Consider the following 126,529-nt stretch of genomic DNA (forward strand, 5'->3'; position numbering starts at 1 on the left):
CTAGTTGATTTAATATATTATGAACAACATGACCCCATAACAAAGTAATGGAAAGCTGAGAGAGAGACCTTTTTCTCTGGTAAGCATGAATTCTGGCTACACATACAGTCATTTGCATACTTATATACTAAGTACTATACTAAGATACTTATTCAAAATAAGAAAGATTTTCATACACATTGTTTTAGATCAATCACAAGGTGCATAATTTGAAAAGAAAAAGTCTACATGAATGCAGATGCAGCTACTTTTTTGCTAATTCGCCAACATGCCAGAGATGTTTCAATCTCTATATCACAACACTAATTTCCATTCAGTTGCTTCAGTTTCAGGGTCTTGTTATTGTGTATACTGGCTCACTGTCACACTGGGACTCTTGAATCAAATAGACAAACTGAATTAATGCTATTAGTAACACCTGTGCTTTTTCTTCTATGGTCATGCAGTCAAAATTTCTGCTGTGGCCTTTTGACTGAAGTTCTTCATGTTAGAAAGTGTCTCATTTGCCTTCTCTTTTACTAAGTACTTGTACAATGAATAGTGACATTTTAGTCCAAAAACGCAATGAATGTTGTATGCCTATCGAGCATGATTAAGAAAAGAGTGATGACCAGCTGCTCTTGCTATGTATTAGCTTTTTAAACTCACCATCACATGAACTGAGGCAAAACATTTAAACTTTTTTCTTTTTCTATTCTCAATGAATACTGCTTGAAAGTGGAGGACCACACACAGACCTTCTTCTTTATTCAAACTATATTGTGCTAAATCAAAGTGTACAGAGTACAACTTTGTCAGGGGGCAAACAGGAATAATGGGTTAAAAACTACATTCACATCACACAAGTTGTCCTATAGAATAATTACATAATTCAGGAAACAAGTCATTATCTATGTCAACTGTATTGTTACATGTGTTTGCTTTACACATTGTAGCACCATCTTGTGGTTAAATCAAAACAAGTCAATCCAGCCAAGTGAACAAACAAAAAAAAATAATTTCAGCAGAAATTACAAGAAATTGTATCAAAGCTAAATAAAAACAGTTCATCTTCATTCAGACCATATGGTGACACTGTGTTTTATTTACATATCCAAAATGCTTGAAAAGCAATAGATTCAGAGTGCCACTTATCTGACTGCAATGACCAAATGATACAGCTGTTATGGTCAGCTCCTAGGAAAATCACAACCTGTTTGACATAATTCAGCTGTCTGGACATGAGGGGAAGGAATAGAGACAGGAATGATTTGCTGTTTTGATGTACATGACTGTGTTAAAGAGAAAAGAATATGAATAAATGATGATGATGAATGATATAAAAGCAAATTCTGACTATTCTAAAATTTTAAGGGCAGCATTATTTCTTTCAACCAACACTTACTGGCAAAAATCAGCTTCATTTGGAGATCATAAGATAAGAACACTATCAACCATCTGGCATTCCGCTTTTATAATATTTTTTCTTTTTTTTATAAAAGTGAAAATGAACCACGCCACACTGAACTGACTTTACCGTGACTTCATTGAGTGAACGATACATTTCGCTTGCAGCTTCCTCAGGTTCGTTCAGCAAAATTACAAAGGCACATATAGGTGCGATAAATACATCCAGGTCACCTGAACAACCGTCACGATATGAACATATCACAGAGGACACAACATCAATAATCTCCTACACAAAATACACTCAAAACATTAGGTCAGTACTACACAATTCCAAACATGACATAATTCTATTTTTTATTTGTTCTTTCATTATCCTTTAGATAGTGGCACTCCCATAATGGCTTTTTTTTTTTTTTAAAATGTCTGCATTTCTCATATGCATCTTCATTGAAGACACAACAACATTTTTGGAACATAATGGATCTGACCCATGAAGTCCCTTAGTCCCTAGTTGGTTATTGGGAAAGTGTGGAATTGAATTTTACCCTGTTTTTGCCTGTTCTAGGAAAATATGTCATAATGGGGCTTGTTTTGTAATATTAGAACTATATATATCGCACCACATATGTATACAACATGTGACAACCGACCCCGAAGAGAATGTGACAAGCATCTCCAACTGGGATTTTTTGCTACCAGCAAAGCTAACAGGATATTTACATTTTCACATGAAAAACACAAAACATCCTCTGGTTTACTCCAGAAATGACCATCTGACATCTCACATAAATTCTGAAATTTTCAGTACCAACACTTTTAACAGCGCCCTCTAGGGACCAAGATCTGATAAATGTGACAACCAACCCCATTCTCCCCTATGCTTACTTACTAAGAAGGATTTTGAAATGCATGGGGCTGTAAAGAGGGGTGAATGAGTCTAACCCTATAGAGGTAGCGTCATTTCTCATTGATCTGATGTTGGAGGAGTTCACAGTCCACAAGTACTAACACACACACACCAAGAAGCGCACGGATTGTGGTCTTCTATCTCGTTTTCTGGACCCCCTCGAAAACGAGATGATGCATCTCAAGGGGTTTATCCAAATAAATACATTTCAATATGCAAAGTGTTTAATTATTGGATGCACAAAGAACAATTCTCTCTGTAGCCTTCATGGTAGGACGCAATTGCCATAGCATATATTAACCATAGATAGATAAAATTAACACATCAGATACAGGGTATGATGTGTGCCCCTCTCCACAAGCAAGCACTGAAAAGTGGACCATTTGGTGTAGTAGAAGTAGTAGAAAGAGAAAGTATCCTTTTCTCTTTTTCTGGAATGACAGCAATATGCTTCCATACCTTAAACTAGCAATTGATGTGTACATACACACACACACACACACACACAAACACACACACACATATACATATACAGTAGTCAATATTAAGGACAGAACGAAACAATAAAATAAATCTCTCCAACACAAGCACTGAAAATGACCAGTAATAATAATAATTATAATAGGAAGAAGAAGAAGAATAGCACTTTTCAAGCAAATGAAACCATATACTGTGCATTGCAGCAATGATCCCATACATATAACAGATGGAAGTGCAATTGGCAATTAAAAGAAATAATCACATAAACAAGTGAGATACAAATAATATAATACGTATTTGAATTAATAGTGCACTTGTAATTTACTAGATTTCCACTTTCTTTGTGCTTTTCTGGATGTTATTTTAAAATCTAAATGTCTTCTTTCATCCTGGGGGTCACTGTTATTGTTAGTTTTCACTGGGTTTTGACAGCTGCAACTTTGTCCCGGGTGGATGTCATATGTAAGCTTGACACTGCTAAAGAGGGGGATGAATAATCCTGCTGTACACTCAGTCATAACAAGAAATGCACCTACTTTTTTTCAACAATGTGCCTCCACAGCTTGAACCAAAGTGTCAAACATGATGCATATCTGCATGACAAAAATACACAAAGATATGAACACTGAAAGAGGTTTTGCTTGCTGTAATAATTCCTCCTATTCATACTATCTAATTAAATATCACTTTCTAATCAGCTGTCAGTGTAAGTGATGGGGCCTTGTTTTGTTGAAAAATGTATTCCAAAGTTTATCTAAGGCTAATTTGTTTCAGCAGTCTAAATTTGTCTAATCAAGTCGATATCCTCCATTGTCTCTTTAGTGCAAAAATCCCTCTTTTTGCTACTGTCCCTCCACTGCAGCTCAATTGAGAAATTCAGTCCAGGGAAACACAAAGAGGAATATTGCAGATTGCTGAAGCCTCATATTAGCTCAGGATAAACTTTGAATACAGTTTTGCATAACATTTTAAATGGCTAGTATAAACAGGAGGAATGATTACAACAAGCAAAACGTGTTCATTTGGACACCTGCTTGTTGTTTTAATAAAACTGGGATAATTGAATAAATCTATCCTTTAATTTCTTCCATGGTATTGTATATTATAATAAATAAGGTTTCTGTTTCACTCTTTTCTGCAAAAGTTATTGTTACTTTTTCTCCATCTAAATAGTACTGTTAGCATACAATTTGAAGACATTTATTCATGAATCCACAAGTCCTGAAGTGAATTTATTTCTATGTGTACTGCTGGCATAATAGAAATATGAATGGTGGTTGAATATCTGCTTTGCCTCCAGTTTGTCATGGTTATGAATAAATGCATGCAAGTATAGATGCACAGAATAATAATTATTGGCCTTACTGTTAGGCATTATAGATAATCTGACTCTGGTTAATAGCAAACCATCAACTGGACACAGATATGTGCAATATGTGTATGTATGTAGCTGCATAGCACCCTGCAGTTTGCATGGTTTCACTATTTACAGCTAGCAAGGGCGCGGCTTTATCCCTACTTTATATGCGCGCGACGAGTTCACACAAGTTAAATAAGTACACACACGCGCGGCCTACTTTTCCAAAATCTATCGCTCATATGCAGTGAGAGAGGGGGCGAATCAGAGAAAGAGAGAGAAAGAGAGAGAGAGAGAGAGAGAGACGTTTCTCATTGCGGGCTGCTGCTGTTGCTGTGCCAATGCGCAAACAGTCTACGCCGTGGGATAGGTCTCCCCAAATTGAGGCTGCGCTCGAGACGATCATGCGATTGAATGACGAGCCTGTCATGCTTGTCTTCCTCCTCTTCTTTTCTGTGCGATCAGTGGCTCTGTGTTCCGCAATCCCCTGGGATACCGTACCGCCCTCGATGGCTCTGCTATCGGCGTCTCACTCACACTGAATGGCTGCCTGGAGCAAGGGAAAGCGGGGAGAGAGAGCGCTGCGTCTCCTCCTTTGAACCATCGCTCCAGATCAACTTCCCAAACGAGGGGGGGTGGTGAGTGTCTTCTTGTCTGCCGTTGTGCGAGGCGTCCTGCCGGGGGTCGTCTCAGGATCTACCGGCGGCGGCAGAGGTGAAGGGGGAGGGGTCTGTGCCGATGGATGTGGGTCGAACGATCAGGCACGGGACAATTAAAGTTTGGGGATAAGTAGGGGGTGATCCTAAACTTTCTTCACTTAAGCCTTCTCAAAACAGTAAAGTGTTGCCTGTTATCAGCGCAGAGTGTGGTGTCAGTTACTTAATCTTTACTTTCATGAAGGTCTTGCAAATATGCGAAAATGCGATGGCAGTCAGGTCTTTTTTTTTTTGGCACGTCAGCCCTTGCGAGCGCCGGTTGTAAAGAATTGTGCCTTGTTGTGTGTGCCCCCCCCCGCCCCCCTCGCGAGCCCCGCCCCCCCCGCTCCGTGCCGCACTGGTTCCGTCTGGCTCGCCCTCAGCTGCTGCGTGTCCTGGGATGACCTGTTGATGTCGGTAGAATGGAGAATGGCAGGGGGAGCGATTTCCCCCATCACCAAAAAATTTAAATAAGCAACATTTTGGGCTTGACAACCGGCGTCGCCGCACCGCTACCTCGTCCACACAGGCAGTAAGTGTCACTGTTTATCTTTTGAGTGGGGGGACTATCGCGGAAATGCTTGACATTGTGCAGCTCGGCTGAGTGTGCATGAGGTGGATGGTGCGCCGGGGCGAACCCAAAATATTTAACAGTGCTGTTAGCTTAGCCATTAGCCACCTTTATAGGCCTGCTGCGGATGGGAGAGGAGGGCATCAAACATTTCAGCGTTATCAGCCTCAGGGGACAGGAGGACAAATAACGACAACCCTAATACGCTGAAATAGTTTTAGATAAATGTACTGGTATGTCATTTGATAGCACGTCAACAGTAACACACCGTCGCCCTTGCCGGGGTATCACCGGCGTTTGCTGCCAGCCAGTGTCGCCCCCCTCCCGGCGCCTCCCGGCTCCGATGCCAGCAGACAGAGAAGTCCCGGCTGCTAGACTGGCACACGGCGCGGTCCTATCTATTTTACCCGCCACCTTTTTAAAGGTTTAAATATTTCCGCACAGGTATTTGAACACAGTTTAAGTAATAATGTATGGAGTTAAGAAGTTTTGAGACGTTTAATATCTGTGCTTATTTACCTATCCAGAGTCTTCCCTGTTAAGAATAATCCTGCATGTACTGTCTTGACTTGATAGGAGCAGCCTACCACAGCCATGCAGGCATGGGCACTTGAGAACCAGGAAATGCCTATAGAGGGAAAGCATTGTGTGCCAGCTGCACCAATGACTCTACAGTAATCACCCTCATAGCATTGTAAAAGTCCTTGCTGTATTCAAACTGGATAAACTGGAAAGTTGTCAGACAATCTAAATACTGAAATATGTTGTTGAAGCCCTCTTATCATAACATAATGTAATCCCTTTGAATGTGGGCAAACCATTCTTAAGGCTCACTATGAAAAGTCTAAGGTCTTAACTATGTTGCTTGTTTGACCTACTTTCCTCTTTAGGCTGGTTGGTATGAGATCTACACCACAGGGGTGATTTCGGGTGTATTTCATTCTTTCACAATGGCTGCACTCTATACATTTACTGGAAGAATGACCTGAGATGATCCCTCTCATCTCTGCGAGCCCTACTGCCCCTCCTTGCTGCATAAAGACACACATGCAGACACACACATACTCACACATACACTCACACACACACACACACACACACACACACAAGCACACACAGTCACATTCTCTTTCACTGTCAGGGCAAACTGTGCAAACACACCCTGCTCTCAGCCCAGTGTTTGTGTGTCTTTATGTGCACGCATGTGTGCTTACTGCGGCTCGCCAAACTGTAAACAAGCAGTATTGTCTAATGCCTGTGTGTGAGTCAGTGTGCCTTTTGTGGGTTTGTTTGAGTTTGTGTGTGCGCATCTGTGTTTTAGTATGAGGGAGAGGGAGCTTGAGTGAGACGGAGACAAAGAGAGCATTTCTCTTTACCCTGGAGCTTGGCTAGGTCCCAAATGAAAGGCTTTGGATATGATGGGGCGGCTCTCTCTGGCCCTCATCAGTCAGTCACACCAAAGTTAGTTGTATGCCTCTCACAGGGTGGGCTTCAATCAGTTTGTTCTCAGTGTCAGAGATTGTCTTTGTTTGGTATTGGTAGGTTTCTGTGTATTTGTGTTTGTGTGTGTGTATGTGTATGTGTTTTTGCAGCGTGCATTCATGCAACACTTTAAAGTGGTAAAGCATCCGTGTGAAAAGTAGCTTTATCTAGGCTATGCATGCACACTTTTGCAGTGCAGGACTGTACCCTCAGCTCTCCACTGCTTTACATAGCCAAGTGTTTATCTGTGTGATCTGTTGTATTATGAGGTTAATATAGTTAATAAGTTAATAGATAGATAGAAACTACAATAGTCACCACATGCAACATATACAACAAGACAATATAAACATAAAATCAAAAACAATCATGGGCACAGACAGTACCTCGGGCGTTTACATGCGAGTCCCTTGATTCCTCTTCATGTTACTCTTACATATTCAGAAACATAAAAAAATATATTGGTTAGGATTTCTGCATTGTGTCATCACATATCCTGTCACTGAATAAGAAGTTATCTTAAAGTACGAAGCAGTTTCCTGCACAAAATGTTCATATCCACAGCAGGGCGAACGTTGGTTCACTCTAATTTAATATTGACAGACATAATATAGGAATCTTCAAGAGGGTGCAGGGCAGGGGGGTATGTTTGCCTTTGACTGTTTATAAAAGTTAACGGAAACATACTATGCGCTGTTTGTTTAGGCCACACATTCACACATAGAATAACAGAACATGACCCAGTTATCTGAGGACACTGAATTTTATAGCTTGTAGAGAACAGAAAATAAAAAAAGGCTTTTACTGAGCCTGCTCCTGGCAATAACAACCACTCCAAGGCTGAGGTGACGTATAGGATTAATGCAATGCAGATTATCCATGAATCTTTAAACAAAACTTTGGTTCAAATATCAGCGTTCTGTGAGCCAGACAGAAACTCTCAGTAGGACTGTGTGAAGAAATATTTGTGGCCTATGTCAACTGGATATGCCAAGGGATGTAATTATTATTCAGGACTAGTTTTCTACAGAATAGAGGCATTTCAGGATGGATAATTTGGCCTTGCAGTGATAAAAAAAATAATTTCCATTGGATTTAGTATGTGTTCAGAACAACTGTCAACCGTTTTATTTCATCCACTAAAGGAAGAGTCCGTAATTCTGTAGAAAGATCTTTGATATTTGAACTGAACACACAAAAAAATACCTGTCCCTTCATGCTCCTTCAGAAGCTCCACACCCCCCCCAAATTCATGGACGCATTTTGCCAAGGTAATGACAAAAAGAGAAATATGGCGGATTCACTTCTGTTTCTCTCACACATTATCACAAGCAGGGGTGATGATGTCTCATGTGAACACAGTCCCTCCACACTCTCCATCTCTGTGGCCTTGCCCCTTATCAGTAGACCTGCATTGAGTGTCTCTGTCCACGGAAGCAGCCGTCTGTCAACTGCAGCTCCTGAGGAGCTGAGAGGACGGTGGCTGGATAAACTGCCGTCACCAGGCTGACTGACCGCAGTAATTTACTGAACTAAAATAGTTTGCATGTCAACTCCATGGGAATAAATCAATAGTGTTTATTGATCCATTGATATGGTTAATAAGTTCTACACACTTACAGCGGGATATTTGTGTGATTTAAACAACTATCTGTTCAGATTTTGCTTCACTAGACATGACAGAAACAGACTCGGAGTGCAAATTAATGTGCAGTCTCTCTGTGAGAATATATCAGATTTAATGTGGATTGATTACAGCAATCCACATTAAATCTGAATATGGTTTGATGTAATAAAATGGAAGTGAATCTGTGCTGTGAGACAACACTTACTATATGAATTGGCCACATCTTCTTTTTCTCCACTTTGCCATCCATCCCCCACCATTCAACTGGTGCTGGAGACGGGAGATTGTCATGTCCTCACACAGACAGCTGCTCTCATGACTTCCCCCTGTCCTGTGCATGACCACCATGACCTGTTGCTGATTGGCATGAATAGTGTTGTGTGAGTAACTCCAAGCCACTGTGTTTAAATGCCCATTTACAGAGCCAGGGCTGTGTATGAACGTAAGATTTTTTTTTCACACACGGAAGGGGCAGCAAAGGGACCCTGAGGAGATCATTTGACAAAAAAGTGTACTGTATTAGAATCACTGACTCTACCTTTAATATTAGAGTCTAAGATTCCTCATCTGTTTTGCTTCAGGCGCCTACTTCTTGAGTCGTTTGTCATTTAACATAGACATGCTATATAACACCTCCCCCTCCTCAGATTGCCTACTTGTACCCCCCACACCAAAGAAACATCCCAGGATCAAACAGTTTTTGCCATTCTTCTGAATAGGCCTGGCCAAGTTATTGCACCAGGGATAAAGTACTGTAACCTGTGTCTGAACAGAGTAATGACTTTATACAGTTATTTTATGGAGAATCTCACAAAGTCAGTCCTCATCAAACACAGGCTGAGATCTGGTGGGGTACAAACAGTTCTACCCATGGTTACTGCCCAAGAAAACGAATATCTAGCGCTACAACGAAACAGTTTTCATTTTCTCAATGAATCGATTGGACATTTCAAAAAATACTGTAAAATGTCAATTTCTTTTTCCCAAAGCCTTAGATGCAAACTAAGATGTCTTAGTCTACAATTTAAAGATATTCCGTTTGCAATCCTAGAGGACTGAAGAAACCAGAAAATATTCACATTTGAGAAGTTGGAATCAGATCATTTAGGCATTTTTCTTTAAAATGGGCTTGGATCAATTATTATTTGATCAAAATAGTTGGACATTAATCTTCTGTTGATTGAATTGTTGTGGAAATTGTCTGAAAACACTAAACACGCATGTAAACTAATACACAAAACACTGCTGGGTTGAAGATTAAAAGAATATTATAATACAATACAATACAATACAATAAGGAAACATTAAACACACACACACACACACAGAGGGCCCTATTTTAACGATCTATAGAACATGGCGTGAAGCGTGTGGCGCAAGTGCCTTTGGGGCGTGTCCAAATCCACTTTTGCTATTTTAACGGCGGAAAATGGTCACTGCTCCAGGCGCATGGTCTAAAAGGGTCGGGCTTAAGTCCCCTCATTAATCATACGTGTGTTTTGGGCGTAACACACGGTAAACCAATCATGATGTGTCATCTCCCATTCCCTTTAACATCCAGGAGCGCTGTCACTTTGGTGGATTGCTATTATAACTGTGCATTTACCCAGCAATGCGTTTCAATAATATAACATGAGTTACTTTTGCTGAAAAGAAAGTTGGCTGATGAGCTGCTAACCTCACATTTAATTCATATAAAAGAAGAATATGGAGATATAACCAACCAGTCTGATGAGTGTAGAGGTGTGCAGCAGCCTGGTGTCATCAGCTGATTTAATAAACAGTGAGTGGCTGTGCGTAATGGCACTGCGCTCTGTGCAACATCTCAGAGGCTACAGACTTTCATAGGTTGTTAGGACTGTCCACAGCGGCACTCTCCATTTTTCACAATTAATTAAATCTGATAAATATTATGACTAACTAATATGACATGCATTTTTAATATGTTGATGTACATCATAATACGAATTCACATTGTGGTCCTTTTTATTAGTGATGTTTTGCATGTTTGTGTGTTGCTGCACGTCCGTGTGCGTAACAAGCACAGTGTCTGCGCCTATATACCCCCCTATATAGGATCATATTGGACTCTTAATAATGCGCCCCTTAAATAACAGTAACATATGTGCCAGTGACTTTAGACCTGTTTTTTTTTTGGTCAGTAGCATAATCGCTTTCCTCTGCCTCAAAATAGCAACGTGCCACCAATGCGCCTGACCACACCTCATTTTGAGACCAACACACTCACAGGCGCACAAACTGGTGCAAGTGCATTTGCTATTTAGACAACGTGGGTGCAGGGCGAGAAAATGATAACATCGGGGGAAACTAACAAAGACACATGCGCCATCCGCTGTGCGCCAACCGCAAGATGGGGCCCAAAGACTGACATCAGCTTGTCTCAATGAGCAAAGAGGAAACCTAATCTATTATAGTTTATGAAGGAACAAAGAAATTGTCTTTGACTGGTCATACGTATCAGATTATATGATTATAGCCAATGGCAAATTACTGTGAGACATGCATCTGCATACACATGTATACACGACAGTTATACATCCCCAAGACACAAGGAAGTGTGGGCCTCAAGCCATAAAAGACTCAACATCTTACTATGTTATTCTCATCCCAAAACCAAGATCATCTACCTAATTTGGACCTAAACCAGAATGTGTATGGAGCATTGTGCCTCTAAACAATAACAAAAGAGCATTCCTCTCTAATACACACAGCATCAAGGTAAAGGCAATTATCTTACTTCCGCAATCTCGTATTAAAATGATAAACCAGCCATTTGATCGTTCATTACTTTTACAGAATGTGTAAATCAAATAATTATTGCAGCTCTACAAATATAGACCAAAAACAGAAAAATCTGGTGGTGAAGGTTCAAGTGAAGTTGAACCCATGTTTAATAACCAGTATTCTACAGAGTTTTGTGTGGGATGGGGTGTAACTTTGTCACTTATCCCTTCCTTTCTCACACTCTTTGTTTCTGCCTCTCTTTCTGTCCCAAGACCCTTTGGTGGTGTGCGTAGGCGCACCATGGCCCAGACCCTGCAGATGGCGATCCCAAACTTTGGCAACAATGTTTTAGAGTGTCTGAATGAGCAACGGCTGCAGGGCCTCTACTGTGACGTCTCCGTGGTGGTCAAGGGGCATGCCTTCAAGGTACTGATGAGACAGCAAGTTATTATTGTGTTTTTGCAATGGCTGTTCCACTTTGGCGTTGAAGGTCTAGGTGTCAACGTGGATGTACTGGGAAGAACTTAATACCTAACTCAAAGATGGCAACCCATTAATTCCTATGAAAGTTGCTCAGTAACACATGAAGCCAAAAAAATCAGCCACTGTAAAGAATTTACCTAAATGTTACTCATGCTTCCTGATTTGCACTAGAGACTTCAACTGGCCAAGCGGACTAACTTCCAGTTGGCTCGCTGCTCACTTGAATGGGGATAAAAAAAAATAGTGTGGCTCTTCTAGACTTTGCAGAGGTTATCTGACTGAATGGAGAAAATTCTGATAATAAAACAAATCATTTTGCAGGGGTCTAATTTTTGGCTTCAGGCGTCACTGAGCAACTTTCATAGGAATGAACAGGGTGTACTTTGAGTTCAGTATCCAGTTCTTTTTAATACATCCATGGTGTAAACAGTTATTTTTGTGGCTCTATGGCAGCCATTTTGGAGCATGCAGGATTGCAGGAAAATAAACTTAATAAGAAGTGCTGTTTGGAAAGTATCAACGTGGGGGCAGCTGTTGTAACTTTTCTTATTTTGTAACTTTTTAGCAGTGGTGATCTATGCATCATCCAACCACGAATGTTGATACACTTTCACAGTGTGCAGATTTTCATTCCAGTACTTACCAACAACACTGAGACAACTCCAAATCAGTACTTTATAATACATCTATACAGACGAGTGACAAATTAAATGAAAAATTTGGTACAGGTTTGAATGCTTTGACCCTTACAGTGAGGGGATCTGGTGGCTCTGTTATGCTGCGGGGGGCATTTTGCTGGCATAGTTTGGGTCCACTTGCCCCCTTAGAGGGAAAGGTCACTGCAAATCAATACAGAGATGTTCTGAGTGATCACCACAACCCCAATTCAACACCTATGGGAGATTTTGGACAGATGTGTTTGACAGAGCTCTCCAACATCATCATCAAAATACCAAATAAGGAAGTTATCTTCTGGAAGAATGGTATTCATCTCTTCAGTTGAGTTTAGAGACTGTAGAATCAATGCCAAGATGCAATGAAGCTGTTTAGTCAGCATGTGGTGGCCCAACACCAATCTAATACACTGTATGTTGATTTTTCCTCTAATTTGTCACCTGTCTGTGTATAATATTCAAGAGTTATTAAATAACTACAGAAAAAATATAGCTAGGCATTAAAACTCAATATTTAACTACTAACTAAATTGAATTTTCCAACAGTTCATGGTTTCATGTTTGTCTTCTTTACTTAATTGAATGTATACTCTGTCAGTGTTAAACTGTATTTTATATTTGCACAGTTCTTGTACAGCTGTTTATACATAAAGACAAAATGTAACACTGATTTATTTGAAAGGCTTGGCTTACTGTGTTATCATATACTTTTTGGGTTTGTTTTGTAGAGTAAATTCTTGCACTAAGCAAAACAAGGTATTAGAAATAGTCTAGTTTTAGTTCTGTTACTGTAAATACATTGGTACATTAGTTTATTATGATCTTCCCTGTCTTCATATCAAGGAAGCCTGCATGGGTATCATTCACCACAAATACCTTGGTTGAAGTACTGACTTAAGCTGTGTCAGGTTTGACCCCAGCAGCAGCCAATCCCTGTGTTTCAGGGATTGTGAATTTAGAAATTCAGTTTCAGTTTAAATCATTAAATGAGACAAGAGAGAAAATGCCCCTAAGTCTAAGATCCTACATCTAAAATAATTCTACTCTAAAAATCTTCTAATAGGACGCCTTCCTTCTCTTCTTGTGTTTTAGGCACATCGAGCTGTGCTGGCTGCTAGCAGTTCATATTTTCGGGACCTTTTCAGTAGCAGCAATAGTGGAGGTGCTAGCAGCAATGAAACGAGCCCAACAGTAGTTGAGCTCCCGCCGGCAGTGCAGCCCCAGAGCTTCCAGCAGATTCTATCCTTCTGCTATACAGGCCGGCTCAGCATGACAGTGGGAGACCAGTTTCTCCTCATGTATACTGCCGGCTTCCTACAGATTCAGCAGATCATGGAAAAAGGCACCGAATTCTTCCTGAAGGTAAATAGTTTTCAGTAAAAACTTGTCAAAGCAAGTAAAGTAACAGACTAACAGGGACATATTATCCGAAAAAGAGAAAAGAGGCTTTTGAGTTTTTCACGTTCAAGTTTCCTGTGGTTTGAGTATACCGAATACCATTTATATCAATTAGAGTTAAAAATGAAAAACAAGTCAAACTAAACCGAAACTCTATTACAAAAGTATGGGATTTGTTTTTTGATATTTGGGTGAATTCACCATTTAAAGTCAAGTTCCTATTTTAGTTTAAACAGTTCTGAAATATATACTGCGTTCACAGTTTAACTAAAGTGGGAAGGGGTCAATTGTGAGGGGGGAGGTATGCATCGAGTAAATTTAATAGCAATATACCAATTACACCAGTTGCTGACATACCTTGTCATCAGTCAAATAACTGGAATTTACAAAGTGTTAAAAGTACTCATGAACTAACCCAAGGATGAATGCTTACTTATCTGTTGGTACACCATTGTGTTCATACATGCTGACAAAACATTGATGTTTACATTCATTTTTAGGTCTCCTCCCCCAGTTGCGACTCCCAGGGTCTTCACGCAGAGGAGGCCCCACCTTCTGAGCCCCAGAGCCCTGTAACGCAGACCAATAACAATGCAGCCCGGCCCACCTCCTGCTTGACGCCGCTCCCCTTGGTATCACGAGTTAAGACAGAGCAGCCAGCTAGCCAACCAGAAGCAGCCGCTCCGTATTCGGTGGTCTGCACTCCTGTAGCCAAGCGGCTGTGGGAGGGCGGCAGCAGCCGAGACGGAGGTGGAGCAGGCTCAGGGGGAGGAGGGGGGGCCAGGAAGGCGGCCCGTTATTCCCAAGAGGCGGTGCGGGGCAGTGCCATCCAGAGCCCTGGAGCCCTTGGACTTGCCATGGGTATGGGGGCCACAGCTACCAGTCTGGCAGGCATGGTGGCTAGTGGCGGACTCAGTGGCAACGCTGGCACCAATGGGAGCTCTGCAGCAGGTCTTGGCACATCAGAGGGTGCCAGCCCCGGCACCTTGAGCACCTATGCCAGTGACTCACCCATCAGCTACCATGATGATGAAGAAGAGGAAGAGGGGACCGATGAATGTGCAGAAGAGCAATACAGGCAAATTTGCAACATGTATACCATGTACAGCATGCTCAACATGGGAGCTGCAGGTAATCACATCAGTAACACATCAAGACATATTGTCGTCTTTTTTATCCTCTCTACTGATGTTAAAGCAAATATTTGATATATTTCTGGTTTGAGCTGGCATTGCTCTCTACACTCATGAGGACTGTGTGGAAGAGTGATATGGTTTTATTCTAATTTTACAGTATTGTCTCCCCAGCAGCTGGCGAGCGGGTAGAGGCTCTACCAGACCACACAGAGACACGGGGTCGGATGCGAGGCCGAGACCTAACGTGTCTTCCCGCAGAACTCATCGCTCAGATAGGCAACCGCTGTCACCCCAAACTGTATGAGGAAGGAGACCCTGCTGAGAAACTAGAGTTAGTCTCAGGTATGTGTGAAAGACAGTGTTTGTGCTCTCAAAGAAACCTGTCCTAAAAAAAACAGACATCTGTGTAAGAGGGGATTTTAAAATGTAAACAACTGTCTTTCAATATTTTTCTAGGACTGTAGACATTTGGAGTGCACAAGTATAATGATACAAAAGTACAAATAAATAATAAAATAATCAGACATGCGCAATATACCAATATACAGGAAATCTAAACAGGACAAGGCCGACAGCAGTGATATGTATACAGTACACATATTTAGAAGAGGCTGTCCTCAAATGACCGGACTTGGCATTGGCATGCGGATTATGCGGCAACACTGCACATGTGACTCAGTGTTTATGTCAAGGACATCCTGTGACAGTGTCTGTGTTACCTTACAAGCATTGTTACATACTTTGCAATATATTGTGTGCCTTTGTGTGGGTGACTGAAAGAATGTGATTAAAAGTGGAAGAACAGGAGGGAATTAACATAAGCCAGCTGGCAAGTATTTTAGAGTAGTTTAATAATAAATCAGAAAGGTCAAAAATGTAAGAAAAGATATGTATTGTGTGTTACATAATATGAAAATGAATACAATTTTCTTATCTGTGATACAGACTCAAAACTATGATGATTTTTTTTAAAAAGCAGAACAAAAGACTTAAATAGTCTCCTCATTTTCTGTCTATGTCCCCAATATTTAACATACAGTATACTCCAAACCAGTAAAGTTGTATAAACAGTAGGACCCACAAAACCTGAATTCAAACCAGTCAAAAATATCATAAATAGAGTCAGTAAATGAATGATCAGTGATACGTACCAATGATGCTCATTTATTTATGGATTGTTGATATTCTTTGCATGTGCATCAACCAGGTACTTCTGTGTATATATCACGAGCCCAGCTAATGAACTGTCACGTGAGCGCAGGGACCAGACACAAGGTGCTGCTGAGGAGGCTGCTGGCCGCCTTCTTTGACAGGTTTGTTCCTTCTGTCTGCGATTCTAAATCTATTTCTGCAAGTGTTTGACTTCTTATGTAAAGTGAGTTTTAATATAGAAATTAAAGTATTGTTTTATCTGCTGGCGTACTGTAGGAAGAAAATAACTATTTTTGTTTTCATCTGTTCTATGAAACTCATTCTTTATTTGATGTATCAGGAATACTCTGGCCAACAGCTGTGGAACAGGCATCCGCTCTTCCACCAATGACCCGAGCCGCAAGCCCCTGGACAACAGAGTACTGCATGCAGTCAAATGTGAGTATTTGTAAAGCACATCTTGGCTAAATTTAATAATTGGTTTTTAATTGGTCTTAGTTCATTCAACTATGAAACATGAATGTGCAAATTGAGTATAACTTTCTACCTTCTTCTCCTTTTATGATTAGGATTACGTAATGACTCACAGTGGCCACTAGATAGCAACATTCACCCCTAAACTGAATGTCAACTGCAAAATTAGGTGATATTCAGTATAGTAAGGTCTATATGTGTTCAGATGTTAATGAAAAAAGAGTTTTAATCAGAAATCACATGTAACTCGTGGCCCAACACATCTGTCGCAGCACGGCCACACACTGTGCTTGGTGTATTTCGGCTGTTCAGATAACTCCGTGAATCAACCTTACAGAGAGACCTTACAAGACAGATTCCCTTACAGGACAATAGGGCATATTTTAAGTCTCTAAATTGTTCAATTTACGAGTATAAGTATTATTCAGTGTCTCTATTCTTTATTTTTTTTAAGTCCTCTTAATTTAACTGTATGGAGATAGTTATAAAGTATATCACTGTAAGTGTAAGAATGCAGGAAATTTTGGGGAACACCAATCTGGGGAGGATTTTTTAAGTGACAGCTTATTCAGAATTGTACATGCACAGTAAAAGCTTTGGGTGTAATCCTATATGTGGGTAAAATCTGCATCTGTCTAACCTTGTAAACAGGAAGTATTGAAGCCCCAGCAAAACTCAAGTATCAATACTGCAAATGTTGTGGTGTGAGAAGAAGGAGCTTTGATAGTCTCTCATCTCTGCAACTTGCAAGTAGATGAAGTGAACAACATTTTAAAACCACACCAATGCCACACATTGGTCATTAAGTAATGTATCCCATTAAAATCACACCATTTCCCTCGAAGAACACAAAACATCAAAGAATCACTGATTTGTCAGGGTCAAGGCACATAGGTTTGAAACATAAAACAGATTAAATGTAGTAGAATTTCAATCAGGCTAATATGCAATACAAACTGAGAGAGAAATTTTAATTATTAACTTAATAGAAGATAATGACCCAGTATGTAGTTGTAGATCAAACAATTGTCGAAAGTCATTTCCTATATACAAAATATAGATCAACTTACTGTAAAGCATCTACTGTATGATGGAGGCTGTTTAGGGTTTGTTTTGTGAGGATATATCAATAAATCTCATGGAAATTACAGAAGTAGGTAGTAATGTCCCTTTGGTTTTTCATTCTGGCAGATCTGCTTTAGCTATTGTCTTTTCCCTTCCTCCTATCAGTTTATTGCCAGAACTTTGCCACCAGCTTCAAAGAGAGTGAGATGAACGCCATTGCGGCTGACATGTGCACCAACGCTCGCCGCGTGGTCCGTAAGAGCTGGATCCCCAAGCTGAAGCTGCTGATGGCCGACAGCGACGCCTACACCGCTTTCCTTCCAGACGGCGTAAAGGCGGAGGACGACACCTTGGGGGGCGATCCGGCATTTGACCCTACCACTCTGGAGGCTGCTGGCGGTGCCGGCATGGAGTCAGGTGGCTCTTCAGGTGAATCACTACCAGGTGTGGGAGGGGATGGAGGACCATTATTTTGAACACTGTGTCCGGAGGAAAGTTGAAATTTGGTGACACACATACAAGTATTCCCCAGTTCTGCTTGCCTCCTCACTCTTTGGCCCACGCTGATTTCTTACATCTGACTGTCTATACTACACTGCAAGGGTCGACAGCTGTTGACCTGATGTAACCAGGACGTGAAAATTAAAATTTTTTGCTTCATGACTGTACAATGGAGTTAGTAGAGAAAAGGGAGAGAGTAAGAGGGTGTTTAGTTTTCTCCTAACTGCCCTCTGCCTCCCCTTGTCTTTTTAAGGTGTGTAAGTGCATCTACTGTTGCATATTAAATACATTCCCTGATGTGCGGGTGGTGGGGGGAGCTGATAGTGCAGCCTGAGGATGGATGGACAGGCAGAGAGGAGAGGTGGCGAGTATATTGAATGTAAGTGTCAGTGGCATTTTTCTCTATGCAAGCCTGACAACTTGTGTTCCAGCCTCGGGAAAAAAAAAACAAAAACAAAAAAACTACCAGTAAATTTAAAACAGTTACATTATTAAAATGAATTAACACTACCTGTTCTTCCTCCCCTTGCATATTCCACTCATCGCCCTGCAAGTATTCTTCCATCCCACCTCACCCTTCTTAAGACCAGAGAAAATCTCTCTCCACCTGAGTGTTTCACTCTGCGGTGTCTTATATAAATATATCTCATCTTTCTCTGGTTTCTATATTTTTAGCATGTTTAAACGGAAAAAGTGATTCAGAATGAAAAGGGGAAGCTTTTTATTGAGATGATTGTAAAGAAATTTTAAGGACAACAGGTAATCAAAAGATGGTCATATTTTTAGAAGACAAACTATATTTATACAAGTGCCCACGCCTTGAATGGTGTGAGCAGAGAGAGTGGTAGGGATTGTTTTAAAAATTCTTCATGTTTTATTGAAAGAGGTCTTGACAAATAAGGAAAAGTGCTATTTTTGCAGAAAAAAGGAGTATAATAAAGCAGTCTTGTCATAGGACCCACAGTCATTTATTTTTATCTTTATTTTACAGTGCAGAGTGATGGAATGAGCAGTTGAACTGCTAAATTTGAAGCATTTCATCTTCTGTTCACTAGCTTAGAAGGAATAATAAGACTGATTCAGCTGGCTTGACTGTTGTCTATAATAACCATTTCTTGTAAGGTTGTGAACGTTTGCCTCCTATGATAAAACATTTGCCCACAATTCTGACAATTACTAGTAGAAATGTAAAAGTTCTCTTGGTCTGGACACTCGCTAGTTTCTTCTTTGTACTGAAATTATTAAAATACAAAAAAGCCTGCTGGCATTTTGTGGAATCACAGAAGCCACAGGAAATATTTAGGGAATATTGGAACGTGCCTTTTAAATGAAATTAATAAACTCAACCTTGGTGGGTACAGTGATGTCAAGGAGGCAATATTGCTTTTATTAAGCAAACAGGTTTCATGGTATTATCCATGTGTGTGTAAAGAAGGAGAGTCTGTATTGCACGGCTGTATGTTTTGGTATGTGGTTTATTCATGTATCTAATGTATTTCCATGTTGTAGAAAAGCCTCTTTAATATGGAAATTCAAAATGCCTGATGACAGTTTTATTTTGGAGTTTATTTTGGTTTGCACCTTCCATAAGAGGTAGAGTGGAGGTTTTAGCACCTTAATGAGAAGAACCAGTGGTTCATGCACCTTTTTGAGAAATGTTGTGTAGCAATTGAACCTTTAGGTGGAATTTGTCTTTTTTTTTTCTCCATGTCTGCCTGTGTTTCTTGTTTAGAAGTGGCACAAACTCCTACTGTAAATAATCAAGAAGACTGTTGAGTTAAAACCCAAGTGTTCTTCCTTTCTGTTGCTGGATGAGTTTGGTCATGATGAAATGTCAACAACTGACCTTTTTATGTGCAAGTTTGTGTTTGCTAGAAACCTTTTTGAAAGCATGTTGACCTGCCTGCAGATCAGAGGTCAGCACAGGGGATTTATTATTCCTGATGCAGGTGGATAAAAGTGAAAATGGTTTGACGGAGGAATGTGTTCTAATACTGTTTGTAGGAAAACCTAAAATGCTCTCGCAGACAACTGACTGCTTTCTCTAATTGGAAAAAGCATTCTTAAATGTCAGTCAAATTAATCTCATAGAGAAAATAACCAGATCATGTTGGATATAGCTCTCTCTATTTCCATCTGTATTTAAATGTACTAGGGCAACTTTACTTAAAGGGCTATTGTGTAGGATTTATTGACATCTAGTGGTGAGGTTGCAGATGGCAAACAACTGAATACACCCCCCCTCCTTTCAAGCCAGTAGGAGAATCTACGGCCGCTGCAAAAATCATGAAAAATGCAAAAGGTCCTCTCTAGAGTCAGTTTGGTTTGTTCATTCTGGGCTACTGTAGAAACATTATGGTGCAACATGGCAGGCTCTATGGAAGAGGACCCACTCCCTATGTAGATATAAAGGGCTCATTGGTAATGGTAATGAAAACAATGATTCTTATTTTCAGGTGATTATACCCTGATTAAAAGATACTTTGTAATGTTATACTCCGTTTCTACCAAGTCTGTTATGCTAGATGCCATTAAATTCTACACACTGCACCTTTAAACGGTTTAACCAGGAGATAAGAAGACAGAGTAAAAATGCAGTACCTTGTGTAAAATGACAACAAAACCTCAGTAAGCTTTGTATTTGACTGTAGACGCCACACAAGCACCCCTCCCCCCGTCTTACCTCTTCAGTATCTTTGAAGACTGTTGTGCTTCCTGTCCTCCATGCAGCTGGTGTCATGTTTCACTTCCACAAGTTTATTCATGCATTTCAGAGACAGAGGGAAGCAAAGTTGTGGTTTTACGTTGCTAAATCTGAGTTATAACATGTATGTTTTATTTGCTTAGTGGCTTCAGCTGGTTATTGTATAAGGGCCTGAACTCACAACTCAAATTACGTTTCTTCTTTTAAAAAAAAAAAAAGATGTAGTTAGTCTTTGCCAGGCGTGTTTAAGTTACCATAATCCATACAAAGTTCAGGTTTGAAATGAATCAAACTGACAATGTTTGTAATTTATTTTTCATGAATCCAAAACCTCCAAAACACTTTTCACAACAGAATATATTCAGATTCTTAGAAAATTGCTTTGCGCACAGTGGAAGGACCAAAAGACTAATCACGAGGACTATTTAACTCAATTTAATCAGAGGTCCTTTAGGGGTATCTACTCAAGCAATTAAATGGAAGCAGTTGAAATTAGTTCCATTATTACAGATGTCCCATAAAAAATCTTCTTAAAAAATTAAAATGAAAGTCAACAATGTTTTAAAGCAATTCAGAGCATGAGATAATAAAGCCTGAAATGTGCTGCTAAAAGTAACGATGTTACAGTGAAACACTGAATGACTTACTCTTGAGTCATAGAGCAGAAATATCACCAGTGAATCAGCATTGGTTTTAGTTTGTTTTAACAACAGAGCAGTCCTACTCAGATAAAGTAATGTCCATACTGCACCTTGCCCCAGTCATAATATCCTGCCTTAGAGACATTGTCTTAGGGCCTGTTGTGTTGTCAGTTGACCCAGTGTATAATTTTTTTTTTTTTTCTGGGTGGGGAGGGGTTGATTAAGGTGACACCATGAGTCAGGGGTCTTTATCTGTAATCAGCTTTCAGGGCTAACTCTTCTTTTTAGGAATTGTTAAACATTAAGTTCTCTCATGTCCAAAACGTCCCTCACTCACAATGTACTTGCACATTGCTTCATCAGCAGTAGGTGTGAGTGTGGTTATAGAAAGCTTTCATGATCATCTTCTTCTTTTTTTTTTTTTTTTGGTAGTACATTGTAAGCAAATTTCTGTACTTTTCAGCGTACGTGTTTACACTTCAACAAAACATGTAGACCTACACACTTGAATGGATAAGGTGTGGCACGGCATGGGGAACCTTTTGTCACAAAGCAGTACATATATAAATATGATTATATACATGTACAGATAAATACTGTATATTATATATAGACACACACATAGAGGTCAGATTGTTTGTTGTGCACCCGCAGCATGAGGTATATATTTACCCAGAAACAGCGCTTCTTCACAACCCGTGCAGTAATTGGTCTGCCCATGTCTTTGGCCCTGCTCCTTGCCCTCTGTAACCCTGTAGCGCCAGTTGACCTCCTGTACTGCTCATCCTATTCTTTGTGTTCCAAGTGCCAATAACTTCGTGAAAGCCCTGTAACTGTGACCCAACATTATCAAAGGTAATTGCACATTAACGACTGTAAAATAAATATAAATCATAGAGAAAATGTCCAAATGGATTAAATAATGAATATCTTAATAAAAGATTTGTAACAATTTCTCTCTGGCTTCTTTTTACTGGGGTTTTACTGTGCTGTTCTTTCTTTGCTTGATTGGTGTCTGGTCATTGTTCATACATATCTCAAAGATTGTGGAGTACATAAATGACAGATAAACTGGAATAAAGTACATTTATTTGATTATGAAGGAATATAATAAACATTTTTATTTTTTGACATGCTTCAGTGGGATTAACAATTTTCATAAACCTATAGATAAAATATTTGAATATGCTTGCATGTTCCCTCTGTGTGTGCACCTGGAGGCTGCCATGTGTAACCACTTTTTTCATGCTTCATGATCAAATCATCTCACAGAGTTGGTTCTGCATTCATTTGACTACGGTTTTGCTTTCACACTTGATGTAAAGTGCTTTACATGATTGGAAAAAAGCTGCCCCATGAGGCCAGAATTCACTGACATGTTAAATATCAAATATTTTGCTCAAACACTTGCTTTGACGAAACCCTACTTTGTATAAAGATGGTGAAACAGGGATTTATATTTTGAATTGCCTAAAAAAACAACTTTAAAAAAGAGAGATTTTTACCTTTCCTCAAACTGATGACTTGATATAAAATAATTCATGCATTGGTAACTTTTGTATCCCTTTTAAAAAAGGTTAGCCTGGGTAAGATCAAGACAACTCTGTACCAAGGTTATTATAGTTTTGAAATTTTCTTTAGTTTTTATTTTTATTTAGTTTTTCAGTTTGCTTTTTTATTTCAGTTTAGTTAGTTAGTTCCACAAGTGATTTAGTAGTTTTAGTTTATTTTTTATTTTTTGAGGAATTGACTAGTTTCAGTTTAGTTTTTATTTAGTTTTAGTCTTAGTCTTAGTTTTTCAGGTAGTAAGAGAAAGTCTTGACTTGTAGAAGCTGAAAAGGATGAACGAATGTGTGACACCAAATATGGTTTATCATCAAGTCCTTTTTAATCTCATTCTTTAACCACGGCTGCTGCAGGACAGGAAGTCAGCAAGGGAGAAAACAAAGCTGAATTTATAAGCGATTCAGTTTAGTTTTTGTTACTTTTACATTGTTCATTGTAGTTTTTATTTAGTTTTCTTTTTTTTAATTGTAGTTTTTATTTTAATTTCAGTTAACTAAATTATTTTTTCATTGCTAGTTTTAGTCTTTTAGTCTTAGTTTTCGTTAACTATAATAACCCTGCTCTGTACCCATATTGAATATATCTTTGCAGGCATTGAACTCTGAACTTTTTCTCTGTCTGTTATCTAGTTAATCTTCTGTGTTAGTCCACCACCCAGTGTTACAAGGCTGACACAGCAGCTGAATTCAGGAAATCAGATAGATGAGACTTCACAGATAACCAGATTTTTGTTCAGCATCACCATTGACTTGATCCAGGAGTGGTGATGCTTAAGTTGGTAGTGAATGACAACCACTAAAATTGGACAACAATTGCATTTATTGTGCACAACACACTGCAGTGAAGCATGTTTTTCACATTTAGAGAGGAAGGCAGGAACTTGCAACACACTTCAAATATATATGCTTACAGGTGCACTCACTGTAATGTCTGCTATTTATGCAGATAAATGTTGGTGGAGACCAACACGGAGTAACAAGGGCATTCGTCAGTGGTCATGGTCAAAACATGACTCCAGTGAGATGTAGTGCTCACATACAGTGCTTCTAAAAATATTTACCCCCTTGGATGTTTTCCACTTTTATTGCTTTTACAAATTGAATTGTGATCGATATAGTTTGGATGTCAAAGTGAAAACAGATTTCTACAAAGTAATGTCAATGAATTAAAATGTATAATATAAAATAAGTGATTGCACAGATATTCTGCCCCTTTACGTCAGTATTTAGTAGATGCACCTTTGGCCGCAATCATAGCAGTGAGTCTTTGTGGATAGGTCTCCATCAGGTTTGCACATCTGGATACAGCAATTTTTCTTTATTCTTCTTTGCAAAACTCAAGCTCTGTCAGGTTGCTCGAGGACCAGGGGTAACAGTCTTTTTCAAGTCCAGCCACAATTTCTCTATTAGACTGAAGTCTGGGCTTCGACTCGGCCACTCCAGAACATTCACCTTGTTGTCTTTAAACCATTCCTGTGTAGCTTCCACTCTATGCTTTGTATCTTTGTCTTGCTGGAAAATATATCTTCTCCCAAGTCGTAGTTCTCTTGCAGAATAATTCAGACTGTCCTCCAATATTTCTACATATTTCCCTATATTTTGCTGTAATCATTTTACCCTCTACCTTTACAAGCCTTCCAGGGCCCGTGGCCGTGAAGCACCCCCACAGCATGATTCTGCCATCACCATGCTGTACAGTGGGAATGGAATGTTTGTGGTGATGTGTAGTGTTTGTTGTCTGCCAAATATAGCGTCTAGTCTGATGCCAAAAAGCTCCATTTAGGTCTCATCAGACCAAAGAACTTTCTTCCAGTTGACCTTGGAGTCTCCCACATGCCTTTGGGTGAACTCTAGTCGAGTTTTAATCTTAGTTTTCTTCAACAGTGGCTTTCTCTTTGACACTCTCCCATAAAGCAACAGTTGTATACAGAGTCTCTCCCACCTCAGCTGCTAAAGCTTTTAACTCCTTCAGAGTAGTCAAGGTGTTTGTGAGGACAGCCTGCTCAAGGCAGACTTACACGTGCCATATTCCTTCCATTTCTGAATGATGGATTTAACTGAACTCCACTTAATGTTCAGTGACTTGGAAATATTATTGTATCCATCCCCTCACTTATACTTTTAAATAACCCTTTCTTGGTATTTCTAATAGTGTTCTTTTGTCTTGTCTTGGTGTAATTGTAGCCAGGAATACTGATTGACCAGTGACTGGACTTTTCAGACGCAGGTGTCTTTAGACTACAATCATTTGAGACACATTCACTGCGCTCAGGTGATATCCATTTCCTTATTTGTGAGACTACTAGCACCAATTGGCTGGACCTCTGTTGAACTAGGCCAGTCACTTTAAAGGGGGTGAATATTTATGCAATCACTTATTTCATATTATATATTTTTAATTAATTAACATTACTTTGTAGAAATCTGTTTTCACTTTGACATCAAAACGTTGTTTTATGTAAATTCTTAAAAATAAAATAACATTCTAATTATATTAACCATGATTCCATTTATAAAACCAATAAAAGGGGAAAACATTCAAGGGGGTGAATTATTTTTTATAGGCAGTGTCTGTCAGCTCATTTATGCCCCCTAGAGGAAAAAGAAACATTGATTACAACAGGTTTAAAGCTGTGCCTTAGAAAGCAATTCACTGCAGTCCAATTCTAGATGCGAAGCATATAGGCATCACAGCAATTTGCGAAAATTCAATAAATTAAAGATTTTGCATGAGTTTATGAAAAGAAGCCGTCATTGTTGATGACGTGGGTGTTTTTGCTCTCTTTTTTGTTTTGTTTTGTCTTATGATTAAAGTTGGGTGCCACACTAACAGAAGGACAATGAATTGTCTGACAAATGTGAAATTAAGTCTACTAAGAGTGCAGGTCTTAAGACAAGTGTGTGCCTTGTGAGCACTTTCAACTCTTAATGTCTTAGTGCACGTGTTGTAGTTCTTTCATGGTCTGCAGTATTTACAATCATGGTTCAATTCCACAACATGATCACAAGAGGGCACTCTTCAATCTATTACAGTTTTTTTACTATCACTAAAACCCATTTCTGTAACTATAGTTCTCTTAGTCAAAACTCTACACATGAAAACCAAAAACATATGCACAAAACATCTTACATTTCTTGTAAAAGCAAACATTTCAAAACTATATATACTATTCAAAAAATTTAATTTTTGTCTCTCAGCTTTACACACAAACACCAAATACATAACTCTTTCCACCTACCAACTGCACCATGATGTGCTAAGAACACTATTATTTTGAATCTTTGGCGTTATTTAACCAAATGCAATGGGGAAACAAACATTTGTTTATTCTCAATACTCATATCAGTATCAGACAAAAATACTTTACCTGATAATAACATAAACATAGTTACTATATTTTACTGTAAACAAAATAAAGTATATTGCAATTGCAGTCCATCCATCCTGTCTTCGGTATGTATCTGGTCACAGCACCTAATCAACATCACAAGCAATGTCCCCTATGGCCAAACATCAGGGGAAGTCAGTCCATTGTATGGAGGGAGAGTTCTATGTAGGTGGGGTTGGGGATCCTTCCAAAGCCATTCTGAAAATAAATCCTCAATGGGGTTCAGGAAAGGAGAGTAAGATGGAACAAGGACGACTTTAAATTGTGAGTGATTGTCAAACAAATGATGGACTACAGCAGCCTAGTGGAAACTATCCCTGCACATTTCTCTGATCATTTGGAATGAGGATGCCATGCAGGGTGTCAAGGAATCTGATAATATGAGCTGGGTTATATAACCAAGAGTGACACAGTTGTGAAGGACACATTGTGATGTTCAGGAACATAGACAATGCTGCCCAGGAACATAGACAATGGCATGCTGCCCAATGGTGTCTCTTTACCAGTGTCTGTGCTTGGTACTGTTATCGAAATTATCATTATGTGTCAGAAAATACCATTGAATGGATAGCATCATATTTTAACAACAGACAACACTGTACATGAATGGGAAAAAAAACCTAATCAGTAAACAGAACAATGTTGTAATGCTCTGTTTAGGCCCTCTCTTATATAGTATCTAATGATCTTCCACCCATTTGTTCAAGTTAATATTCATTAGATTGTCCGGTTAGTATGTTTTAGTTTTTGGAGAGTTTCTTTGTATACGTGGAAGCAACTCCCCTCCTCCTGAAATTATTATAAAAATGTCTAGCTTGTTAAATATTCAGGTGTGATTTCTGATAGAAATCTAACCTTCAAAAGCAAATTACAAAAAATTTAAAAATAATAAAACTTAACCTTGTTCATTTAAATTGTATAAAAAATCAAATGAGTGCAGAAGCAGAAAAAAACTGTACATGCAATCAATTATACTGTCACATTTTACACACTGTATTACAATCTGGATTTAGACAAATAGTACATCAGTGCAACCACTTCAAAGTCTATAGAAGCAAGCATTGAAAACCATGGATAAAAAAACCCAACTCTCATCATTGTTGCAAGATCATATGGAATAATGAAATGATAACCTTTGACATGGAAAATGTCCTGTTTGTGAAAAATGTCGGATGTAAGTTGTATGTAGTTAACAAGAGCATCCACTAGAGGGAACTGTTGTGTTAAATTTCAAAACTGCAGCTGGGATGTGGGATTCTTTAACCCTGAGTATTCAGTACCTTCAAACATTTTAAACTTAGTGTGAAAACGTGGTTGAAGGACACTCAAGTCTGTAGTCATTGAGCTAAGAGACACTGTCCAGCAGTGGTACAGAGTGTTTGGTTCTAAATTTATTGTACAGATAAACTGTCTGTTTTTAAGTATTGGGTTTACAGTTAGGGTGCCTACTGAGAATCTGATGTTTTTCAGTTGGTTGTTTTGGGGTAGGTTTTTTTTATTTTTTTTTATTTTTTCTATGGTGTTAATATAACATACATACACACACATATGCTAGTCTGGAGCAGCAGGGGGGAAAGTATGACAGAAAGTATATAGATATCAGCCCCTAGTGTAGTACATGGATAGTTTTCAGTAATGAAATGTATGCTGTTGTTGCAATGACCATGTTTATTATGTGAGGTTCCTTGTTTGTGTGCGAACAGGTGATTTCTTTGTGCCAGTCCAGCTCTATATCCCATTCTCCAGCTGCTTCCTCTACTCCCTGGACCTGCCATTCAGTCCACCAGATGCCCTCAGACTTTCCTGCAGACCCTGCCATCTCTGCATTCACCTTATTCCCCCTGTGCTTCCTCAGACATCTGCACTTCTCTGTTTTTCTGAGTTTAAAAGACTTCTGGTTCAGAAACCTCAGTCCTGTGCTGACAATCATGTTTTCCTTCACATACACAAACTATCAAGAGACTGTTTTGCCTGTCTCACTGGTGTAATAATAAGAGTATGTGTTTACTTAAAACAAATGTTAAAAGAGAGCTTATTCAGGCTATTTCCAGTTGTGCAAAAGAAAATGCTTTTGTGTATGAGAGATTACCTTTTGTTAATGTCACCATTTACGGCAAGGGATCAGATAACTGTCTAATAGTGTTTTCTGGGTCTTTGATTTTCTGTTTGCTGTGTTTCCCTCCTTTGTTCTTCTACTCCTCCGTATCCTGCTTTTCCTTTCCCACCTGCCCTTTATCAGCATTGTTAGCCCTGCCCTGCTCCAAGTCTTTCTGCCAGCCAATCCTTGCTCTGTCATAGTCGCCTTTTCCCCATTCCCTCATTAGTTGAGTTTGTAATTAAGTCTGTTTTTCAGTTGAGTTTTGTTTAATCCTTTGCTCTGTTTTATCTTGTTCAATTCTGCTCTGCCTGCACTTATCTGGATGAAAGGTCTCCTGCTTCTCTTCATGACACTTCTTCCTGTAGGAAGTCTCAGGTCGCCTTCCAATTCTGTGAAACCAGAATGCAAATGTTGAGGGGCCAAGATCTCCTTCTTATGAAATTCTGTCAAATCATACAGAGGGTAAATATTTCTTACCAGTTCTCATTTCAAAATGTCTGGGTGACACCTGCTAGGGTGTGACAGCTCAAATTAGGCTAGACCCCCTGACCGGCCTCCTGTAGATTGTTGATCTGTCCTGATCATTACATGTTTGACCTGAGTAGCCCGGTTCACATCTGTGACAGTTTCTTCTTACTTGCCACTCCTCGTCATCCTCCTCCTCTTGCTCCTCTTACTCATCTTCCTAGTCCTCATCCTCCACTTACTCACACACCTTTTCCGCTAATTCTCTCTCCAAATTTGGCCTCCATTGTTGTGCACACCAAAGAGGAAACCTGATTCATATTCTCAAACTCTGATTTCCAAACGACTAATTGGTTACAGGTATTATGCATTCTGGGTGCAGTTGATTGATCATTAATTGTTGTATTTGAATGGCAATGTTTAGCAAGCAACACACACAGGCTTTTAATTTTGAGTGATGTCTAATGTTGATAACTGAGTGCAGTTATTTGAAAATGTTTTGGAATTTGTCAAACTTAGTGTAAAGCAGACAATGTGCTTATCATTTAGCATACATGGTCAATAGCATACATAGTCCATTACAAAAAACATGTAATGGACTGTGATTAGTTTTCCCTTCACTTCTATTCATAATTTAAAACTGTGCTGAATTTCCAAACATCAGTAGGATGTGGGAATCTTGACCTTTAGGATTTAGGAAGAAGTTAATGTGATTACTTAATACAGCAGGAATGTTATTCAGCTTTCTTTTTCTTCCTTGCACTGAGGCTGAGGCTGATTTTGATTCATTCCTGCAACATATACAAGTAAATTCTTCTTGACGGAAGCTGCACATTTAAAGAATGCAATTGTCAGCCTGTTTTCCTTTGCAAGTAATGCTTTGTTAAACTGCGGCTGCAACGGAGACAATCAACTGCATACCACACATTCCTCTGGAAATCTGAAATCTCCCTCTCATTCTGTCTCTCTCTCTCAACCTAAAATCTGCTGAGAAGAACTGATGCTAGAGAGTAAATATATAGTTTATTTCTGTCATATTTTAGGTATCCAGGTTCTCACAACCAATAAATTATAGAAGTACTACGCAGTTTCTGGTAATTACTGGTTGTCACTGCACAATGTGGAGGAGTGGATTTCATTGCCCAAATATGGGCTCAGGGAAATAGCGAGCCCTGATGCAATGCTTGCTGCTGTTACTTTAAATGGCTTCATGAAAGGGCTCCCACTCACGTCATGGGTTTTCCTCTGGTGCCACAGGAGCAGGATGTGCTTAATATGGTCATCTGTCTGTTAACCTCCACCCCCCTTTTTCTTTTTCCTGTGAGAGGAAGCAACACACTGGGGGATGGGTAAGTCTGGTAGGGAGCTCAGACACTGTTCTCAGCCGGCTTTCTTGGCTGTTTCACATAGCAAGAGCGGTGGAATGGTGTTCATCTCTGGTATGAGACAGACTAAAAATAGACAGAAATCTCTTTCACAGATCAAACAATTTCCTCCTCCAGGTTTTGCTCATGAACAGGCAGGTTTGAGGACACTGTTGACTTATTAAAACGTGCAAATATGAACACAAACTGAAAGTATATTTAAATTAGCACAAAAATGAACGCACCTAGAACTTTGGACAACTTGGCACAGAGTATCTCATTAGTCAGTGTTACAGCAATGGCAATATATGATCCAATGCGTAATATACAATGTGAAAAAGATGCATCACACATGTATTCTCAGTGTCTCTAAATAGTCCAAATATTAGGCCTACAAGTACTGATCAGAAATATATATTTTAGTTATTTGTGAACATGTTGTCAATACCCTCTTGACTCTTGGGGCATTCACTGTCCATGTAGAAGTACATTGTGGTTATTTTATTCTGTGGATTACTTGAAAGCCAGTCCTTGTCTTGCCTGTTATCTTAAACATTGCCATGTTATATATGCAGAAAGAGCTCAAGAGTGTTTAATGATGTTCACTCGATGGTATTCTAACAACATAATAGGCTTCTTTTGCTTTTTGTTAGAAAAGGTAATTACCTGAATGTCCATTGTCTGACCTCCATTACAGAAACACAAATCATTTTTCTAGTAAAAGTGCATGCAGCAGCCTGAACCCCAATGAATTTAGGATTTTTGTTTGATCAGGGATGGGATGCCACTGACACACTGCAAAACTCTCTTTTAAACTGTTGTGAATATGTTTGTCCTGTTAGCCTACACAACTGCCTACAAAAGTCATTTAAACCAAAATATACAACCTCATAATTTGTGTCACATGATTTAGGCTTAATTATATTTGTCCAGTACAAAGATAAGTATGTGCTTGACTTAAAACACTGTAGTGGAGGGGGCTGCAAGTCCCAAGTCCAAACTGCCAAGTTGTCTGCATGTTGTAAAGTGTTTGTATGTTGTGTAGAAAATGATCTCATAACTATAGTTTTAGAGAGGGATTGACAGTTTAAAAAAACAAAATTAGCAGATAAATTAGTATATCAAAATAGATAAAACATTAATTGCCATCATGGGTCTAATGTAAGTTTCCTTCCAAGCAGTCCAGACCTAAAACCATACCATGCTGACAGCTGTGTACAGCACCCAGCAGCTGTTATCAAGACATAAGCTTGTGATACTTGTGTTGTATGATGGTGTAAATAAGATATATCTGGATATGTTAGGATTGTTACTCCATTGTTTACTCCAGCTTCCTGCTTTCATAGTAGATTGTGGTAAACACACTTATTTCCCAACATGTCATTTTGTATGTTGATGGATGTGTGCCTGTGAGTCATTTCTGTCAATTGTGCTCTCTTTATGATTTGAATGTGTATTATTTATATCTTCATGCAGCAGGATGACCGACAAAAATAGCCACAGTTGCCTAACCAGTTGTTACAGGTCTGTTTTTGTAATAGCACACAGGGTATGAGGCCAGTGGGCGGGGCTCTGCCGCGTGACGTTGGACGAGTGACGCCAGCGAGGTTATAAGTAGTTGTCGTTCAGCCGGTCTGTTTTGTGTCTATGCGTGAAGTCAACGGGATAGGTGCATTTTACAAACTACAACCTCTAATCGTTTGTTTTGGCCTAGTTTCAAAAGAAGCTGTGACATGGAGGTCAGCGCGGAGGCCAAGAGGATCATGGTGGTGGCTTTAGGGAAACTGTACAGCTCGCGTACCCAGCGAGGGGGTCTCCGTCTCCACCGGAGCCTCCTGCTGACTCTGGTGATGAAATCCGCCCGGGACATCTACCATGCGGCCCAGGCGACGGTGGATAGTGTTGGCTCGGGATGTGTGCAGCAACACCCCTCTCTCGAGATGACTACAACAACCCCTGTCGGCGACCATGTGGAGCCCCAGGGTCCCGCCTCGCTTGTCGCCGGACAGCCTCGGGCTTCACCCCGGGTCCAGGAGGAGGTCGTGGATTCACCCACAGGACGGCGCACCGGGGTTGGAAACAAGGAGAATGTGTGTCCGACTGGCCCTTCGAGAAAAAGACGGGGCAAAGCAGCCGCCGAACCGGACTTTTTACCTTGCAAGAAAGCCAAACTAGAGCAGGGGAACTGCCACCAACAGCTCACCGTGACCTCCGTTTTGATAGACTATGTGAACTGCGGTAGTGAACTGGGAGCACCCCCGACACCAGTGCCTCTACACAGAGCCATTGCAGCGTGTTGAAGCCCTGCGCAGTTATAAATGTAACGTTATAAACTTTTCGACACGGCCTGGGAGCCTGAAGCGCGCCTGCAGAGGGCCTCTTCCAGGGCCGTCGGATGAACAACCGGACCAGTGTGTCCCAATCCCAAAGCATACATCCTGAACAGGAACAAGCCGGGACATGTCACGGGGATCACGGAAGCAGCCAAGTTATTGCGTAGTGGTGACTTTTGGCCTGATTATGGCCTACAGCCTACCGAATAAGGACTGACTTCAACTGGCCAAAGGCGGAACTAAAGGAATTAGTTCCTCTGGATTTGACCTGCCTTCACGAACTCTCATAGAGAACAAGTTGTTGCTCTATTTAAAAGATGTACCATTCAATGAATGTGTTGAGGCCTGAGATCAATGCTGCCTGAAGTTGTGCATTGTGTTGAATTCAAGTGTAAAACATTCACTGACTACAACTACCTCAGTATTTATTAAATGTTTTCTATATAAAGTGAAGCTGGAGTGATGTCATATTTGCAAGACGGATTGGGTAGAGATGTGTTAGTGGGGGGAGGGGAGGTGTGAAAGTGGTGTGTGTGGGTGACAGGAAACTAGTTTGGGTGTAAAGAAGTTTATTTCCTCCCCCACAAACTCACATCCCCCACACTGATTTGCAGAACAAAAGCGGGGGTAACTCAGGAGATTGTAGGCCGTAGAAGGAAGGAGTGGGGGCTGTAAAGCCATTGACCAGCAATAAATAGAGAACACTGAAGATTCCCATGGCTTTGCAATAAGGTGTTACCATGGCCTAAATGCTGTAATAACAACAGTGTAGTCACGAGGGTTCAAAAGGTCAAGTCAAAAATTCACTTACATGTGAATGGAATTGATGTAATTATAAGTCATTCTCAGCCACTAGTAACAGAAGATGCTTTTTTAACAACAATTTTTTTGAAAATGTAGGTTGGTTTTGTCTGAAGATATGAGAGTGAATGTAGTGAAAGTCAAAAGAAAAACAATGTGTGGAGTTGAAGAAGTCACCAATATGGTAGTTTGGGTGTTATAGAGCTCAGTGACAGATTTAAATGACTCTCTGGGTTGGGGGAAAAAAAGTCGGTGAAGGCAAGATACGGGGCTTCTATTACACAATATCAACAATTATAAACATATTACCCTGCAATATGACTCATAATTACATAACTAATAATTGTTTAAAAATTATTAAAATGAAAGCACAGACGTGATCGAGAAAATTTTAAAAAGATAAGGATCTGCCAGATCATTAGGGATATCCTGTGACTGATGTGGGGAAACTTTCTGTTAGAGCTGCAGTGTATTAAGAGTTCTGTAGCAAAATAGAAATATGCCCAATGATTTATTGCGATGATGAGACACAATAGCATCTTCTAATAGACTGCTAGAGAGCTTTAGACAAACCTAAAGCTCATGATGTACATTTTGATTCATTTTATAAATCTGGTATGTATTGTATTATGGAAGATAATCTGCAATCCAAACATACAGAAGTGGTGTAGAAAATTATAGGTATTGCAGTACAGATTGATCCACAGCAACACCGTAAAGTGTAGATAAATCTCAGCACTTTACATCACCAAATTCTCTATGCACTTTACAGGTGTGTTGCACTTTGCCACTGTTTGGACTTCATGTGTTATATGTAGTTGTTAGTGGTTGTGAAATTCAATAAAGTTCTTTTTAAAAGTCAACAAGGATTCACCGGTGGCTGTGTGTTTGTGTTGGGGGATGGGGGGATGGGGTTAAACCCAGGAAAACAGAGGAATGAATGTTGGGGGAAGTGCCTGTGTGGTGTGAGCCCCATGAGGCCCCAACTGTGCTGCTTATTCTTCCGGCTGAAACCAGAGCACCCTATCTGTGTACACAGGACTGGGAGGAGGGCCGGAACCGTCTGGACATGCCTGTGAAAACACACACACACACACACTCGCCTGTTCACCTTCACATACAGTTAAATATCTATTCCATTCACAAATACTTTCTTGACCCTTTCTATATCCGCTTCTTGCTTCTCCTTTGCACAGACTGTGACTGAACATGCTGACTCATTCATGTCCTCTGCATACCTAAGCATAAAAACACATTTCCTAGTAGTTTTTTCAAAGCTGCTAAAATGCATGGATCATAGCAGCAGAATTGTGATGCGTATTAGCTTAATGTTTGTTAACTTAAAGCTGCACAGATCCATATTTTGATATAAAAAATGGACCAAATGACTGCGTGATGTGAGAGGCGTTGAGGCGTCAACTCACACAGAATAATCACCAGACTCTGCAGCTGTCCTCAGGTCTACAGGGTGTTTCAGTGCTTTTGAGCTCATTGTTTTGCCTCATAAATTGACTGTTGAATTCAGTCACTGCTCACCTCTCTTGTAGCCATGGCATCAAACAGTAGACAGACAGTTGTCCACCAGCCTTTGAATATAGAGGTGAAGCCAAAACACAGTGTATTGGGCTTACACACACATTTATATAGTGATACTATGCCAATGCTGTTTTACGGCTTGTGCTGCTGCTCCAAAGTGATCAAAAAGAGAACAATTAACTTTGTTTTAAAGGGGACATATGATTTTGTGATTTGTCATTTTTATAACTTTTATGATGTCAGATGTGTTAAACATGGTCAAAAGTCTTAAACTTGAGGTGAACATATAACAATGGCTCAAATCTAATTAAAAGTGCGACCACTAACTGGACTTGAGGCTAAATGAACGTTACTTTTTATAGCATTGTTATATCCTGCCTGGGTCTAGTATCCTTCTGATTGTGTATTGTATTGTGCTGTGTGTGTTATCTCTTCTATTTGTATTTTATCTATTTAGTTGCTGTCTCTTCTATTTGTATTTTTTCTATTTATTTATTTATTAGGGACTACGGATGCAAATTAGCAGTTTTGCATGTTTACAGAGATGTTTAAATATCTATGTTCATTAATTGTGCATTGTCCCTATCCAAAAAATAAAGCATTTATTATTTATCATTATTATTATTATTATATACAATGCTTCCTCAAGGTCAAAAGATTGCTCTGAATGCTCCATTTGCTGTCAGATTATTCACTGTACTGTTCTGTGCCCTTTTTCGCTAATGTTGTTCCACGGGTCATTTGCTTTGTCCACTCAAGTATTTCGGATTTTTCTATCTTTGTATTTGAGAAGTTTCCATTTAAAGTAAGGTATGAAAAAAATAAGTGAAATCCACTTTTTGTTTAAGTGGCCTCCAGCTGGGCAGAACAGAGTTGGCTCATCGGGAGGAGGTTCTTCAAGAGGTAGGAGCTAAAACAGCCGGTTCCGGATAGAGAATTAATTGAAGGGCTGCCATAAACTGTCACTGTGTAAACATTTTATCTGTAAGTCATGCAATAATATCCCAGTAGTCACAGAATATAAATACAGACATGGAAGTGTGCATGATACATTCCCTTTAAGGCAAAAATATAAGGCGTACACTTCCACAACACACACATTCTCACAGGTAAAAAAAGACCAAAACAACAATGTGGACAAGAAATGACCTCAAGGCAACCCAGTGTGCATTCTCTCTGGATTTTATTCTTTAGGAAGAGTTCTGTTTGGAATTACAAAATGCACTGGTAGAAATAGCGGTGAGACAGGTTGAGAGTGCGACAGATAGGAGTGTGAGAGAGACATAGTTAGAGAGAGAAAAAAAGAGGGAGTGAGTGAGAGATCAAAGGTTCTACAGCCAGTTTGAATGAGTACATCATCATATTTGGCTAGCTCCTGCAACCCCTGACCCCCACAGAAAATAGAAGGGAGAATACACCATCTTCTGAACTGTACTTTCTTTTCTTTGTATACATATTTTTTCTTTAAAAACAGTTCTTTTTTGTGGTGTCCTAAACATGGTCGTGTTGTGCCTCAACCCCATGTAACAGAAGAAAAAAAAACAATAAAAGAAAACAAAAAAGGAGACTCTGACTCTCACCAAAGTCTCTTGTGTTTTTACTCTTTAGACATTTTTTTTGGGTCATTTTTATTCTTTTTTGTTCTCAAAAATAGAAGGAAAAAAAGGAAACGTCGCCTTTTAAAAACATCTATCTATTTATATATCTTTTTTTAATTCCTCTGAAGTCATTAATCTGCTTTTTCTTTTATGTCCTGAAGATGACTGTTAACCCACGGTGTGGCATGCACATAGCACATGCATTTCTGGAACTAGATATTTTTTCCATTTTTTTGATCTTTTGTACTTAAAAAAAACTTTTTTTTTTCTTTTCTCTTCTCAGTAGCGGCTTTACATTGCTTTTTGAAGACTTTGTGTGGTTAATCAGTGTGTTAGTGGATTTCACTGCAGCATAGACACAAAGATGGAGGGTGAATGCTCAGGGCTTTGCATGTTTCATTCAGGGGGTTACTGACATCACACACACACGCGCGCACATATGCACACACAAACACACACCTACAAAGGTTGTTACGATGATTTGACTGAAACATTTTTAAGATCTCAAAGGATTTCTGGAGACAAAGAATAAAAAGCAAAGCGAGCACAAAACAAAAACACCAAAATTCATTAGAAACACACTCACCCATACACACACACACACACACACACACACACACACACACACACACGCAACAACCCACTTACACACACACACATACATACATACGCACACACACACACACCACAACCAGGAGCTACATACCTAGTGTGCTTTCTGATTTTAAGTGTAGTGAAAAAATACTTGTCTGTGACATTCCACTGAGGTTGGAAAGACACTAATAGGCAGTTTTTTTTCTTTTCTGTTTTTTCGGTGCATTCTCTGGTCAACATGTGATAGGCCTCCAGGTAAAACGTAGGTTTAAAAAAAATCAATAAATACAGAAACTAAAGAATAATAATAACAATGGGGCTGACAGTGGTGTGCGTTAGTGAAAAGTGTTAGTTTGAGGCACACAGAGAAACACACAGAAAAAAAAAATCAAGATATATAAGAGTAGTGTTACACACAGAACATAGATGTTTTCCAGGACCACAATGAGGCCCAGGCATCTTTTCTCCAACCCATTTGAACTGTCGGTTCTGTTGATCCTGTGCAATTCAGCTGCCTGTGTTCACATGTGGTGAACACAGATAGGGTGGTCTACTAGTGAGAGATTGAGCTAAACTGTACTCTTGGTGCACTGATATAACAACTCTGAATTGGAAGTGAAGTAAAGGGAGAGGTACAAAAACCAGAGGGACACTGTAGGTCATACAGCGCCACCTGAAGGTCACAAGTGGTGGTGGAACTCTGTTTAAGTATCTGCAGGAGAGTAAACTCATCTACTGACATGCAGAAACCTGTAGGGCACTGCTGTGTTTGACATGATGTATTTTAAAAAGGGCTCTTGATAAGAGTCGTATGTGTATATATACATATATAGATATATACATATATACACACACACTTTGGGTAATCTCTGATTCAAGTTTGCCCTCCTGCAAACTCATTCTCCCACAATAAAAACTGTGAATAAGAGCTCCACCCCCAGGGTTGGACAAATGATTAACTGAGCTCAAAATTAAACAAACATACAAATACAAGACCAAATATGGAGAATCTGTCTCATTACCACGATCGTTACGATCATCATGAGCTATTGTATCATCTGTTTATCCATTATTATGGTCAGTAACTAAGAAAACAAAGATGAGGAGTTTCTCTCCTTTCTCCACCTCTCTGTTGGTCTCTTTCTCTCCGATTTCTCTGTTTTAACCCCAAACCCTGGAAGACTTTGAAGTGTTACTGATTTGTCAAACGTATTCACCAATATGGACGAAAGCAACGTTCGTCACTGTGTCTTTTATCCGCTTACCCTGCTTTCCAGTATATCATTGTAGGATTATCACCTTTATTACAAAAAGTTACTTTTACAAAAAATAGGTGCATTTCCAGCTGTATCAGTGGCAGGCATTTGGCACAGAACATACAGACAAGCAAGCAAAAAGTAATCATTTTGTTCCTTATAGATATACATAACTATCAAATCTCCCTATAGCCTTCAATCACTTGATTTTAGCGTAAATGAAGGTACAGAGAGAGGAATGTCATACAGAGGAGAGAGAGAGAGAAACAGAAAGGTCATTTTACTAAAAAAAAAGAGAGAAACCCTACAGACCACAACAGAAAAGACCAAGGAAAATTCCCCCCACATACAGTAGATTCTCATTGTTGCTAGTATTATTATTATTTATTTTTTTGTATCATTCATGCAGGATTCCACAGGGTGTTCAACTCCGCAAGTCTAAAAAACGAAGCTGTGTGGGGTGCAACAGAAGATTCAAGCTTCAATGTTTTGAAGAAGTAGAAGAGAAGAGGAGGAAGAAGAAGAAGCAGCTGCAGGAATAGAAGAAGAAATACTGCAGAAAACAGTTATTGGATTTGTTTCTGTTTCTGAAACCATCTCCACATTTTTTTGTTTTTCTTCTCTCATAGGTTGAAGTTGGGAAATAGTTTGTTTCTGGGAGGAGGGTGTTTTCCAGGGATATTCCCAAAACACCCATCCTGTCCTCTAGACTTGTCAACCCATGCACAACACTCCCCAACTCTCCCATCCACTTAGCCTTCTCACCTCATATAGGTGGAAGGCTCATTGTCAGTTTTGTTTTAATTTAAAAACGCAGATGATAAAACTCATCAATATTCAGTAGGTGGCTGGGAGGGTTGGATTCACTTCCTTCTGCAGCTAACTTAACTGAAGTTAGCTTTGAGAAGCAAAAAAAGTGGTCGTTCTCTTGTCTCTGACAGTAAAGTGTCTTTTGTCGAGTCGCAACTCTTGACATCTTGTAAGTGGCTGTAGCTCATTGCCAGAGGCATAATTTAAGACACACAAAGACTAGTGTCCATCACCCCTCCTGCTTGCATCCTGAAAAACTGCAGTGTGAGGTTTGTCTCATTTGGCGTCAAGAGATGAATGCAACAATGATGCAAGCAGAACATGGAGGTGGTTTGTTTGTCATCTCCTCTTACACCGCTTGTTTCTCCGGATCCTGCATCAGCATTCTTGTTCCATCCCTTCATCCTGACACCTATCTCCTCATCTAGCCCACTATCCCTGGGTCATGCCAAGGTGTGGTGAAGAGGAAAAAATTGAACAAACAAGAAAGAAAGAATCATGGTTTCCCTTGGCAGTCAGTGCCCTGGCTCAGAGCTTCCGATCTTCATTTTTCAGTCCATCTATACTGGTTTCTCCTTACACCCTCCCCCATCCCCAGAGGCTAGCACCAGTCGTCGTCCTCCGTCTCGCTGTAGGGTTCATGCAGGCCCTTACGGGGACCCCTAGGATGCCCACCAGGAGGGGGGACCTTGTGAGGCCCAGTATGCGAGGGTCCATGGAGATGTGTGGAAGGTGATGAAGAGCGGTAGCCATTGGGTAGGCGGCGCTGGGCAGCAGGCTGCACTTGGCCTTGCACTGGCCCAGTCAGGGCAGTGGTAGGAGGGGGCGCATGGTGGGCAGTCCTAGGTGAGGTACGACTGGGCTGAGAGTGGGGCGGCGGATGGGGGTGGGGGTTGTTTACAGGGTGTGGCTGAGGAGGAGGGTGGGGGTTGTGTGGCTGTTGTTGAGGGGGAGGTGGCAGTGGGTGGTTGACCAGGGCATGGGGGTGGGGGTTGCCACCTTGCATGGGGCTCTGCTCATAGGCAGGTGGTTCATGGTGGGGCTCGTAGTCCTGGTAGTCCTGGTTGTAGAAGCAGCCATCCCCCTCCAAGGATCCACCTCCTCCACCTGTATCTCCCCAGCGAGGTGGGGGATGATGACCCTGGCGAGGTGTGCCATGGTGAGCCAATGGGAGGCCAGCAGGGGGAGGGCCCTGGCCTTGAGGAGGCTCAGGAGAAAAGCGACGGGGGGCTGGGGCTGGGGGTCGGCCCTGTGGCCCCGCAGGTGGTGTGGGCATGGCCTTGCGGACCACAGGGGAGTAGGTGACATGGGGCCGGGGTGTTGCGGGGGTCTGAGGCAACTGCCGTCGGCCTCGGCGTGGTGTACTGGTCCCCGAGGTTGAGGGAACGGGACTTCCGCTGACCGAACTACTGCCCTACACAAAAAGTGAAATAAAGCAAATAAAAAGAACGAACCACAAATTCAACGACAGAACATATAGAATAAAGTAGAGGATGGGAAAGATAGAGTATGAAACAAATAGAAAGGGAAAGAAAGAAAGAATGCAAGATAGAGAGACACAGAGTTCAGATAGAAAAGCAAGAAAAGACGATAAACCACAGCAACAATAAGAATAAAAGCACCAGTCAAAATGTAAGTGAGTGGAGGAGAGAAAGGCAGAGATGAAAGGCATTCAAAGTAACAGAGCAGAGGATCATGGATAAAAAAGATGAAATTCCAAACAGCACCATACATAGAGAAGCAACATGTCACGCAGAGGAAAGAAAACAAAGGACGACAGGAGAAAAAAAGGGTAAAGAGTTGATTTCTGGAGCAACAAAGGTGGCACAGGGTAAATATGGTGATTAAACATACATAAAACGTGTTTGGGTTTTAAATAGTTGCCAGTAAGTTGTGTTATATTTATGCAACATTTCAAGTTCCAAAAAATATTCAAAAGCACAAAATTTCAAACATGAAAAAAATAAAATTTCCACATTTTCATCACATTCACAATTCATTTTATATTTTAATATAAAATGTAGGGGATATGCTTGGAAAATATATAAAGGAAAGGTAGTGAGGACGTGAGAGAACATTGATAGTCTAAAACATTTAGGCAGGGGAGATAGGGGCAGCAGTCAGGTACTCAAATATACATTTTTATGCATATTTGTTGGGTTGTTGGAACAGTGACTTCATTAACAAACATTACCTTGTCATTACATGTTTGTGTCCAAGTACATACACATCATACAATCATACAACAATATTTCACACCATACTGTGTGAAACAACAGGTTTTGTGTTTTTAAGAACATCAACACATTTTGGCCTCTAGTTTGAGGGCAGCACATAGTATTAAAGAGTATTCCTATAACAACTGTTTTTTATTTCTATTGTGTCCTATCCAGAAGTTCTCCAGATAACAAGGTGGAGAGATCTGTTAGCTAGTTGGCTGTCACAGGTGGTCATGTGTATAAGCTGAACACTATGAGAAGAACCATCACACAAAACTAGATCAGAAAGGGCAAACTAAGGTGTTCTGTTGCTTCCAGAAAAGAGTGCAAGTGCATCATTAGACAATTACACCTGTTTAACCCCATCAAACTAGAGGCCCATGGATTATATTACTCAGCATGACACTGAAAATGTGTTCATATGTATTCATTTTTTCATTAGAAAGCAACATGTTTACCAATCCCAGTACCCAGAAGCCCACCTGTCTGTGTGTCATGCAGTCGCGACCCTCGCTGGGTGAGCGCGACCAACGTCGGTCTCTTTCTCTCTCTCTCTCCCGGTCATGCTCTCTGTCGCGGGAGTGCCTATGTCCATACTCGCCCCCTCGCTCTGCTACATAGCGCTCCTTGTCCACAGAGCCGTGGTGGTGGTGATGATGATGGTGGTGCTTGCGGTCTTTGGACCGGCCACGATCTCTGTCACGATCCTTGTCCTTGGACGTCAGATCACCTGACTGGGTGGTTGTGCTCAGGTCTGTGCCCAGGCCTGATAGTAGAGTTCAGACTTATTATTGAATCACACGTTTAGTAGTACAAAAGTACAAAATGAAGTATAAAAAATGAAGTTAGCTTTTATGTACTGGAGTTCAGTCTTTGTGCTGAATTATCCGTTCATTGTTAAGAGTTTAAGAGATCTACAGTAACAAGTGACCCTTAAAGATGAAGCCTTGAATCCATCAACTTACAAAAGTATCATGATATTTCTTTCTATATGTGTGGATGTTTGTGTCTGTGGCCCTTCCAACCTGTGTCACCCTCTGTGTAGCGACAGAGGGACCTCTCAGAGGCCCGATGACCCCGATCTTTTCGGCGATGTCCATGTCTGGAAGATCGACCCTCCTCAGGTATTACACGATCCATATTGTAGTCATCTGGACCTCCTTTGTCTCTGTGACCACGTCCAGACCGGGTGTGGCCCAGCGATGAGGCAGATCGTTTCATGGGACTGCTGTCATTGATGGTCTGAGAGAGAAAGAAAGAGACCACCCAGAAGGAAGGGAGAGAGAAAGAGAGATGCAGGGAGAGGTGTTTCCTTTGATTGTCGAGTTGGTGTTTTTTGTAGGCTATGAGGTAAGAGACACTGTGTATTTATGTATGTGTGTGCAGGTGTTTGAATGGGGCATTTTTCTTTAACTCTGTGCAAGCTCCCCACCCACCTTTCACCCACATCCCATCCCTGCACATACACATTAGTAATGTTTCAGTCATGCTACTTAAAAAATACAGATGCTGAGAACAGCTTATTGGGCAGGGGTCGGCAAAAAGCAGACAGTGGGCCAAAACACTCTCTCCATCACAATCACTTAACCCTAACAAAAAGGCATCTTTTCTTTTTCATAAATCCATTGTAGATACATGAAACAATATAAATATAAGCCATGTATAAATTGAAGTCAGAATTAGCTTAATTTCCCATCTAATATTCAAAATCATCCATGTAGCATGGGGAAAGTAAACCACTTTTACAGTTTATAATGTGGACAGCTCCTGGTGCTGAAATCAAAACAGAAGCCTAATAAAGCCACTACTTAAATCAAGCTATCTTTTTTAGCTTGAAAACACTTTTTCAAACACATTTCATTTCACAGTATTATTAAACCAAAAACGTCTTTACTAACAGCCGTTTTGATGATGGCCAGGTATTGGCAATCAAGGGTGAGATTACATCTATCGGAACTTTGAATATATATTTTGTTCAGTTCAGAAACACCAGCCAAACAGTGTAATATATATTTTCTGTTTTCCTGATTAATTTAAAAAGTAGTTTTAACGTGTCTCCACTTCACTGTAAAACTGTGTTGGTCCTCCAATAACCAGTGTTAAGAAACACCAGCTCATGGCTGAAACTACAGTAATTGCCGACCCCTGATACAGAGGTATAAAAAATAAAAGGAGATGATGGCAAACGGCCATGCCTTCCATGCTTCTGTCACTTGCTTCGTAAAAGAAAAAAAAGAAGGGATAAAAGGGTCAGTATGACTTGCAACACTTCTCCACCCTCATCACCCATGAACCCCTGAACGTGGCACATTCCAGGCTGCATAAAACTCCTCTATTCCTGCTCCGTTCAGCGTGCTTTCCTCCAGCCATGCAGGCACATAGGGGTTGTCCTGCGTCCTCTACCCACATGAGAGCTTCCTTTGGACAGCAGGGCAGAGCCTATAGTGCCAGAAGTTGCTGACCTGGGCATGTAAACCATATCAGGCTACGTCAGTGCTAAACCAGTTGAGTTGGCCAGTTTCCTTATTGTTTATTAAACAAATTGACTGACAGTTTTGTATTTAAAACACAAGATTATCTGGCCTCATAGAAGTAGCACTGAGAATCCCAATAACGTATCCATTCACGCACACATTTAGCAACGACATTCCTCTTTCTGTCTCTCTTCATTACTCACACACATCCTCACATAAACACACGCCCACTTAAACACATTTCAACACATTTCTTGCATGCAGGTGGGCGGGTGTGAATGGAGACTTGGACACAGAAGGGGAAACAGTAACAACATCATTATAGACAAGTACACAGGCATGGGGACATAGAACAAAAAAGCACTTGCAGCAGCAACTGAGAGAGAAATAGAAATAGAGAGACAGAGAGAGAGAAGAGAAGAGAAGAGAAGAGAGAAAGAAGACAGAGGCCAGAAGACTGGTGAGCCATGGTGAGAGGCAACGTGCAGAATTCAGCACAAATCCAAACCCAGCATGTTAAGTGCATGAGAAAGAGATTGAGAGAGTTTGGAAGCTGGGCTGGCATCAGATTAGGTCATGCCGAAAAAAGGTTAAATGTATGTACTATAAAGAAACCACTGCCCTAAGAAAATATAACAAAGGGCACATCATGAGGACATGACAAATGAGGGAAAAGAAAGTGTGTGTGAGAATGACAGGGTCAGAAAAGAGAGACAGAAAGAGAGAAAGACGATACAGGGAAGACAGGGTACATACACTGAGGTTACTGCCACGTTGCTTCCCTTTCCTCCGCTGCTGTATGAGCACAGAGAAAACACACACACACAGAGCCACAAATACACCAAAGGTGAGGTCACACATGAAACATTCACACAGAACCAGTAAGAGAGGGAGAGGGAAGGGAGAGGGAGAGGGAGAAAAGAAAGGAAGGAAGGGATGGATTGATACACAATGGAGGAGAAAAGGGGGTAAAGAGGTATACAAGTAAAAACCAAAGAGTGTTAGTTGAAGGTTGAACCCAAAAAGAGATGGAGTGTCACAATGGAGAGAGAAAAGAGAGACAGAAAGAGAAGGAGGGACAGAGAAAGAGAGTCTGATTAGACACCAAAGCAGCAGTGAAGGTGGAAGAGAAACACTTACCACAGACACTGGAGGGTGGGTGGCGCCAAAACAGTGTTATATAGACAAGGTCACCGTGAAAATGCTCAATCAATGACACCACGGTCACAACAGCAATGACGACAATCAGCAAAATACACGCACAAATGGATATGCATAATAACACACACACACCTACACACACACACACACACACACACACGCACACACACACAATTACAATCGACTCAAACAACAGACAACAGTGTGACTGCAGCAGTGTGATATTAAGGACACGGAAGACAATGAGAGCACAGAAAAACTGTGCACACACATACACACACTCAAACATGTACACACTTCCGTAACGCGCCATATCATGCTGCTTCCAGTCCTGGTTGACCAAAAAAAAAAAAAAAACAGCCACCAAAAATTCAAACACTTCAACACAGACAAAACCCTTGATAGGAAGGAAGAGAAAAAGTTTAGTACATCCACAACAACGAAAAGAGAAATAAATCAGTGTCTGGACAAAAGAAGAAATAATGTGAGGGAAGTGGCAAAGAAGTGTTTAAAGTATATATATGTGTGTGTGTGTATGTGTGTGTGTGTGTGTGTGTGTGTGTGTGTCTGTGGTGTGTGTACACGCACATTTGTATATGTGCTGTGTGCATTTGACAACCAGAGCACTCACCAATGTATGAAACAATACAAAGATGGATGAGTGTGTTAGATGGAGACAAGACGGTCACGGTAAAAATCGGCATGCAGGTGAAGGAATGAGAGGAAGAAGAAGAAGAAGACAACCGAACAAGAGGAGAAAAGTAACAATAGGTCTGACTTTGCCTTGTTATGGTACTTTTGAATTCAAGTTTGGAAGTTAACATTTCAGCAAAGCATTTCCATGTTTTAGCCAGAAATGTTAAATGTTAATGTTAATGTTCTTATCTAGTTCATCTGCGCTAAAAAATAAGCTCATATCTTTGTTTAATACATTGTCACAGTCCTAAACCAGAGGCACTATGCATTTTTTCCAATTATAGCCCTGATACTATAGAAATCCCTTTACACTCTGTGCCAAACTTTTTCCACCGTGGATTGAAGTACCCACAGCAACAAATCATTACGCAACGAGTCAGACCTGTGTGATCAGTTCCAACAAAAGCAGACGAGGAACAGAGAAAATGGGGGGAAATAGAAAGAGAGTGGAAAGGTGAGAATGCTGCTCACTTGGTTGTCGCCTGGGAGGCGGGGCATGGAAGCGGCCCTGCCGTGGCCTTCCATTGGTGGAAAGTGCTCAGTATCCGAGTAACCATCCTGCCCCATCTCTCTCATCTCTACCGTCTGCAAACAGAGCAGGAGAGCAGGAGATGGTGTGACTGGCTGCCATGAAAACGGATAGGGAGTAGGGGGTACAGGTGGTAAAGTTTGTTATCCAAAGAAAGAAGAGAACCAAGGGTCTCAGAAAAGAAAAAGTAGAGAAGAGAATTTTGTGAGTGTGTGTATAGTGACAGACTGTTTGTTGTTTAGTTTAGAATTGTGTGATTAATGGAGAAATAGTAAATTGAGTGTTTGGGACTTAAGTGGATACAAAGGTGAGTTTAGCAGGAATTAAAAAGTCATCAAATCTTAATCTAGCATGTTGGTTTGGTCATATCTATGTAAATCCTATATTTGGAGTATAATGTCAGCCAGGGGTGGGGTAGAAAAATACCCACCGCCTAGGATCGTAATATTTTGATGAGCCAAGCCAGCAAGTAACACCTCCATAATTCCCTAAGCACTCTTTTAGAAGTGATTTAAGTTTCAATCATTAGCTGAGATACAGTGCCTGCAGTTTTATCTATCAAAGTAAATTTGTGTAATTAAAAAAAGACAGATAAAAGAACATGAAGAATTTCAATAAATATTGAATTATGTAATACTAGAAAAATGCTCACCACTCAAGAGTGAGTCAATGGGCAGCATGTGTTTGCTCTTTGGGTGGTATTTTTATTGTAAATCCATTTGTTGTCTAATATTGCTGGTTGTTGTTTTGTGCTTTATGACTGGATTTGCCTTGTATCTAACTAACTGTAGGTTATCATTCAAACTAGTTTGAATGAAGCCGACAGCCACTCTCTTCTATACAGCTACAGAGTAAACTTCTCCAGACCTCTGCTCATTGATATGGAGAAGTAGCTGTGTTGTAGGGCTGACTGATACAGAGACCTGTCAGACCCTGCAGCAGGTCTACAAGCAGAGAGGTTTAACAGCATGACAACAGAGATGTGGACCACTCTGAACTGAAGACAGGGGGCGAGGTAGACTCTGAATGGAATGTGGAAATGTACAGTGAAGGATAGATTCTGTAAGATATAAAATTGTATGATAACACAGGCTTGAGAGGTGAAATCAAAGAAAGCTTAACGCTGTGTTGATGCTAACTGAAAAATTAGGGAATAGAGATTGCAGGAAAATGAAATGACCTACTGAGTAAAAATTATAAAGGGAACAAGGCAGTAGGGATGGGACGATATGGATTTGAACTTCTCTATTTTGTGCCAAGGTCATAAACACGGAGGACAGAAAGCAATTTTACTCACTTGATTTTCTCTAATGATAATCATGTGAAGGAGGGCTGCCCAGTCCATATGTTTGAGTATGAAAAGCTCTTTAACTGCAGAGAGGCTTCAGATTATACAGTACATGCAGTATTTAGGAAGAATGCTGTTGATTTGTGCATTATATAAAAACATGGCAAGCAAGTCAATACCCTGATCAACAGCAGGTGGCTGAATTTTGTTATAATGAAGCATAACACAAACTCCATGTCTCTACTGGATGGCATGTATGTGTACCTGCATAAAGACCATAGTTTATTTTAATATTATTGTCCTCAATGGCTGTTTGGAAAGAATGGCACGAAAGTAAAAAGAAATGCTGAATGTATCAAGTGTTTGAATACTTAACACAAACTTGGTGTATGATATGGACGTGTTTCATCTGTTTTGTCTATGTGATGGCAGGTGTGTGTAATCCTGCTTGTGTGTTTATGAGCTTTCTACCTGAGAGTTGGTCATGCTTCCCAAGCTATCTTCAACATGTCCCTCAGGGCTCCAGCTGCCGGCCTTCTGGGACATCTCCTGAGCACGAGCTGTCACCCATGATTGACTCGCCGGGACCCCCCCCTCCACCGGCCTATCAGACAGACAGACAGACAGACAGACAGACAGACAAACAGACAGACAGAAAGACAGTCACATCTTCCTTTTCTGGTCTGCCTTCAACAAAGCAACTCCTTTCGAGTGAAACATACAAAGAGGTCCAACTCACAGGCTGTTGACAGTCTCGTTTGTCTCAGGTGGAGGTAGAGCGTTGTTTAGTCCCGGGCCCCCATCCTGGGTGGGGGTAGGTGGCTCCACGCGCTGAAACAGTAATGGCGTTCGATTCTGTGTGAGATATACAACATGGCCGTCGCCAGCTATCAGGCAGACTGACAGGGAAATGCAGGGAAAAAGGGCAGAGCAGGACCAGAGGGGATGCAGAAAGGGGGCAGTCGGCTGAAGCCAGGCGAGGCAAATGAGGGAAGAGGTAAAATAAGAGGAACAGATGGGGGGGAAAGCACTCTTGAGCAAATGATGCCCAGCAGCTAACAGGAGAAAGAGATGGTGGACTCAAGAGTGCATTCTGGGACCAAGCAACTCTGCTGCCTGTGAGGCATCCAGGTCTGGGAAAGACAGTGCTTTACAACTGAGTCTGGAGTTCAAAGTGGGTCAAATGAAATGATCAATGATCATTTCAGGGTTAATCTAATCACCACTTTTCATCTGATGGATTTAAATACTGTAATGTTAATAGAAGATGCTGAAGAAAATTCATTTCCAAATAAATAGAAGGAAGCATAACATGGGTCCATAACAGTGGAAGTAGAATAGCAATCGATAAGAGGGGAGCAATACAAGGGGGGCCTCGTACAAAGGGGGGGGGGGGGGGGGGGTGCAGGACATCATGGCAGATAAACACAGCAACAACCCTGTGGAGGGGAACATACAGCAGGTGAATTGTATGATGGGAAAAGACAAGTAGGAAATGCTACATTCACTGCCTTTTATTTGTTAGTCATCCACTTAAGAAGCTTCAACAGTCCTAACTAATTACCACCAATTAAAAAAATTCAAAGCATATTATCTCCTCTTTCACATTCAAATCATCCACTTTTTGAGTTTTGTGATTTTAAAACAAGTAATTCTTTGTGGTTTTTATTCAAATCCAAAGCATGATAAACCTCTTTTATATGTGTTGAAATCACTGAATACAACTGATCCATCCAAAGCTGTGTGCAAAATATAAAGCACAATGAATCATGTTCAGATTGTTGTGTGCTGGTACTAATGACATTTTTGGATCAAGAAACACTGCAGAGGACTCTCACTTGGTGTATTTGTGACATATGGTAGCAACGTCCTGCTGCCCAAGTAAAACAGGTAGCGGCCTACAGTGTGACAGGTGGAGCAGAAGGAGGAGGTTGTGGAGATAATGTATGAATTGAGGGAGTGAAGGGACAAAGCAAGTGAAAAAAAAATGTGGAGCCCAGTGTGTGACCAGAGGATTGTAGAGAAAGGAGAGGGGAAAAGCAGTCATGAGAATGCAAAAAGAAGGTGAAGGAGGTTTGCTGGCGTTTGAGAGAATTTAACTGGTGCAGTGAAAAATATGACTGGTGTGTGACCTCAGATGCATGCAACTCTCATGCAAATGTTGATGGCTGCATAGACATGTTTATGGACCATTACATTTAATTTATATTAATATATCATATGATTTCCATCACTTGAGATGAAATGCAGTGACAATAGTGTGACAGATGACTGAGAAGTTATCGCTGCTTTGATAATGGACATTGTGCTAAGTGAAGAATAGGGTGCAGTGTATATTTTAATGTAATATTAACAGTGCAAGGTTACAAGCATGGGTGATGGGGGAGAGGAGGTAGAGTATCTTTCCAAGCAGAGCACAGTTGACTCAGAATCAAGCTCAGCAGGAGAAGCCATTATGAAGGTTCTCATGACGGGCTATGACAACACAACCAAACCCGGCAGTCTCTGACATAAAAAAGTATTAATCATGTTGGAATCAAGTTAGTCAGTTAGCATTGGCACTTTAAATGTACTGAAAACTAAAATAAATAGCCATATGAATTATGTTTGCACTTTTTCTGCCATATATTGCTTAAATGACAAGCATGAAGTAACAAGCTTTGCCCAGCAGATGGCAGCACTGTTATTGCTGTTAGATAGGGAGCACTGGGTAGAGATGGCCATTAACATACAAATGTGCTCTATATCATAAAGAAAATATAATGTATACCATATAATAAAATGAAATTCAATACAACAAGACTACTTTATAGTCTAAAAATACTGACAGACTTGAATGCTTCCTTGAAGCCTCAAAAAAAAGAAAAAAAATGAGTATTAGAAGCTTCACAAAGGTAGTATCTGATGGAGAGTTATTGAATTGGATTCCAATAGACTGTTATAAACCTCTGTATACCCTTTTAGGTGACTGCATAAGGACTCATTCACAGGTTATTTGAACCCTTGATCTAGAAGACCAAGGTTGTCACAGCCCACGCTTGTATGAAACGGGTCCACAGCCCTGCAGCCTTGATTTCGGTTCGTCAGTCTGCCTTTAACTCTACAGGCCTGTGCAGGTAGAGCAGCGTGTTTTCTTTCCTAGAGACAGCATTACCTGCTCATCCCGGAGAGCCTGCGATCGTTTGATCTTGCTCTGGCGGTAGTACTCCATGATCATCATGGCAGCGTAGATTTTCCCCACTGTCAGGTCTGTGGCTGCTGAGAGAATGACAAGTTACCCTGCAAGATTAGACCCTTTGGTATGGACCCTGAGCGCAAGGAATGGTAGAAAGGGGTGAGGCATGCACACAAACAATACTTGCACTCTCACACACATCTCACACACTCATGAACATTGAGCAAATAGTCTTTTCACAAACAGATTTTTTTTTTTTTTTTTACAGTATCTTAATTTTGTTTTTGTAACTTTATGTAGCACTAACATTTATCACAGGTAAAATATTGTGATCAAAGCATTCATCATAATGAATGTTTTGATCAATCGTGATTGTAAGAATAAGAATAAGAAGAATTAACCAAATTTTAAGTGACCAAATCATTAAAAAATAAACTAAAATAAATCAAATAAAATCTGTGACATCAAGTTCAGAGTGGCACCGACTTCTTTGGATTTGGTTGCAAATGTGATGCTAAATACATAATCAATTTCTTCACTCTTGGCTATTCGGATAATAAAGCTCATGCATTGCACAAACAAAAGCAGCCACAGTTATGCACCTCATGCTTTGGCACCTGTGCATTTTGTTCTCAGTGTAATTAATACTATGGTGGAAGATATACAATATTTTCTTTCAAGCACAGCCAGCCATCTTGTGTACAGAGCTGACTGCCCCTGGAGTGAAAAGACGTCTATAGAGAGTTGATCTATAGTGAGGCACCCACTGATCTCAGGCACAGAGAGGTGGAGAAGTATTGGAGTGTGGGACTGGTGGTGGTCTATTCTGGTGAGTGTGGTTTAAACAGTAGGGTATTGTGTGTTCATTCTGTGAGTGTTTCTTCATGTTCACTTAGTTATGTCGTTATGGATGTTTGGTAATGTGAGTATGGGTGTGTGTGGGGGTGATGTGCCAGCTGTATCAGAGGGTGCAGCAGCGACAGAGACTGGCTGAAAGAAGCGGTCCTCAGGTGACGTGAAGAGAAAACAACGTTGGAGCACTGGGTGGCACAGGGTGGCCGCATCCATGCCACATTGCTGCGCCTGCACCCACACTCTGTAACTTACACTTATGCGGTGTAACCAGCAAATCCAGAGTCTTCTGGGAAAGATTGGGCCAGATCGCCATCATCTCTTTCCTCAGTTCTGCATCCATCTGGTGCTTGTCAATACCACCTAGACGGGTTCAACAAACACATGCACACATATATAGACAGACAGACACGCATGCCGAAGTACAAGGACACACATACATTTATATATGTATGAGTATGAGCATGCACACAGAGACATTCACTCATACAAAAAGACATGCACATTCATACCCATTAATACGATACGAGAAAAAAGGTATAAGAGACATACAAACAGGAAAACAAAGACAGAAAAAACACATTTTAATTAGTTACTAAGGAAATACTATTATAAAGCATTTAGCTTTGAACATAATTGCATTCAAACTGTACACACATGATACAGTTTTTTTTTTTTTAGATGAAGTGACCGAATTTCGATTCCACATCATGTAAAACTTCAGCCTCATATGCATATTAGCAATACACTACACACAGCCTCTACTGGCATAGAAAGCACACTGTACTTAAGCTACAGAAGGAGAAGCATCAGGAAGGGCCGAAGGTTCCTGGGTTCACAGGACAGAAATAGTGGATAGCGCTGCACTACGGGAGGATACAAAAAAAAGCAGAGAAAAGCATGTGAAAATTGAACCAAAGAAGGTAAGAGGGATTCCAAACCTTCCGCACCCTTGGCGATCTTGATATCCAGCGCTGTGCGGATCAAGGCCATGAGAGTGGAGTTAAAGTGGACTGTGTTATCGTCAGCCACAGGCAGATCCATACGGAGTAGTCTCTGTGGGAGAGCCAATCAGGGTGAGTAGTGAGAAAATCAGGAAGCAAGCGAGGCTGAAATGTACGCTGAACCTCCAGGTGACAAGGGGGAGGGGTAGCAAAGGGAGGGGGATCAGGGTGAAGGGTAGGGTTGGGGGTAAAGGAGCTGTGCATAGCATCTGTAGCAGGCTCTGGCTCTGTCGTTCTCCCTGTAAAAAATGGCTCAGACTCAGCTTGAGTTTCAAATTTAGCACACTTGATTTTTCAGTGCTGCAGTGATATGTAGGCATTCACAGCTTTGAATCTGTTATGTGATATGAGAGAACCTGTGAGTGCCAAAGTAATTAATGCTCACATCAGATTTGTCCCTCAACTCATGAATTCACTGATTTCATAACCATTGTGTTAGGGTTTTATGATTTATGTTGTATTTATGTTTCTTGACATCCAGAAGACCTCACAGGTTGGTTAAACTGGCAATCTTGAGCCTTAAATGAAGGAATAGGAATGCAAGCTAAGCAGCTGCTACCATTATCCAGAGCTCCTCCATGGGGATTGGAGGTTCACAGTAAAAAAAACAACAGAGACCAGATGATAAACCAATAAACCAAAAACTGAGGGACTGCTTGAAGGAAGGGGAATATTTTGGTTTTCATTTATTGGTTTGATCCTTTAAAGGTCTTGTTGGTTTAAAATAAAAACACCAAATCACAGATGACAGAGTGAAGTTTGTGTGTGTTTGGTGACTGAAGACGACAACCCAGACATGCAGCATATCATGCCTCTCCCCACACCCCTTTAATCCATCCATCAAAACTTTTTTTTTTTTTTGAAAACTTTAATTCCCCCAAAACTTTTTCTTGCGCATCCCACCCCCATGCAACATGCAATGCACACGCAATATGCCTCACAGGACAAGCAGCTGCGCAGCCGTACACAGAAAGCATCCTCTGTTGGCAACATTAAAATGAGTTTGTGAATTGTTGTAACGTGACTGTTATTGGAGGGAATAAGAAAAGATAGGGCAAATAGCTCTATCGCTCAAAATCTGATGTCTAATGTGTGAAAAATGGGCACAGACTTAGAGGGTTAATAGGTGAGAGAGAGCAGCATTCTGTGGAGAAAAAAAAGAAAACAACAAAATGGCCACCATGGACATGTTTTTTTTTTGCACAAAGATGTGTAATGACTTAGTCCAGGTGTATGTAGAAAATATGAGGTGAAAGAAATATTTATTCTGCCAGAAAATAGGTATAATAAGAGTTGAAAGGGGAAGCTTAAGGGTAAGCAATGATAGAGAGAAAAAAAATCAATAGGTCAGGAGCTGGTGCATGTAAAAGAAAGAGTGACCAAAAATAGACTAACAAAAAGAAAAAACAATGCAAAGGAAAAAAAAAGAAACATCACCACACTTAGTTGGCTGTGTCTGTGAGAAAGCGGTCCTGCCTGAAGGCTCGACTGTCTCTCTTCAGGACAGAGAAGATCAAATGGTTAAAAGCAGTGGAGCTGGATGGGTCATTGCTCTATGGACTGTTTGAGAGGTCAAAGGTAAGGGTTAGGATTTCTCTCATTGGCAAGGTGCTCAGGGAAACTGGTAGGGGGAGGTAGGTAAGGAATAAATGCAGGGATGGTGGTTTTCTGGAATATCATTCCAGTAATCATTTTTTTAAAGGGTAGATAAAGATGTTATGTAAGCGTTGCCAAAACCATGCATGAAAAGCATGTTAGGTTGTTGAGCAGGGAGATTAAGGTTTTAACTTTTAGTTCAGGGAGGAGGCTTTTAGGAAAAAATGTTTAAGGGTAAAACCAAAATGATGAGGTTAGAAATAGAGCATCTAAAAAACGGATGGTGGAGTTAAAAAAAATAGGACATGATTCATTGAAAATTAGAGCCGGAGGTGCAAAAAACCTGGGGCAAATAGTCAATCTTTATTTTTTACTATCCAAATCAGGTGGGGATCATGAATAGAGATTCCCATACTGGACATTAACTTTAGATGGCAAAAGCAAAGTAGCCTATGAAAATTACTTTGGTATACGTTCCTTGACTGACAATTTCTTTGACACATAAATTGCACTCATATTAAAAACAGTTGCATTACCACAGTAAAACATCAATACTATTTGCCCCAAGTCTTCTGGAGAAGTAGAGGGGAGTTGGATAAAGCAATGGTTAGTGATGGAGTGATCTCCTGTGCCTACAGGCTGTTTGGCCGGCTGCCCCATGAGGCTCACAGTGATCTGCCAATGATGTGCCATGAGATTGTCAATTGATCATAGGAGGTGGTACAGGATCATATGGTAATATGAAGGCAAATTTGTTGTTATCATTCTTAATAAATCTATTCTGATAACAAATTGTGTATCCGTGCTATTGACATGAAAGACAAGAATGGTGGTGGTGATTATCGGCCATGCAGAAGGCAGGTGAAGGAGTGCTTATGTGTGGGGAGGGGAGCATTATGCAGAGATGAAGGGGGGGCTGGAAACAGAATAGAACTGCATTGACGACAGAACCAAAGGACAAAGAGAAGATTGGACTTGCAGATAGAAAAGGCTGCTTGGGGGCTTGGAGCTGGTACATGAAGGGTGACAGATAAAGAACTGCTTCTGTATGGCAACCAAAGGCTCTCTGAGGAAAACACATCACTGACACAAGCCCTTCTGCTCTCTCTACCATGAGAAATAACAGAGACTGTCTATGTGTAGGTTGATATGACCTAATTCTTTGTGTGGGTATGTGTGTGTGTGTGTGTGTGTGTATATATGTGTGCATGTGTTTTTGTATGATTGCCCCATCCACAGGACGGAACGAGTCAGAGGACGTAAGTCTGTCGGACCTTCCAAGCCCTGCTGCACACGCATGCATCTTAGAGTATGTGTGTTGAGGAGCGTCTACATGTATGAAATATTTGTCTTATTCATTAATATTGTTCATGATTTTTTTTGTAACTAGCCATTTAAATCATTTCTTTAATATATAAACATATCTATTTGCAGAATGATATGAAACTATTGATTATAATGTGAATGGCTTTTGCATGTTTATGGAAGTGAGCTTGTGTGTTCATTGTACACGGTGCAAACGAGCTGAGAAGGTCCCTCCATTCGTCCCCTCCTGTGGATACACACCCCCTGTCTAACCCTTCAACCTAATTGTCTTGCTACCTCCACCCACAAATCCCACACCACCACACAACGCCACAACACCGATCAGCCCACCCCCACTTTCAACAATAGGAAAACAGAAAAAGACAACAGAACCAAAGGAACAACAACACTAAAGGGTACACCACGTTGAGCGCTTAAATCCCTGGCCCCTCCCTCCTGGACCCCACCCCCCCACCCCCAAGCCCCAACCAACACCCATAGGAGACTTGGGTGAAGGTGAGATCCTTTCTGACCTTGTAGGCCACCCGTGCTGGACACCTTTTCCCGAGGCCTAGTGGAGGACACATGTGCCTCAGCATGTCATACATTTCCCTGCAACTGATCCTGCCACTGCATCATCAGCCAGTGCCACCACCCCGTTAAACAAAGCACAAAAAAAGGGAGAGATAGAGATATTGAGAAAGATTTAGAGGGAGTGGGAGGGGCGACGGTTGATTAATGTGTAGACTTGAAAAGAAAGAAGTGAATCAGTGTCAGAAAGAGAGTGAAAAGGGGAGAAAGAGGGAAAAAAAGACCAAAACAAAGTAAAAGAACAAAACAACAAAAAAGACAAGGTTATTGGTCTAATTTAGAGAGAGACTTTGACTGTGCGGCTTTTCTATAAGCTACAGTACTCTCAGAGTTTGTCATGTCAAAAAAAAGAAAGGGGGTAAATTATCTCTTTAAGCATCAGAAGACAATTCTGTACAAGCAGGACAAAGGTATATATATATGCTGGAAGTGTGTGTGTGTGTGTGTGTGTGTGTGTGTGTGTGTTTGTGTGTGTGTGCATGTGTGTTTTCCTAGAAGAGCAGGGCAGAGCTTGACAGCAGGCACCAAGCTGCTCCTGCTCAGATGAGGAAGAGGGGAGGAAGAGGAAGGGATGTCAATGCAGTTTCTGTCTTTCCCCCAACCCCCAAAAACCAAGAACAATGCAACACTACAGTGGGCAACCGTAGCTTGCTACATTATAGCAATGGCTCCACAGCAAGCAAAAAGAAAAAAAGAACAAAAAAATAAATAATAATAATAATAATATTCATTGAAAAAACAATGATTTATTTTACAATGTAATATATGTTTTAAAGTGGATTTTTTTTTTTTTCATTTCACTTAGTGCATTTCACATGCTTCTCTGGGTGTCTGCATTGTCCCGCACATTCTCTCAGCATTTCAGAATGCAAGTCGATAATGGTGGAAAAGAAGTTGTAAAATAGAGATGAAAAAGAAAAAAAGAAATAAAGCGGCATTCACTCCATTCCTGGATGCTGTGGCTAGCAAGTGTGGTTGAGAGGTTTTGTTTGAATGGAAGTCAAACCTTGCAGGCCACCCTATGGGGGCATTTCTTGCCTAAGCCGAGAGGCGGGTCGATAACTCGTAATAAACTGTACATGTCCTTATAATGAATGCGCCCGCTGCAAGAAGAATACATGAGGGTTAAGAAACACACACTTACACACAGGAAAAGACACACACACACACACACATCCAGAAAGAGAGAACATTAGGAGGAAGAGCACAAAATCACAAGATTGACAAGTACACAGTATCTGATAATACTTTACAATATGTTTACTGTAAATAACAGACTATTTAGACACATCTGCACCACACTGCATTTATACACACTCTACACCCAAACATGATCTCAAACACGCACGCACTCTCACACACACACACACGCACGCACACACGCACAATTAGTAGACACAACACTTTACTGCATGCAGCACATTGTTAAATGTGGTCCTTAGCACTGCCAATACAGTTTCACAAGTCTTCTTCATTCACTGTTTTTTTTTCCTCTTCATTCAGTCCAACACTCCTTTCCTTCTCTTCTCCAGTTAAACCACTAACTGGATGTGTGCACGATGTAATTAAGGAAATGCTAACTGAGTAGAAAAGCATGGTGGTGGGTAAACAGCTAACTGCTTAATAGCAGCTTGTGGTGTTCAGATCCCCTCCCTTTTAAATATGTGTTCAATGTTAGTCATGTGTCTTTGTTTCCGGTGCAGTGGTGTCCATCTGATAAGTAAGTCAGTAAGGTTGTAGTTTAAAAACAGCATGTTAGTTTTAAACACTTTTCTCTCAATATACACCACATTTATAGTTAAGAGTTAAGAGGTGTGAAGATGTAGATATACATTTTATACATTTCTAAAATGTCTATATAGACTTCCAAGGCATACATACCATAGAACGCTAACTATTTAAAATGTCTTTCAATTTTCCAATGAAGAATTTGTCCCTCAGTTATGTTTCCTGTAAAACTTATCATTGCTTTCCCATTCATTGTCTTTTCTTTTTCCTTTCCCTTTCTTTCCCATTTTCCCCTGTTTAAAAAGTAGTCTAGGTGCAGTCTACAGGACAGCATGAGGCCAACACACGACCACTGGAATACAGATACCATGAAACTTGGCATGTCTACAGTAAACATTTACACTACAGAGTCAGACAGGGGAGGTTTTGCTCAAAGTGTAGACTTTGCCATATTAAGTTTTTGGCGATATGCAGATTCCAGAAGTGGGAGAAGGTTTGAGAAGGGGTGGGAGGATATTTTAGGACACTTTATAGAAAAGGGGAGGGAGCTGAGGAAGAAGGAGGGGTTGTGCGGTGTGAGTGAGATAACCAGATGAGGTTATACTCAGGTCCGTTACAACCCTCTTGCAGCTGTTGCTAGCAAATGATGTTCTAATAACATGTTGACACTTGCAGTTTGTTTACTTTCTGTGTTTTCTACACCATTTAAAATACCTTATGCTGTGGTTTTACACAAATAAAAAACAAACAGTTGTGGCATTGTTGAGAAGTTACTGCTTTCATTGCTTGGGCCTTGCTCTGCGTAAACAAGCATATTAAAACAAGCACAAGAAACATACAATAATTGATGTGTCTGAGTGTGACATCTGAAGTAGTGTCTATGTGATTTTACATGGGCTGCTAAAGCAAACACCATCAAAATATGAGAAGATTAACAATATGAGTAAGTCAAAATTACTACATATATTAATGTATGTGTATGCGTGTGTGTGGCGCACACACTTTACCACTCACCAGGCAGCAGGATCATACTCGGCCCATATCCTGACATACTCATCCAGGTGGTGAGGTCCCAGTATGGAAGAATCTCTAGTCAGGTATTCAAAGTTGTCCATGATGACGGCTACAAACAGGTTCAGCATCTACACATGTATGCACATGAACACACACACACACACACACACACAAGTTGTTTCACATGTTTCCACATGTATGCAACATACAGCCCATATTTTATATGTTTTATACATTTGAATGGTACAGGATCAAGAAATGTGCTCACCAAGAATGAGCAGAAGAAGATGAAGGAGACGAAGTAGAGGTAGGCAAACTGGCTGCCACACTCGGGTTCTGTGTTCCCTGACAGGATGTCGCAATCCTTACCACCCAGACATGATAGCATGATCTCATGCCAGGCTTCTCCTGTTGCACTCCTACAAACACACACAGATAATAGTATGAAGGATTTTTCCAGAATAAAGTTTGCAAAAAACTGTAACAAGTTTGTTTCTGATGGTTATTTGGAAATATCAGTGCAAACAAATGAATATATACTCCATACAGATCTATTCACACACACATCTTCACACATAGGCACCTGAAAAGAAGCATGAGTGCTTGTATGAAGGTCCTGAAGTTGTTGTGCTGGTTGATGGCACTCTCTGTCTCTTCTTCAATAGCAATATTCCCAAACAGCTGTGAACACAATCACAGTGTTATCACAGAAAACTAGACGGTAATTGTTCATCAGTCCCCCTTTTGGTGTTCAGTCTCACTAAAGCAGTGCTGCAGATTTGGAATAGTACTATGACAGCTTTTCCACACACACCCCATAGTCACAACTTTCACGATAATCCTCTACCCCCTACGCACCATTATCACCATCCTCATTCTCCTTCTCTACCTTACCCCTCTGCTCATCATCATTATCCTGTAAAATACATTTAATGTATCCCTGAAGCATTGTAGTAATCTTTAGGTTGAGACTCTCACCCACCTGCATCCCAATGATGGCGTAGATGAAGAACAGCATGGCAATGAGGAGGCAGACATAAGGCAGTGCCTGAGGAAAGACAAATTAATCATCTGGTATTAGGTTTGATACATGTGAACGCAGTGTACATATGTGAGATAGCAACTGGGCATTTGTTATGTGTATATACAGTAAGTCAAAAGTTTGGACTCAACTTCCCATTCACTTTAATGAGAAAGTGTAAATATTGGATGTGTCTGTAATTTATACATGTGAATGTGTATAATATCTGTCTGTGTGTGTATATGTGATATTTTAAATAACTAGGTGGAAACCTTGAAGGACTGAACGAAGGTCCAAAGCAAGATGCGGATGGTTTCTCCCTGCCTCAGCAGCTTGATGAGACGAGCTGCCCTGAACAGCCTCAGGAAACTTAGGTTGATGAAATTATTCTATAGTACCGCCACAACATGACCAGAGAGAGAATAAGAGAAGATTGGAAAAGAAAAGAAACAATGGAGACAGGTGAAAGAGGGAGGATAGAGGGATTTGGGGTTGGAATAAAGGGAGAATAGTTTTAGGGCAAAGTGTGCAAGCAATTTTCCTGACACAACCAAAACATTAAAAAAAATTATAGGAAAAAACAGTCAAACCCAAACTGAAGGAGATTCAAACTTAATACAAATGAAAGAACCAGGAGCCAAACAAGTCAAAGCAAACCAAACTGAAAACAGCAAGGCTCCAACAAGCTTTTCATTAACCAAACAAAACAACACAAGGGGGGGAAGGAAATCATCCAAATCTAACTAGTTTCATCCAAATTGAGTTACGTAGTAGTCATTGTGGTAGGAGTGGTGAGTAGTTAGAGTGCAGGGACGTCAGGACGTTTTCTTGGAAAGACAACCAAATGCACTAATTCTCTCAAGGCAAAACATACAATATTTTAAATGAAGCAAGTCCACAGCATGCAGATGTGCACTAATACAAGACAAAGCAGTACAGAAGATGGCAGCTTATGCACCATCAAATAGGATAAATAGGATTGGCTGCCAAAGTCATGTGACATACTGTTGTGATGTCACAGTCAAATAAGAACAAGAGAATGGTTGAAGGACAACTAAGGTCATTATATCTAAGGGGAGTGTATTATGATTAATTTATTCTCAGCCTTAATATTATGATTACATATGGTATATCAAATGGGGGCGTGAGACATTTGTACATAAATAAATAAAAAAATCTGTAATATAAAACCCTAACCCTTCAACCATTTACCACAGTAAAGAACACAAGATTGCAGTTTGAGACTTTAAGTACTCAAAAGGGAGTGGCAGCAGGCACATGCAGATTCCACCTACAATACAGCATGTATAAAACACTTATGTGTGTGAGTATGTGTGTGTATGCGTTTGTGTGTGTGTGTGTGTGTGTGTGTGTGTGTGTGTGTGTGTGTGTGTGAGAGAGTTGTGAAAATAAGGGTTCCTGCCAAAGACATGCAAGGGGCAGCATGCATCATTTGTTCTCTCTGCCACAGGCAAAGCTTTAGACTCACTCTGTCGCTGTTACTGGAAACACTCCCCCAGTCACTGTCATATGTGTGGGTGTGGATGCGTATGTATATGTCTATGTGTATGCGTGTATGTCTGTGCATTCAATGAATGCTAATCTTAAAGGAGAGATGTAGCAATCTATTCCAGTTTATACAGTCCAATCCTTTACAAACTGAACCCTAGTTCTTAGTAAAGGATATAAAGTATTGGTAGGATTTATGACTGAATAAAATATAGAAAGTGATACAGTGACTGGTAGAGGGGCTAGTAGACTTGGCAACCAATTAAAATGTTGCAAATTTAGAGCTCACTTTAATTAGAGGATTCTGGGTAGTGGGGGTCAAGCAAAACATGCACATTTCAACAACACTGGCTGGGATGCAGTTAAAACAGATGCAGTAAAATAAGATCTCCAAAAAATTACAAACCATCTACATGTGGATGTTGCAGACATATGGTTTATAGCAGCAAATTTTTGGATTTTTGGTTGGTTCGAAGAACAACCAGAGAGTTTGACCAAGCCAGTTGTCATGGGTGGACACAGAGGATTCATAGTGCATTTTGATTGGACGGAATCACAGGAAGTAGTAGGTGTTGGGGGGAGAAGGGGGGCGGGGCGGAGTAGATTACAGTAGATCGTCGTTAAGTTTGTGGACGATTTAAAGAAAGCATGTAAAAAGATAAAAAACAAGAAAAAAATCAATAGTCATTACAGAAACACGTTAATACAGCAGCAGGATTCTGTCTGCAGAGTTTGTACATCCACACAGCAGGAATACCAAGGACCAAGACAATACACATGAATGTATAATGTGTAATATACAGACCAACCAGTCACTGAAAGATTAGTATTAATCTGGCTGGTAAATGTAATGCTTGAGTCATTGGTATCATTTGCTTCCTCAGACAGAACTGTTAGGTTACAGTGCACTGTGAGAAAATACTGCATAAATAGGAAATAGCAAATAGCTCCTGTAAATCTGAGTCTGACATTCTTAGATATACTATTTTGAAATGCTTTGGATTAAAGCTATCCAAGGAGGATGATACTTGATTAAATGTGGTTTGTCTTCCATTCCTACCAGGTCTACCCGTAATCCTGTATATATGTTCAGTACATTAAGGGAACTCTTAAGGTGTGCTCAGACAGGAGGCGATGCAAATGTTCTATTTTTGCAGATAATTTGCTTTTAAACAACCAACACCTTAAGAAGATTGTGTCAAATTGCACCCACTCAAGTCTTCCCATTGACTTGGTATGCAACACCACCACAAACCAATGTTGTGTCTGAAACACCTTAAGAATTAAAGTGACACTGCCCCAAGATATATGCAAACACTCATACAAACATGATATATGCACACAAACATAAAGACTAGTCAACATATTTGCTACCTCGGTCTGGCAAATAAAAACCTTTGTCATTAAGTTTCTCAGTTTGTTTCATTTTGCCCTTTCTAGTGCTTTCTGTTGTTGATGTAAAGCAACCTTGTGCTGCACTATTGGAGGCCTAATTTTGGACTAAAAGAACACCTAAACCAGCTAAGTGGGATTGTAAACTTAAACATAAATTAAACTAAACCCATAATGAATCATTATCAGTCAGGTGTTTTGTTTTTTTTTAGTCCAGTTGCTTTTATTGTTTGTTCAATGGTCAGATGTCTGATGGGCCTTCAAGGAAACACCAGCTGTAGTTACTTACAGATGTCTCAAATTCAAATGCTATTGCCCTCCTGTGCTGCAACCTGATCATTTCATTGGTTATTTGGTTGTTTGGAGAAGCTAGCTCACTACAGAGCACCAACATGATTCCTGCCTTGCTGTCAGTGGCTTACTGCTGGCTAACAGTCTACTGGTCTCTCGTCGTCCCACCATCTGGGGCAATTATATAAGACTTTCAAGAGTCATTCATGCATGACTGAGCAATGCAAGACTTAACAGTGGCCTCTAACTCATGCTCTCCCCTAACTCCTTGTCTTGTCTACTGTATGTTTTTTTTAGATAATGTGACAGATGTGCAAGCCTATGGACACATGCTGAAGCTTAGCTAACAAATATTCATAATGGCTCAACAAACATACACTAAACAAACGCTGCAAATACAATGTCATGTATCGGCAGCTACTGTTTCAAGTCAGTACACACGTATCAGATCCTGCTACTTACCCCAAGCTCAGTGACCAGAATGTCAGTAATGCTGCCCAGAACTGTCACACAGTCAAAAATATTCCAGGCATCTTTGAAATAATTCTGAGAACAGGACAAAGAGGGAGACAAACAAAGAGAAGAAATAGAAGAGAAATAGGGCAAAGGAGGAAAGGAGGAGAAGACACAAGCAGGTGGAAAAAGGAAGAGGGTTACGAGGCAACACGATGAGAGTGAGACAGCAAAATGCAGAAGAACGTAGATGTAGACAGGGAAGTAGACAAAGGAAATAGGAAAAATTAATAAAAGAAAGAATGGGCAAATTTAAGACAGATATAAATGAGCAAAGAAAAATATATAAAGCAAAGATGGACAACATTTGAATAGAAAGTTATGAAAGGAATAAAAGGTAAAGAGTGGGGCGAGGGGTGGGGTTGGGGGGGGGGGGGGGGGGGGGGGTTGGGGTTGGGTTGGCAGAGAGAATGACAGAACAGAAAGAGAACAAGAAAGAGGAATAAAAAAGATATGTCAGTGTTGGACAGGGACAGGAAAGAAATCAGATGAGACCAATGGACCATCAGGGACGGCATTGCTGGATGAATTCCAGCAGACAAGTTGGGGACAAATTGTACTGCATCAGAGGACTACACCAGCCATCAAATGTCACTTACTGTATATCATAACCCAAAACCCCACACAAACTCATACTTTCATAAAAGTTCTCTTATAGCTTTCTTAATCTTTTTACTTCCAAAGAGAAAAAACTATGGGATAGTGAGCACAAATGCTGATGAGGGATGTCTGCTTCTTTTTGCTCTCCCACATATTGCCTGCAGCCAAACTGTGCATTAGACAAGTGGAGGGACAGAGAATGAACAAAGGAGGAGGCTATTAAAATAAACCACCTTGACACACACAGACACCACCCAGTCCCTGTGTTATTTGTGCGTACCATTGTACAAATACAGTGTGTGTGTCAGAGAGCACTGTGTGTTTCTGGAGTGTTTGAGTGCACTCTCGCAGATTCAAGTGCTATAACGCTTAATCTCCACCCTCTCCGTAATCTTAGCTTCTCTTTTTACCGCCTAGCTGTCATTCATTCTCATTCCCCTAATTATTACTGTTCTCCCTCTCTCTCCAAGCATTTATCCCGAAACTATTTCCTCCATCAATTTCCTTCCCCCCTCTCTCACCGCCTACCTCCCATTCCTCTGCAGTTCAGATGACTGCACACTTTACTGCTGACTTCTGGCAGTTTTCTTTTTTTTTTACCTATAATGGTATGTCTCTACTCTCTAGCTTACCATCCCCCCACAGCTTCTTAAAATATGTGAGCAACAATGCAAGACAGACAATGTGTATATATACACATATATAACAAAATAACCACAAAGGTTGGGATGAACCCTATGAAGCTAGGTAGTATTTCATCATCATTTTCAGCTTGCTATTTGTGGTTATCAGGCATGAGTCTGCTTAGTCTTGCTTTAAACACCTTTACAACTTTAAGGATATAATCACCCAACAACTTAACATTGAACAGTTTTACAAGATGGATATCAAGTAGACAGTTCGGTCATACACTGGCAATATATACCCACCACAGAGAACCCCCCCCCCCCCCCCCCCCCCCCACACACACACACACTCACCAGCACTCCAAAGGCGATGATCTTGAGTACACACTCCATGGAGAAGAGGGATGTAAACACTATGTTCAGGTTGGCTAACACAGCTTCATAAGTCTCAGAAGCTCCGTCGTACTATAAACAAACACACCCAGGCAGCGCACACATGCACACATTTGACAGAATGGATTGCCATATACACAAACACGACACAAGAACACAAACACAAACACAAACACACACACAAACACAAACACACACACACAGACCAGCAGGGACAGAAACAAGGGGCGAGTGTAAAGACATGTAAAGAGACAAACAACTCATCCAGCGGAGAGTCAGACATATTCATTAAAATCTGTTCATCACAAGAAATAGCAACATCTGAATCAATCCAACTTAATGAGTTTTTATGTTTTGTAACTGAGAGTGAGACAGCAAGAGATAAAAGTACAACAATAGAGAGATGCTGACTTCAGAAACCAAAGTCAATGGTTTGTTAATGTGTGTTTATGTTTATATGAGCATTACTGTTTCTATGTTTGTAGAATGTAGACTTTTACCTTCATCATCAGTACAACCGTGTTGAGCGCGATCATTGCCATGATAGTGTACTCAAACGGCGGCGACACCACAAACTCCCACATTCTGTATTGAAAGCTCAGCTTGTTCTGGGGCATGTGGCGGGTCAGAGGCCTGGCATTAATGGCAAAGTCTATGCAGGCTCTCTGCAAAAGAAAACAAAAAAAGATGCCATGATCTCCCCTCTTTCATCCATCTATTCCCTTCTTTTCTACCCTTCTTACAGACACACTCCCAATACTCTGAATTTCCAGCCTCCTTCACTCGTTTAATCATTCCTCACCTCATTCTTTTCTAAACTATAATCCTCCATCATCTTGTCTCCCTGCTCTTGGAAGGTGATGATGATGAGAGCTACGAAGATGTTGACGAAGAAGAAGGGGAAGACAACGAAGTACACCACGTAAAAGATGGACATTTCCATCCTGTATCCGGGGCTCGGGCCCTGATTCTCATAAGTCGCATCCACTGAATGTTTCAGCACCCTGAAAAAGAAGATAGGTGGAATAGGGGGGACGTTAAATGTTGTCAGAAAGCATGTATGCTGCATGCGTGTAGGACAGTGTGTATACTCACTGCGGCCACCCCTCTCCGGTAGATACGGTGAAGAGGGTAAGAAGGGCCCAAGCCACATTGTCGTAGTGAAAATCGTACTTCTTCCACTCCCGCTTCTGCGCCTTAACTTCGTTATCACGTTCATAGACTAGGTACTCGCCCCTGAAATACACATACCACATTGTCAACACATGCATAAGGGGGACACTTCGCTACATTTGTGTTTCTTAGTAGATACAGAAGACGCAAAAAAGGCAGAACAAAATTAAACTGTTCTAAAACCATATGAGGCAATTGCTATGCATGAAGGGGCACATCCTAATACTAAGACAGGCCAAAACATTCTCACCAGTCATAGTAAGTTAGCACAAATTGTATGTTCTGACCTGCAATCGCGCTCAAACTCTTTAGATTCATCAGTGCAGTAAAAGAAGCGCCCCTTGAAGAGCTGCACAGCCACCACAGCGAAGATGAACATGAAGAGTAAGTACACAATCAGGATGTTGAGCACATTCTTTAGAGAGTTCACCACACAGTCAAACACGGCCTGAGGATCAAGAGAAGGGTGGCAGAAGGTGAGATGGCAGTTATTATATGAAAGAAGCATGTAGGCTTTAGATTATTTGTGTATGTGCAGATTTGCATTAAAAATAAAGAGACATAAAAATAAATATATCTGGATATCTGGTCAAACATTTTCAACATAAACATACCTTCAGTTTGGGAAGACGCTTTATAGTCTTCAAAGGTCGCAACACTCTCAGTACCCTCAGAGACTTGATGGTGCTGAGGTCTTTTCCCTTACTGCTCCCCCTGTACGTGCACATACGCACACACACACACGCATACATACACACGCACATACATACACACAATTAGGAGAGTCAGCAACTTCACTGGGATATGACAGGCTTAGTCTTCTTGTTTCCAAAATGGCAGTGGGCAGCCATTCCTTAATGGTATTTGTGTCCGAGTTAACTCAAAATGAGTAACTGCGTCTGGGTTAAATACATAGCAACACATGCAGCATTGCTATCATATTACACTTTAGTCTTTTTTTCTGAGTGTGGGGATAGCATCGTAGCACCATGCTAAAGTTAGGTGGTACTTTACAACTACAGTGCATGCTATGGGAACAACTGATATCATTCCTGTCCGAATGCTATCTCGTCGCTACACTATTAAACGTTTAATACACTGCAATGTATTTCAATGCTTTACAAAGACAACTTAAGCCTTGGCTTGCACATGCCCAGCTAATGGTGATACATAATCATGCTGCATTGAAACCTTGCTATCCATGCTGCAATATTTCTTCTGCTAAGCAGCAGTTTGAGTGACGGAGAACTCTATTCTACACAGAGACATTTGCAGAGAGAGTTTAGTCGTGGTGTCAGTGAGACATAAACAACCCCATATGTTCTGTTAGCAGCTGACTAACAGAAGCCTTGTTAGAGTGGTATTGGGTACAGTTAAATGCTCTCCTGTATAACATACATTATATACCATATTGACAGCTTGGAAATGTCCCCCATTAAGATACTTAAAAAGGAAAAAAATAACTCCTTAAGCTTTAAACATATACAGTTACAATTAGGAAGTATCAATATGTGTCAAAAAGTGGTAAAAAACGTGAATGGACAGTCAAACTCTCTCTTTTGATGGCTCGATTACTATAAACTCCAAACTACCACTAGGATAGGCTAGTTTCACAGCATTGTTCAAACAGCATGGAATCTTGTCTTGTAGGCCTTCTGGCAAAGACAAAGATATTTTTGCGAGCATTTCTTGATGAAATGCTGAGCCAAACCTCTTTCTTTTAAACACTTGCATGTCTAAAAAATAACCTAAACCTTTTGTTTCAGTTGCACTGAATGCTTTTCAAAAAGCTAAAACTACAAGTGAGTCGGTTAGTTAACAAACTTAGTTTATATATTTAAACTAAATATATAAAGATAATCTAAAGAATATAGTACTAAACAGATACTAAAAGCTGGCTAGCAGAAAAATAATAAACCTGCTTCTGAAATAACTGGCTAACTTCTCAGCATCTAGAAAAATGACAATGGTTTTAACTACTGAGCCTGATTTTTCTGAATTCCACACATATCCAGTATAAAGGTCAGGGTGAACAGGTTAAAGGCAAAAAGTCATTGATAGTGGTCCTTAGGGGAGAAGGCATCTGTATAACAGCTGCATGTGTCTTACAGCTGTTATAGCAGATGGTAGACTGCTGGTGGTTGTGTGCATGTAGATTTTGTGTGTACATGTGTGCACATGTGTATGGGTGTGTGTTGAAAGATAAACCTAATTGTCATTTCCGTATGGGGACTTTCTGATTTAGGCCTACTTGTGATTCACATGTAATTAATAATAAATAAAACATCAAATGTTTTTTGAGTGAATCAGTTGAAGACTTGATGCAACTTGAGGTTTAGTTGTGTTTCAGTTAGAGCTCTTCCATGGTGAACAATGGAAACAGAGAAGGACAGACAAGTACAGAAGTCAGCAGTGATGAAGGGTGGACGAAAAGGAAACAGATGTGTGACCAGAAGAACAGGCACAGAGAGTGCAGAAGAAGAAAGGAAGAGGTTAAAGAAAGAGAACTTTACCCGCCGCCGCTCCTGATGGTCCAGACGGAGAGATGAGAAAGGAGTGAGAGACAGCAAGACAAAGGGAGGAGAAAGAAACAGAATGGGACACAGAGAAAGAGAGATTTCGGGGAAAACATCCATATGAGAGACAGAGAGAAAAGAAGAACACAAGGCCTGCTTCTTGTTAGATCAACCCTCCCACCCATAGACTACCAGTACCTGATTAAACACACATATGCAAATTAACATGTATACTCATAATTTAGATAAAAAGTGCAACTAAAACACAGCACCAAACAACTGTCTTCACCACTTCAATCAAATTAATATTAATTGCTTAAGTGCATTATAATGTTAATACATTGTATCCAAATCACCACCAAAATCTTCCAAATCTAGTTTAACTTTAAAGTTGGTCCTCAGATTGCTGTGCCCTAACTACATTATGAAATATGTTGAGCCTTTGCCACATTGCACTAAAATCTTCAAATGAGCTGTAATCAATTAGCTGAAACCTTCAGTTATATGTCAGTGCATAAATTACTACTGACTACAATTGGACTCCTAAAAATGCCTTTTTTTCAGTTTGAACTGAAAGACCATTGTGCCCACACATAAACTTATTTAAAAACACCATGTCCATTAGAACAAAGATTACAGTATCTCAAAATGTCAACATATTGCATTAAACTAGCCAAACTCTGTAAGACATCACACAAGTGCCTGTCTGGACATAAAGCTCAGTCCTGCTGCAGAAATGTGCAGTGTGGCACATGCGGTCCAAGACACTAGCAGCCCTCAGACCAGACTAATTAGATTAAAAGAGCGATAAACATCTCCAATGAGACTGCTGAGCCTATCTGGAGTGCCGTTTGATTTCCACCAATTGAATGACGGCCCTATCTGGATGTGTATGAGTCTCCCCTGACTGCTTCGAATCTCCCCATCGGCCATTAGTGTTGTTAACCCCTATCGTAGTATAATCAGACTTTATTGGTTGAACTGGCTAAACTGATGGTTTTGTGAGAGTGTATCATATGTTCATGAGCAGCATGGACCAGACTTGCCTGTCAATATGTTTTTTTTTTAATATTAATGTAAACATGGTATAATTATGTGCTGTGCAATTTTTCTGTAATTACTTGGATTTCACATTGGCCTATTTTTTTTTTAGTCCATTATCTCTACTCCCGCTTTAAACATTGTGTCACTGCATACATCTTTTTCCAGGCCCATAACATTTCCCTTGTACAGACAGAGAGACAAAGAGAGAGAAAACACAGACACGTATACAGTTGACCCACATATACATATATAACACACAGAGGTAAGAGGAGACAGAGTTAAGGACAGAAGCACACAGATATATACACACAAACAGAAACACAGACAGGTTTATGTGTACCACATATACAACTAGATTCAACTGAAGTTAGGGGGAAGAGTGTTAGTGGAAAAAAACCATACAAATAGAAATGATTCAGAGAGAAAGACTGGGGTCAAAGCCAGTTTTGTAGATGAGGCACCACCACTAGAACCCTGGAGCACCTGCCACATGTTTGTTTTCTTCATAAGACAAGCAATTCATCATCTTCAGGCCTGGAATCAGTAACAATGCACTAAAGTTTTAAGGACTGGTAGGTGTTCAAACAGTTGACATCTCTTGTGTCATCTTTGAGGATTAAGTTGTCCTAAGTCACATTCAATTCTCTTCTTGGTTTGTTTAATTTTTTGTTATGGTATGGCAAAATCATGTTGAAAATACCTAAAGTAAATATTCATTTTTTCAGTGTTTCAGAATAAATGAGTTGACATTCTTCATTGATGTCACTGAATCACAGAGAGGAAACCCCCTTTACAGAAGTGGCACCAAATCATCTATTGATACTAGTCTTAATGTACAGTACCATCATGCAATAAAGCCATGGGTCATGAAATTATTAAAAATTAGGGGGTGTGTCTCCAACCAGAAAACAATATATTAGTAGAAGGGTATCCCTTAGTATTCAAGTATCCATCACCTTTCTTCAAGGTAATGATACTGCTGGCTACAAACTACACTGTAGAAGGTGACCATTGTTTTTGACAAAAACAATGGTCATGTGCAAGGTTGGAATGGTTAAAGGGTAGATGTTCTCAACTTCATAAGCTTGTGGGGTCTTTTCTTTTTTTTAATTTATTGTTTGTTTTATTTACACCTTACCCAATTCTGTGGACATGTTTGAGGCCAGAAGGATGAGGAGGAAGAAGTAAGAGAGATGTTGGGTGTTGCTGTGAAGGGATGGACTAAGAACACGGGAGGGAGGGGTGAGATAATTAAAGTAAAGACAGCCCAGTATTTTGCTTTAAATGAACAACTTTAGGTTTACTCCAGTTCAGCTTTCTCAGATTTAAGGTAGTTTGAAAGCTGAGTGTTAAGGATCAAACTCAGAGACCAATGAGAAAACAGTTTAAAGCAACATTGAAGGGACAATGTTAGAAGATACCATGCTGGGAAAGTGCAAGATGGAGGGGTTTTTCCTTTTTCTTTTTTTACACTAGGCAAACTTCCCATTAGCTTATGACTTAAAGTCATCAAGCTGTACCAACTAAATAGTTTATCAAATGCTTCATGCACAGTGCATTCAATTATTTATGTCACTTATCCATTTCCATTTTAATATGCATGGATATGGAGGATATGGAGACCTTGTTTGTATGAATGTAAACTTTCCTCATCAGCTGAGCTTATGAAAGGCTTAGTCTCAGTCTCATTTCAATGACATTCCACCAAAAATATAAATATAAATATATACATATATTTGGCTCAATGGAAATGGTCAAGAGGACTGTTTAAAATCCCAATCTCTGTGGTAATAATTTGTGGTAATCAATAAAAATATAATCCTGGTGACTAAATATCTGTTCAAGCCCAGTATATTATTCAAGGCAACTGTTATTTCTTCATTGCTGCAGCACTGTACACTGGCCTGTATAATCTAATACAATCCAATACAACAGCCCAGCAATAGATTCTCACTTTGCAAAGCTTATAATGTATAATTCTGCTATAATGTTTCATATATTGACAGCCTGTATTAAATGTATTAAATGCAGGGCTGTTATATTGAAATGCATCTGATTGCATAAGTGCAAAGCAGAAAGAGGTCATTTGGAGTATCTTTTTTGTTGTTGTTGTTGTTGTTGTTGGGAAATTGTGATGGAGAGACAAACTCCCCATCTTAGCCCACTAACCTCAGTTGCCCAACACAAGAGAGGGCTTGGTGACATATGATATTGAATGGAGAAGGAGAAAGCACACAGGTGTTAATTTTCTGAGACAGACTGGGCTTATGATCACTGAAGCCAGTTGACTTACTGTTACTGTATTCAGTTCTGCATTACGTAACTGTCACAAAGCAATATAAACAAGATAAACAACAACAAAAATATGTCATATGGCAAATGTCTTGCTTATGTGAATTTTGGGCTAGTATGTAAGATTTTTATTCAGACTTAATGCCAATTAATGTTGACATTTACAGAAAGCTAATGTGTTCATACAATGCAGATTAGCTTTGAGGGAAATTATAAATGTTCACTTACTTGCACAGTGAAAACTTTGTAGGATCAGCATAAAGCTAGCTGAATCTTCTTTTTTTTAATGTAAATTACAACATGCACTGACAAGAGTATATTGCTCTCCTTGTAACAAGTTTGTGAGTCTGCCACATATACTGTCAAAACCCCCATTCTTTCCACCCTCAGGTGTATCCCTCACACAAATCCACAGCCTTACACTTCTGGTGATGACCTGTGTGAGAGTTGGTGTAGGAGGTTACAGCATTACCATTGTAAACATATAGTACAGTGTGTCTTCGAACTACACCAATGTCACATTACATTTAAGATAGACTATAGTCCTGCAGATATTTTTTTTTACTTCATATTCACCCCAACAATGCAAAAGCATGACAATAAATCCCAAAACTCACAATTCATGCTTTGTACCCAGCATAGTACTCATAACCTAAGCCCCAACTTAACCCAGTTATGCAAATTAAACTGTATTTCATCCTCATAGTCATGCAGATTAAGGAGGGTTTAAAGTACCTGCTTTGCCGTGGAGAAGGGTGTGGAGGTTTTTGAGAGCGAGTACAGCATGACCTGGCCTGGCTTTGCATGGGCCTTTAACTCTAGAACGCCCTAGGCACTAAAGGGTTACAGGTGCAAAGGGTGGTCCTCACCTCTCACAGGGGAAAGAAGAGGTGGATAGGAAGGGGAAGCTAGGGAACTATTTTATAACATGTGGGGAATATGGGCCGATGGAGGGGCTTAGAAATGGCAGGACTGTGGGGGGCAAAGCTGAATGAGACAGAAAAGGCAGAGAAACTGGACAACTGTAGAGAATTGGCCATTTTTTAGATACAGGTAGGAAAAGGTTTAATGAAGAGATGAGACAAGAGAATTTTGAAAGAGTGAAAGAGAGTATGTGTCACAGAATGAAAGAACAAGTCAGAGAGAAAGTAGAGGGAGAGAGAGCCCACAAATGAGCTATGGATGAACAGAGAAGAATAGAGAAGCTGTACTCCAAGGTGCCAGTGAAGCAGTAGACAGGAAAAGGAGAAGGGGGACTGAGGAGGGAAGAGAGGAGGGGGTAGGGAGAGGCAGGAGGGAGACTTACGTGAAGGCGAAGGCCACCAGAGCACCACTAACCACTATAAAGTCAAGGATGTTCCACAAGTCCCGGAAGTAAGAGCCCTGGTGCAAGACCAACCCTAAATCCACCATCTACAATAGAAAGAGAGAATGTGATTCTGAGGTGGTGAGCCCTTTGTCATGGATGTGTACAATGTTGTTTTGGCAGATGCTTGACAGAAGTAATTGCGATTTTTTTTAGATTTTTTTTCTTTTTTACCTTTATCAGCATCTCAAATGTGAACACTCCTGTGAAGACATAGTCGAAATAGCGAAGAACCTACACAAAGAGAAAGAAGGAATATTTGAAAGAATGGCACCTACTAGTGCCTTAACACAAGAGTCCTTTTAAGGAGCAGTTTGTGGTTGACTTTACATTTGACCTAGTGGACTTCAGTCAAGAGTAAAATATTTCACGAGTCTGTTTGCTATTAAATTAGTATAGTTCATTGACCAGAATTAAAATCAAATTAATGTCAGAGTGTGTGTTGACTTTCTTACATTGTTGCGAGGGGATTCAGGCCAAACAGGGTCTTCAGCCGCTAGGGCAATACTGCTCATGGCAATGACCAGCAGGATACACATCTCAAAATAACGCAGGGTACAGATGTAGTGACACGCCCGCCGAAACCTAGGGTCAGACAAATATGTTTTTTTGTTTAGCATGAGTGCTATGCATCTCTTTAGATCTGCTTTGTAAATATATTGTATCTGTTGGTTTACTGTGAGTGTGCATCTGTGTGCATGTTAGTATGTGTGCATATGCAAGTGCTGTAGTTGCAATAGAAGTTGAATTTTCCAACCAGGATTCGGCTCTAAATCCAAACATCAAGAAACAACAAATGTTGGTGGATGCCTTAAGTACATATTCCTGTGTGTCAGCCTATATTCATTCATTTAGTATGTGTGTGGGTGCACATATTTGTAACCATCCTACGTACGGGTTGGTGGTGGACAGGATGAACATGGAGCTGAATGGAGGCATGGGCTTGGGTCCTCCTTCACCTCCCTTTTCATCATCATCATCGTCTTTATCCTCTTTTGTTGGTAAAGGCTCTGTGTTGGCATTCTTATTTACTACATTTTAGAGGGAGAGAGAAAAGGGGGAGGAAAGATTGGATATGAAAGTTTGTTATGTAAGGAAATAGTTAAATATGAAAAGAGGTACTAGAAGATAAACATTTATTCTGCCCTTACCCTGCAGTATAGCATTGGTGGATGGAAAAATTGGCATGTCTACAGCTGTGTAGTCAGGATGAGGCAGCCTGATGATGCTGTTGGCCCGGTGATGTCCGATGTTCCCATAGCTATCTAATGTGACCAAACTCCCACGAGTGGCACTGTTAGCAAGATGAAGGGCAGATCCAAAGCCAGGGGCAACAGTGTGGTTGGAAACTGGATTCACTGGGTGACCCTCACTAGGTGGAGTAGAGCCAGAGACAAGTTTGGTATTCATGAGGTTGTCCATATCCTCACTGTACTGGCTATCCTGCCTGGAGAGGCTCTTTTGTATGGGCCTTGTGGTAGAGAGGTTAGGGACACTGCAATCCCTGGGAAGAGGGAGTAAGAGGGGAAACATGTCAACAGAAAAGAAAGTTAAGATGAAAAGAGAGGAAAGCAGAGTAAAGGAGGACATGGTATCCAATAAGAAATGGAGTGTGTGAGAGAAAAACTGACAAAAATATGAGTTAAGAGAAGACTTAATGAGGATAAAGTTTTTTGTCGAGAGGAACATTATAGCATATCTATAACCAGCAATGGACATACTTCCTTCGGTGCTGGCACACCCTCTTCCCCTCGCCATCCGTCTGGTTGCCATGGCGATTTCTTCTTGGCCTCCTCTCACTGCCATCACCAGCTCCCTCCTGCTCTCCTCCTTCACCTCCTCCGTCCACCCCTTTGCTCTTGTGCCTCCCTGTTTTTCCAGTTCCTCCACCACCATCTTCATCTTCTGCATGCTTACGATGTGACCGGGGCTTCCTGTGTTCTGACTGCCCTCCCCCTCGACTGCCACTCCTGGTGTGGTGATGGCGCCGGGACGGCCTCTCCTCCGACCCAGGCCCAGGAATCACTGTTGCATCCAGTCGGACATGAGAGCTGTGATGGTGGTGCTCAGCTTTTCGGCTCCGCCTGCTCTCTGTGGACTCTCCCCTCTCCAGTGGAGCCCTGACTGGACCTGAACCTCCTCCACCACCACCTCCTGTCTGGCCACCATGTTCATGGAGGCGTGTTTGCCTGTGGAGCTCATCAGCAGGATGGTGCTGGCTGACGCAGAGGTCTGAATTGTTTGCAGTGGTCTTATTGGTGTTGTTGTTGCGGTTCTCATGGGGGTCAACCACCAAGGGCCGATCCAGGTGGGTCTTCATGTCTGGACGAATTTGCCGTGCGAAGTTGACCTGGTCAATGAAGAGAGGATAAAGAGGTGCATAGAGGGATGTGCAGCAAGGTACAGGAGAAACAAAAAGAGAAGTTACAACATGAAGTTATGATTTATACTTCTCATTGGGTGTAGCAAAAAATCTCATGGTAGCTGTGAATTATGGTCACATTTGACATTTTCCAGTCAATGTATAGATTACAGATGGCAAACATACCATATTTACAAAATAAACTATATATAATTAAACACCAGGTAAGTAACATGTATGTAAAAAGTATCATCATCATCATCACTGCCATCACTTGTGTACACTGATAGCACAAGTCTAGAGGCTTTCATTTTGCCTTGTCCTTTACATTGTTGTGCTCCTCCCTCCCTGTCCTTGCCTTCCAGCGCTCGTCAGGGTCCAGCTCGTTATACAGGGCCTCCCGGCTGGATGCCAGAGTCTGCTTCCTCAGCTCCTTGGTGCGTTGTTCCCACACAGACTTACTGAGCCCTTTGTGGTTCTTCTGCTGCTCCTTGCTGCAAAATGAACATGGTGGGGAGGGGGGAGGAGACAGATGGCAATGAAGACCCGTTTATAAACATGTAATGGTGCGAATATATACACACAAAGACATGAGAATGATGTGAAAACCAACACCAAAAATATAAGTACATAAAATAGCCGGGACATAAAGACACACTGGGGGCCACAGACATGTAAAAGGGTCATTTGGCTGAACCTACAGAACATGTCAGCTCAACAGAACAATGTTCTGGGTGTCTACACAGCTTGCCAAAGCACAAGGTAGGACAGCCCTACTTTGGGAAACCATGTGGGGACACAAAATGGAGGATAACGCTGAGGCAAGGTCAGAATTTATTAAACTGATCAATAATTAACCCATTCAAACTAAAGTATACACAATTTAATGAACAGACAAAAAGCCAGAATGGCACCCCTAAATCCCCACCGAGCTTAATTGAGTAGTTGACAAAAGTCACAGTGATCACAAGATTCTGTGACTAGTTACGGTGACTGATTACCTACTTGATGAATCACTGACAGAAAGTGTCAGGACCTCCTTTCTTAGCCTCCAAAACATCTACCAATAAACACTTTAAAGTCCCTTTTCTCGCAGGGGCCAACAGTCAACCACACTAAAGCAACAGCCGTACTGCAAGGTGCAGGCAACAGAAAATGTAATCTCAAAAATAAACCAACACAAATAACAGCTACAGAAAGCCAGGTATGTAATTTATAAAAAGTTGAGAACAAAAGGACAAGGAAAGGAGGGTGTTCTAAAACGGGAAAAGAAAGCGAGGAATGGTTGTAAAGTCAATAAACAGAAGGGATTCAGAAATGAATAAACAAATAAATAAATACCAGTCCAGAAAGGGGTCGGTAGCGTTGTGACACTCACTGTGTACTTTGTTGCTGAGGAGGGAAACAGCTGGTGAGTGAGATGGCACGAAAGAACAAAAGGAGGATTTCATTCCAAAATGGGCTATCCATTCACTGTTTTGTTTGTTTGTTTGTTTTTTTAATAAAAACTGCTGTAATGACTGAATTACTAAAATAAGTAAAAGAAATGCAAAAACTGAACAGGTCTAGAGAAACTGTTACATTATTGCCATAAAGATTTAGCATTTTGGAATGCAACCCTTCACACACATACATACAAAGAACATGCACCCAAACAGACAGTCACATACACTCATCTGTGTAGTTTGTTCCATCTCTGAATCTAAGACAATCCTATTTATTTTTCGCTATGCTCCTTTTTTGCAATCTCACAAATTTCATCTTTCTTGCATCACTCACTCACCCTGCATGCCTACTGCTGTTCTGTCCTGATCATCACTCTTCTCTTTATCGGTCTTTCACAATTCCAAGCTATTTCTCTGATGTTCATATTTGTCTATATCTTTAATTTAAATTCAAATATGTCCTGCTACCTTCCTTCCAGTTACCACCTTTGTTCTCCAAAGTACCAATTTACCCTTGTTATATAATACCACAGGTCTAATTCTTTCTTTATTTATATATGTTTTTTCTTTTCTCTTACAAATTATGGTCCCATGATTTTACCATACACGGGCATGTATTTGTCAATGTGTATGTACATCTCAAAAATAATGCACTGCTCATAAGGCTGTGCTAATGAGCATAAACTCTACTATGGGTTTCACAAACAACAAATAAAATATAATAAGAATATATTATGCTTTGCTATAGAGCACACTAACAGTTTAGCACACAGCAAAGCTAAAAAGAAACTAAAAACTTGTTAAGCAAACTGAAACCCAGAGGTAAACTTGCTTCCAGCCATCTAGAATGACAGTAATCATTGTAATTATAATATGATATAATATGATAATTGTGAGAGTACCAGTCATTGTATATGTAGCCTTACTACTGTTTTCCATGGGTTTTATGGAGCTTTCACAGCGGCTTCCTTCCTGTATCTACCACAGAATATCTTCTTAAGAGATTCTTCATGCACCACTGATGTCCCCAAGTTTAAAATCCCTGCTTGAAAAACAAAGACTATCTCCATAGGAATTTCAATATCTTCCCTTTTTTATACTGTAGGAATAAGTGTTAGGATTTACACTGATACAGAGGGATGTAACACACTCACTGCAGTCCTATATTCCTAGTATTACTCAAGAGTAAATTAAAATCTAATTCTCTAGTAGACTTTACTGTCTACTCTACTTTAGCATCTCCCTCTATGATTAGGCAACACCCGCTATCATTTCAATATATACAATACATCCTGGTGGCCAGTATTTAGGCTAATAACCTTAGCAAGTTTGATGTAATATAGATATAGATATAATACTGTTTCAATATGCATATGTAGCTTTCCTAAACACACACACGTATTGTATTGAAAAAGAAAACATTCAACCTTAATAGGACTCCCAAGAAAAATAAAGATTACTGATACATATACACAAATGTTCACATCACATTTAAGTACGCACAGCACATACAGTCAGAAGAAACACTGTGACACAAAATGATGAACATGTACTGTATCAGCATGTGTGTCTGTGGACATCATTTCAATTCATAGCATCTGCATCTGATAATGTGTGTGAGAGTGTGTGTGTGTGTGTGTGTGTGTGTGTGTGTGTGTGTGTGTGTGTGTGTGTGTGTGTGTGTGTGTGATATAAAGACATACACAGGCTTGTGTATCAAAGCAGTAAAGGTCAGAAGTGTGTGCGTGTTGCGTGTGTGATATTTCTAAGCAGACTTGGGCTCCCCTGTTGTGCTTTTTTTAGGGACAGACCATAGTGTGTTGTGAGGCTCTGTGCGCACGCTTGTGTGAGTGAGAGTGTGTGAACTTTACCAGGAGTGAAAGGAAAGACCCCTGTGTATACAGAGAAACAAGATCAAAGACTCTGACTCTCCTGACCGGAGGAGGGATGGCCCAGATCAATCAAATGCTGGCTTGTGAGTGTGTATGTGTGTGTGACTGTGTCTTTTAGCATGCAAAAAAAAAAGAGTGTGACAAAGAGAAATAAAAAGAAGAAAGGAGGGGGAGTTTGATAAGCTGACAGAGGAGAAAGAGGCAAGATGTATCAGTTTACCACTAAATGTACTGTTATCAGATGGAAACACATGTGTAATTATGTTATTATACTATACTACTATATATTACTATATATTATTAATTATGATTTTAGAATGTCTACTTATGGATGTATAAAAAACGGGGTAATCCTTTATGTCAAGCAAAGTAAAAGCTGTTTGGCATCAGTGTGAAAAGTGCAACAAATCCATAAAAACTTTGCATGTATTTCTGTATACAAACTCTGCACCCATGGTTGGTTGTGAATTTGTTGTATTCTAAAATGAAATGGACACGATTATCCTCCTTTAGACAGAAATGACATCAGTGGCAATTAATGCAGCGTTGTCAAATGTCACTATGGTACAAAACATAAGCAACATCAGGCATTGTGTTTGAAGAGGACATTTTAATTTCAATTATTTGTTTTTGTAACATCATCATTATCTCACTGATACCTGATTAAGTGAGTTGACACTTAAGAGTAAGTGTGAGTGTACTGCATGGTGCTCTCTCTCTAAGGAGCCGAATATGGCATTAATGCTGGACTCCTTGTTGGTGAATGAGATTTCTTTAAGGGTATGTGCAAATACAATGTGTACTAATATTAGGGCCTGGGTGTGAAAATTCTAGAAATGGAGAGAGAGAAAAATAGAGCACAACAGTTATAGAGACAGAAACTCACGCTGCAATGGAGAGGTTGGCAGCAGACAGTGGGCTGACTTCAGCCACCTCCTTGGCTTTTTGCAGGGCGATCTTCTGACTGGCAGCCTCCTCTTCCTCCTGCTCATCCTGTAGATAGAGAGATTAGGAAGGAAATCAAAATAAAGCGATGGAGCAGGGATGTCAGCAGAGGAAGTGGACATAAAGCAAATAAATAAAAAGCATAACTCTTTAGTTTTTTTGAATGTTCAGAAAAAAAACGGTAATGACTTAAGTAACATTGGACTGTAGGGTACCTTGGTCAGTTCCTGTGCATTGGCCAAATTGTCCACAGCGATGGCCAAGAACACATTCAGCAGAGTGTCTGAACACAGAGTTAAAAAGGAATACAGTATGTGGGGGTTTGCTTGTATGTGTTTATCCAGCATGCACATACAGTGATTGACACAAATTCTGTGTGAGTGCATCTTCATACTGTATATGTTTAGTATATGTTTGTCCGTTTTCTAGATGTTTTTTTTAATGATTGCGTGCTTTATGAATGTGTTTTTGCATTTTCACTGCCAAAGGATACAGTTGCCAAAAAGTGTGAGTACGATGAAGAAGACAGAGAAGGCCATGCCCTTGTTTACTCCGCCCTGAGACTTGATGCCATCATACATCACCATGTTCCAGTCCTCGCCTGTCAGGATCTGACCATACACACACACACACACAAACACACATACATATAAAGTCAGACGAGGCCATGCCATTGCACTTAGTGAGTTGATGATTGACTGATGATGATTGATGCTTTAACATATTCTTATACACAAGCTTCACCATAATTATACTCTTGACTGATGACATTTAAGAATCTAAAAGTAGCATTCTACATTTTATATCTCTTTCTTATTACTTCCTTGTATGTAAATCCTCTTTAGTCCTAATCCAACCTTCTTCTTCTCCTACCATCCTGCTCCCCTCCCTCTACCCCTCCCTGCCCTCTACATTGTCCCTTCTGCTCACCTGGAACACTGTCATTATTGCTGCAGGGAAGGTATCGAAGTTGGTCGAAGGAGTGCCACTTTCAAAATTAAACCTAGCAGGGAGAAGGAAAAAAAACAAATGGGAGGTGGAGATGGAAGAGGGTAAAATACAGAGAGGGAGAGAAAAAAAGAGCACAAAGGAAAAAAATGGGCAATCAGAAATGCATCTTACAGGCTCAAAACCTTTTTTCCTGAAAAAGACAAAGATTGACTTAGCCAAACTGGCAATTAAAAGTAGAACACTGGACTGTTGAAAGGGAAGAAGAGGAGAGAGAGAGACACAGAGAGGAAAGGGAGATATTACTGACTGTCCTCCGAAGAGCTGCATGCCCAGCAAGGCGAAGACAACTATGAAGAGGAAGAGCAGGAAGAGCAAGCTGATGATGGACTTCATGGAGTTGAGCAAAGAGACAACTAGGTTACGTAAAGATGCCCAGTACCTGAAAAACAGAGACACAAAGTCAGTAAGTGTTTAATTGGGGTTCATCTGACTGTAATATTACGTCAGTTAAATAAATATAAGAAATAATAAACACCAAAAGACTCACTTCGTGACTTTGAAGATCCTCAATAACCTGAGAGCTCGTAGCACACTGATGCCAAATGATGTGCCCGGCTGGACAATGGACCACAGCACTTCAAATATACTACCACATATCACCTAAAACAAATACAAGCATATGCAGCATGTTGTTATTTATCATGATCAGCAAATAATGTGCACACATCAGCAAATCACCATGGTGACCAGCATAGTTCACACAGTACACAGGTGGAAAGAGGTACAAACAGGCAGTAGATTCATTCAAATGAGGCAGTGCAAAGAGAGGTGTTTTGGTGAAAATTGGATCTAACACGTTGATAATAGACATCTCAGAACCACATCTGTTTCTAGCACATCTGTTTTTATTTACAATATGAGAGACAGTAGAGTTGAAAGGAAAACAGAGTCAGAACGATGGAATCATATATAAGCATTGTACTTATTAACCCTCCTGTTGTCCTCCAGTCAAGGAAGGAAGGGAGGGAGGAAGAATGAAGGAAAGGAGGAAGAATGAAGGAAAGGAAGGAGGGTAGGAGGGAGGGAGGAAAGAAGGAAGGAGGGAAGGAAGGAAGGGAGGAAACAGAAGAAGGAAGAAAAGAAGGAAGGAAGAAAGGAAGGAAGGGAGGAAGGAAGGGAGGAAAGGGAGAGAGGAAAGAAGGGAAGAAGGAAGGACAGACAGAAAGAAGGAAGGAAGGTAGGAGGGAGGGAGGAAAGAAGGAAGGGAGGAAAGAGAGAGAGGAGGGAGGAAGGAAAGAAGGACAGAGGAAAGAAGGAAGGATAGAGGAAAGAAGGAAGGGAGGATGGAAGGACAGACGGAAGGAAGGAAGGGAGGAAAGAAGGAACAGTCAAAACAGACGGGGTCAATTTGACCCGGAAGGACGACACGAGGGTTAATGGTAAAATATATATATCCACAGCATCTGCCTTTAGCTGCAGATGTGTGATACTAATGTGATGTCCTGAAGAAGCATATCTTCATTTGTTGAACCATTGTTGTGATGCTGTGAGTGTATTCATCATCACACCCTTGGATCTATATTGCACATTACCCAGCCCATTTACACTTTGAGCTGCTGCACAAAATGAACTGAAAACAGCAGGTGTACTTGTAGATGCACACACACTCTGTATCACGTGTGAAGCGAGTGCTGGCACCTGCTTGAGTTTATGCTTGCGTGTCTTTATTTCTTTCTTTGTGTGGGGGTGTGTCCCCAAGTGCAGTGGGACTCACAATGCAGTCGAAGCAGTTGAAGGAGGAGTTGAGGTATGCCTGCTTGCCCAGGCCATACATCTTTATACACATCTCCGACAGGAATATTCCCAGGAAGATTAATTCAGCAAAATCTAGACGGGAGAAGAAGACAAAAATATAACTGAGAGAATATCATCCATCCCCGTATCCTTCAACCTGTATGTATGCTATTTGGAAATTTGTGTTTTTAGAAAAATGCAATTTGTTAACAACATCAAAATCATCAAATTATTCTATCAAAAGATAAATAATCCAAGCTCAACCTCTCACTGTGTAGTTTTACAGCCTGGATCACAGAAGTAAAGTATAAACCATCACATTCAAACATCACATTCTTCACTAATTTCCATCACCCTGGAATACAATCATCTGCCTTCAAAATGTAGTCGTTTACGTTGTGTATGTGTATTTATGTGTGTACATGCACAAAACAATAGAGAGAAACAGCAAAAATCTGTGTGAGAGGAGAACATTGTGTGTATGGATGTGCTTATGTTAACTGGTTGGGTCAGCTCTTTCATGGATTTAGTCATAAGAATTTGCACACCCACTCCTTTCCAGTAATCTGTGATGATAGTAGTGCATCTGTGGAGATTATCTGCGCATGCCTGCATTATGTATGCATGTATTCCCCTCCCTCCTACTCACATAGAAAATCCGAAAGTGGCTCTGGCTGGTCATAGTGCACTACAGCCACACACATAGTGTTGAGGCCCACCAAACACAGTACAGTCCAGTAGAAAGCTTGGGACTTAACAACGTGTCTGATTAAGAAGCGTAGACGTCGCTCCCGCCGCTTGAAAGTTGATCCTTCGAGCTTGGAGCTCTTCAAGCTGGCACGGGCAAATGGTGACCCTGAAAGGTTACACAAGGCACATGGTATAGTGTTAGCTTTACAGTCCTAATTATATATCTACTTGTATAACAGTTACATTATATACAAAACATAATATAACTACATAAAATATCATGAAAAGAAGGTAACAAGGATACATTAGAAGAAAAGATGAAAAGATGAAGGGGTTGAAGAAAGACAAAAAGTGAACATGTGAGGAGGAATACAGATCAGCAAGGCACAGGAGAGGGAAGGAGAGGAAAGGAGAGGAGGGTCAGGTAATGCTGATATGCAAGATAAGATAGTATCTGTATGTACTGTACCTGTGGTTTGTCTTTGAGAGAAACTGTGTGGGTGTGTGTGTGTGCATGTGTACGTGTGTGTGAGAGAGAGAGAGAGAGAGTGAGAGAGAGAGTATCTTACCTACTGCCAGATCTCCCTCCCCTTCCTCTGGGTTTAGAAGTTCAGCTTTGCTCTTATGGTTCTTTGTGGCTCTCCTACGGGAGCCTGTAATTAATGTAACAGTGCTGATGTTGACTCATTTATGTTGGATGTGCTAAAATTCCTTAATATTATTTTAGAAAATCACATTCATACATGCACAAACACAGTAAAAAAGAAATCAGCAAATTTATACCATCGTATTCATTTTCATTGTCATCATCTGCCAAGATGACCTCTTCTACCAAACACAGAGAAACAGAAAAGTTAATACAGTATACAGCTACATTACATTTATGATAACAACTTCCCAAATCCACGAGGTAATGGATACAGCACTGTCTAATATATGTATCATTTTTATCATTAATTTTCATTTCTAATTTTAATTAAAACTGGAAATAAAGTCTTTGGGCTGCACCTGTGCTTTTTACTCATCCCTCCCTTCCTCTGTTTTTTAGTTTCCTTGTTTTTATGTAGATTGTCTTTTCAAGAAGATCAAAGCTCTGTCCTTTATCTGCCCCTTTATCTCCTCCTTCCAATATCCACTATCCAACCCTCCATCCCTCTTATCCTCTCTGCATCTTTTCTGCCCTCACCAGATGGGTGAAAAAGACAAGACAAAGAAAGAACTACAGGTAAATGCTGGATCCTTTCTAAGTGTCAGTAATCCTTACCACCACCAATGTACAGTACATCTAAATAGAGGATGTTCATTTATGTATAAGTGCAATAGCTTTAATTCAAGATTGTTTGTATAACATGCTAGGACCGAACATTGCACCTCCCTTGTAGGTTCCTGTAGACGTGCATCACTGAGATATTGATTATATATGATGTAACCAGGAGAGGACATATCACAAATAGGGGGATAGAAAGTGCAGAACAGGACAAAAAGCATCTGAACGCAGCAGATACAGTATGAAGCATGTCTGATCTCTCAATTAAAGCCATATAACTCATTTCTCTGATCGCGAAATCATATCCACTTGCCTCAAAAATGTTATTTCATATTTAATATATTATTATTATGACAACCAAGATAGAGTTATTTTCTTGCAAGACATTTTAATGTTTGTAATTTTAATGGCTGTATATATCTTTGTATGTAAACCACACACATATACTATACATACCGGCTTTACAGATCCACTCCAGGTAACCATTGAGTTCCCTTTCAATCTGCTGCTGTCTTCTGAGCTTCAGGAACTCACTTCTGTTCTCTACACGCTCTCTCTCTTTGGCAAATTCTCTGCAGGAAAAAAAACACACAGACCACAAATATTTAGTGAATACTTTTAACCCTAGTGTCGTCCTCCCGGGTCAAATTGACCCTGTCCGTTTTCCTTCTTTCCTCCCTCCTTTCCTCCTTCCTCCCTCCCTCCTTCCCTCTTTCCTCCCTCCTTTCCTTCCTTCCCTCCTTCTCTCTTTCTTTCCTGCATCCCTCCTTTCATTCCTTCTCTCTTTCTTTCCTCCCTCCTTTCATCTGTCCTCCCTCCCTCCATCCTCCTTTACTTCCCTCCTTCCCTCCTTTCCTTCCTCCCTCCCACCTTTCCTTCCCTCTTTCTTCCTCCCTCCCTTCCTTCCTTGACTCAAGAACAACAGGAGGGTTAATGTAGATGCCTCTCCCTACCTTGCAATTTAGTGTAACATACATACAACAAACTACAAATTTATTATTTAAAATGGATTAAATCATTAACATATAGTGTAGGTGATGATACATTCTGGATAAACAACCTGTGCAATCTCTCACACATGTTCTCTTTTACAAACACACAAACACACACACACATACACACACAGCAACACAAGTTAAGACCCTTACCCTGATAACACACCCAACACCAGGTTGAGCATGAAGAAAGAGCCGATGATGATGAGGGGGATGAAGTACATCCAGTTCCATGCACTCCCTGAGGCATCGTTGCTCTGGAAACAAACACACACAGACATCAGACAGAGTAATCAATGCTTTGCTCGTAGCCTCTGAACTTCATATAATAGCATCTAAGCTAACGGAAACATTGCTTTGTTTATTAAAGCAAGCACTGAGAAGCACAACTCATAATGACCAAAGATTTGCTCGATTGAGACATGGGACATTTTTGAAGGTGTTTTATATAATGTGCATGACCACGTTAACAGTGTGTTTTAAGCTAGCATGGCATATGTTTTGGTCAGTATTTCTGAAAGTTAATGGTATGTTAAACTCTGTCTCAAACACCAGAGCCAGTAATGAATATGCCTGTGCAATTTATTTGGGCTGCTGTTCAAATTAAGATGCATTCATTTGCATCCATGTACTGCATCAATATTTTAAAACTCAGCCAAAAGATGGTGATACGAAAAAGAAAGAAAGAAAAAAAAAAGATCTGGAATAAACATAATATCATAAAAATCTCCTTCAACACTTTTCATTATCATTAAATGTCTTGACAACGTGGCCATTAAAATGACGGAGGCCATTTCATTCGAAAGAGCTATCTGCTGCCATTGGAAATATAAACAACAGCAGGGTTGACATGATTTTGCTTTAAGTCATCTCAATAAGTAAATGCATATCTGCCACTCTATTTAGCTGAGCAGAATAAATAATGTATAACAAATGCTTTGCGCTCTTCCTCTCTGTCTCTAACATCCTCTTTTACCCTTTCCCACCTCCAGACCACCTCTTCTCTTTACCAATTTGTGCTCTCTTTCTCATAGCCTCCCTGTCTTTCCTCCCCGTCTCCTCCTTCCTTCGTCTTTCCTTCTTTCTGCATGTAAGCTGGTATTGCCGCTGTGCACCCAATGTACCGCAGACCCTTTTTTCTACCATTAAACTTTTATCACTCCCCTCCCCAGCAGCTGCAAGAATAACTTCGGCTGAACAGGCCCTTTTAAATATAGAGCAGCACCGGGAAGAAGGGACACAGAGCGAGAGACATAGAGTGAGAGGGACAGAAAAGAAGGAGGGAAGGAATGAAGGAAAGGGAAGACATAAAGATAAAAAAGAGGGGGAAAAATAAGAAAGAAAAAGAGCAATGGAAAGAATATGATGGATGAGGAGAGAGAGAGAGAGATAGAGAGAGAGAGAGAGAGAGAGGAGATGAGAAAAAAGATGACTACAGTAACACTCAAAGACCCTCGTCTAGTCTCCATAGCAACCGTTGCCACTGACAGCAGGGAACTATTCAGTCTTGGGCATGAGTGATGACACTGTTAGAGACCTAGTACCCATTTCATGAATAGACACACACTGTGCACAGGTAAAAATGTTTCGACACATACATTTTTGTATTTTATAAAAAAAAAATACTTAATCATACATCTTATTTGAAGACATTTGATCTAAATTATTGTTGCAACTCTTGACAGACACCAAAGTTCAGCTAGATTTCAGTAGATTTTGAATTTTAGCGTTTTCTCCAGATATTTCATGGTAGTTTCAGCAACACAAAATGTCAATGTCATCTTTATTTATATAGCACATTTAAAACCGCCAATGGCCTACCAAAGTGCTTTACAGTAAAATAAGCAGAAACAATAAAACAAACAAACAATAAGAGCAATAAAACCAATAAAAACAAAATAATATCGAGAAATATAACAGATAAAAGACCCAATAAAGCGGCTATACTCTGCCAAAGGCCAAGGTGAACAAGTGCGTCTTGAGCAGTGTTTTAAAAGTGGAGAGGCTATTCGCAGTCCGTACAGTAAGCGGTAATGCGTTCCACAGAGTGGGAGCCGCAACTGCTAAGGCTCGATCTCCTCTAGTTTTTAAGAGGGATCGAGGAACGTCCAAAGACCACCTGATTAGCTGACCTAAGGGCTCTGGAGGACTGATGCAATTTAATAAGGTCAGACAAGTATTCCGGGGCCAGCCCATTCAGAGACTTAAAAACAAATAAAAGAATCTTAAAATCAATCCTGTACCTAACCGGAAGCCAGTGAAGCGAAGAGAGAGCACCAGAGTTTTGTGCTCGTGTTTCTTTGTCCCAGTTAGGAGACGAGCTGCTGCATTCTGAACAAGCTGCAGGCGGTTAAGCTCTGACTGGTCAATGCCGACATACAGGGAGTTGCAATAATCTAAGCGAGATGTAATAAAAGCATTGATAACTTTTTCAAGATCTTTCTGGCTTAGATAGGATTTAACTTTGTCTAATTTAAAAGTACCTGTTTGTCTAATTCAATCACACCAAGATTCCTGGTGTGGGATCCTATGTAAGGTGCTAGTGGGCCAAGGGAGCTGGCAAGGACCTGAACCAGGTCAGGGCGACCGAACAGGACAATCTCTGTTTTGTTTTCATTTAATTTTAAGAAGTTTAAATCCATCCATGTTTTAATGTCACTCATGCAGTTAAGCACGGCCTGAAGAGAATCTTTGGTGGGGACCTTTAACGGCAAATACACCTGCACATCATCAGCAAAGCAGTGAAAAGGAATACCATGCTAAAAATCGACCCCAGGGGTAGCATATAAATGGAGAACAGTAGAGGGCCCAGAACTGACCCCTGGGAGACCCCGCAGGTCAGAGGGGACACTGTGGAGGAAAACTGGCCCATGTGCACAGAGGATCTCTCAGAGAGGTACAATTTAAACTTTCTACTCTGAATCTACTTAATTTACTGTGGTGTTATCATGGTTCCCTCCATCACAAGTAGGGCATCATGGTAAATAAAGGGTGGATAAACCGTACCTTACATCAGCAAAATCAAATATGATGAATGTGCCGCTTTTAGGCCCGGAGTAATGTTTGGAATTGTATTTTTGTATAATGAATTAACTTGATACATAACTCAAATGTTTGACTTAGACATGGGAAGATCAAAAGTCTCCATTTGAGCCCCCAAATGAAAAGAACTGACACAGCAGCTGTCACACATAATGTGGAAATACAGGTCATGAGCTATAAGACAACTTAAACTATCAATAAGCAACCAGCAACAAGCTGATACATCAGTTGGTAAAGCAAAATGTTTTATGGTGTTTCAGATGTCATATCCACCCTCTAAACTCTGATTCATTTCCCTACTCCATGAAAGCAGCTCCAGCCAATGTTTGTCCCCGCTAGGTTCATCGCAGAGGGTGCATTTGTTTTTACTCCAGCAGGAGTGGGTGGTAAGTTGATGGTCACTATGTGTTGACAGAATGCAGTGATGCTGCCATGAGGATGCAATGTTTCAGCATATAACAAAACAAGCAATCCTTGCTCAGTTCAAGCACACTAACACGCTCATTAACATTATTTAGTGGTAGGTAAACAGTGTTTCTGTGCATTTACCCATCATTACAGCCCTGACAAGCACTGATGAGTGTTGTATTGTGAGACTACAACTTCTTCACTTGAATCATCCTTGCTATTCTCTCCCAAACCATTGGTTACCCAGTAGTTCATTTTTATATTCATCTTGACAGTAAACTTCAATTTCTTTAATCCTTAATTTTCTGTATGTTTCCTGGACAGGATGAAGTAGTATAATAAGCTGGTCATTGAATGTGTGAATGTGCTCCAAACTTTTCAGCAGTACATACATAGTAGAGCAGGTCGGTCCAGCCCTCCATGGTGATACACTGGAAGACGGTGAGAATAGCAAACAGGATGTTGTCGAACTGGGTGATGCCATAGTTTGGTCCCAGCCAGTACTTTCTGCACATGGTACCCTCAGGACACAGCCTGGACGGAAGCTCTGTCCCACATGGAAACTCCTCTCTGATCTCACCTAGATATAAGTGTAGGTTAGGAGGTGTGCCAAGACAAAAGGTGAGCAAATAAATATAGTGAATGCTTTCCAATATTATTCTACCTCTAGAATTAACTAGCTACATAAATAAGAAACAAACTGTGAGTTTTCAAATTCTTTGTACCTGCAAAAGTTGGCATAATTATACAGATATTGGCAATGAATGCACAAAAAAAAATCTGTAACATTATGTATTCTGCTACCAAATACCAAACATGTTATTTTGTTCAACTAAATTGCATATCCAATTTTAGCACTGTGGCTATCTAATGTCTACCTCAACCAGGACAGGCACAGTAATAATTGGGGCAAACAGTTGGCAAACTAAGCCTGATTGTGCTGATGGCAAACATACCTACACACACACACACACACAAACACACACACACACTCCCCTTTACCTGTGTGATTGTCAAAGCAGGTTGTGTGGAATTTGCCCATGTAGAACTCCAGGCCGATGATGGCGAACATGAGGATGGCAAAGAAAAGCAGGAGGCCAATTTGCAGCAGAGGAATCATGGCCTTCATGATGGATTTGAGCACCACCTGTAAGCCTGGAGGACACAGCGTGTACAGTATTAGAGGTTTTACAAGTAATATTATCCATCATTACATTTTTAATGTGTTTTTTAACATTTTGAATGAGGAAAAGGGATCTAAAAGACAAAAAGTTATAACCCCTCCTTCCCGTAGTTTATTAGTAGTTAAAATGTATACAGAAGAATCGCTTCATGGTCTTCACTACAGACTTCTACATGCTTTGTAAGTGGGAAAACCTGCAAAATCGGCAGTGTATCAAATACTCCCCACTGTAAACCTGCCTTGTGTTTTTCTTAATTCAGGCATTACCACTTTCAGTTATTCAGTTTAATTTTATAAATAACAATTCCAATTCCCTAAGATGAAATCTATAAAAACAGAAATTAGACAAGAGAGATGCAATAAGACCATCAAGTAATGACTTTTCTTTTTGATGACACAGCATTTAGGATCAGGGTATTTCACATTTATGCTGCACTTCACATTTGTTTTCAAACCATCTTAAAAAAGACACTTAGACCAGAGCTCTCAGAATGCAACATTAACCGTTTTGCTGCACCCAGTGGAGGAGGACACTTAGTGCACACTGCAGTGTGTGATGGAGGGATTCAACACACAATATAGTGAGTTAAATGTTACACATTCAGTTGAGAAAAAAAGTCATACCTGAGGTTTTTTGGTTTTTTTTTCCAAAATATTGTTTTCTAGGAAACAAAATTTCCCAAAGGCTACATTGAGTAGTGAGCTTTAATTCCATGCTAAATTTGATGAAAACAGGTCACACTTTTCAAATGTGTATCACATACTAGAATTGAACTCTTTATTGATTTGGTTTTCGAACAAAGCTTAGTGACTTTTATGATGAGTAAGCCTCATTTGCCTGTTCAGCCCTGTAGTGGAGCCCAATCTATTAATAACACTGCAGTGCTGCTGGAGCGTTACTGCCACTATAACATTTAAAAAAGGAGGAGAGTGCATAGAAGAACCACTTTTGTTGGAATACTGGGTGCATTATGCAGAACAACACAAAAGCTGCATAAAACCTTGACACTAAATGCTTCTCTGTGCTATTCTGATCCTCCAAAGAAACCTAAAACTGCTCTGCACTCATCATTTTCTCAACTGTTACGGAATAACAAAGATAATTTTTGGGATAATGGGTGGAGTTTGAAAATAAAGCTTTATTTTGCTGTGTCATAATTCATTCAAATGAAGAGTTGTGACTTACTGGGAATACCGGACACCAGTTTTAGGGGTCTCAATACTCGTACAGCCCTGAGGGTCCGCAAGTCGAAATCTGAACCCACAGTGGACAGGATCCTAAAGAGAATGAGACAAATACACATAATCAATATTTAAGCTAGTCAAGCTTGTTGTTGTCAGTCAGCCTTTCTCTGTCTCTCTTTCTCTTTCTCACACACATTCACAAACTCATGCCAGGTTGTTACAAGCAACTTGGTGAGCACTGTATGTAAATCCTGTAAGAGCTGAGCTGATCAATAGAGCTGACAAGTGAAGTCGGACAGTGAAGTGTATCAGGGCGAGAGAGGGATGGGCTGAACAGAGTGTTTTATATCGGTATGACAGAGGAACAACAAATTGAAAAAGGAAGAAGATGGAGTGATGGGCATGCATCATAGACAGAGTGAGAGATACAGAAAGAGCATTTGCAGATGGTGTGAATCAGAGATGCTGACTTGCTTATTTCAGCCTGTTTTTATTCTTAGTACATTTAAAATGCTTCTATTCAAGCCATAGGCAGACTGCAGAGTAAATGTGTTGTGGTATGTGTTACAGCACCTGCGTCGCCACTCATCATCTGAATAAAGAGTTGTAAACACTATGCGTGTGTATGTGTGTACTTGAGAGGGTTAAGATGTTCCCTTGTGCCGCCAGACTTCCAGTCAGTCCCTTCGTCTGACGCACACTGTGAATCATCCTCCTTCCCACTTCTCTCTCTCTTTTCTCTTGCTCACTTTCGCTCAGTCTCTCTGACACATTTCTACTTTCCTCTGTTCCACTAAGAGGCCCAGTGACACAGCAGAGCCTTAATCACAGGTTTGAAGTCAGCCTGCTTTGCTTAGAAACCTCCAAAATTGGCAAGCAGGATCTATGGGTGACAGTATATTAAACTGCTTACTTTGAATGCAGTATTGCATTACCTGAAAGCCCTGTAGTGTTACTGTAGGTGCTCTATGACTAGTGTAGGCTAAGGTCCTTGTAATGACATTGTGTGATATAAAATGCCTCATCAGAGGCTGACTTGTAACTGAGAGGTTCCCAGTTTGGTCATTAGGTAACACTGTACTTTCACCTGTGTGTGTAGCTTAAACACTATGACCAAGTGCCCTTGAGCAACTCACTAAATCCTATATTCTGACAGTAAGAGTACAAAACAATAAAGGTAATAAAGGAGTGAGAGTGGCACTCAAATTAGAGCTAGACCTATAAATTTCCCAGCCTGATTTATCCACAGACATTACATCATCACCATTATGTACCAGTATCACTGTATGTGGCGGCCAATAATCAGGTCTTGAGTTGATTGACTAGTCAAGTGTATATTTCAATTGCTAAATGCTCCACTCAGCACATAATATCTCTGCCACAGTTCAAATTAACAATCTAAGGGATCCTTATCAAAAATGTATAGTGTATACTGTATGTGAATTAATATATACTGTTTTCAAACAACAAATCAACATCAGTATTGGCCTCAGTCTGGCTCTAACACAGCCTGCTTATTTGTTAGTTGGCAGGATATCTTAAAAAATGTGATAGATTTGGGTGGAATTTGGTGGAAAATTTGGCCCATGGAACAAACAATTTGAGATTGAATTTAAAGATATACTTTTTTTTTACCTTTTTTTTACACAAGATTGAGATGCAGAATAAAAATGTTGATGAAAAATCAACTATCCTTTGATAACAATTGAGTTATTTACATAAAATGTCCATGCTTTTAGGGTTTGTACCTTTGTGTGATTCATGCTGAAACAAAAATAATATTACTATAATTTGACAGTGTTTTATGCCATGTACTCTTAATGACAATTCAATTATTGTGAAGTCAGCTTAACAGGGAGGTCAAAGTGCAAGCTCAGCTACACAACAGGCCTCATGAAGGAGTGATTCAGGACCATATTTTCTAAAATGTTTGGAAATGTGCAGGCATACAACATTAAATCATAATATTCACACTACACATGGAGGAGTGTAGGTGTAAATGTATGTGTGGAGGAACAGTAAAATGCTACGTACACTTTGATTTTTCTAAAGGTAATATCTGTATATATATACCTGGAAATACAGAGCAAGTATCTTACTATCTGCAGACATGAACACAAACACATACATGTTTTCATACACACATGCACATGACAAATGACGATTATGATGATGATAACAATGAGAATGATGATGATGGTAAGAGTGATAAAGAATTCAATTTCTAAACAGCATCCGCCGTCACAAACAGTGTCAGGCCGATGAGGCAGTTCCTCATTCACACTGTCTCCACGGTTACTGGGCCCTTTCTCATTCATAAGTGTTTCCATGGCAACAGGGACCTTGGCTCATTGATAGAATCTCTGTATCACCTTGGTAACAGGGCCAAGGGAGGAGACTGATTGATTGTTTTTTTCGTCTTCTCTCCTCTCTTTAATGTAAACGGTATCACAACTCCTATAGACAAACACATGTATGCGTGCAAAAACACATCTGCACAACAAACGGCAGTGCTGGTTAGAGATCAAACATACTGAGAGAGAATAATGTTATTCACGTATTCACACTGGAAAATAGGTCATTTTGTATAACCAATGGAAAACAATGTCTTCCTTATCAGGGACAGATGGAGTGTCTACAGTATAACTTAGATACCTAAAATACACACACACACCCATACAACCTGCACTGTATGCAGAGGGACATAGATAATTAAGGAATCATTTTAAGCAATATAAATAATACACAATCTCTCGTCTGACCCCTTCTCATGGGAATCCAACACATTACGCAAACACCATCTTTTTTCTTTTTTTTTTTTTTTGCTCTTTCCGTCTGTTTTCTTGCTGACTTCAGCTAAATGTGGCTAATTAGCTCTGTCCACATCACTGACCAAATCGCTTCATCTCTTCTCCAAACTCTTCTCTAAACTTTCCTCATCTTGCTTTGTTACTATGATTAAACTATTTCAGATATATTGTATCTGCATTATTATAAATGCTCACATATTGGAATTATTTCCTATATTTGTATAAGAAAAAGGTGTTACAATTGCCATAACATAATTATTCATTTTAATGACATGCCCATTTAACATTATGTGATATCATACAGTGCAAATCTAGACAATGTCACAATTGAAGGTAGAACCAATCGTAATCGTATTTCCTGATTTCACAATCCTATTGAAATGACAAAATATGGCATAGGGCACCATTTTGTTTTTGTTTTAAAAGGTAAAGATCATTATTCTTTTAGTCAATATTTCACTGTAAACATCGATTTTGCAAATTTCACTGACTGACTGCAGGGTCATGTATAGGACCTTGCTTGCATCCTACACTTACACTAGTCATTCATAATCTAATTAAAAGACCCTGAGTGAGGCTCCAAGAGGGGATGATAAACTGAGCGTAATTGGACTAATAATCAATGGCGGGCATAAAAAAAAACCCAACTAGCTTAAGGCCAAATCACTCAGGCAATTTACTATAGCAGATAGGTCAACACATACACACACTTGGGCAGAGAAACATGGGTGCACACAAATTAAGTGGCATCCAATAAGGTTGTAGAGTGAATAGTTAATCTATTCAGACATGTTAAGTGTCATTTGTGTGTTTGTGTATGTGTTTAAAGAGAGCGCCTGCAAGTGCACTAGGAGTGAGGAGGAAATGGAAAGGAATGTTTGAAGTGGAAATGTATGTGTGTACGTGGGAGGATTGTGTGTGTGTATGTGTTTGTGTGTCTGTGTGTTCGCTCACTGGTCAGTGTGTTATCAAAGGTTTCGGCCAGAGGTACGTAGAAAGGCCAAGTAGCCTTTCATCTTCAAAGAGCTGCACTGTGAAAAAAACACTGCCGCCATTCACAGAAAGCACAACAAAGAATGTGTGTTTGTGTGTGTGTGTGTGTGTGTGTGTGTGTGTGTGTGTGTGTGTGTGTTAGGAGTGAGCAATATGGCTTTAGAATACTATCACAATATCATAATATTTCTGCAATAATGATATTCTTCTAACATTTGTGGCTCTCCTCACACCCAATCGTTTGCTTCTGCTTGAGGAGGTGAAATAAGTCTTCTTGCATTTCTTACATATTAGTGTAGTTTGTAGCAGCCATGTTATTTTACATTCTGCCATGCTTGTTGTTACTGTGTGTCAGACAAGTCAGAATATTGCCATTATCACAATATGATATAAAAAAATATATTAAAAAAAACATTTTACCAGAACTATGGTGAACTGAACACCCCTACTGTTTGTCTGTGTGTGTAAAATATATTATGTGACATCAGTCAGTCTGGCTCTAACCCTAACCCTTACCCTGTACACTGAAAAGCAAATATTCTGATTACCTGGAAAAAAAATTGCATTAGTTCTTCACATTTTCTCCACAGTCGTGTAAATTTCACAATAGTTGCACAAAACTTTCTCAATCTTTCTGGCACCATCCTGTCGCCTCTTACCAATTCCTTTCCCAGTTAGGGTTAGGGTAGTATTAGGATTAGGGTTAGGTAACTCTTATGTTCTCTCTTCACATCCATTACTCTACTTGCTTAATAGTTTCTCACAATATGTTTCAATCAGTTACTTTTGACATAGAGTGTCATCTCCATGTCCTCACTAGGACTCCTTGGAAATATAAATAAATGCAGCCTAAAGTGACTGTAGAGTATCAATGAAAACAGTAAATCCCATGTTTGCTGGTTTCAACAACTAAAACAGGATGAAGAAATTAAAAAATGGAATATTTGGGGTGGGATGTCATTACATTACTTTAATAACATCTGGACATCAACTGTGAACCATCACTAGCAATGCATGTGTCTGTGGGAAAAACTGGCGATATAACAGCTGCATCATGCTTGCTTAAGGGGGTTTCACGGTGAAACATTCAGATTTCCTAATATAAAACACGGGGGGATTATGTGAGACCAGGCATTTACTGGAAGGTTTAAGGACTGCCTCGCCTCACTTTTCTCCTTTCTGGATCTCACTACGCCCTGCTGTCTCGCTGACACTCGTCTTCTCACTCCTCCTCTCTCCTACAGTCACTCTGTTGTGCCACGCTGAGATGAGCTTGGCTTCATGATTGCTCTTATTAAAGCATAAGGACATACTGCCAGACGGAGTATGTGTGTGTGTGTGTGTGTGTGTGTGTGTGTGTGTGTGTGTGTGTGTGTGTGTGCGTGAGAGAGAGAGAGAGAGAGAGAGAGAGAGAGAGAGGAACTGAGCAGAGGGGGGCAATCTAGTTTCACTGGTGCTTTGTCAGCATAGATGAGAAAGGTTTATGTAACCCACGAAGCTCTCCAAATCACCACATGCACACACACAAATATTATGCAGTGACCTCAACATATTCATCTGTGCCAGCACTCCCACACATTAATTTCACTGAATACAGTAGCCTATAGTAACCTCGTTTTACTATATGACTTGCTAACAAAGGATATGGCACAAGATACAGCTGTTAAAATGCAATAATTTACGATAAGTCTCTGTTTTAGTAGACATAATAGTATAATGTGAAATTTGTTTGAGAGGGGCAACAAAACTTAGTTCTTTAGCTTAAGTCAATTGTTTTTGTATTAATAAAAGTAAGAAAAAAAGGGTCTTAAGGTAATATCAGAAATACTCCTTTTTCGGTCTCAGCAGCTGGAGGGGAGTGTCGGTGCCTATCTTTCATTAACAGCAGCTGACAGGCCGAAAAGTAAATAAACTTGCACTCTGGCATACAGGTGTAGTTAGTCGAGGTACTGACGGGTAAGGATGAGCACACCAGCATCTAACATGTCCAAAGCAATACTTGCGGGTTCCTTTACAAACTGTTTAATTTGCTGCAGTTGAGAAGGTAGCTCTCATCATTTACAATGCAAAAATAGTGCTCCATTATGCAACAAAAAATATCTCATATAAACTTCTAACTTTTGGTTTATGTTTATTTCCTGATTTACAGAGCAGGTGTGCATGTATGCTGTAGCGGAAAAACATGCAGTTTAACATGCAGACAACATCATTGTGGTTAGCTCAGTTGAGGGAATTCTGACATCAACAACATTAATTCATAAGCATTTAATACATATTGTCCTCTTATAACTAAACCATCACATTGATCTATAAACACATACTGTACCCATACAGCATGTGACACTTCTAAAGATATCATCACACAGCCTGCAGCACTAATAAAAGACAGACCCAGCTTACTGTGACTTCAAAGAAAGATGTACTGACATTTGACATTGTCATATGGATAGATGGATGGATGGATGGATGGATGGATGGATGAAAAGATGGGCATACATGTTGAAAAAACAGAATCGTCTGACAAGCAAGTACAGTTTTTTCTACTCAACTGAAATATAAAATGCATGCCCATTTTTAAAAATGTGTGTCCAACCGACATATCACCTATTAAAGGACCAGTGTGTAGGATTTAGTGGCATCTAGTGGTGAGGATGCAGATTGCAATTAACTGAATACCCCTCCCTTCCACCTCCCTTTCCAAGCGTATAGGAGATCCTACAATCAGAATGGTTTGTCCATTATGGGTTACTGTAGAAACATGGCAGTGCAACATGCCAACCTCCGTGGGCCATAATACAGTGATGAAAATATACGTATTCCTTTCTGCCAATAGAGCCACATAAATCTTACACACTGCTTCTTAAACTCTGGTTCTTTTCAATGATCCCCTACACTTTTTTTTTTAAATTTCTTGCAATAATCCAATCAGTCATAGTAACTATCGTGTTAATCCAACCTTCCCTTCTAATTCCAAATGAGAGATTTTTTTTTTAGCTTAGTACTCAGCATTTAGAGCTACCCACATCTTCATTGTCTGTCCTACATGATCTCTGTCTCGCTGTCAGAGGTGTACAAATCATGATTACAATCCTCCATTTCTTGCATTCTTCCATTGCCTCTTCCTTTCTTTCCCATTGCCTACCAACACTTCTTTGTCACTATCTGTGTTTTTTTCTAACATCCTCTCCTCTTCCCTTCTCTCCAGTTCCTGTTCTCTCTGCCCTCCCCTCCCCTCCCCACCCAACCCCTCCCCCCATTTCCCTCTGTGTTGTGGTGACATTTGTTAACTACCCAGGATGCTGGCTGCCTGCAGCTCTGCTCTGTGATCTGACTGCTGCCTTGCCCAAGATGGGGCTATTCATTAGGGCAAAGGAGCAAAGGGAAGGACACGCATGAACACACACTAAAACACATGACAAACCACTTCATTTTGTTCAGCTGTAGTCAAATTAAGCAGAAGGAAAATGACATCTGATTCTAAGCTCATAACAGTTTTCATAACAGGTACTACGTACTGTGCATGTATGTGTTGTGTAATAGGTATATATCGACTCATGCTTATTTACTAGCTACTTACCCTGTGAGCACCACCACGAAGTCCATGACATTCCATCCATTTCTCAGGTAGGAGTTCTTGTGGAAGGCGAAGCCAAGTGCCAGGATCTTTATTCCAGACTCAAAGCAGAAGATCCCTATGAAGTACGGCTCTGTATCATCCTGAGGAGAGAGAGGGCGAGAGAGAGAGAGAGAGAGAGCCAGCAAGCCAAGGATGCAAGGAGGGAAAAGATGGAGATGAAAGAAAGTAAAGAGGGATGGTGAAAGAAAAGAAAATTATTATAACATCAGCATTTCTTTGCCTGTGTCATATATATATATATATATATATTTATTATGTGTTTACAGTATATTCCTGTTATCTGTAAGAACGTGTACATTCCTGTAGTGTCCAGAACATTTGGATTATTGTTTTTTCAAGATAAACAGAAATAAAATCTGTCTCTTCTAATACAGAAGCTATATGCATCTCCACTCAAGTAAAATCAATAAGGTGTCAGATCCCTCACCTAATTTCATTATGTTTACATACGGCTCCCACATACTGTATCATGTACGTCTAACTTACCAGGCGTTCAGACAGCGGCGTCTTGTCCCCATCAGGCAAATGTTGTTCCAGAGCCAGGACTATGCAGTTGGCAATGATGGTGGCAAGAATCATCCACTCAAATGGAGTGAGGAAGGTCAGTCAAGGAAATAAACAAACCTCTCAAGACATAAATCTAAACAGTTTAACAAATTAAATACACTAAATTTTAAAAAATAAATCAAATTCCAACAAGTGTTACAGTCAGCACACTACTTTAGTCAGATTGTGCCTGGCCACTGATTAAACTGATGAACAAAGCAAAAAAAAAATATTTCAAGGTCATCGTAGCCATCACACTTTTGTTTGCCATGTTTGGAATGCACATCAGTATCATGTTAAGTGTTAATTGATGTTTCTTAAATTAGTTCAGTGCTTTTGTGGGGATGTAAATCATATAACGGACAAGATGGACAAAAAGCCAGAAAGCTGATTTGAGATTCTATTATATTGTCTTTCACAGTAAAAATAAAAAATACATTTTTCTGCTTTGAAGAACTGTTTTATCAACTTTATAAGGACTTTCAGTAGTTCAAAAAATTAAAATGACCTCATTAATATTCAAGCCTATGCAGCAAGGTACCACAAAAATCAGAGTCAGAGTGTCTGTCATCTTATTTGATGCATTTACAAGAAATGGTCTATGGAGAGTGACAGGTTGATGCATCCATTGGCTGGATAGATGAACAAAAAAAGCTTTTGAAAAATTGCACACCATTCATAATAAAAAAACAAGTATTTAAAAATCAAAGTACAATTTCCTTGCTTACCCATGTATACCTATGAAGCTATATGACAAATAGGTCTGAGAAGGTCATTATAATGAGAAAATTATCTACAAATAGGATAATATCTGCACTGTCATGTCAAAGGTCAAATGTAAGGTCAACATTTGAAAGTGGGAGCTGAATGTAAGAGAGTCATAAAGACAACTGGCCTATAACTCAAATGGATTGATCTCACAATACACACACACACACATACACACACACAAACAAACAAACCACACATTATGAGTCAGTTAAATATGTTCTGCTAAGTGTATGTTCTGGAAACACACCACCCACGCAGGCAAACAAAACAAACAAACACAAACAGTAAAACAGACAAAGGCTATATTAAAGTGTTAGTGTATGATAGTGTGCCTGCCTGGACAGTGAGGGAGATTTATTGTGACATCACCGTTTGGCTCCATGTACATCGCATCTTATGACTAGCTCAGTGAGTGAAAGAGAGAGTGGGACAGACAGACAGAGAGAGAAATGAAAAAGAAAGACAGAGTATCTGACTGGACATCTAATTGTGTTTGTCACAACCCCTGTCTCTCTCTCTCTAACAGACACACACACACACACACACACACACACACACACACACACACACACACTGGTGGTGTCTTCTTAAATCAATCCCCCAGTCTCGTTAAGGTCACAAGATAAATAGTTAGATTTAAAAGAGAAAAGAGAGCGAGTGGAGAGAGTGACTGAGAGAAAGAGTGCAAGTGTAAATCTGTGAAGGAGATGAATGAGGAATCAAGTGATGGAGAGGGAGAAACGAGACAGAAGGGAGGAAAAAGGCAAGGATTAAAAGATGAGAATTAGGGAGAAGGTAAGAGAAGAGAAATGAATACCTGGGGGTGAAAGAAATGAAAACTTTGACTTTCATATTCCAGATTATTATTATGTGTAAATATACGATATGTCTTGTTTTTAGGGTTTTGTCATCACATTTCCCAGCTAGACCAAATGACTCTTTCACTGCTCTATTCTATTCTACACTCCTCTTCTTCACCTTTTTCCTACTTGCTTGCCTCCTTTGGGAGCAGCCATTCCCATGGCAGAGGGAGGAGGGGGAAAAATTGAATGGTGAAGAGACAGAAAAAAGGAGGAAGTTATTTATGGAAACATACATCATATATGTGCATGTGTGAAACATCACTGTGTGTGTGTGTGTGTGTGCGTGCATGTTTGTAGACCTCAGTGTGCGTATGTTTGTTTTGAAAGGCTGCTTTAGCTGTTAGTTGAGTGCAAGCTCATAATGTGTGTGTGTGTGTGTGTGTGTATGTGTATGTGTGTTTTTGTGATCACGCGCATGTGTTTGACCGCTCTTCACAGGCGCACATTACAAGAACACCCAGGGCACCACTCAATTAGCCTTCCTGCCCCCCCGGCAATGTGTGTGTTTGTGTATGTGCGTGTGTGTGTGTGTGTGTGTGTGTGTGTGTGTACACGCACGTATGTATACGCGGGAGGGCAGGGTGTAGTTGACTGAAACAGGGGAAAGGGAGAGATAGAAAAGAACATAGAGAGAGAGAGAGAGAGAGAGAGAGAGAGAGAGAGAGAGAGAGAGAGAGAGAGAGAGAGAGGGAGAGACTGATATAGAAGGACGCAGGGACAAATGTGTGTGTATCATGATGTATGATTGTGTTTATGACAATTATTTGGCACATTTTGCCTCTGCATTATATTTTGTGGTGCAGCGAGATTTGCTCCCTTTTGTGTGTGTGTATGTAGAGGGAGGGGGTTTTATTCACAGAGGCTCAAGTATCCCTAAACATGCCCCCTGTGCGCACACACACACACACACACACACACACGTACATAAAAATCCAGCATATGAATAAATGACTCACACTTTGCCATAAACCTTCAATAATGAATTGCTTCTTCCTCCTTCCTCAATGACTATATATAGCAACATGGCAGAGTTAAAAGCAAGGGAAGAATCGAGAGTGAGGAAGAGGAGAGAAGGATGAGGATATGTTGCTCCCTCACCATTCTCCCGTCCTTCATCTTTCTAACGTTTTCTTTGTCCTCGGTCTCTCTCTTCTGCTTCCCCAGTGTTTCTCTCTCTACCCGCGGTTCTGCATATGCTTGCTTTTTATTATCTGTCTAGGTGTGAGTGTGTGTGTGTGTGTGCGCCTATATAGTGTAATGGGGACAGAGGGAGGTCGTAGACAGAGAAGTCTCGCCAAGAAGAGAGAAGTGAGGCCCTCAAAGTACATAACCGGAGCCAAATGACGCACACGCACGCAAATAATAAAAAAAAAAAAACTTCTGCTGGCCTTTTCTTAACCTTGTCCATCACTGCTCCATACAGTCTTCATGTTCCCTCCCTCTCCTACCTTCTCTTGTCCTCAGTAAAGCCTCTGTCTGTTTCTCACTGATATATTTTTTCTCTCTAAGCCTCCTCTCTCTCTCTCTCCCTCTCTCTCTATATTCTTCTATCTCCATCTCTCCATCTTTCTCCCGCTTGCCTCATCTTCCACCCTCTATGCTCTTTTCCCACTTGTTTCTCTCTCTCTCTCTCTCTCTCTCTCTCTCTCTCCCCCCGCTATACCTTGCATCTCTCCTTCCCATTTCTCCTCAGTCCACCTTTTTTTCTTACTGAGCAAGGCCATCAATCATCCCTGTCTCTATCATGCCATCTCCATTCAATATCGAATGAGAGAGGGAGAAGGAAAGACATGCCGCATCAGCAAACGCACGAGGACAGCAAGAGACAGAGTATGAGAAGGGATTAAGAAAAAGAAAATGTTGGATAGGGGAAAAATATATGGAAGGCTAAATGAAAGTGAGAGGAGAGAGTAGGAAAGAGAGAGACAGAGAAAGACAGAAAGTGTCCTGTGGGCACAGACATGACAGAAAAGAGTGAGTGGCGAATAAAAGAGAGAGAAAGGAGGGGAGGAGGGTGGGGGGGGGGGGGTTGATAGCAGAGGGAGGGAAACAACAGTGAGGAAGAGAGAAGGGCAGAGACGAAGAGCGCAGGAGTGCTGAATGAGGGATAAAGCGAGAGAATGACAGAGGGGTGTGAGAGTATTGCGGTATTTTCTTCTCCTGAGCAGTGTGTGCACTCCGTCGAAAAGTAGGTTAGTGGCAGAGCACACATACTGTACAAAGGAAGGGGGATTAAAAGGAAGAGAGTAGGAGGGAGACTATACATCATGCTGTCACATACAGTATGTATGTGTGTGCATGTGTGCCACTGCTCCACGACGTTGTGTAAAATCACCACATTCCTCACATGCTTCCATATATTGACATACTTCACACATTTCCGCACCGCCGCGTGAGCATATGTCCAAATATTTTTAAATATCACACGTCTCACAATTGGAGGTCCTACATCCGGATACAGGAAGCCAGCATTGTAGCAGGTGCACACACATATGACACACGCTAACACACACACACACACATACACATTTACTATACACACAGCATTTACTATACACACAGCAACTCTATACTATGTATCAAGCACACCAGAATACTGTCTCCAAAATGTCCACCCCTGTTGTCCCTCTGTCCACAGCACCCATACATCTTGCCCTTCAAGCACACATATTCATACATGTACTGTGTACACATACACTGACCCTAGATTCCACTTCACTACACCACACTTGTTTGCCAGTGGAGTCCGGACCAGCTGCTACCCTTTGGGAAGGTGCCAGCCTCCCTATTAATAAAACTAAGCATGACAGTATGAGTCTTTCTCCCTCTCATGCTCACTATCTGCTCAGTTTATTTGTTTACTACATTCAATTGCAATGTTTTCAGAGACAGAACATTTTTGAATTTATCATTAATTATGCAATTATGAAAATAGAGCCACAAGATCAAGGATAAAATAATCACTATACCTCCTTTGTATCTTCTTTATCTGTCTCCATCTGTGTATGTGTAGTGTGGGGTAGATACAGTGTTTAATACATCAACATTTTGTTATACCAGTCTTGTCAACAAACATTAAATATAATTCATGAATGCATTGTGCTAGTGCTGCACACACTCATTCAGCATGTGTTATAAAAGAATTTGCAAATGTTTTGTGAAAGCGTTGTGTCGCTACTTTTAGAAAGAATAAGGAAATAGAAGGAAGTTGGACTCATTACTTTACAGGCCCCCTTTTTCTTTGTCAGTTTCTTGATATCCTCACTCCTTTCCCCTCCCTTCCTCTTCCCCTCTCTTTTTCTGCCCTGTTACATTATGCAGCAGAGCAGTGGCAGAACAGCTCAAATGATTACTTCATTTTCTTGTCACTTTTCTCTCAGAAGCACTGATTTGATAAAATGAATGGAATTAAGCACTGTAGTTGAAACCTATCTAATTATTTTGATAATCAGTAGCCATAAAAGATAGGAGACATGGTTGAAGCGCTTCATTTTAGTCCTATATTACACATTTTGAAAAGAATCGTACCATTCACAGTTTAGTTTCTTATCATATTGCAAATGCAGCCTTCCATTTTCCCATTTCGCAACATTTCCATTTTAATTTGTCAATGTCACAATATATAATATGGATGGATATAAGTTATTATACATATAAGTATAATATGAAGGGCTGTATCTCACATTATTCATTTATTTTCATTATGGATTAATGTGTTGACTTTTTTCTCAGTCAATCGAGTCTATAGTTACATTTACAGAAAACAGTTGAAACATGTTTTCCATAGCCCAGGGTAATGTCTACATGTGCCCTTTTTGTCTGACTAAAGAATCACATTGAGAATTTGGACATTATTTCTTTAAAAGTTACTCAAAACGATTTTATTTTATTTAATTATCAAAATTGTTGGCATTCAACCAGTCAGTGAAGCTCTAATAATTTTGTTTTTCAGGACATAGCCAGACATCTTAAAATCTAACAGTCTTTAAACTGCGAAGTGATTTTATTTTCAAGGTAATTTTCATGATAATCATTTATTTTGCTTGTAAACGTATGTGCACTACTTTAGTATAGTGAAGGCCCTCCATAGCAAAAAACTTCACTGAGGAGAAGCATCCCCTCTCCATAATAAGGAAAAACAGAGTCATTCTTTTGATGCATTCAACACTGTGACCAAAAGCAAGATAACTGGACCCAAAACACAGTCTGACAACTAAAAGGCATTTCCATGCCTTAGTGCTACAAAAAAACTGAATGATTCAACATTTATCCCACTTTGGCACCATGTTTGACTGCATTGCCAAATAAATGGGAGTGCCCCAAGGCCAGTTTAACCCTGTTTGGCCTCTCTCAGTCTGATTTAGCATCAATCAGGGTGTATAGCCCTTACAGGCGCCTACACCTCCTCCCTCTTCATTCCATACTGCATATGTTGTTTCTCTATCTCACCCCTGCCACTGCCTCTCCCCCATCACCCACATATAGCCGAGTTGTCACTTTTCACAAGATGCTGACGGTGGTATGTGTGTGTCTGCTGGCTGTGTGTAGAGTATCAGTGTTGCATGTTGTTTTTGTTTTTTTACATTACCTCTACATTCATACAGGCAGAGTGGGTATGTTAGTATGAACGTGTTTGTATACCTGACAGTACTTGCCTGCTTTTCACTGCCGACATGTGTGCGTTTACATGTGTGTGTATGCGTGTGCATGCCTGTGTGTGTGTGTGTGTGCCAGCACACCCTGCAGGTAGAGTGCAGGTTTCCAGCAGGGTTTGTCTAGTAACAGCCACAGCACGTGACTAAAGAACACGGGCATGAGAAAATCAATCCATCACAGACTCTCTCCCTCTCTCTGTATTTCTTTTCTCTCCACGTATCCAAAATCCCAAAAATAGTGCTGCCCCACGTCACTGCCCCTCTCCCCACACACACACACAAAAACACAGCGTTCTCAAAGACACACACTTTCACACAAACACACACGTCTGAACTAGCCTGCAACTGAAACTAAATTATTCAACAGAGTCAGAATGCACAGCTAAGAGAAAGGGGAATGAGAAAAATGCAAAGGGAAAGGAGGGCGAGACACAAAGAAGACGAGAAAAAAGATGGTCTATTTAATGTAAATACATGTGGATAAAGTAAACACACACACTAGACCTGTGGCGAGCAGGTTAGGAGGTAAACCCAGCAACAATTATGATAAGTATGTTTATCTACATCTAGGCTTCAGGGAATGCAATGTGACATGGCAATAGTGTCAGGCTGCAATGTCCTTGATAAGAAGAATTCAAAATGTTTGGCTTAAGCAGTGTGATTCTCAAGAGGTTAAAGAGTCTTTACACTGATCTCTGATGGCTGAGGGTTTTAACTTCTAACCGTGACCAGTTTATGTGATGTGAAAGCAGGAACATTGCAAATGTAGGTAACAGACAACGCCTTGTCCAAAATTATGTAATAATGCACAAACACTACACCCACACACACCCACACACACACAAACACAAATAAACAGATATTCAAGCTTAACTTAATTTAGTACATAACAACAATGAGAGCCTAATTTTTGCCAGATTTAATAGGTGATACACTATTTTGAACCATTGAGGCATACTTTAAGTCCCAGTGTCAAGTGATTTGTTTAAAATCAATTAAATTAAGTCGTTTTCCACATTTACTAAATATAATGTATGTTGTTCCAGAAACATCTGCTGCACACACAAGGTTCAATTCAAGCCATAGAGTCGGCAAATCTTGCCAGCAGCTGTTATTACCAATATTTCTATGGTGATTTATGTCCTAGTTGCTACACAGCAGCATGTTCCCATATTGATTTTGCTTCCATTGCTCAATTGCCATATATGTTACAAGGGCACCCATCTGCGGTATATCAAAAAACAGCTAACACGATGCAATTATCAGATTTTAGAGGATCAATTTACAATCTGAGAACAGTGTAGCTTGTCATTTCCATTTGCTCTTGGTGAACCATTCCTCCCCAGCACTTAATTACACTCTTTGCACTTTCAGTTGCAAAGCAGTGTTACATTAACTGTCTGAATGCTGATTGCACATTTGGCTGCACTTACACAAGACACTCTGAAAAACAAGGTCAAATGAATTCATAAAATGTAAAACTGTGAACCAAGATACGAGCCATTAACACCAAATCCTAACTTTTTGTTTTACACTGTATCTGACACGGTTATAAAAATAACTACTTTGAAGCATGCAAGTCAGCTAACACATAAAAACAGAAAAAAACCTTTTAAATTTCATTCTTAGAGAACAATACCAAATAATTAATCCTAATTTACTTACAATTACCATATGATTTGATTACATAAAGTCTCTGATATTTGCTCTTTCTAAAATATATTTAAAAAATACCTTGAAACATATATTGAACCTTTGTTCTGTGGGACTTTTTTCTGCTATATGTACTGAAAGAAGGCAACTGCTTGAAACATGAATACTTTAATTTTAGGAAATAAAATAATTGAAACACTGCCTGTGGTGATTATTGTATTTCATTTAAAATTTAGAAACAAAAGTTGTAAAGCAAATGTCCTAATGCTCCTAAATATATGCTCCTATAGAGTTCACCTGAACTAAACAACACAACTATTATCAATTTATTTGCATGTTTGAAAAATGGAAATAAAATATCAATTCAACTGAGATCTGTGAACTGCACTGCGATAGGAAGGAGAAGAGAGAGAGAGAACCAGAGATAGAGAGAGAGAGAGAGAGAGAGATAGAGAGAGAGGAAGATGTAGATTCCTTACTACCTCAAATGACCTCACTGTTCTCCACCTCTATGTACTGTAAGAACACTGTGGGAGGACAGACAGATATATTTCAGTAAGAGACACACACACACACACACACATACACACACACACACACACACACACACACACACACACAAACACACACATACACACACATCATGCACACAAAAAAGCTCTCAATATCACAAAATTGAGATATAGCAAATGGACAATGTCTATTATAAAATGTCATTCTTTTAAATTACCATGCTCTCTGTAGTCTAAAAATATTGACTGCCTAGGTAAATCATATTGGCTGAAGACAGATTTTGAAATTACACACGACAAATGTATGCATGCATAAGAGGACATATATCACCTATGTTGTCCAAGTGTGAAAAAAAAATAAAGAAAAACAATCTAAATGGATTAAATTTGTGTATAAAGTCAGTTTTGCTGCTGCTTTTTTCTGTACGTACTTGTGCGTGTGCATGCTCAGTGCCGAGTCTGCCCGCAGGGACTCAGGATACGGATCAATTCACACATTTATTACCAGACAGTCAAAAGGTATGAGGTAGGCAGATTGAGCCCAGAGGGCGCGCGCACACACATACACACACACGCACACATAAACACACACACAAACAGAAAGGAATCATAACACATATGCAGCCATACACACACACACACACATACACTTCTCATTGCCAACCATCATGAGCAAGCTAAACAAGACTTGCAGCTGTCAGGATGTTCTGAAAAATATCTCCAAAAACTTCCAACAAATGCTTAAAATTAGCATCACAAAAGGCGGAAGCGGGCAATTAGAGGAAGGACAAGATGTAGTGGAGGAGAGCAAGTGGAAACAGCAGTGACAGTAAAGTGAGAGGCAGGAAAAGAATGATGGATCGGATTTGAGTGAAAGAGAAAAAGTACAGGTAGTGAAACGTGAGAGGAGACGACAAAACTTCAGTTCCTATCCGTCAAATGGGGAGAGAGAGAGAGAGAGAGAGAGAGAGAGAGAGAGAGAGAGAGAGAGATAGAGAGGGAGAGAGAAAGAGCATGGAAAAAAGAGAAAGAGAGAAAAAAAGGAAAGAGGAAAAAAGTGTATTTGTGTCTAAGTGTTTTACTCATTATGGAGACGAAAATGTGTTTATTCGATCATGTTATAGGAGCTCATCTCCCATTTGGTGACAAAAGAAACAGAAGCCATTGACTTCTATGATGAAGTCTTGGTTTTTGGTTAAGGTTAGGATTACCGGGGTTAGACATATAACTGTTATGGTCGGTTAAGTCTCCAAGGAATACATGTAAGTCAATGTAATGTCTTATAAGTGACAAAAACAAGTTTGTGTGACTGTTCTGGATGCAGTGAGTGTTTGTCTCTCCACCACTTTGTGTTCAATGATTTATATTCAGACAGGCAGTTTGATTCTTTGTCTCTCTCTCTCTCCATTGTTTCTCATTAGTCTATCACTCTCTATAATGTCTCTGTCTTACTGACTCCCCTCCTTTCTCTCTTTCACTCTCCACAGTCCATATCTCTCTCTGTTCTGCCTTTTTCTTCCAGCTGTATATTAGAAGCAAAACTCTCTCTCTCTCTCTCTCTCTCTCTCTCTCTCTCTCTCTCTCTCTCTCTCTCTCTCTCTCTCTCTCTCTCTCTCTCTCTCTCTCTCTCTCTCTCTCTCTCTCTCTCTCTCTCTCTCTCTCTCTCTCTCTCTCTCTCTCTCTCTCTCTCTCTCTCTCTCTCTCTCCCTTACCTTAACTCTCATTCAAATATTTGGAAGACAAATAGAAATAGAAGCACCAGGAGACCATGCATGGGAGCGCACAGGAACAACTGATGACGCTACGTGCATGGATGTGAAGGATAAAATTCAATGGATGTGACCAGATTGAAAAAGCGGGAGACCGACCCCACATGAGCGGAGTGTGTACTGTAAGAGTGTGTGTTTTCTAAATGAAGAGGTGAAGAGGAAATAAAAGAGACTCTACCACAGACTGTGATTGACTTGTGAACAAATGAATAAGCACATTCACACAAACATTGTACACATGTACACACACACACACACAAACTAAGCTGAGTCTGTGTAGTTACCAGCTGACAGTTGCAAGCTGGAGAAAGGCCAATAAATAATTTAGATTCTGCAGTGAACGTAGATCACTGACTCTCCACATCCACCGAAAAACACCACCCCCCCCCCCACTCCCCCCTTCTCTCTCTGTTCCTGGGTGTGTCTCTTTTTCACTTTAACTCTTCCTCTTCCTCACTTTCTCTATTTCATCGTCAGTTCTTTCTTTGAACTCCCAACCTATCTGACTCTGGACTGGACTCCATGGCGGCGTGGTCAGGTACATTAAAACATATAAATCTGAGTCAGTACTCAGATACACACACTGTCATTGAGTCTGGTCAGGACCAAATATGGAACTAGGTGATTAAGGCACTTCTAGCCTGTACAACATTTGAACTCAAAAACACAAGATGCCTGCTGCCTTTAAGAAACTTCAGTTGAACACTTTGTTCAATGTTGGCTTATGAGTTAAGAATATGTAAAAATAACTGAGACAACTTAACTCAATTACAAATAAGTTCAATATACTTAAGTCAACAACAGTCACGCTGACAAATGTCACAGTCAGATTTGTTTTGTATTTGCATTCATTTGTCACAAATAATTTATAGCTGTGGCTGCCCCTGTTGGAGCCACTGAATTCAAGAGTTAGTATAAAGACAACATGCAATTGACTGCTGAGGTAGGGACCAAATTCAATACTAATGCTATTGTTTTTGAATTATTTCCTTTGTTAGGATTAAAAAAGCAGGACTTATCTTAACATATATTAAAAACACACCGCACAACTGCTTTCATGTACTATATGTTTTCTTCGTCTCTGGAGAATTTTAACCCATAAACAACGCATCCTGGAAAGCCTGCTGATATGCTGATCATGTTTCATTAAAAACTTAATTTAGCAAGCTGAGGGACCTCTCAGCAGAATATCCATTCGACCCACCATTTCAAGACAGAAGAACTCATGTTTATAAATTCTTAAGTGGTCTGAAAATGAAAAGGAAAAAATTTTCAAGCTGAATTAACTTGAAATTAATTACATTTAGAGTCAAGTTAGTTGATTCCACTAAATTCCTATGTGGTGTTTTACAGTACCATTTACAGGCACACTGTACAATATACACAAGTTAACTATGAAATGCTCATTGACTGTGCCATTTGATTTCCCTATTCTCATACTCTGAGGCATTAAGTAGAATAATCTAATTAAATGTATTCAGTCTGTATTTCATGACTCTTGTACAAAATATTCAACTCTCTAACTTCATATCTTCTGCACTCATGATTATGACATTGTGGTTAATTTAAAAATACAGTACTTGTATTACATTTCATATTGAGCTCATTGGTACTATAGATAGCTAGAACATATATTGACTTTTTCTCCATTTACAACAGCAAGGGAAAACACACTTAAATGTACACTAATGACGCATGCAACACCACATAGTGTTCATGTAATATATATGTGAGGGGAGTGTGTGTGTGTGTGTGCTGGTCTGTGTTTGTGTGTTTATGTACCTGCATATATGCTAATATTACTGTACTGCAGAGGTGGATATTATAGACTTAGCTGGCGCCTAACATTTACACAGAAACTAATAACTGAGTACAGGAAAATGTAAAGAAGACATACAAATACCATCATATACACACACACAACCGCACAAGGTTTACAGTAACTCGGACAAGGACACCAAATATGGATTCGGCAAGGTCAAAGGGTCAAATGTCGGTAGGACAGCAGATGGGGGAAGGATTTCATTTCTAAGGCCCTATAGGATGACCCATTTAAGTTTCAACTTTCGACCGACATGTGACATGATATGTTATTTATGAGCATATTATAAAAGGACAATAACAGCACAATCATTATGATAGCAAATTCATGTTATATACTATAATACATGCCCTGAGCAAATACATAACAAAAGCTCATAATACTGTACTATATCTCTCCTCAGATAATTTGTTACTGCAGTATCTATACACTGGATATGGTCAATGATCTGATACAAAACAGGTAATAAATCAGTGACAATACAATACACTGCAATTTCAAGTCAATTCATAATGATAAATTGCAGCTATGATTTAATTTTGAATCATCTCTGATATAAAAGGCTTGAATATTTTTAACTGGTTCATGAATTTAAGAGTATTATATTTGATTGATAGTAATCACATATGTCTTTGTTAAAGCAAACTGCAGGATTTCAGCTGCATTTTGATAGTAGCCCTATGCTAACATTAGCATTACCTACATCCAGCTAGCTGACTGCTCCTTCCAATAACTTTACTGTCAGCGTTCATGTTGCAGTGTTAAATTAGCGACCTTTGTGGTGCCACTAACAATTTTCGGACGTCAGGCAACGTTAAATATAATACAGACCGACAACAGTATAGCATTTTCCAAGTAAAGTAGATGAGTCGAGACAGGCTTGTATGCTGTGTGTGGTGGAATTACTGTGACTGTAAATGTTATTAAATTGTGTTGGATGTACCTGTAGAGTGAGGCATGCAGTAAGTCTCAATAAAAGTTCGATTCTGAGATAGGGTTGTCTCTGAACAGGATATGCGCTGTGTGCCTGCAGTTCAATACTGTATGTTTATCAGTAGCCTACCCAAATTCAGTTAGAAAGGTATCGAAATGCTGGTATTAATATCATTCAGTAAGGCCACATTGGGGGTTTTCACAAAAGGGAATGGCACTGTAACAGGCTTGAACTCTATTATGCTAATTCTAATTAAACAACTAAATATCTAATGTATCTAAATATGGATGTGAGAGAATAGTTATTTATATGATAGGCTACTCCCATGGGTCCAGAGTCAGTTCACAACTAAATTAAGCCGCAGGTCATACTTCTGCTCAACAGTGAGTCCACTGAGACTCATGCATCTGGTGAGTTAAAATGTTTTTTTTCAAATCTTCATTCAGTAAACTTTAAACAGTTGACTCAAGAATCCACCAAAATAACATGCATCTGGCTACGGGCTGCAGGTTCTAATGAATCAACGGCAATTCCAATGTTATAATGAACACCATTACTATTTCTGAGCCCTTTTCTTCATTGTGTTTTGCAATTAAATTGACTTCTATGTTGGCCATAAAACTGTCAGTGAAGGATGTACGGCAGATATTATAAATGAAAAGAAAACCTCTTTAAATAAGGGATTTTTCAAGTAATTTCATTTTGCCCCTAATCTTGTTTCGGGTAATTTGATATTGAGTGTTTTCCAGTATGAGCCTCTTTTCATATTTTCCAACACGATACAGCTATAAAGTACACACTTAGGCATCTCTCCTTGAATGTGGAGAGGGAAATGTCAGTCTTCACACCTTTTGTGGTAATCGTGGACAGAAGGTTTCTCTTTGACATGAGAAGTTAAACACATTTACAAAATACGAAACAAGAAGCAAAATGACTCTGAATGCCGCTGTTTCCACTGATGTATGTTCGGTTAGGAATAGTTTTAACTCAGGGCAATGGGACAATTATGTGTTAAAATAGACAAATAATTATATTTTGGTTGGATTATTAGGATTACTATAGATCAGAACCGAAATCTACCATCATTGGCTCCAATATCCAATATTTTTCTTTCACATTTTTGCATGTGAAAGTTCTATAAATACCACAAATAAACACATTACTATAAAACAGTTCAGTTTTGTTCATTTTTGTTTGCTTTGGTTTGAACCAGTAGCATGAAAGTCCATCAACTAATGAGACAATGGACACCTTGACACAGTCCACAGTGGTGCAGTGGGGTCTGGAGTTACCTGAGACGACCTTATGATTGATATGGGCATCACCACCTACATACACCACCCACTCCACAAAAACTTCCTCAACTGACTCAAGCTTTAGCATGTTAGGTAATTTAGCAGAGCCTAATCCATTCCGAGGACAATTAAACATGCATTTGGCAGATATAGCTAAATCATTAACAATAAATGGGTGATTTAATACGTGATTATGAGATCTTTCCTAGTAGTTTCAAGAGATCCAGGGAGCTTTGTCTTTGAAATATCGATTGAAGGAGTTTATGGAAATCTCAAAATAGCATTTCATTATGAAACCCATTTTGTGCCATCATGGTTAGTTTTACCACATTAATCCATGCAATAATCTCTAATGGATCTCAAATGTACTATAGGTTGCCCACAATAGTCCAAGTAATACAATGGATGGGCAGTGTAACATGAATGTATTCCCTGGGGAGGAGGGGAACTCTATATTCTCTATTATACCCACATGATAGGTACACCTCACAATTTATTACAATCCAATAAACAACAATAGCACGAAGTTCAGCTTCAAAAAATACCACTAAATTGAATCAACACTCTGACACAGTCTCAACAAATATTGAACATTATAAGCTTCAAAGAGGTAGTATTTATTGCTATTGTGTTAGATTGCATAAGATCCTACTAATGTTCATGTTATTGTATCTAACACATCTACGTTACCGTTGGGACCGTGTGCACTTCAAAGACAATGCAAAAATAAGATACATAATGGAAATTGAAAATTGATAAGAAAATATATAGAGAATAAATAAACCACCCCCAACAACTACTTTCCAGACCATCAGAGGCTAACCATCAAGCTCCAGGAAACCAAACAGATCACTAATGTCAGCAGAGCAGATATATTATAAATAAATAATAAAAAATGTGTCAACCATTTCATAATATGGCTGCAAGTTTAGTTAATACCATCTTAACAAAAGCTCTTCTGAAACCTTGAAATTAATCAGCATATACAGCTCTACACTTAAAGCTATTTAATGATTAGTGTTAAGTGTTTTATTGCCATAATCAGACCCATCTCCACCAGGCAATTTCCCACCCCGCAAAATATATTGGTAATATAAAAAAGGCAAAATTTTCTGTTGGCCTAATGAAATAAAAAGGAACGTATATCTCACTTGAAGATGTTTAAATCTATATATGACCAGCTATGTGACTGTGTGACTTTGTGACAGTGAGACACCGTTCTTTTCCATGACAGATAACTTGTAACAGTAATATCATTAACATTGGCTCCATATAGTTTAAGTGCCCCACTATGCCATGACAGTGTGACAATGAGCCTGCACTGACAATAGCTGAACCCTGAAGCTGAAGCACTTAAATGGAATTCAGCCATGATTAATGTTACTGTTGAAATATGGACACATGGAGTGACATGTCAAAACATTGTGCTTGTAATAGACATCTTGCAGCTTTTTTATGCACGTGAAAGCGAACCCAACAAGGTCCACAAGTTTCCTGTGTATTCTCTTAAATGTTGGATTCCATTGTCCCGCTTTTTTCTTTCCAATGCAGTTATTATTTCTCCATTTTTGTTATTAGTCCTGTTAAAGTTGGTTCAACATTTCCTTTTTCTATTAGTATGTAAACATGAGCAATCTGCACTTTTCTTAAAAAGTTGACACTGAGAGGTTTATACCTTAAGGAAGTGTCTGACACTAATAAGCAAAACAAGACCCTGATTCCCCAATGTTTTGCTCAAAAGTAAGAAATCCAACATTTGAGAACAGTCTACAAATAACCTCATATAAAGATTGTATAAAGAATTTATGTATATTTAGAAAGTGTGTTTTACTGGTTTTCTTCATTTTTTTTAGAGTAATACATTTTGGAAATGAAGTTGATGAATATATATAACATCAGATTTCATGCACCCGCGCCCTCACTCTCACTAACACACACGACTGTCATTTAGATGGTGAATAGACATGATTCACAGTCACTATAAGTAGCTCCTGCATTTCACCAGAGCAGCCCAATTAGTGTGTGTAGTTATGTCACAGCTCAAGCATCAGCATCGATCAATACAATCATTACTCCAATTTCCCCTCTTGTCATTAACACTCACACAGAAACTTACTTTCATGTTTGCATGTATTCAGACAGACATACGCAAAATCCTAGAAAATGAAAATACTCAAATCATTTGGTTTTTCTACCCAGAATGGTGCAATGTGCCGCTTTCTGAAAAATGAAAATGCAGGGTAATGCTGGGAATTCAACGCTGTTACACTTAGCACCAGCACACATACACGCATGTACACACACAAACACACACACACACACACACACACACACACACACACACACACACACACACACACACACACACACACACACACACACAGAGCACAGAGTTTGAAATGATGGTACATTCATTCAGTGACACCTGCATCTTGTGTGATTAAGAGGAGGAGCCTCAAAATGGGGAAATACTGTCAATGCACAAGTTAATAAGCCAGCATAGTTACATACCTGCTCACTCTCTCTCACACACACAAACAGACACACACACACAGGCACACAGGCACACACACACACATACATACACACACAATATCTAGACACCTGCATCATGTTGATATGGTACAAACACACAGATTGTAGCTGCTTATTTTCATCTCTCTCCACCTCTCCTCCTATCCTCCCCTCCCCTCCCCTTCCCCCATCTCCCCTGTCTCCATACCCGCGTTGGGCGCTGGGCCTACTCTGCTGACATCAGCAACCATGCAGCAGCGCCCCCTAGAAACCCCCACCCGCCTCGACCACTACCACTACCACCACACATTTACACACACAAACACACACACACACACACACACACACACACACACACACACACACACACACACACAGGAAACGTATATCAAGCAAGTCCGAGGAGATGTGACATGGAATTACTAACAAATGTGATTGATGGTGACCAACAGCCTCATAAAAAGCGGCTGATGGTTCATGCCCCCTCCTCTTAATTAACTATAAATTACATGGTCAGTATTTCCTCTGTCACCTCATATAGCCTAACTCACATGGGCATTGATGCATCTGCTGGTTACACCTTTGTCATTAAATGGCAATGTAAAGCTTGCTACTCATGGAATAAGAAAAAAATGTGAACCATTCAATCCAACATCTGACTGCACATTACCTGATCTCCAGAAAAGGCCTACAGTAGTCAGCTTTTACTCACTGGACAAGGCCAGGTAAAGGATATGGCCATTCGGTGATCTTTTTGGCGTATTTTCTCACGAAGTTATCCTCACTGAAAATGAACAGCGAGCGGTTGACAGTGAAACAGTTCTGGCGCACAGGAATGGGGTTATAGAGGGCCATAGTCCGGGCTCTCTGCGCCATTGACTGCTTGTACACTCTTTGGCCTCCGGGCCCCCCAGGTGGACCGTGACCGTGGCCGTGGCCATGCCCGTGGCCGTGACCGTGAGGGTGTCCGTGGGGTCCTCCTTGTCTGCTTCCACCACGGCCGCCCGGGCCCCCTCCGCCGGGCCCTCCGCCATACCTGGCCGGTACCTCGTCTCCGAACCGCGCCATTCTATGGACACCGAAAGCCAATCTTCACGAAGCAGCGGAGAAGGAGACCAATGCTCAGCTGTGCAGCCACACAACATTACATCCCATCTGGATCACAACGTCTCATATGCACAACGGGTTGTCTTGTAAGCTAAATGCTGATCACCTGCACCCGGCGAGCAGTTATATGCAGCTGTTGGTTTTAGCAGACGAGGACGCCCATGTACCGTCTCCTGCTCTGTGCGTCTCTGCCAACGGTCAATTGTGGGTGTGAGGAAATTAAACGTGTGGTCGGTCGGCTGACTGGTTACACTGTAGGGTAGTGTTGTGGGTGTCTCAGTCTTAGTCCGTTCTTATATCTGTATAAACCAGGTTTCGCCCCCAACATGAAATCATGGGGAGACTGTAGCGAGTTAACATGAATGTTTCATGTTCTCCATGGTCCATGCCTGTATGAGAGCGCACCACAGCCTTCTGCGCCTTTCGGGGCGATTTATTTCTTTACTGTCATGACAGCATATAATGACAGTACACGCGCCTTTAACAACACACAGGCCTCAATAAATCAGATTGCCAGAATTAAATCAAAAAAATATTAATACCCTGTACCTTCAGCGGTCAGATGTTCAAACTTGGCATTTTGGAAACAGCCGCGTTTCTGAATACTTAAAAGGCATGGAATGGGAAAGCTACTATTATTTATTTATTTAGAAACATCCGCAATGTTTGGTACATTGTGTGGCAATAATGTGGCTCCCGCCACCTTACAGTTGTTTTACCAGTGCGCTCTGACAAGCCTTGAGAGCAGGAAAAATGTGGCATTTGTTATTAATGAGTCTTATTCAGAATAAAAAATCTCGAGCAGAAAGTAGGAAGAAAAATACCGTTTTCCTTTGAAATGTCGTCGTCATTGTAGTCGAGATGAAACAATTTTGTCAAATGAATTCAATAGCATCCTCCCTCGTTGCATCCATCATCTTCTCTCCGACACCTGCGCGGCCATCCAGAAGCTGAGCAAGGGACACACGGACGGCGTCGTCAAAGAGAAGGATATGACGGCCGCTTCTCTGCCGTCTTACACCCTCTCATGATCTTGGTTTGGCTGTTCGAGGTGCAGCAGTGCCGATAAAGTCCCTCACCATCCCCACCCCGAAAAGTCTACCTTCGTCCGCACTGATGAGCCCAAATGTCCTGGCAGAGCGTCCTTTCTCTCTCTCTCATTGGAGTAGGGGGAGTGCGTTCTTACGGCCTCCTCTCTCTTCGTCCAGCAGCCCCAAGGGGAGGAGGAGAGAGACAGACGGACGGACGGAACGATGGATTGGTGAATGGATGGAGACAAAATTTAAAGGGAGGGGACCGGCTGTTCCTTTGGAATTCTGGTCGGAGTTTATCCAATCATTAAATAATCGCACCGCGTGGAATCATTGTCTTTAAGCTTGTGTGAACTATAAAGGGAGCCGGATCGGCTCTGCAGCAGCAGCACATGACGCACGCAGCTCGTCCAACTTGCAGACGAATGTCACGGACGGAGGCACAGTCTATCGCCTGTTTTTTTAAGGTGCTTCGGGCTATAGCCCTGCCCAGTTGGATTGGGCCTGTCCAACTCCAAATAAATTTGAAATAATGCGTAAAATAGTCTATTGGCGTAGAGGATGAGCTGACATCTGCAACTATGACTGTGTTTCTCCTTTTCTCCCACCTCTGTATGAGTGTTTTTCTTAAAGACCCAGTAAGTATTCTTATTATAGCCAGATGTGCGCGCGCGCGTGTGTGCTTATGTGTGGTGGAAAGGGGGAGTGTTGGCATCATGCAGGTCGCGCAAAGATACAGCTGCAACCAAAGCTGACAATGACTGAGTGCACACAAGCGCGTGAGTAGAGTAAAAGCGCGTCAAAGTGTGGGTGCGCAAGTCTGCGTGTGTTTGTTAGGGAAGGTGGAGGGGGAGGCTATTCTTAGCAACAGACATTTGGAAATTAATGGACGAAGAGAGCTCTCTCCTCCCTCCCTCTCCAAAACCGAGTCTAGGATCTTCTTCCCTGCCCCCCTCCCTCTCCTCTCCTCTCCTCTCCTCACCTCGAGGATTTTCTCATTGCTCCACCAAATCACCGGTGTCTGTTTAAGGGACCGTATGCTTTGCGCTAAAGCCCTGGCACAACAAAGATTTTCAATGACATAACAACACAGACAACGTGAATGGACATTTCCAAGAGATGAGAGCTGCTGCATTTTTTTTCTTGTGATAACGTTTCTATATTACCCATCAATTCCATGCAAGTTGTCAAACCTGTCATCTCTTATAAAATATCAGTCTTTCGCATAGAGGGAAACTCAGACTGAAACAGAAGCAACCCGAATACCAATTGTATTTTAATTGCATTGGATTTTTTTTATGATGACTTGTGGACAAAATTGGTCTCATATTCAGTGAATGCCATTAGCCTTTCTCAAACATACCGTGAGTCCTACTAGGGCCAATACGTTAATCCCTAGAGAAGAGGAGAAGTATAGGCTATAGCCCACACCATCACAGGGCAGCGTTCTCTTAATATATTACGTGACCTAATTGATTGACTCCAGAAATAGCTGCCTCTGTGAATGGGAAATGATTATACATATACAGATTTAAGGGTGACCGGGAGAATGAATTCACCTCTCCAAGAGATTGAATCAGGAGAGAAACCTTCCGCGTGCGAAAGCCAATCGATAACAGCACGACCTTAAACGTCTATCCGATATGCCAGAAAGGGATCGTTTTGTTTTGTGTCCACTTAAGCAATGCTTCCGGCCACGAGAGTGAGAGTGACCCCAACACAAGGGCATGCTAGAACACAAATTTTAATACTGATCATAACCAAAGAGAGTGAGCCAGGGAGAGAAAGGATAGATAGATAGATAGATAGATAGATAGATAGATAGATAGATAGAGATACTGCTAACCCTACTGCAGGCATGCCCAAAGGATTCCATAAAGGGCCATGTGGCTGCAGGTTTTCATTCCAACAAAGCAGGAGCACACCTGGTTCAACTCACTTAATCAACTGATCTCAGTCTTCAGAGAGTTCATTAGTTGAGTCATGTGTGCAAAAACCTGCAGGCACACAGCCCTTTATGGAATAGTTGGACATGCCTGCCCTACAATCATCATTCCAGGACCATGGACAGCAATACGAAGCAGTTTATACATCATTTCAGGACCATGGACAGCAATATGAAGCAGTATGTATATCATTTCAGGACCACGGAGAGCGATCAAACTATGATGATTAATAAACAAATGTTCCTCAAGTTGTGGAGATGTAAATCTATTTAACCCTACAACACATTCAACATACAAGCACTATCGACTCAGGTCCTTGGGGACCCCCGAGAATAAACTTCTGAAAAGACCATTATAGAAAAACTTATTCCTTCTCAAAACATTAATAGTAATATTTTAATGTCATGAAAAAATGTATTATCATTATTGTTATTATTATTATTATTATTATTATTATACAAAAGTTATTGTTAATTTGCATATTGTGTAAAACAAAAATGCTTTTCTTTAATACAACTTTAATACAACTACTCCAAGTATAATCTTTCTACAAAGCCTTCAAAATGACTGACACTACCCCCCTTATAGTGTGTGATACTTTAAACTAGGACCCATGGCAAACACAAACTCAATACATACTTCTATGATCTACCATTTATTAAAACAGCATATATAGATCCCCCAGGAACACAATATATTGGTATTTTTAAAAAGCACTAATTAAAACAAAACAATACAAAATGATATGAAGTCATTAAGAACAAATTGACAAAGTCATAAAGCACCTGTGAGATATGACAAAAAGTATAGTTTTGGGGTCAGCGAGTATCCCATTTGGTAGGTGGAGGACATAGCGCCCTTTTGGAAGACAGAAATCAAGGCCTGATATCGTAAATCATTCATTTTAGGGTGAAGACTTGGTTTAAGGTTAAGGTAAAGTGGTGAGGTTACGGTTAAGTTAAGGGTTAAGCATTTAAGTGTTAGGATAGGTCTAAGAGAGAAATTTTAAAGCCCTTTATTGCATTACTATGTAACAAATCAAAGCACCAAAATTACTGAATAGCACAAAAAACCCTTTAAGACAGCAATAATAATAGTAGAGTAAGAAAGAACTTTTCAAAGAAACATTCAAGGTTTTGTCTGTGTTCTAGTTGCAAATACTGGAGCACGTCAAATCATTTAAATGTGGACTGATAATGTAAATAAATAGACACATCTATGCTGTTACTGATTCTCTGCCAAGAGTGTTTCAGTACATACGTCAGAACATAGATGTCTTCATTTGCATTACATAGTCAGAATTATGGAACTACTGTACTGTGTCACCCTTCAGTCTCTAGTTCATGCTCTACATTTGGATGATGTTGTACATGTTACAGCAAGTGTATTAAGATACCAAGACACTGCAGTTTGTTACGCAATGTCTAAAATTCTGTCATACTAAAACAACTTTAGAATGCAGTGAGTATATAAAATGCCTTTTCTGGGTTTTTTTAAAAAACAAATCTACACCAATGTTATAGGTTGTTACATCTTGTTTATGTATGTGTGTATATTCACAAATGTGTGTGTTTACACTAAGGTGTGATGGTCTGTGAAATTATCTATTGCCCTTCAGAACTGGAGCCTTTGAGGAGCAGCAGCCTTCTGTCCAAACCTGTTATTTCACACAGTCAGCACAAGAAGCACTGAACAGCAACAGCTCCAAGGCCAGCCATGCATAAAACATTGTTACCCCACGAGAACACATAGTGTCTCTATAGAAGAGAGATATACATGACAGTCTCAGTGTATTCATAGGGTATATGGCAGAAAAAAATAATGCATCATAATCGGTGATCATTGTCCTACACAGCAGTGTCTTTGAGAGTGAGTCCTGGTGAATACCACTATAGACATCTACCCAGGTCATAGGGTCTCCAATACCTTCTGTCCAAAGTGTCAGCAAATTTGAAATTTAGCACAGATCATTTCTTCTTCCTTCTTCCTTTCTTGAACTGTGAAGTCCACCACTACAAAAATGAAAGTTGAAGATCAGATCATCATTTGATGACAAACAAAAAAACTATACTGCAGAGAAAGAAAATATCAAAATACAGCTCTATGTAGACATACCATATTAACACATTTATAGTAAAAGTCAAATTCATGCAGCACAAAATACATTAGTCTGAATTTTAAAAGCACCAAAAGCACACTCCACTCTACAAGGTATAATAATGACATAAATGACACACACTTGTGTATGCCTGTTTCATGTGTTATGCCTTTCCATGTCGGCCTCTTCATAATACTATAAAAGTATATAAGAAGTGTCATGATTTTCAATAAAAGTACAGGTATATCGGTATATATCAGAAATAATGTGGTAATTAACTCAAGGTTATGTTTAATACTCCATTTGGATGCTGAAATCTGTGAAGAAGCAGTAACAAAAAGAACCATGTGTTCCACTGCAGCTTTCTAACATGCTTGAAGACTATAGTTTAAAAATGTCGGGATTGTTCTGCATTGTTTTTCTTTTCTCTGTCAGATGTTCAAATACTGGGGAGCTGTGTGGCTGGAACTCTGAGGAGAGGGCCTAAAAAGGAGTGTCATGACTCAATGATTCATAAGGCTGAATAATTCAATGTGCTGGATGCATGTAGAACACTCCGCCCCTGCTGAACCCAGTCTTTCACAGACCCGTTGCTGACTTCTATATATGTGAACCTCTGCAAAACTGGTCCACATTGTGCACACAGCAAAATGGCTGATTGTGGTTAATAGCAAAACATCAGTCAATGGTGTGTCACAAATGCTACTTTGCCCTCTCCTAACATGAATATTTACATAAACAGTGTGAAAAGTAGTTTACTTTTAAAAAATGGGGTCAGGTGCTGTATTTGGTTTATACAACATCCAATTCAGGCTTAACTAGTACAGGCAGTGTTACAGATGGGCAGCCACACTATGCCAAAGATAATAGAGGCTGTAAAGAATTATTGATACAATGACTCAGTAGAGCACATACACATACACATATTGGAAAAATTGGCATCTCAGCCATAACCAATCCTAACAAGTCTAACAAACCTGACAAGCAGTTCTAGTGGAACAGTAGGGGAGTGTGATTATGTGCTGAACTTACCATGGTGTGATTAGAATAATATCATCAAGAAGGGGAGATCCTGCAGTGATGACTTATTGTGTTTGGTTGTCTCCTTAGACTAGTGATTGCTGTTAAGCTGACTATCTGACAGGACACACAGATAAACATATGCAGACTCACTGGTAGACCTAGCAGATGGGGAATTATTACCCCTTTCTCACAGCTTTCTTCTTCTGTGTGTTTCCTAAGGTTTTACTGTTTTACTATTATGCTACAAAAACAACCTGAGTCCTACTTCATTCACTTTCCATGATCGTCATGAATAAAAAAAATGGTAAAGCCTTCCTGCAGTCAAAATGTCTTTTACTTATTGATACCTGATGTGAATGCTTGAGCCTCACTGTGCAAAATGATGCATGTGCAGATTTTGATACTGGAAGGCTGTTTTCACATTCATCTACTGAAGAAGGACATTCTCTCTCAGCTCTCTGAAAATATAAATGTAAGGTGTGTACCCTGGAGCCAAACATGGACCAATAAACAACTTAAATTTGAAGCCTCCAGTGCACTTACACTGAATGGACATACCAGTGAAGTAGGATATGTCTCCTACTTTTGAAATTGAAACTATTTTTATACTAATAAATTCTTAGAATAATTGTTCCTGAAACAAGGAGAGGATCTTTAAGATTATACTATGACATTCTTCATTTTTGGGTGGGTATCACTGTATCACTGTTGCAGTTATAGCGGTCAAGTTCCACACATGTACCTTCCACTGACCATTGCAAGTATTTGTCTGGTAATACTCAGTTTAATTGCATGATTCAACAGAAGGCATAATGATGCCTCTGGGGCAAGCTGACTGATGATAATGCAGTTAATCATAGAAGCTTTAAATGCATGCACCAACTGGGAATACCAACCCAAAACACTCATCATGGCTGGGTGAATGTAATGCTTGGGGCAGCAGCATGGTATCCAACAATGAAATGGACATCACATCAGTTGCATGTGTGTGTTGGAGGAGGAGGAGTAGTGGGGTTGGGGGTGGGGATGGGGAGGGTATGAGTAAGTTTTATTGTGGATGCTCACTGACCGAGACCAACAGCAGGCTCACAGAAAGAGCACTAATAATCCTTGCAGTGCATGCATTTGGATGTGTTCTATGTATAGGCTCATGCTTACATGTATGAAAAGCAAAATGTGTCTCTGTAATGAAGGTCCACTTTATTACTAGTATTTTGTAGCAACAACTTGTATAAAGTACTGGTAAAAGAAATATGACACAAAGTTAAAGTTTGGAATGTTTTTTTAAGGAAACTGTACTAATGTTTTGTAGATGTTGCTGCCTCTTAGAATGTGGTGGTGTAACATTTTGCATAATGATGATGGATTGAATGTAGTGTTAACTGTTGCTTGATTGTGCAACAATTATAAGAGCAATGTTTGTGTTCAGGTCACTTACCTATGTTGTGTCACCTCTCCTGGGTGTTTGGGCTAAAGAATCCCCAGGGTATCTGAGCACCATTTCTGGGAGATACCATGTGGTAATTAGTGTAGGGGTGTTAGTGTACTTTAAGCTGCTGTCAGGACCACATGCTACCTGTGGTCCACAGTATTCTATGTGGATAATTATGACTGTTATTGTCACTATGTCTTCATTGTGGGGGAAATAAACACCTGGTTGTTTTGCACCTAACCTGAGGTTGGTTGCTTCTGCCGCAAGTCTCCCACTTTTAAAGTCCAGCTGCTACATGGTCATCCTGTCAGTCTAGTTGTGGTGTGAGTATAGCAGATAGACCATCATGCAATACACAAAAATATACTTATATAAAGTTTTCAAACTGCTGAAATGAGCACACTGCATTTTTAAACATCTAGAATAATTAACCTGGTCATAAGCAAGACACAGCTGGTCCTGCACAAGCAAAATCTTCTTCCTCCATCCCCTCCTGGCTCCTTGACAGTTGCCCTTTTTTATATCTGATCTGCCTGATACAGAAGTACAACCTCAGTTATAAGCTTTAAGATTTCTGAAGAGTTTAAAGAAGATGCCCCATTTCCCTCGTACTTTATACCATTCACTGACTACAGAGGTTCGCCTAGAAACAAAGCAATGAGGGAGCAGGAGAGAGGGTGGTAACCTGTCCTTAGTGGTAAGTAGGCCAATTTCTTTCTTTTTTTCTGGGGGAATCTCTGGCGGGGATGAAGTCACCACTTTATCTGCTCTCAGAACTTGCTTTTTTCTCTTTTTTATACTAAATTTTTCTCTCAAACATAGCACTACACACACACACACACACACACACACACACACACACACACACACACACAAACATACCCTCTCTTTCCTCATCCATCCCTTAAATGATTTCAAATATATTCAGCACCTCCCATGCTACCATCCCTCAATTAATCATTCATATTATATTTTTATTTGTTGTCCTTTTTAAAGTAACAGTGCAGAAAAAATATGACACTATTGATTTTAACAAACCTAGTGCTAATACACACACTTTGTAAACAACTCCTGCACCATAATACATTAAAGCAACCACTCCTGCAATAAATTCTCCTGCTTTGTGAATGTACTGTGGAGAAACTAGAGACATCACTTCCTCTCTCAGTATTTTATTTAATGTTTTCATTGGTAGTTCATATGGTATTAGGTCTGCTTCTAGGGCATAGTTGCAGTGGACAGTTGATCTGAGTGTCTTCATGAGTGTTCACTGCCCTCCAGTGGTCACATTGAAGAACTGC

General features: G+C 40.2%; 3 protein-coding genes across 5 annotated transcripts; 2 read left to right on the plus strand and 1 right to left on the minus strand.

The window, feature by feature from the left end:
- Positions 1-5,245: 5,245 nt before the first annotated feature.
- LOC128379009 (nucleus accumbens-associated protein 1) lies at positions 5,246-22,427 on the plus strand. 3 transcript variants are annotated; one of them, XM_053338613.1, is made up of 8 exons: positions 5,246-5,360; positions 11,526-11,679; positions 13,503-13,772; positions 14,309-14,939; positions 15,116-15,286; positions 16,152-16,257; positions 16,437-16,534; positions 17,801-22,427. In XM_053338613.1, exons 2-8 carry the CDS (start codon positions 11,554-11,556, stop codon positions 18,109-18,111), a joined length of 1,713 nt encoding a protein of 570 aa, XP_053194588.1. In that variant the 5' UTR covers positions 5,246-5,360; positions 11,526-11,553; the 3' UTR covers positions 18,112-22,427. The 3 variants fall into 3 exon arrangements, with proteins under 3 accessions (XP_053194588.1, XP_053194586.1, XP_053194587.1); XM_053338611.1 differs by lacking the exon at positions 5,246-5,360 and adding an exon at positions 8,235-8,888; XM_053338612.1 differs by lacking the exon at positions 5,246-5,360 and adding an exon at positions 8,235-8,888 and having other exon boundaries at positions 15,119-15,286.
- Positions 22,428-31,879: 9,452 nt separating this feature from the next.
- ier2a (immediate early response 2a) lies at positions 31,880-33,171 on the plus strand. Its single transcript, XM_053338367.1, has one exon. It carries the CDS (start codon positions 32,096-32,098, stop codon positions 32,660-32,662), a length of 567 nt encoding a protein of 188 aa, XP_053194342.1. The 5' UTR covers positions 31,880-32,095; the 3' UTR covers positions 32,663-33,171.
- A 6,720-nt stretch (positions 33,172-39,891) lies between these two features.
- On the minus strand, positions 39,892-117,659 carry cacna1aa (calcium channel, voltage-dependent, P/Q type, alpha 1A subunit, a). The gene is made up of 51 exons (XM_053339072.1): positions 117,328-117,659; positions 99,744-99,849; positions 99,198-99,337; positions 91,819-91,910; positions 90,452-90,604; positions 89,842-90,029; positions 86,153-86,256; positions 85,461-85,576; positions 84,521-84,565; positions 84,307-84,390; positions 83,697-83,903; positions 83,028-83,140; positions 81,801-81,913; positions 81,561-81,692; positions 81,233-81,305; positions 80,796-80,913; positions 80,518-80,585; positions 80,244-80,350; positions 77,362-77,412; positions 76,349-76,514; positions 75,380-76,008; positions 74,810-75,162; positions 74,554-74,689; positions 74,114-74,243; positions 73,833-73,892; positions 73,599-73,705; positions 68,954-68,962; positions 67,055-67,154; positions 66,728-66,888; positions 66,363-66,503; positions 66,070-66,271; positions 65,768-65,932; positions 65,229-65,339; positions 63,598-63,681; positions 63,304-63,306; positions 60,216-60,332; positions 59,905-59,970; positions 59,506-59,603; positions 59,191-59,341; positions 58,923-59,050; positions 57,187-57,283; positions 52,635-52,740; positions 51,940-52,047; positions 50,812-50,915; positions 48,397-48,512; positions 48,129-48,261; positions 46,312-46,425; positions 44,740-44,778; positions 42,535-42,751; positions 41,992-42,275; positions 39,892-40,704 (listed from the first exon to the last, which is right to left on the minus strand). The coding sequence occupies exons 1-51, from the start codon at positions 117,657-117,659 to the stop codon at positions 39,892-39,894; spliced, it is 7,590 nt and encodes a 2,529-aa protein (XP_053195047.1).
- Between the last annotated feature and the right edge of the window lie 8,870 nt (positions 117,660-126,529).

This window comes from Scomber japonicus, chromosome 18 (assembly GCF_027409825.1).
Source record: "Scomber japonicus isolate fScoJap1 chromosome 18, fScoJap1.pri, whole genome shotgun sequence".
In the NCBI taxonomy this organism is placed as follows: domain Eukaryota; kingdom Metazoa; phylum Chordata; class Actinopteri; order Scombriformes; family Scombridae; genus Scomber; species Scomber japonicus.

Bases quoted from the DNA above. Each gene is read 5' to 3' on its own strand.
- LOC128379009 (XM_053338611.1), top strand. From the start codon at position 8,824: ATGACTTCCCCCTGTCCTGTGCATGACCACCATGACCTGTTGCTGATT. The intron at 8,889-11,525 runs GTGAGTAACTCC...TTCTGTCCCAAG, and splicing joins ATTGGCATGAATAGTGTTGT to ACCCTTTGGTGGTGTGCGTA. The intron at 13,773-14,308 runs GTAAATAGTTTT...ATTCATTTTTAG, and splicing joins GCACCGAATTCTTCCTGAAG to GTCTCCTCCCCCAGTTGCGA.
- ier2a (XM_053338367.1), top strand. From the start codon at position 32,096: ATGGAGGTCAGCGCGGAGGCCAAGAGGATCATGGTGGTGGCTTTAGGG.
- cacna1aa (XM_053339072.1), bottom strand. From the start codon at position 117,659: ATGGCGCGGTTCGGAGACGAGGTACCGGCCAGGTATGGCGGAGGGCCC. The intron at 57,284-58,922 runs GTGAGTGGTAAA...TTCTTCTTGCAG, and splicing joins GAGTATGATCCTGCTGCCTG to CGGGCGCATTCATTATAAGG. The intron at 42,752-44,739 runs GTATGTACCCTG...TTTCTCTCTCAG, and splicing joins AACGTGGCAGTAACCTCAGT to ACCATCAATGACAGCAGTCC.